Source organism: Tachyglossus aculeatus, chromosome 9 (assembly GCF_015852505.1).
Source record: "Tachyglossus aculeatus isolate mTacAcu1 chromosome 9, mTacAcu1.pri, whole genome shotgun sequence".
In the NCBI taxonomy this organism is placed as follows: Eukaryota; Metazoa; Chordata; class Mammalia; order Monotremata; family Tachyglossidae; genus Tachyglossus; species Tachyglossus aculeatus.
The window spans coordinates 23144638-23273877 of NC_052074.1; the positions used below are offsets into that span (position 1 = coordinate 23144638).

At 45.8% G+C, this 129240-nt stretch overlaps 2 protein-coding genes and 1 long non-coding RNA gene across 7 annotated transcripts; 2 read left to right on the forward strand and 1 right to left on the reverse strand.

Annotated features, from left to right (window-relative positions):
- Nucleotides 1-16390: 16390 nt before the first annotated feature.
- On the forward strand, nucleotides 16391-20728 carry LOC119932551. Its single transcript, XR_005452333.1, has 4 exons — nucleotides 16391-16524; nucleotides 17005-17007; nucleotides 18166-18179; nucleotides 20479-20728. It is a non-coding gene; the product is annotated as an uncharacterized LOC119932551 (long non-coding RNA).
- Nucleotides 20729-23524: 2796 nt separating this feature from the next.
- Nucleotides 23525-27799, reverse strand: CENPA (centromere protein A). 2 transcript variants are annotated; one of them, XM_038751677.1, is made up of 4 exons: nucleotides 27634-27799; nucleotides 25378-25511; nucleotides 24641-24718; nucleotides 23525-23787 (listed from the first exon to the last, which is right to left on the reverse strand). In XM_038751677.1, the coding sequence occupies exons 1-4, from the start codon at nucleotides 27734-27736 to the stop codon at nucleotides 23653-23655; spliced, it is 450 nt and encodes a 149-aa protein (XP_038607605.1). In that variant the 5' UTR covers nucleotides 27737-27799; the 3' UTR covers nucleotides 23525-23652. The 2 variants fall into 2 exon arrangements, with proteins under 2 accessions (XP_038607605.1, XP_038607606.1); XM_038751678.1 differs by lacking the exon at nucleotides 24641-24718.
- A 19303-nt stretch (nucleotides 27800-47102) lies between these two features.
- DPYSL5 (dihydropyrimidinase like 5) lies at nucleotides 47103-121063 on the forward strand. Of its 4 annotated transcripts, none has more exons than XM_038751575.1 (13): nucleotides 47105-47269; nucleotides 67882-68146; nucleotides 93265-93423; nucleotides 94466-94645; nucleotides 95925-95993; nucleotides 97117-97161; nucleotides 100061-100136; nucleotides 103891-104047; nucleotides 107433-107574; nucleotides 108125-108267; nucleotides 108952-109159; nucleotides 115708-115876; nucleotides 117967-121063. In XM_038751575.1, the coding sequence occupies exons 2-13, from the start codon at nucleotides 67886-67888 to the stop codon at nucleotides 118050-118052; spliced, it is 1695 nt and encodes a 564-aa protein (XP_038607503.1). In that variant the 5' UTR covers nucleotides 47105-47269; nucleotides 67882-67885; the 3' UTR covers nucleotides 118053-121063. The 4 variants fall into 4 exon arrangements, with proteins under 4 accessions (XP_038607506.1, XP_038607503.1, XP_038607505.1 ...); XM_038751577.1 differs by lacking the exon at nucleotides 47105-47269 and adding an exon at nucleotides 49655-49840; XM_038751576.1 differs by lacking the exon at nucleotides 47105-47269 and adding an exon at nucleotides 65346-65402.
- The last annotated feature ends 8177 nt before the right edge of the window (nucleotides 121064-129240 follow it).

The window sequence follows — 129240 nt, forward strand, 5'->3', positions numbered from 1 at the left end:
AATTGATGGAAACCCCTAAGGGAATGGACACTGAAGACTCCTCCTGCCCTTACAATAATAATAATAATTGTTCAACATTTAACTATGTGCCAAGCACTGTGCTAAGTATGTGCCAAGCACTGTGCTAAGTACTGGGGTAGATAAAATATGATTAAGTAGGGCAGAGTCCCTGTCCAATGTGGGGCTCACAGTCTAAGTAGAAAGGAGAACGGGTACTGAATCCCCATTTTACAGATAAGGAAACAGAGGCACCAAAAAGTAACTTGCCTAAGGTCACACAGCAGGCAAATGGTGGCTCCGGGATCAGAACCCAGGGCCTCTGACACCCGGGCCTGAGCTCTTTCCACTAGGTCGTGTTGTTTTGGCACTTGGTCCCACTTTCCAGCCACCCTCTAAGAACATACTTGGCTAGTTCTGAGCTCTAGACTTGTCCAGCAGAAAGCTGGGTCAGAGTAAATGGGGCACATTATTCCTAGAGTCTTCCAGCCACGGGCTGGTTAGGGGTTTACAGTCTTTACCAAATAACCAGCTCCGTTTTCTCTCCTTCTCGGCTGCTGCCTCCTGTGCGGTCTCGTCCCCGGCTCCATCCCAGGCTTGCGTAAGCTCCATAATTCATTCTATTCCCCCTGAGACCCTCCGAGTCCCAAAGGGCCTTAATCTGCATTCCATCTGCGTTTGGGAATTGGGTTAATCAGACTTGGGGTGAAGGGGGTTCCCAGGGACATTAGAAGCAGAGAAGCAGCGTGGCTTAGTGGGAAAAGCATGGGTTTGGGAGTCAGAGGTCATGGGTTCTAATCCCGGCTCGGCCGCTTGTCAGCTGGGTGACCTTGGGCAAGTCACTTCTCCATGCCTCAGTTACCTCATCTGTAAAATGGGGATGAAGACCGTGAGCCCTATGTGGGACAACCTGATTACCTTGTATCTACCTCAGCGCTTAGAACAGTACTTGGCACATAGAGCTTAACAAATACCAACATTATTATTATTATTATTATTACTACAGGACAAACTTGCCTAGGCACTCAATACAGTGCTCTGCACCCAGTAAGTGCTCAGTAAATACCTTTGAGTGATCAGCCTTTATTCTTTGGCTTAATGCTCCTCCGAGGAATCATTGAAAAAACACTTCCAGGAGAAATCATCAGGAATTCCTTAGCATTCTTCACCCCAGCACAGAGAGAAGGGCTCATATAGCAAGATCCCTGGGGAGGAATTTGAAAGCCAAATGAACGCCTAGCAGCCATTTCATTCATTCATTCATCCAATTGTATTTATTGAGCGCTTACTGTGTGCAGAGAACTGTACTAAGCTCTTGGAAAGTACAATTCGGCAACAGATAGAGACAACCCCTACTCAACAATGGGCTCACAGTCTAGAAGGGGGAGACAGACAACAAAACAAGTAGGCATCAATAGCATCAAAATAGATAAATATAATTTTAGATGTATACACATTAATAAAATAAATAGAAAAATAAATATGTACAAATATACACAGGTGCTGGGGGCGGGGAAGGGGGTAGAGCAGAGGAAGGGAGTAGGGACGATGGGGAGGAAGAGCAGAGGAAAAGGGGGGCCATTTCAGGAGAATGTAATCTCAAAGCTCCAATATTACAAGTTTGCAGGACTCTCCCAAGGTATAAGAAGCAAGAGTGATTTCTTTAGAAAATTATTTGATCCCCAACCTGCACAGGGCTACTTAACCAGCATTAGCTCCTCCTTCTCCTCAACACGCTATCTGACCTTGGCTTCACAGACTCCGTCCTCTCCTGGTTCTCCTCTTATCTCTCCGGTCGTTCTTTCTCAGTCTCTTTTGCAGGCTCCTCCTCCCCCTCCCATCCTCTTACTGTGGGGGTTCCCCAAGGTTCAGTGCTTGGTCCCCTTCTGTTCTCAATATACACTCACTCCCTTGGTGACCTCATTCGCTCCCACGGCTTCAACTATCATCTCTACGCTGATGACACCCAGATCTACATCTCTGCCCCTGCTCTCTCCCCCTCCCTCCAGGCTCGCATCTCCTCCTGCCTTCAGGACATCTCCATCTGGATGTCCGCCCGCCACCTAAAGCTCAACATGTCAAAGACTGAGCTCCTTGTCTTCCCTCCCAAACCTTGTCCTCTCCCTGACTTTCCCATCTCTGTTGACGGCACTACCATCCTTCCCGTCTCACAAGCCCGCAACCTTGGTGTCATCCTCGACTCCGCTCTCTCATTTACCCCTCACATCCAAGCCGTCACCAAAACCTGCCGGTCTCAGCTCCACAACATTGCCAAGATCCGCCCTTTCCTCTCCATCCAAACCGCTACCCTGCTCATTCAAGCTCTCATCCTATCCCGTCTGGACTACTGCACTAGCCTTCTCTCTGATCTCCCATCCTCGTGTCTCTCTCCACTTCAATCCATACTTCATGCTGCTGCCCGGATTATCTTTGTCCAGAAACGCTCTGGACGTATTACTCCCCTCCTCAAAAACCTCCAATGGCTACCGATCAATCTGCGCATCAAGCAGAAACTCCTCACCCTGGGCTTCAAGGCTGTCCATCACCTCGCCCCCTCCTACCTCACCTCCCTTCTCTCCTTCTACTGCCCAGCCCGCACCCTCCGCTCCTCCACCACTAATCTCCTCACTGTACCTCGCTCTTGCCTGTCCCGCCATCGACCCCCGGCCCACGTCATCCCCCGGGCCTGGAATGCCCTCCCTCTGCCCATCCGCCAAGCTAGCTGTCTTCCTCCCTTCAAGGCCCTGCTGAGAGCTCACCTCCTCCAGGAGGCCTTCCCAGACTGAGCCCCTTCTTTCCTCTCCCCCTCGTCCCCCTCTCCATCCCCCCGTCTTACCTCCTTCCCTTCCCCACAGCACCTGTATATATGTATATATGGTTGTACATATTTATTACTCTATTTATTTATTTATTTATTTATTTATTTTACTTGTACATTCCTATCCTACTTATTTTATTTTGTTGGTATGTTTGGTTCTGTTCTCTGTCTCCCCCTTTTAGACTGTGAGCCCACTGTTGGGTAGGGACTGTCTCTATGTGATGCCAATTTGTACTTCCCAAGCGCTTAGTACAGTGCTCTGCACATAGTAAGCGCTCAATAAATACGATTGATTGATTGATTGATTGATTAGCTGGTTTTGCACAATGCAAAAGCACTGATTTACCACGAAGCCCCCTCCCAGCTCAGACTTTCTACCCCATTCCATCTTTCAGTCAGTCCTCTATTACATAGTCAGTGGGAAGAGTCAGCACTTGAAGGCAGCAGCTGTCAATTTGGCAGACCCTTGAGGCAATCAGGAAGACACAGAGGAAAACACAATCTAATGGAAACAAATTTCCTTTCTTAACCTGCTCTAGCTAATGCTTTGGTTTCCTACTGTGCTGAACTGAGATCAAAACATATTGTCCAGTTGTCCTAAGAGCAAAGCAGCATGGCTTAGTGGAAAAAGCATGGGCAGGTCGTGGGTTCTAACCCTGGCTTTGCCACTTGTCAGCTGTGACTTGCCCAAAGTCACTTAACTTCCCTGTGCCTCAGTTACCTCATTTGTAAAATGGGGATTAAGACTGTGAGCCCCATGTGGGACAACTTGCTTACCTTGTATCTACCCCAGCGCTGAGAACAGTGCTTGGCACATAGTAAGCGCTTAACAAATACCATTATTATTATTAACTGGCTAGCACAAGTGGTATTATTAGATTCATTAAGAAATGTGTATTTTATGCAAGTTGCAAAACTGTTTGCAACTTGCTATTAAACTGGCCCTAGGCAGACACTGAGTCAGGAGTCAGCTCATGATTATAACTTACCACCCTGCACTTTTAGCTGCTTGACAGCCTTTTAGTTTGGGTCAGTCTCCAGTTAAAGAATTAAAACTTAATGGTTTGCTGAGGCTCAGAGCCTGCAGTCAGGAGCTGGGCAAAGGGAAAGGTTTCTCTTCCAGGGCTTAATTTATCCTGGGATAGATGCAGGGCCTAAAAACAAGCACCTACCCCATTATGAGTCCAACTCCCCCTTGGCTGGATCACTTGGGGGCTGGCGGATATCGGGGGGCTGAGCGGGGAGCTTCGAGGGGCAGAAGCGACCAAACCCATACAGCCCCCTTTTGGGTCTCCAACCATAGCCATAAACCTGGTCAAAATCTCCCCTCCCCTCAGTCACACACCATGGTTGATGAGACTCTGTTCATAAAAGTGCCAGGACTCTGACCCCAGGGAGTTCTGACCCAATAACCAAATGCATCAGTTCTGTAAAACTGAGAGGCAAGCATGCACTAGTTTTCCAGGGGAGACTGGTGAAGCAATATTCTATCCTATCATAAAAGGGGGACTAGGAAGGGGCTAATACCCAGAGGGCATACCTAGCCCAGAGTCACTATCTCACAAGCTGTGGAAGAATGCTTCTATTTGTTCAGAACAACAGACTAACTTGAATTTCTCCTTCTGCTCTTTTCTGGGATCTGGGGACCTGCCTCATAACTGGATAACTCACACCCCCTGCAAGTTGGAGGTAAGAATCTGCCCCAATTTCCCCTTTTTCTAGTCTGAATCCCATCTGAACCCCCACCCCTGATGAGATAGAGATCTGCTCACCACTAATGAAATATATTGTCTCTTGTGGCTAACCCTGTGGGTTAAAGAGTTCAAAATCCTGTGACCTTCCTCCATCCCTAACCAGTCCCCTGTCCCACAGGGAATAGGCTATGACAAGTCAAGAAAATTGTTCAACTCACTAAAGTCTGGTTCTGGCTGCCCATCTTGGGATCACCAAATGTTAAGATGGGTCTAGTTTTGACTTCAAGAGCTGAGGTCAAAGGAAGCCGAAGGAGCCCCCGCTGGATCTGTCTGCAAACTAAACCCAGGGCGATTAATTCTGGGTGCAGAAAAATTTTCAGCTTGCCACTGCACTCCCAGTGATTTCAATCCAGTGTGCATCTGCCTGAGTTTGTGAGTTTAAATCAATACTAAATCAGTTCAGGGGTCCTCTAGAGGGTGTGGGCTTATGGTCAGATTCCTGGGAGACCCCCTTGACATCGGTTCAGGGGTCCGCTAGAGAGTATGGGCTTATGGTCAAATTCCTGGGAGACCCCCTGGACCCTAAGGACTGCAGGAGAACCAATCAATCATTTTACTGAGTGCTTGCTATATGCAGAGCACTGTACTGAGCAATCGGGAGACTGCAATACCACAGAATTAGCAGATACCTCCCCTACCTATGAGTTAATGGTTTCGAGGGGGAGAAAGACGTTAATATGAATAAATAATTTAAAATACTTAAAAGCCGATCATTTGGGTTTCTTCTGGAGGTCTGGGTCCAAGTCCTGGGAAACTTCTCCCCTACCACTGACAACCACCTAGAGCCAAAGGAGTCATAACTCTGACCTTCCCTTGGAGTTGTGGCTCTGCCTTAGGATCCCCAGGGTTTTAGGGTCCAGGATGACCCGAAGTAGAGCAGGGTCAGGTCCTCTATCCTTATTCATTCATTCCATCATATTTATTGAGCGCTTACTGTGTGCAGAGCACTGTACTAAGCGCTTGGGAAGTACAAGTTGGCAACATATAGAGACCGTCCCTACCCAACAGTGGGCTCACAGTCTAGAAGGACCCTACAGGGGTGAGCCAGGACAGTTCGGGTTTAACCCAAACTGGTCAGACCTGAACTCTCTCCACCTCCCACTCCTATCAGCAGTCAATAACCCTCAGCTTCTATTTCTTGTCAAACACCAGCCTTTGACCAGGTAAAAACCTTTCTACATTTGACTGTCTGCAATGCTTCCTTTCCCATATGCCCCACTGCTTTCTTTCTCACGCCCTGGGCAAAGGAAGTGGCTGGGATGTAAAATCCCACATTCAGGTTGCTGCTGCTCACACCAGATCCCTCCTCTTTTCAACTCACACAGCTCCAAGATGTTTGGAGTTCCCTAGCCATAACTGGGATCTGTTCACTGCAGTCAGTGTCACCCCACTGGGGAGGGTCACCTGCATTCATCTTCAGAAAGGAAAGTGCACACAGGGCCCAGATCTACCTCAGGCCCATTCCCCTGGTTCCCTGGAAAGAGACCTCAGAGATACTCCTATCTCCTCCTGAAGCTTTTCTGAACTCCTGCCCTCTATTATGTCATCATCATCATCATCATCATCAATTGTATTTATTGAGCGCTTACTATGTGCAGAGCACTGTACTAAGCGCTTGGGAAGTACAATTTGGCAACATCTAGAGACAGTCCCTACCCAACAGTGGGCTCACAGTCTAAAAGGGGGAGACAGAGAACAAAACCAAACATACTAACAAAATAAAATAAATAGGATAGATATGTACAAGTAAAATAAATAAATAAATAAATAGAGTAATAAATATGTACAAACATATATACATATATACAGGTGCTGTGGGGAAGGGAAGGAGGTAAGATGGGGGGATGGAGAGGGGGACGAGGGGGAAAGGAAGGAAGGGGCTCAGTCTGGGAAGGCCTCCTGGAGGAGGTGAGCTCTCAGCAGGGCCTTGAAGGGAGGAAGAGAGCTAGCTTGGCGGATGGGCAGAGGGAGGGCATTCCAGGCCCGGGGGATGACGTGGACCGGGGGTCGACGGTGGGACAGGCGAGAACGAGGTACGGGGAGGAGATTAGCAGCGAAGGAGCGGAGGGTGCGGGCTGGGCTGGAGAAGGAGAGAAGGGAGGTGAGGTAGGAGGGGGCGAGGTGATGGACAGCCTTGAAGCCCAGGTTGAATGTCCCATTCAGCCCTTCCTCCCTCTCATCAATTCTGGCCGACTCTAGATAACTCGGGCTTATGACCGTTTTGGGTTTGGAGCAGGATCAGAGTCAGGCATTAAGCAGTCAACTATAGTTCCTTTGCTCCTTAAAACTACTTCCCCTCCCACCTGAACCTCTTACTTCCTGGAGTCCAGCACTGGGTATTTCCCCAACAGGCAACTCTTTAAAATTGATGGCCCCTGATAACTGCCTGTTTCTCCAGTCCTGAAAACTGGCTCTGGTCACATCTCCCATTACAACAGTAGGATGCTTTGGAGGAAGAGTTACAGAAAGTCACAGAGAATCTTTGGGCTCAGGGTCTGTTGAACGTTTACCTGCTCAGTACAGAACACACTAACTGAGGCTTGTTTCTGTTTCATGCTGGGAATTGGGGCCTCTCACGGTGCCTTTTCCGGATCCTTCTACTCAATCCTAAAGGTGGAGGTAAGAATCGTCGGATATATGTAAGTGAGGATGGGAGGGAGGGGAGATGAAGCTAAATTTCTGTGGAGAATGCTGATGGTAGAAAACTTCCCGATTATTCAAGATCAATAAACTAACTGTGATTTCTCTCCCTATTTCATGTTGGGATATGTGGCCATCAATATGTTCCCTGCCCTGGGTGATGCCTCCTTGCAAGTTGGAGGTGAGGAACTTTGTTGCTGACTTGCTCTCTAACCCCCTGGGAACCCATGGAAACTGTTCCCTTCTCTCGTTCTCCAAAACAGTGTCAGTTCTCTGTTATCTGTGGCAATGAGGGACAGGTAGCAATGAATTCTAAGGTTCAGATCATCCAAACTCCTCATCTTAACCAATAGTTTCAACTTCCTCTCCCATAGTACCTTTTCCTGGCAACATTGACTGGCTTGGATTTGATCTTCTTTCTCTTTCCATTTGCCCTCTGGTGGGGTTTTAATAGTGAAATGTTGGGGAGTACTAGGAAGGGAAGCAGGTGAAACAAAGGGTCTGGATTGGTCAAGATAAACCCAGAAATTCAGGTTGTCTTGGCAGCTCATTGGGTTTGTTCAGTGTCCCAGATTATCATCCCAGGCAATTGTTTTTGGGAAAGGTAGTCCCAGAGCAGTTGGACTCTCTGAGGACACTTAAAGTCCTTCATTGTCAGAAACATTTCCCCCCATTGCCTTAGGTCGGGATGTTTTACATGACAGCCTATTTAAGAGCAATGAGTCTCATTTTAGGGACGCCCTGGCCACAAATAATCCAGACTGAATAATTGAGTTGACTCTATTCTCCACCACTGGAAGGTAGCCAGGAGTGGAGAGTGTAGGTTATTCGACAGAGGTTCAAGAGCCTTAGAGGTTACCTTCTCAGAAAGCAGCCTTCTCCGTCTTGATTATTCGCCGATTACTGACAAGTTTCTCATTTCTCTCCGGTGCGGGGTCTGATCCCCATGAAATGCTGCTTCCTGCTCTGGACCATCCCCATTTCCATTCCAGGCTTATGTAAGTACCTTCTGTTGGCTCAGTGGTACCACCGCCCACCTTAGTTCCCCTGTAACTCTACAAAGCCTCAAACATAATTGATGAGGCACCTGCTCTCCCTTTGTCAGAGACTGTGAATCGCATGTGGGACGGGGACTGAGACTGATCTGAGGGTTTTGTATCTTTCCCCACAATTAGAACACTGCTTGATCCTTAATAAATACCACTGGCTAACTAGGATTTCTCTCTCTGTCCCATGTTGGAACCAATGCCGCATCCGTTGTTGTCTCCTGTTCTGGGTTACCCCCATTGGTGTGAAAGTCAGCGGTGAGAATTGTTGACTCTTGATGTTCTCTCCAGGGTTCCTAGTACCTTGATGTGATTTTTACTGAGCTACTAATTTAATGAAATACAGTAGGTGGAGGTGGGGGGATGGTGGGGAGCTTCCTCCTGCAGGGGAGGGGCAAAATATCAAAATTTGAACATCTAAAAGGAGATTATTAAAAATGTCAATCTTCTGTGTTTCCCCAAATTGAATCTTCCCAGAAATGTGGGTCAATAAATGACCAGACCTTGACTCTGATGGCCCAGTTTCCCCTGCCCCAGGGCCCACATGTTCACTCGGAGAGTGGGAGCGAAGAATGGCAAGGATTTAAGGGGAGGGGAGCAAGTAGAATGAGGTTTGGAGGTCGCAAGGAGGTCCTCTCCCTACTTTCCACAGCCCAACCAGTTTCCTTTGGCTAATTAGTATTCAGTTTGGCAGTTAGGGAGAGGATGGTGAGGGAAATGGAGGAGGAGTATTCACCCCTACCAGAGCATGTGGTGCTAAATAGTAGAGGAAAATGAACTGCCTGTTTTTCTCTCCTTGCTCTCCCGGAATGCTGTTCCTGGACTGGACTTCCCCAATTCTCTGACAGGACTACGTAAGATATTTCTGATCCTCCACAGTCTCCCTCCCGTACCCATATTGCCTCAGATCTCAGGCAAAGTGTGCTTGCTAACAAATGCCCCGATAGTGGCAGGCCCGGGGAAGGGAAAAACACTTCACTGCCCAGGATTTTTAGGGTTCCAGAGAGGAGCACCTGGCTCGGAGAATTTAGGCTTTGTGCTTCCCTTTGTGACAGGCTCACCCAGGGCTCTGGAATTAGCGGTTAGGCTAGGAATAGGAAAAGCCGGCCAGGAATTCCTCACCCATTCAGGCACAAGGAGAGGACGGCCTGCTTAGTGGAAAGATCTGAGAAAGGAAACCTGGATTCTAACCTGAACGCTGGCTCAAGCCAAAGAGAAGGATCACCGGGGCTTCCCTATCACAAAGTATGAGGCAGTGTGGCCTAATGTTTGGCACATGGGTCTGGTTGTCAAAGGACTTGGGTTCTAATCCTGCACCTGCCATTTGTCTGCTGTGTGACCTTGGGCAAATCGCTTAACTTCTCTGTTCCTCAGTTACCTCATCTGTAAAATGGGGATTAGTACTGTGAGCTCCACACTGTGTCCAAACTGATTAGTTTATATCTGACCCAGCGCTTAGTGCAGCCCCGAGCGCATAGTATGCACTTACCAAATAACATAAAAAAATAAAATAAAACCGCTGGGCAAAAGATGGTTGGGTAATTAGTGGTCTCCCGTAGCTCAGGGGTCTTTATTCCACAAACAGGTTTGGGGTTTCCACCATCGAACAGACCCACAGACTAACTTGGGGAATAATAATTTAATAATTATGGTTTTTATTAAGTGCTTACTATGTGCCAGGCACTGTACTAAGCGCTGGAAGCAGCATATCCTAGCGGAAAGCCTGAGTCTGGGAGTCAGAAGACCTGGGTGCTAATCTCAACTCTGCCACTTGTCTGCTGTGTGACCTTGGGGAAATCACTTAGCTTCTCTGGGCCTCATTTTCCTCATCTCTAAAATGGGGATTAAATCCTACTCCCTCCTACTTTATAATAATAATAATAATAATAGCATTTATTAAGCACTTACTATGTGCAAAGCACTGTTCTAAGCGCTGGAGAGGTTACAAGGAGATCAGGTTGTCCCACGGGGGGCTCACAGTCTTCATCCCCATTTTACAGATGAGGTAACTGAGGCCCAGAAGTGAAGTGACTTGCCCAAAGTCACACAGCTGACAACTGGCGGAGCTGGGATTTGAACCCGTGACCTCTGACTCCAAAGCCCGGGCTCTTTCCACTGAGCCACGCTGCTTCTCACTTTAGACTGTGAGCCCCATGTGGGACAGGGACTGTGTTCAACCTGATGATCTTATATCTACCCCAGCGCTTAGTACAATGTTTGGCACATAGTAAAAAATTAACAAGTCTCATAATTAACCTTAATTTCTGTCTCTGCTGCCCACTGGGACCTGGGACTCTGTCACACGGTATCTCCTGGACTCGGCTACGCCCCATCCCCGACAAGTTGGAGGTGAGAAGCTTTTCCCACTTTCCCCCCTCCCCATTCGGAATCTGCCCTAACCCACTTGTTCTAAGGAAATGTTCTAAGTCAGCTGAAGCCTTGGCTAAGGGAATTCAGCTGGGCCTTTCCCAATCAATCAATTGTATTTATTGAGCGCTTACTGTGTTCAGAGCACTGTACTAAGCGCTTGGGAAGTACAAGCTGGCAACATATGGAGACAGTCCCTACCCAACAGTGGGCTCACAGTCTAGAAGGGGGAGACAGAGAACAAAACCAAACATACTAACAAAATAAAATAAATAGAATGCAAAATAAACGTGAACAGCAAGGAGCTTCCAGGTTCACTAACCCAAAGACCCAGGGAGATCCAGTTGGCCCTAGGGCCTCACCAGTGGCTTCAGGTGGTCCTTCAGTGTCTCCCCAGACAAAGCTAGATTTGAGCTACTCATCCCAAAGTCAATGGCAATAGTAATTTTCCAGACCCAGGCCAGATCCCTGGGCTACTGCTGGTAGAAGCAAAGTTTTCCCTTTTTTCCCTTTCTTTCCTCCTCCCTCTCCTTCCCTCCCTCTGTCTGTCTATCTTTCTTCCCACCTTTGAACTCAACTGTCCAGTCCCAAATCTCAGTTCTACCTCAGACAGTATGGGCACCAATCCAGCTACTGAATTCACCAAATTAGACACCAATGTAAACAGAGTCCCAGGTCCCAGTGGGCAGCAGAGATAGAATTACATTCTGCTTCTCCCGCTGCCCTTCTGTCCCACAAGGAGGCAAATAAAATGATTGGAAGCTAGAATTATAGAAACAGCATGGCATAGTGGAAAGAGCACAGGCTTGGGAGTCAGAGGACATGGGTTTTAATCACAGCTCTGCCACTTGCTTGCTGTGTGACCTTGGACGAGTCACTTAACCTCTATGTGCTTCTGTTTTCTCACTGGGGATTCAATACCTTTTCTCCCTCCTCCTTAGATTGTGAGAATACATATATATTCTATTTATTTTATTTTGTTAGTATGTTTGGTTTTGTTCTCTGTCTCCCCCTTTTAGACTGTGAGCCCACTGTTGGGTAGGGACTGTCTCTATATGTTGCCAATTTGTACTTCCCAAGCACTTAGTACAGTGATCTGCACATAGTAAGCGCTCAATAAATACGATTGATGATGAGCACCGGCAGGGACTGTGTCCAACTTGATTAACTTGTCTCTATCTTAGTACTTAGAATGGGGCTTGGTGCATAGTAAGCATTTTACAAATATAATAATAATAACAATATTCATGTCCGCTCTCAGTTTTTTAGAGTTCCCCAATCTCAGTGACATTGCTCAGTTATATTTCCCTCAGATAGTTATACCATTTCTGATGTCCTTGGTGCCTAAACCTATATTGGAGGACTCTGCTGACCTCAAATTTGGATAGAAAACTGCACCTAAGACACAGATGTCTTTCTATCTTCACTGCAGAGAGGCTTAGGAGATAGCCACTGTGCTCTTCATCTCCTTCTGGACCCCATCCCCCTTTCTCTCCAGAAAATCCTGAAATTCCAGCCTTTCCTCATCTACATTCTCTAGGCCCTGGAAAGCTCTAACCTCATCTCATCAACCCAGTTGCAGAGGACCTGGGAGGTGGGAGGTGCGGTTACAGAGGGAGGTTATCTGATTCGGCACAAGACACTAACTCTGATTTTCTGTCTCTTCCCCTCGGCTGCCTCCTTCTTTGGATTATCTCATTGTGGCAGGAGGAGGTGAGAATTGCTGGTCCTGAAGAAAGCATGGAGAGGAGGAAGCTACAAGGAAGCTGGATGGGGGAAAAGTGCCGACAGAAAAGGCTTCTCCAGGAGAGTTTCCTTCTGGGTAGAATGTTCCCTGTTCTGGGATTTCCCTTTCCCTTGGAGATGCCTCTTCAATGGTTTATTTTTTTGCCTTGCCTTCTCCACTTAGATTATAAGCTACTTTAGGGCAGGAATACCATTTGGTGGCTTTGTTTAGTTTCTTCAGCCTTAGTACAGCTGTGGGCACATTGAGGGCACTTGGTGAATTGCTGAGATGCTAGTAAAGATGCAGAAGAGGTTTGCAGTTTTTTTGAACTAATATCTCTCTCTTTCTCTCTCTCTTCTCTCTCCCCCACCCCCTTCTTCCTGGGACATCTGTTGTTGCTCGATTACTCCTCCTGGAGCTAAAGGTGGAGGTGAGAACAGTAGTTAAGGTGGAGGTTGCCAGGAAGGGAGATTCACAGTAGCAGTCACACAAATCTCTGTCTCAGAAGGTTCACTAGCCCCATTCCTGGTGCTGGAGCATTTCTGTAAACACGTAAAATAGCGGTGCTCAGCTCGGGCTAAGATACGTGCTCCTTTAAAAATTTTCCAAAAAATATTGGTGGTCGCCTGCAGTGCAAGAGAAGCTGCTTAAAATGGAAGGAGTTTTCAGACTGCAGGAAACAGAGCCCAGTGGTACCTTCCCAGAGTTTCTCTCCTAGGTCCTCGTGGGCCCCATCCTTTCCACCAACTTCTGCCCCTAAGGTACTTATGAATTGGATGGCCACTGATCAGAATACCAGAGTCCCTATGCCCAACATGGAAGCAACAGACATTACTTGGGTTAATTTAGGTTATGTTATGTAATTCAATGGCATCAAATGAAAAGCTTCTTTGTGGCGATCCACAGAACCAAGAATATATCCCTGGTGTGAACCCTCAACCCTGACACCCCTTCTGGCTTGCTCCAGAGTCACTGTGTCCCTCCTCAGACCTTGCCAACACAGGCCCCACCTCCAAATCATGGAACTAGGTAACAGGAACTGAGGCAGAGGGAGATCAGGCGTTTAAAATATCAGCCATATCGGGTCTTATGCTGGACCAGGACAGGATCGGGGCCAGAGCAGCTGAAAACCGGACTATCAGTAGAAAGCTGTGGATGCTCCACAGAGCTACAGTACTAACATGGCAGCAGTGACAAGACAGGGTGGAAGGGTCTAAGGTGCCCATTTATGCCCAGTGATGGTCTGGGCTTGCCTTGGGGTTGCTTAGGAGTTTGTGGTCTTTTCCAAATAACCAACTCTGTTTTCTCTCCTTCTTGACTGCTGTCTCCTGGGTTGTCTCCTCCCTGGCTCCACCCCAGGCCTGCGTAAGCTCCATAACTCATTCTAGTGCCCCTTGAAACCCATTGAGTCCCAAAGGGCCTTAATCTGTATTCCACTCTTGAATGTGGGCTGGGGGAGACCAGGTTTGGAGTAGAGGAGGAAATAATGCACTCTGCAGAGCAACCAGGGATGCTACAGGACAAGCCCAAAACATCCTCCTTTAAAGTTCACTTGATTTCAAGACTTTCCTCTGAGATTTTCCTAAGAGGAGTCAAGAGTTTCCTCTGCAGAGGACCTAGGATGCATGTGGATTAAGTCCTATAACTTTCAGTTGAATCTCCCACCTCCCTCTTCCCTGGTGCCACCCCCGAGTCAGAAGATCACAGATGACCTCGTAATTTATACTACAAAGACATTTGATCAGGAGGTGCTATAAACCGCTAATCTGTGGGATCATATTGAAGGATTTCACCTGTCGTCTTGTAGTGCAAAACACGCCAATCTGTCATGGAACAATCCTTGGGTTCCAAGAGCAGGATCCTAAAAGCCCAAAACAGGATAAATCACGGGTAGGGCTTTAGCACTCTAGACCCCAGCATGATTGGGAAGAGGAGCCGACTGCAGTTCGGCTCTAACATGTGCCTTTGTGAGAGGTGACACTTTGGGAACTGAATTGAAATTAAGACCTGACGGCTTCCTTTTCACACAAAAGCTTCCCTATTCCACAGGGGGAGCGGGATGTGGTCAGGGAAAGGGGTCATGTCTCAGTCAGTGGTCTCCATCTAGACAATTAATGTAATTTATAAGTCCAACCAGACTCGAAGACTAACTTGGATTTCTCTCTCCCCTGCACCCTGAAACCCTGCTGGATTATTCACTAACCCTGAAAGTTGGAGGTGAGGTGATTTCTCTCTTCCCCTCTGTACCTGCTCTGCCCTATTCATCTGAAACCTGTTGCCTTCACCCACTGATTCTCTGGCCCCTTCCCACTCCCTGACCTGTAAAAAGCTAACTGGAGCCAGCTGAAGGACTGGGAAGCTGCCAGCGATCTTGGGTTCAAGTTAGAATGGACCTCATATGGGGGACAGAGAACCTCACCTGGCCCCAAGTTACCTTTGGTCCTGTGGACCCCACCCTGGGAGGTAGCATCCTTTTGGGATGTAGAAGGAGGCATCCTTAATCCTTTCTCCTTCACCATCTCACTGTTGCCTTGAGTCTGTACTCATCAGATCTGTCATTCAAAGCAGTGTATTCATCCTGCCCTTCACCCACTGGGATGAGGGGGACAGAATCCAGGGAAATTTGGCCCTAGGCTTCATTACAGACAGTAGTGAATCTTACAATCTATTGCTCTGAGGATGCAGATGAGATTCAAGCAAAGAAGTAGACTCCATTTCAGTAGATTCATTCATTCAATCGTATATATACACATATATTACATACGTATACACACACATATATATGCATATACATATATACGCATATACATATATATGTGTGTGTATACATATATATACATATGTGTGTGTGTATTATAATCTCGTTTCTATGCATTTCCTGAGGGGGGAGAGAGAAACCGGGCAGAAATGGGAATTGTTTCCACTGATCCCCACGCCCTCTCTGCCCCTGCAAGACAGTTGTCCCCCACCCCAAATTCAGTGGTTAAAGCCGGGCCCACCCCCCAGCATTCTCAGTTGCCTCTCAGGTGTCCCGCCGGGTCAGTTCTCCTGCTTACGGCTTATTGGATTCCTTTCCTTCTGTAAACCCCATGAACAACTGTTTTAACCTGAAGGTCACCAGCCCCAAGGTCTCCCTCCTCCCTTGCCAAGTTCCTTCTTTGCCACCTGCCCCTATTCTCTCCCTAACCCATTCTTTATGCCTCACTCATTCTCCCTGAGTGCAATTCAGGTAATCCACCCTCCCCCAGTCGTCAGTGCCTTCCCTGTTTCCACCTTTTCCTTAAAGATGATCTCTTTAGTATTGGCTTCTCCTCCCTTAAACTCCCAAATCCACCTCATGTGCCTGCTAATGAGCAGTTCCAGTCTCAAGCTTCACTCCAACAGTCGTGACCCTTACCTGTGGTCACTGGGGGCAGAGAAGCTGGGCAGGAGGAAGTCCTTTCAGGGGTACATCAGAGGAAGGATATTAAAGCTGGGAAACTCCCAGAGACCATAATATCTTCAGGGCTATCCAGTGCCCCAAGAATCCCTTCCATCATAATTTCACCATGTAGTTCTTCAGCTTCTCCATTCCTCCCAACCGTTGACATTACTGGGACTCCTGGATGGGATGGGGACGGGGTTTGATCTGACTATCCTGTACCTACCCTAGTTCTTGGCATATAGTAAATGTTTAACAACTACCACAATTATTATCATTATTATCTAACCCATAGGAAATGCTAAATCAAGGACATACAGGTTGATGGGTGCAGGGAGTCTGTGAGTCCCAGTGAAGGGACCCACTGAAGTGTCTTTGTAGGCCTTATGACACTTGCTCTCCATCTCTCCACCTCACACCAGACACACACATTCTCTCTCTTTCTCTCTCTCCCCCTCCTTGGTCAGCTCTTAGACGATTCAAGTTTCCTAGGATCTTGTTGGGTTCCTGCCTCACCCTCCCTGCCAACTCCACTCCTTCCAACTGGAATATCTAGAGTGGGGTTAGGTCTACCTATCTTCCCCTCCCCCTGTCCCACCTCCCCAACAATTCTCCCACAGAGGATGGTTACAAGATACAGAGGTTTAACTAAATATCCAACTCTGGTTTCTCTCCCTGCTCTACGTGGAATCCGGGCCCCTGTGGACACTGACCACCATGCCGGCTCTGACTTGGCTCTCCCACCACAGGCCGTCGTAAGCACCTTTCCTTCTTATCAAGGGGGAGTAGGCCGGGTTTGCAGCCCAGTTGAGGGCTTTGTGTGTGAGCGTGACAGTAGGACTGTGAGAGGGCAATGTCCCTGCTGACCCAAAGCAGGGACAACACTTCCACGAGGCTGTCCGTGGTTGTCACAGCAACTACACTTGGGGTTCATAATCAGTGGCTGATTGCTCATTTTCCATTTAAGGTGTGGGAGGGTCTGGTCCATGAGAGGCCTGGGGTTTCCTAGAACCCAATGCACTTGGGGAATGTGGCTGAGCATCCTGATTGTCCAGACTTCATACCAGGAGCCACAGGCCAACACTGGTGTGCCTCCTCCAAACATACCTGAAGAACTGGAGAGGATCAGGGTCACTGGGGCAGAGGCAATGTTGCGTACTAATGCTGGGCTTTTTCTGTCTATTGTGGGATCCGTGGCTCCTTGAATGGCCTTCCTATGGACACCCTGGATGCAGGCGGTAAGAACTACCACTTGACAAAGCAGTGATCCTTGGATTACTCATTTTGTCAGACTCTCCAAGCCACTGACAAATATTTCAGTGTCTCCCCAGTCAATATAGAGCGGTAGATAGAAAATAAGTGTTTTGGAGAAACAGATACCGGGTGATTTTTCACTCAAGCCCACTTGACGAGTCACCCCTCAGAAAAGAATCCAGGAATCATAACCTCCAAACTAAATTACCTGCGCCCCCAGAGCTTCACCACTGTTCTCCCCTTTACTCCCTTAGACCCTCAGGTCCCCTGGGCTGGGTCAGAGAGGGATGAAACAGCCTGCTCATCGGTCTCGTTCTCAAACTCAGGCTCCCCTCAGTGATCCCAAGATTCCCGGAGAAGCAAGAGGATTGCTTCTGAGGCCTAGCCCTGAAAGGAAGCAAACTAGAACCCCTCCTTGACCATAAATAGGAAGGTGGAGGGGTGGAAAGTACAATAGGGAGTCTTAATTTGCTATTTGGGAGCATCAGAGTACCTAGTAACTTCAGAAAAGTGCTCTTTTCAGGAAGGAAATATATGCTTGGGAGAACCAAGTATCAGGAAAGAGCCTGTTAGGCTTTGTGTGCGGGACTGGGAAATCTATTATTACGGTTCTTGTTAATCAGTATCTGCCAAGCACTGGACTAAGCGCTGGGATAGATAAAGGCAATCAGGCTGGACATAGTCCCTGTCCCAGATAGGGCTCACGGTCTAAGTAGAGACAGGAGGATTTAATCCCCATTTTATAGATGAGGAACCTGAGGCACAGAGAAGTAAAATGACTTGCCCAAGGTCACACAGCAGACAAGTGGCAGAGCCCAGATTAGAAAGGAAAGTACAGTGGAGGAAAAAGTCAGGTCAAATTTAAGGCTTTTTCTCCCTCAATACATTTGGAAAAATGCAGACTAATTCATGCTATGTAAATTGCTGGAAATGATAATGCAAATGAAATTTAAAGAGACAGAAGGTTACTCATCAAGGGGACTGTTTAGCGCAGGAAAATGTGAATACCTGGAGGTGTCTGTTTTAGGAGATAATCTATGTTCCTTAGCTGATACAAAAACCCAAACTAACTGTAACTTGTCTCTTTCCCCTCCACTCTGGGACCTGGAATGTTACATCCTCTGCTCCTGTTGCATCCAAAGCCCTGGAGACAGTGGTAAGAACAATTGGAAAGGTACCCCCGGGGCCAAGCCCAACCCTCTTCTGTCCCAAAGCTGTAGCCTAGAGATCCAGAGGGGAAAAACAGGGTTGGATTTAGCAAAGGAAGTGACTCTATGGTGATGCCCCCTCTTTTGGAGGAAGAGGGCAGGAATGTTGAGAGGCTGAGCATCTTTTTTGTGGAGCATCCCCCCAGTGATGTCTGAGCTGAACCCCCATCCCAAGTGAGACTGCAGAGGCTGTGATGGAAGGAACCATTTGTCAAAAGCTCAGAGGATTCCTGCAACTTCTGCCAATCACTTCCTTAATCCCCGTTCTTCCTGTTCTGGAGGCCCAGGACATTAGCATTATCCTTGACTTCATCTTCTCTCTCAATTCCTATATTCAGTCTACTACTGAATTTTTCCTCCACAACATCTCCCAGATTTGCCTCTACCTCGCCATCAAAATGACAATCACCCTGTCCAGGTACTGGTCATAGTCCAGCTTGACTACTGTTTCAGCCTCAATTTTCCCCACTGTTTCATTCTGTTGTCCAGATTATTTTTCTAAAATGTCTTTCTGTACACATCTCCCCATTCTGCAAAAAATCTTTAATGAATTCCCATTCCTCTGCACATGAAGCAGAAACCCTGACCAGTAGCTTGAAGGCACTCAATCAGCTCTCTCTTTTCTATTTATCTACCCTCCTCTCCCCCTACACCTCTGCTCATATTCCTCACCGCTCTCAAACTAATTAATCACTGCCTTGTTCTCGTCTCTCCCAGTGCCAGTCTTTTGCTCACACTCTTCCCCCTGCCTGGGATACCCTCCCCCTTCGCATCTACCAGACTGCAGCTCTCCCCAGCTTCAAAGCTTATCTGAAATCTCATCTCTTCCAAGAGACCTTCCCTGATTAATGTTCTCTTCTCCCCAAGTTGTATTCCCCAAACTATCTCAGCCCTTCCGTGCAACTGTGCACATTTTACTCACTTCCATATGTAGCACTCACACATCCTATTCAACACTCACGTACATAACCACCTTTTCTTTGTCCTCCTAGCTGTAAATTATTCTGTCTGCTTCCCCTACTAGACTGCAAACTCCTTGAAGTCAGGGATGTGTGTCAGAGATAGTGTCTATTAACTCTATAGTACTTTCCTAAATGTTTAGTACAGACTCTGCACAGAGTAGCCACACCATTATACTCCAAAAGCTTTAGAAAACAAACTTCATGTGCTTCATTTTCTAGCTGCCCTTATTGCCCAGCTAAAAAAAAATGACCTCTCATGGAAAATTTTTAGACTGTGAGCCCACTGTTTTTAGACTGTGAGCCCACTGTTGGGTAGGGGCTGTCTCTATATGTTGCCAATTTGTACTTCCCAAGCGCTTAGTACAGTGCTCTGCACACAGTAAGCGCTCAAATACGATTGATGATGATGAAAATAAAATTCTAAACTAGCCAAATTCTAAACTAGCTAAATTCATCTTCATCATCCTTATGTTTGTTGAACACCTACAAGGAGTCTGCATCTCTATTTTGAGATTTACAGACTTTCCATCTATTGTATTTGAGGGCTTACTGTGAGCAGAGGAGTGCTTGGGAGAGTACAACGTAACAGAGTTGATACAAATGATCCTTCCCACAAGGAGTTTATAGTCTAGAGGGGAGACAGACATTAAAATAAATTACAGTTAGGGGAAATAGAGTATAAGGATACGTACATAAAGTGCCGTGGGGCTGGAGTGAATAACAAGTGCTTAATGGGCACAGACACAAGTACGTAAGCAATGAAGAAGGGAGAGTGAATAGGGGAAATGAGGGCTTAGTCAGGAAGGCCTCTTGGAGATGTGCTCTGAACCTGGGGAGAGTGGTGGTCTGTAGGATATGAAGAGGGAGGGAGTTTCAGGGCAGAGGGATGATGTGGGCCAGGGACTGGTGGAGAGACAGACGAGATGGAGCTACAGTGAGTCGGTTGGCGTTAGGCCTCCCCTGGGCAGAGCTCCTGCCGTGAAGAACTTGTTCCTTGTGCCCACGCTCAAGCATCCGGCCCTGTCGAGAGAGGAATTCGAAGCAAGAAACACAGAAGCCACCCCACAACCATCCATCCTGTCACAACCAGGAGTGACATTTCAAGCTTCTCAAACACAGCCCCACACCCCTGAACTCCAAAATCCTTTTTCTGAGTGCTCAGCTCCCTCTTGGAGAAACCACTGGATTGAATCTCTCCTCCATTCCTCCTTCATGCCCCACTTCTTCAGTGCTCCCCCACTCAACCGAGGCTCAGGAGCCCTCCCTCTCTTTTCTCTCGCCTCAGGAATTTTCCACGGCTGTCGAGTTGACAGAAAGCACTGCATCCCCTGCGACCAACCCCTCGGAGAAAGGGGAGCTGAGGGATAAAAGTGCCACACAGAAGGGGAGGGTCCAGAGCCCAGCACTACCTAGGATCTGAGGGCCCCAGGGAGAAGAGCCAGAAGCTTCAGGACCCAGTAAGGCCCTGGCACCACTGGAAATGAAAATCTGGCAACTTTGTGCATTCTTTTAATGCAGTAATCAATAAAGTCTAAGCAACCTGATCCACATCGGTCCTGGAGTTGTACTTGCAGGGTTTTCTGAGAGATGAAAACACATCTTATATTAGAGGGTAGGGATTGTATGTGCCAAGAACTAAGCGCTGGGATAGATACAAAATAATCGAGTCCCACATGGGGCTCCAAGTATAAGTAGGAGAGAGAACAGGTTTGAATTCCCATTTTTCTATTGAAGGAACTGAGGCACAGATAAGTGATTTGTCCAAGGTCACACAGCAGATTAGTGATGGAGTGGGTATTAGAACCCAGGTGCTCTGACGCCCAGGCTCTTTCCACTAGGTCACACTGCTTCTTGCTCAAAACCAAAATGATTCTCTAGTTCCTGACTCATTCCTGGTCCAAACTCATCGTTGAGGGGACAGACCGGAAGGTGTGTCTATTCCCAGATTTACACCCCTGTCTTCTTATTTCCACCTAGATTCCACATAGACCACATGTCTTATTTAGGTACTGACAAGTCCAATGAGAGGAGCGTAATAGGGAGTGGGTGGTCTCAGCCCATCCAAGTCTAGACAAGCTCAATCCAAACCAGTCAGAAATAGACCTTGGCCACCGCCCGTCACCCTCTGGATGAGGTGGGGGGGTTGCAGGCGAGCTGGGCCTTCCCCAGCCCGAGGGAAACCCAAAGCATCCCTTTTAAAGGGGGTTCAGATGCCCCAGAAAGTCCAGGGATTCAAACTCTCCATTACTCACAGGACCCCTCCCAAAGAGAACCCCTGAAAGTTAATACCGCTTCTGTTGCCACCACCCTTCTCCAGGTGAGGTCAAGTGGGGATTCAAGCCCTCCCAAGCAATTCCCTGGGGCTGGAGCTTTTAGCTAGGAGAGCTATCAGGCCTCTCTCTTTCACTCCCTTCTTTCCCTTTAACAGCTCTTCCCTGAGCTCATCCTGCTCGCCCTCCCACCTAATGAACAGACAAGCAGGATAGAGGGAAAACCACAGTTCAAGGAGGACTGCATTCACTGAGTTGCACAGGCAATATTAAATCCAAACAGAATTAGCCTCCCTCAACACATTCCCTAATAGGATTTTACTTCGATAGTACTTCCCGTCCTACACCATGGGCCCCTCACATTCTTTGAGAGGTCTTCGGTCCGTTTCGTCTGCAGCTTGCCACTTTCTTGTCCACACCCAGTTTCTGGACCCTTTGCCTCAGGTCAGAAGAGGACAGAATCTGATTTGGAAATCCAAATCCAAATCCTAATCCCTAGAAAAAACATTTCTCTGCTGTATTTTATATCCTCTCTCCATTGCTTCCCAGACCCTGCTTCCAAACCGTTCTGATTGGTTCTCACTGATCCACACCGAGTCCCGGCCACCTTCTCTAATAACATTTATCCTTGGACTGGGTAACTAAGAAACCCCAAAAGAACAAACTGTTTTGTGTTCCAGACATACCGGATCCACCTCCTATTTCTAAAGTGCTTTAATAATCAACTCCATCAAGCCCAAGGCTCTCGGGGACTCACGAGGAGCAGCGTGGCCTAGAGGAAAGAAGCACGGGCTTGGGAGCCAGACCCGGTTTCTAATCCTGGCTCTACCACATACCTGCTATGTGACCTTGGGCAGGTAACTTTTAACTTCTCTGTGCCTCAGTTTCCTCATTGGCAAAAAGGGGATTCAATACTACTTCATCTGTGAGCCCCATGTGGGACCTGATTATCTTGTATCTACCCCAGAATTTAGTCCAGTTCTTGGCATAAAATGTTGAAGAAGCAGCGTGGTATAGTGGAAAGAGCACGGGCCTGGGAGTTGGAAGGATGTGGGTTCTAATCCCAGCTCCGCCATTTGTCTGCTGTATGACCTTGGCAAGTCACTTAACTTCTCTCTGCCTCATTTCCCTCATCTGTAAAATGGGAATTAAGATTGTGAGTCTTATGTGTGGGACAGGGACCGTGTCCAACCTGATTAACTTATATCTACTCCAGTACTTAAAATGGTGTCTGTTCTATTGTTATTATTGGTTTCTTGCATCCTAGACCAGGGCACTACACTGATCCATTACAATTGGTCATTGCAGTGCTGCCCAGTGGAGGGGTTACCCATAATGTAAGGTGACATGAAGAGTTCAGGAGCTTGGCTTCTGCTGGGATGATTCCAGCAGCACAAACCCCGCAAGAGCATAGAAAATGGGCTCTCCTACAACCCAAGACCACCCTAAAACAGCTCAACTGTGGAAGCCCCAGCTCCCTTCCCCAATAAAGAGCCAGCAAGAGAGCCCTTATATAAGAAACACTTTTATTAACATACTATGTACAGATCTGGCCCCTGAAGAACAGGTCAAAGTCCCCCTCCCTGGGTGTAACTGAACATTTGGGTAAGGAATTTGGAGCAGGGAATGCTCAGTAAAAACTCCAAGCCCAAGGAGGGCACCAAGCTCTTGTGGGTGGCAAAATACCAGCTCATAAGAGAAACTGTCAGATCTCAGAAAGTTGAGTAATAGGTAGAAAAGTAACAAATAAGCTCCAACATGAGCAAGTGTACTTTACAGCGGCTAGGGAAAAGCCATTCCAACCCACTACAAAATGATGGGCTCTGAGCTATCGGTACCAACAGGGGGAAATATCTTGGCAACAATGACATCTCTCTCAATAGGGTAGTTTCAAAATGAGCTAGCTACCACTTAAATCCATAAAATTCCGGGCGTCATCACAGATAGTTAAAACCCAAAGTACAATTTTACCACAATATAAAAGTCACAGAATATCTACCCGTCCTGTGACAACCAGGACTGCCGCCGACCCCCCCCCCCCCCCCCCCCCCACTTCTTAGGAAGGATAGTTATAAAAGGTTCAGAGAGGGAAAATTAGACGGAGGAAAACCAGGATGAAGGGCATTCTCAACAGGGAAAAGAAAAAGGAAAGGGGAGGCACGGAAGGGGAGTTCCCGGGGTGCCGGGGCTCAGCCGAGGCCTTCCTGAATGCCCCGGATCCTCCGCGCCAGCTGGATGTCCCTTGGGAAGAGAGTGACGCGACGGGCATGGAGGGAGCAAAGGTAGGAGTCCTCAAAGAGATGCACCAGGAAGGCCTCTGCTGCCTGCGGGCAGAGAGAAGAGGTTGAGGAGACAGTTATGGGGGAGACTAAGATGTTCTCCTTGGAGCCCCAACACCTCCACTCTGCCACCGAGGCAAAATCCACCAGAAAGGGGACATCCCACAGCATCCACCCAGGAGTATTTGGGAGCCCAGCAAATACCCCCTCCAAGGACCTAGGTTACCCTCACTCCTGCCACGGGATCAAAAAAAAATGGACCCATCCCTTCCCCATCGCAAGGACTTAGTCCGTCCCCACCCCTCCACCACAACCTCCTTCTTCCTTCCCAGGACCCAGGTGTCCTGGCCCCCCAACTCTGACTTTTCCTTCCTGCTGTCCAGTGCCCCTTTCATAATAATAATAATAATAATAATAATGGCATTTGTTAAGCACTTACTATGTGCAAAGCACCGCTCTAAGTGCTGGGGGGGATACAATGTGATCAAGTTGTCCCACGTGGGGCTCACAGCCTTAATCCCCATTTTTACAGATGAGGTAACTGAGGCTCAGAGAAGTTAAGTGACTTGCCCAAGGTCACACAGGAGACTTGTGGTGGAGCCGGGATTCAAACTCATGACCTCTAACTCCAAAGCCCGTGCTCTTTCTGCTGAGCCATGCTGCTTCTCTTTCCATACCAGGAACCAAGCCTCCTGCCTCTCAGTTCTCCTCAGTCACGCCACTACCCTCTCTGACTACAAAATTCCCTAATCTATTGTCAACCTGGGTGTCAGGAGTATGGAGTGTTCCCGTGGCCATCCACCCCCCGTCTCCCAGCACCCCCCACCTCCCCAACCTTTCCTCGCACAAAAAAAAAAACATTAAAAAATCAGCAAAATTCCCTCCAGTCTTTCCCCACCTCCTGCAGAGCCAACAGAGCCTGTGACTGCCAGCGGAAATCCACCCCTCGGGTGTAACTGAGACACACCTCCCGCACCTATGGAGGAGAGAAAGTCAGTTGCAAGGGGGAGACTGCCGGGGAAGGAAGCTTCCCTTTGCTCCTCAATTTCCCTAATGGGGACGTTAGTCTAGAGGTCGTGGATGATGGCAAGTGGAAGAGTTTCTTTCTCGATCCTAGGGCGCCTCCTGAACCGTGGGAGTATGGATATTTCCCTGGCGGTTTGAAGGTGCTCGAAGAGGGAAGGGAATGACTCATCCATCTGGAAAGATATACCAAACTGGGATCCCAAAGCTGGAGCTTCTAATAAAAATAGTGATTGTGGCATTTGTTAAGAGTTTACTACGTGCCAGGCACTGTACTAAGCACTGGGGTGGATACAGGCAAATCACGCTGGATATGGTCCCGGTCTCACCGACTCAATCCCCATTTTATAGATGCGGTAACTGAGGCACAGAGAAGTGAAATGACTTTTCCCAAGGTCACCCAGCAGGCCCGGGATTAAAACCTATGACGTTCTGACGCCCGGGCTCTACCCGCTACGCCATGCTGCTTCTCCAGTCTGCCCCTCTGTCAACATCATCATTATTTCCAGAGTGCCTATCGGGCCCACAGAGGAATAAGATCTGGGCCCTGCCCTCCAAAAGTTTTTTTTAGAAGCACCAAGGTCCCAAAGACTTGGGTCCTTGTCAACTCACCAGTCGAGCAAAAGGAGTTTTCCTAATCAGGAGGTTCGTGCTCTTCTGAAGTCGCCGGATTTCCTTAAGGACCTGTTTTCCTGGGCGGTACCGGCGCCGACGGGGAGAGGGAGTTGGACGACGACGGGGTCTTCCTAAGGGGGAAAAAAAAAATCAGTCAATCGATAGTCTACACAAAACACCTAAGGTCTAGGGAAGGTACAATAAATTCTCTGCCCTTGAGGAACTTTCTGTCTAATAGACAGAATACCAATTCAAACCAGTGGCAGGAGCAAGAGAAAAATCAATGAGCTACTGCTGATTTTTAAGAATTTGGCAGAAGAGAGAAGCGAGCGTAGTCCTAGAGTTTAGAAGGTTTGGGTGGGGAAAAATGACAGTGATGGTTAGTCTGGGGGACGAGAGACTGCGATAGTAATAATTGTGGTATTTGTTCAACGCCTACTGTGTTAGGCACTGTACTAAGCGCTGGGGTAGATACAAGATAATCAGGTCCCACACGGGGCTCCCAGTCTGAGGGGAAGAGAGAACGGATACTGAATCCCCATTTTGCAGATGAGGCAATAATAACGTGGGACAGGGACTTTGGCCAACCCAACTTGCTTGTATCCACCCCAGCGCTTAGCACAGTGCCAGGCACTGTGCTAAGCGCTGGGGTGGATACAAGCAAATCAGAGTGGACACAGTCTCATGTGCGAAGCGGCGTGGCTTAGTAGAAAGAGCCCGGGCTTGAGAGTCAGGGGTCGTGGGTTCTAATCCCGACTCCGCCACTTCAATCGTATTTATTGAGCGCTTACTGTGTGCAGAGCACACTTAGCTGTGTGACTTTGGGCAAGTCACTTAACTACTCTGTGCCTCAGTTACCTCATCTGTAAAATGGGGATTAAGACCGGGAGCCCCACGTGGGACAACCTGATCACCTTGTATCTACCTCCGTCACCAAAACCTGCCGGTCTCAGCTCCGCAACATCGCCAAGATCCGCCCTTTCCTCTCCATCCAAACGGCTACCCTGCTCGTTCAATCTCTCATCCTGTCCCGACTGGATTACTGCACCAGCCTTCTCTCTGATCTCCCATCCTCGTGTCTCTCTCCACTTCAATCCATACTTCATGCTGCTGCCTGGATTATCTTTGTCCAGAAGCACTCGGGGCATATCACTCCCCTCCTCAGAAATCTCCAGTGGCTACCAATCAACCTATGCATCAGGCAGAAACTCCTCACCCTGGGCTTCAGGGCTGTCCATCCCCTCACCCCCTCCTCCCTCACCTCCCTTCTGTCCTTCTCCAGCCCAGCCCGCACCCTCCGCTCCTCCGCCGCTAATCTCCTCCCCGTACCTCGTTCTCGCCTGTCCCGCCATCGACCCCCGGCCCACATCGTCCCTCTGGCCTGGAATGCCCTCTCTCCGCCCATCCGCCAAGCTAGCTCTCTTCCTCCCTTCAAAGCCTTACTGAGAGCTCACCTCCTCCAGGAGGCCTTCCCAGACTGAGCCCCCTCCTTCCTCTCCCCCTCCTCCCCGTTCCCCCGCCTTACCTCCTTCCCCTCCCCACAGCACCTGTATATATGTATATATGTTTGTACGCATTTATTACTCTATTTTATTTGTACATATTTATTCTATTTATTTCATTCTGTTAATACGTTTTGTTTTGTTGTCTGTCTCCCCCTTCTAGACTGTGAGCCCGCTGTTGGGTAGGGACCGTCTCTATATGTTGCCAACTTGGACTTCCCAAGCGCTTAGTCCAGTGCTCTGCCCACAGTAAGCGCTCAATAAATACGATTGAATGGATGAATCTGTACTTCAATCAGGCCCAGAGAAGTGAAGGGGCTTTCCCAAGGACACCCAGCAGGCATGGGGCGGAAGCGGTACTTGTACATATCTATTCTATTGATTTTATTTTGTTAGTATGTTAGGTTTTGTTCTCTGTCTCCCCCTTTCAGACTGTGAGCCCACTGTTGGGTAGGGACCGTCTCTATATGTTGCCAACTTGGACTTCCCAAACGCTTAGTACAGTGCTCTGCACATAGTAAGCGCTCAATAAATACGATTGATGATGATATCTATTCTATTTATTTTATTTTGTTAGTATGTTTGGTTTAGTTCTCTGTCTCCCCCTTTTAGACTGTGAGCCCACTGTTGGGTAGGGACCGTCTCTAGACGTTGCCAACTTGGACTTCCCAAGCGCTTAGTCCAGTGCTCTGCACGCAGTAAGCGCTCAATAAATACGATTGATTGATTGATTGATTGATTGATTGCTTACGTCCCCTTTCTTCGGGCAGATTCCGGGGGGCAGGGCCGGGGGAGCCGGGCGGGATCCGGGGGCTTCTCCTCGGGCTCTCGGGCTTCCGGCGGCCGGACCTCATGCCTGGAGGGGAGCGGGGGGGACAGTCCCGCCGCGGGGAGCGTAAGAGACGCCCCTCTCCCAAAGCGGGGCCCCCGACACGCGGGTCCCCCGCCTGCCGGCGGCGCCTCCCGCCTCCTTTCAAATGTTGCGATACGAACGGCGAAGCCGCGCCGGCAGCCAATGGGCGGCGGCGGCGGGCGAGGCGGCGGCCAATAGCGTCGCCGGACGGGAGGGCGGGCACCAGCGAGCCGCGCCGGGCAGCCAATGGGCGGCGGCTGCGGGCGCGACGGCGGCCAATAGCATCGCCGGATGGGAGGGCGGGTACCAGAGAACCGCGCCGGGCAGCCAATGGGAGGCGGCGGTGGCGGAGGAGGCGGTGGCCAATAGCGTCGCCGGACGGGAGGGCGGGAACCAGCGAGCCGCGCCGGGCAGCCAATGGGAGGCGGCGGCGGCGAACGCGGGGCTGGCCAATAGCATCGCCGGACGGGAGGGCGGGCACCAGCGAGCCGCGCCGGGCAGCCAATGGGAGGCGGCGGTGGCGAATAGCGTCGCCGGACGGAAGGGCGGGAACCAGCGTGCCGCGCCGGGCAGCCAATGGGCGGCGGCTGCGGGCGCGACGGCGGCCAATAGCGTCGCCGGATGGGAGGGCGGGCACCAGCGAGCCGCGATGGGCAGCCAATGGGAGGCGGCGGCGGCGGGCGTGGGGCCGGCCAATAGCATCGCCGGGTGGGAGGGCGGGCACCAGCCTAGCCGCGCCGGGCAGCCAATGGGAGGCGGCGGTGGCCGACGAGGCGGTGGCCAATAGCGTCGCCGGACGGGAGGGCGGGAACTAGCGTGCCGCGCCGGGCAGCCAATGGGCGGTGGCTTCAGGCGCGACGGCGGCCAATAGCGTCGCCGTACGGGAGGGCGGGCACTAGCGTGCCGCGCCGGACAGCCAATGGGCAGCGGCGGCGGCCAATAGCGTCGCCGGACGGGAGGGCGGGCACCAGCGAGCCGCGCCGGACAGCCAATGGAAGGCGGCGGCAGCGGGCGCGGGGGCGGCCAATAGCGTCACCGGACGGGAGGGCGGGCACCAGCGAGCCGCGCCGGGCAGCCAACGGGCGGTGGCTGCAGGCGCGACGGCGGCCAATAGCGTCGCCAGACGGGAGGGCGGGCACCAGGTCAGCCAATGGGAGGCGGCGGCGGCGGCCGAGTGGGTGGCCAATAGCGTCGCCGGACGGGAGGGCGGGCACTAGCGTGCCGTGCCGGACAGCCAATGGACAGCGGCGGCGGCCAATAGCGTCGCCGGACGGGAGGGCGGGCCCCAGTGTGCCGCGCCTGGCAGCCAATGGGAGGCGGAGTCGGACGCGGGGGCGGCCAATAGCATAGCCGGACGGGAGGCCGGGTACCAGAGAACCGCGCCGGGCAGCCAATGGGAGGCGGCGGTGGCGGACGAAGCGGTGGCCAATAGCGTCGCCGGACGGGAGGGCGGTCACCAGCGTGCCGCGCCGGGCAGCCAATGGGCGGTAGCTGCAGGCGCGACGGCGGCCAATAGCGTCGCCAGACTGGAGGGCGGGCACCAGGGCAGCCAATGGGAGGCGGCAGCAGCGGACGCGGGGGCGGCCAATAGCATCGCCGGACGGGAGGGCGGGCACTAGCGTGCCACGCCGGACAGCCAATGGGCAGCGGCGACGGCCAACAGCGTCGCCGGACGGGAGGGCGGGCACCAGTGTGCCGCGCCTGGCAGCCAATGGGAGGCGGCGGCAGCGGGCGCGGGGGCGGCCAGTAGCATCGCCGGACGGGAGGGCGGGCACCAGCGAGCCGTGCCGGGCAGCCAATGGGAGGCGGCGGCAGAGGGCGCGGCCAATAGCGTCGCCGGACGGGAGGGCGGGCACCAGCGAGCAGCGCCGGGCAGCCAATGGGTGGCGGCGGCGGACGCGGCGACGTCCAATAGCGTCGCCAGATGGGAGGGCGGGCCCAAGGCGGACCCTCGCGTGGGATTCGCCGGAGGCGCGGGGAAGGTCGAGATGGATGGAGGAATCGACCAATGAAAATGGGATGGAGCCTCCTCCCCGTTCTATAGAAAATGCCGGCAACGCGTTCCGCACTCCTAGCGGCTTTATTCATTCATCCATCCATCCATTCATTCATTCATATTTATTGAGCACTTACTGTGTGCAGAGCACTGTACTAAGCGCTTGGGAAGTACAAGTTGGCAACATATAGAGACGGTCCCTACCCAACAGTGGGCTCACAGTCTAGAATACACTTAAATACATATTTACATACATTCTATTTATGTGTATTTATATGCATTCTATTTATATTTATACATACATTAATACATGCATACATACATACAATTAATACATTTATACATTAATACATTTCATACATACAATTAATGCATGCATTAATACATATTTATATGTATTTATAATATAATTTATATTTTTATATATTTATAATGTATAATAACTGTGGTGCTTATTAAGCGCTTTACTATGTGCCAAGCACTGTTCTCAGCGCTAGGGTAGATGCAAGGTAATCAGGTTGTCCCACGTGGGGTTCGCAGTCTTAATCCCCATTTTACAGATGAGAGAACTGAGGCACAGAGAATAATAAAAATGATGATGGCATTTGTTAAGCGTTTACTATGTGCCAAGCACTGTTCTAAGCACTGGGGTCGATACAAGGTCATCAGGTTGTCCCACGTGGGGCTCGCAGTCTTAATCCCCATTTTACAGATGAGGGAACTGAGGCACAGAGAATAATAATAGTAATGATGGCATTTATTAAGCGCTTACTATGTGCAAAGCACTGTTCTAAGCGCTGGGGAGGTTACAGGGTGATCAGGCTGTCCCTCGGGGGGCTGACAGTCTTAATCCTTCTAGGTCTATTTATTTCATTTGTACATATTCATTTATTTTATTTTGTTAATATGTTTTGTTTAACAAAACATTTATTTATTTTATTTGTGCATATTTATTCTATTTTATTTTGTTAATATGTTTTGTTTTGTTCTCTGTCTCCCCCTTCTAGACTGTGAGCCCACTAGGGACCGTCTCTAGATGTTACCAACTTGTACTTCCCAAGCGCCTAGTCCAGTGCTCTGCACGCAGGAAGCGCTCAATAAATACGATTGAATGAATGAATGAACGAATGAATCCCCATTTTCCAGATGAGGGAACTGAGGCACAGAGAAAATAAATAAATGATGACATTTGTTAAGCGCTTACTATGTGCAGAGCACTGTTCTAAGCGCTGGATACAAGGTGATCAAGTTGTCACACATGGGGCTCACGGTCTTAATCCCCATTTTACAGAGGAGGTAACTGAGGCTCAGAGAAGTTAAGTGACTTGCCCAAGGTCACACAGCAGGCATGTGGCAGAGCCAGGATTCGAACCCATGACCTCTGACTCCAAAGCCCGTGCTCTTCTCCACTGAGCCACGAGTCTGAGAGAAGTGAAGTGACTTACCCAAAGTCACACAGCTGACAATTAGCGGAGCCGGGATTTGAACCCATGACCTCTGACTCCTAAGCCCGTGCTATATTTGTACGTATTTATTACTCTATTTATTAAACTTGTACATATTTACTACTCTATTTTATTAATGATGTGCATCTAGCTATCATTCTATTTATTCTAACGGTTTTGACACCTGTCATTCATTCATTCATTCAATCGTATTTATTGAGCGCTTACTGTGTGCAGAGCACTGGACTAAGCGCTTGGGAAGTACAAGTTGGTAACATCTAGAGACGGTCCCTTGTGGGCTCACAGTCTAGAAGGGGGAGACAGAGAACAAAACCAAACATATTAACAAAATCAAATAAATAGAATAAATCTGTATAAATAAAATAAATAAATCATCATCATCATCAATCGTATTTATTGAGTGCTTACTATGTGCAGAGCACTGTACTAAGCGCTTGGGAAGTACAAATTGGCAACATATAGAGACAGTCCCTACCCAACAGCGGGCTCACAGTCTAGAAGGGGGAGACAGAGAACAAAACAAAACATATTAACAAAATAAAATAAATAGAATAAATATGTACAAATAAAATAAATAAATGTTTTGTTTTGTTAAAACATATTAACAAAATAAAATAAATAGAATAAATACGTACAAATAAAATAAATAAATGCTTTGTCTTAAACAAAACATATTAACAAAATAAAATAAATAGAATAAATATGTACAAATAAAATAAATCAATGTTTTGTCTTGTTAAACAAAACATATTAACAAAATAGAATAAATATATACAAATAAAATAAATAAATGTTTTGTTTTGTTGTCTGTCTCCCGCTTCTAGACTGTGAGCCCGTTGTTGGGTAGGGACCGTCTCTAGATGTTGCCAACTTGGACTTCCCAAGCGCTTAGTCCAGTGCTCTGCACACAGTGAGCGCTCAATAAATACGATTGATTGATTGATTGTTGCCGATTTGTACTTCCCAAGCGCTTAGTCCAGTGCTCTGCACACAGTAAGCGCTCAATAAATACGACTGAATGAATCGATTTGGAAACTGAAAGGGCCCAGGAAATGCAACCCAACCAGGGAGAGGAGCTGCAGGATGTGCTTTCTACTATCGGAGGACGCTCTTCCCCAACGCGTGGTAAACCACCATGCCAAGTCTGAGGTGGTTGCTAAGGCCGCCGAAGCCATTTTGCTATTTGCCTCTTTTTTGCCCAAATAGTCCCCCTAAGAGCCCGGGTGACATCTCCAAAATGAAGCCCAAATTACACCAGAACGACTGTGTCTACTACCATGGTAACTCACTGAACTTATGTTGCATTGTACTCTCCTGAGCGCTCTGTATTGTGCTCTGCAGGCAGTGAGTTCTCCATAAACACTGATTGATTCCCAGACTGAGCCCCTCGCCCTTTTTTTTTTTGATGGCATTTATTAAGCGCTTACTATGTGCAAACCACTGTTCTAAGCACTGGGGAGGTTACAAAGTGATCAGGTTGTCCCCCGGGGGGGGTTCACAGTCTTAATCCCCATTTTACAGACGAGGTAACTGAGGCACAGAGAAGTTAAGTGACTTGCCCAAAGTCACACAACTGACAATTGGCAGAGCTGGGATTGGAACCCATGACCTCTGACTCCAAAGCCCAGGCTCTTTCCACTGAGCCACGCTGCTTCTCCCTTCCCCACAGCACCTGTATATATAATAATAATAATAATAATAGTGGCATTTATTAAGCGCTTACTGTGTGCAGAACACTATTCTAAGCGCTGGGGGGGATACAAGGTGATCAAGTTGTCCCATGTTGGGGCTCACAGTCTTCATCCCCATTTTACAGATGAGGTAACTGAGGCTCAGAGAAGTGACTTGCCCAAGGTCACACAGCAGACATGTGGCGGAGCGGGATTCGAACCCATGACCCCTGACTCCAAAGCCCTTGAAGCCCAAATTACACCAGAACGACTGTGTCTACTACCAAGGTAACTCACTGAAGTTATGTTGCATTGTACTCTCCTGAGCGCTCTGTATTGCGCTCTGCAGGCAGTGAGTTCTCCAGAAACACTACTGATTGATTCCCAGACTGAGCCCCTCGCCCTACCTCCTTCCCCTCCCCACAGCACCTGTATCTAATAATAATAATAATAATAATAATAATAATAATAATAATAATGGCATTTATTAAGTGCTTACTATGTGCAGAGCACTGTTCTATGCACTGGGGGGGATACAAGGTGATCAAGTTGTCCCACGTTGGGGCTCACAGTCTTCATCCCCATTTTACAGATGAGGTAACTGAGGCTCAGAGAAGTGACTTGCCCAAGGTCACACAGCAGACATGTGGTGGAGCCGGGATTCAAACCCATGACCTCTGACTCCAAAGCCCTTGAAGCCCAAATTTAGACTGTGAGCCCACTGTTGGGTAGGGACTGTCTCTATATGTTGCCAACTTGTACTTCCCAAGCGCTTAGTACAGTGCTCTGCACACAGTAAGTGCTCAATAAATGCGATTGATTGATTGATTACACCAGAAAGACTGTGTCTACTACCAAGGTAACTCACTGAAGTTATGTTGCATTGTACTCTCCTGAGCGCTCTGTATTGCGCTCTGCAGGCAGTGAGTTCTCCAGAAACACTACTGATTGATTCCCAGACTGAGCCCCTCGCCCTACCTCCTTCCCCTCCCCACAGCACCTGTATATAATAATAATAATAATAATAATAATAATAATAATGGCATTTATTAAGTGCTTACTATGTGCAGAGCACTGTTCTATGCACTGGGGGGGATACAAGGTGATCAAGTTGTCCCACGTTGGGGCTCACAGTCTTCATCCCCATTTTACAGATGAGGTAACTGAGGCTCAGAGAAGTGACTTGCCCAAGGTCACACAGCAGACATGTGGTGGAGCCGGGATTCAAACCCATGACCTCTGACTCCAAAGCCCTTGAAGCCCAAATTTAGACTGTGAGCCCACTGTTGGGTAGGGACTGTCTCTATATGTTGCCAACTTGTACTTCCCAAGCGCTTAGTACAGTGCTCTGCACACAGTAAGTGCTCAATAAATGCGATTGATTGATTGATTACACCAGAAAGACTGTGTCTACTACCAAGGTAACTCACTGAAGTTATGTTGCATTGTACTCTCCTGAGCGCTCTGTATTGCGCTCTGCAGGCAGTGAGTTCTCCAGAAACACTACTGATTGATTCCCAGACTGAGCCCCCCACCCTACCTCCTTCCCCTCCCCACAGCACCTATATATATAATTATAATAATAATAATAATGGCATTTATTAAGCACTTACTATTTGCAGAACACTGTTCTAAGCGCTGGGGTGGATACAAGGTGATCAAGTTGTCCCACATTGGGGCTCACAGTCTTCATCCCCGTTTTACAGATGAGGTAACTGAGGCTCAGAGAAGTGACTTGCCCAAGGTCACACAGCAGACATGTGGCGGAGCTGGGATTCGAACCCATGACCTCTGACTCCAAAGCCCGTGCTCTTTCCACTGAGCCACGCTGCTTCTGTTTGTACAGATTTACTACTCTATTTTACTTGTACATATTTACTATTCTATTTATTTTGTTAATGATGTGCATCTATACTTCTATTTATTCTGATCATCATCAATCGTATTTATTGAGCGCTTACTGTGTGCAGAGCACTGTACTAAGCGCTTATGACTTGACACCTGTCCACCTGTTTTGTTTTGTTGTCTGTTCCCCACTCTAGACTGTGAGCCCGTTGTTGGGTAGGGGCCGTCTCTATATATTGCCAACTTGTACTTCCCAAGCGCTTAGTGCAGTGCTCTGCACACAGTATAAGTGCTCAATAAATACGATTGAATGAATGAATGAATGAATGAATGAATGAATGAATGAGTGTTGTCCCTACCCAACAACAGGCTCACAGTCTAGAGGGGGGAACAGACAACGAAACAAAACAGGTGGACAGGTGTCAAGTCATCAGAATAAATAGAAGTAAAGATAGATGCACATCATTAACAAAATAAATAGAATTGTAAATATGTATAAGTAAAATAAATAGAGTAACAAATCTGTACAAACCGAAGCAGCGTGGCTCAGTGGAAAGAGCACGGGCTTTGGAGTCAGAGGGACTTTAGGCACGTCTTAATCCACCTAATGTCTCAATTACCTTCTCTGATACCCTTTGGGGTTCGGTCTCGGACGCCCCGCTTTTCTCAGCTCGGCTCATTCAAGCCGAGGAAAGAGATGAACGAGAAGGGGCAATGGAGAAATGACAGGTGATCATTTCCGGTAGCATCCTCTCCACCCCCAGGGCTGAAGCTGCCCCGACGTCCAACTCATCATCATCGGTGATATTTACCAGGTGCCTATTGTGTACACTATACTAAGCATTGAGCATAAAGCCAAACGCAGGGTCCCTGCCCTCTAGGCACTTAAAGGGAGCGATGGATTATTTTTAAGCAAGTGGAAGCAGTAGACAGAACAACAAAGAGCAGATGGCCTGAATACTTCAGAACAACAAAGAGTAGATAGTAGCCTGAATATGCCAGATCGAGATCATCATCATCATAATCATCAATGGTATTTATTGAGTATGTACTAAGCAGGTGGCTAAATGGATAGAGCACGGGCTTGAAAGTCAGAAGGACTTGGGTTCTAATCCCAGCTCTGCCATTTGCCTTCTTTGTGACCTTGGACAAGTCACTTCACTTCTCTGGGCCTCAGTTCCCTCATCTGTAAAATGGGGATTAAGAGCGTGAGCCCCACGTGGGACAGGGACTGTGCTCAACCTGATTAACTTTTACCTGCTGCAGTGCTTAGAACAGTGCTTGGCACGTAGTAAGCGCTTAACAAGTACCATAATAATAATTATTATTATTACTGTGCTAAGCGCTTGGGAGAGTACTATATAGCAGTGCAGCAGACTTTTTTGTTTTGTTTTTTTTATAGTATTGGGTAAGTGCTGGGTCCTCTCTTCCTCCCTTCAAGGCCCTGCTGAGAGCTCACCTCCTCCAGGAGGCCTTTCCAGACTGAGCCCCTTCCTTCCTCTCCCCCTCGTCCCCCTCTCCATCCCTCCCATCTTACCTCCTTTCCTTCCCCACAGCACCTGTATATATGTATATATGTTTGTACATATTTTTTTTACTCTATTTATTTATTTATTTATTTCATTTGTACATATCTATTCTATTTATTTTATTTTGTTAGTATGTTTGGTTTTGTTCTCTGTCTCCCCCTTTTAGACTGTGAGCCCACTGTTGGGTAGGGACTGTCTCTATATGTTGCCAATTTGTACTTCCCAAGCGCTTAGTACAGTGCACTGCACACAGTAAGCGCTCAATAAATACGATTGATGATGATGATGATGATGATTTACTCGTGTGTACCCCAGTGCTTAGTACAGTGCCTGGTATATAGTAAGCACTTAACAAATCCCACAATTATTATTATTACTCCTGTGGATAGCGTTGATAGTGTTTGCCTGAGCTCCCAACCCGATTTACTTGTGTGTACCCCAGTGCTTAGTACAGTGTCTGGATATAGTAAGCACTTAACAAATCCCACAATTATTATTATTATTCCCGCGGATAGTGTTGATAGTGTTTGCCTGAGCTCCCAGGCCAGGTATCACGCCCGCCGGGCAAGGCAGTGGTGAGGAATGAGGGGGGATCTCTGAGCCCCAGAAAAGGTTTCTGAGAAAAATTGGGTGGTCAAAGAGACAGACCAGTACTCTTTCCTCTAAAAATATCTTTTAAGAAAAATGCCCCGTTGCTATGACAACTATCTCAAGAACAGTTAGACTCTTGACTAAATTCATTTGTAAAAGACACAGCCCAAAGTCTTGCCTGACAATGGAAGTATGAAAGGGTACAAAGGAAGCGGCATGGCTCAATGGAAAGACCATGGGCTTGGGAGTCAGAGGTCGTGAGTTCGAATCCCTGGCTCCGCCAATTGTCAGCTGTGTGACTTTGGGCAAGTCACTTCACTTCTCTGTGCCTCAGTTCCCTCATCTGGAAAATGGGGATTAAGACTGCGAGCCCCACGTGGGACAACCCGTTCACCTCGTATCCTCTCCAGCACTTAGAACAGTGCTTTGTACATAGTAAACGCTTAACAAATACCATCATTATTATTATTACAAAGCAGTAGAACTGCTAGGTTTTCATTCATTTAAAGGGTTATACATTCTTCATACGTTAATACTCTCCCCTCTGCCTTTTTAAGGCAGTGAGATTGCCAAAGCAGCATTAGTCAGTGACAAATTTGTGTACTGGCTTAGTGGCAAGAGCCCGGGCTTGGCAATCAGAGATCATGGGTTCTAATCCCGGATCCACCACTTGTCTGCTGTGTGACCCTGGACAAGTCATTTAATTTCTCTGTGACACAGTTATCTCATCTGTAAAATGGGGATTAAGACTGAGGCCATATTCCTCCCCCTCTCCATCCCCCCCGCCTTACCTCCTTCCCCTCCCCACAGCACCTGTATATATGTATATATGTTTGTATGTATTTATTACTCTATTTATTTATTTATTTTATTTGTACATATTTATTCTATTTATTCTATTTTGTGAACCACTGTTGGGTAGGGACCATCTCTATATGTTGCCGACTTGTACTTCCCAAGCGCTTAGTACAGTGCTCTGCACACAGTAAGTGCTCAATAAATACGATTGAATGAATGAAATGAATGAATGAATAGAAGCAGCGAGGCTCAGTGGAAAGAGCCCGGGCTTTGGAGTCAGACATCATGGGTTCTAATCCCAGATCCACCACTTGTCAGCTGTGTGGCTTTGGGCAAGACACTTAACTTCTCTGGGCCTCAGTTACCTCATCTGTAAAATGGGGCTTAAGACTGTGAGCCCCATGCAGTTCAACCTTATCACCTTGGATCTCCCCCAGCGCTTAGAACAGTGCTTGGCACATAGTAAGCGCTTAACAAGTACCAGAATTATTATTATTATTATATTTTCAAATAGCAGTTTAATTACTTTGACATCTAAAACTGGAACTGTGGATGCAGGTGGTGAGACGTAGGAGGGAGGAATTGTAATTATTATTATTAATAATGATGATAATAATTGTGGTATTTGTTAAGTACTTACTATGTGTGAGGCACTGTACTAAGCACTAGAGAAGCAGCGTGGCTCAGAGAAGCAGCGTGGCTCAGTGGAAAAGAGCCCGGGCTTTGGAGTCAGAAGTCATGGGTTCAAATCCCGGCTCCACCACTTGTCAGCTGTGTGACTTTGGGCAAGTCACTTCACTTCTCTGTGCCTCAGTTCCCTCATCTGTAAAATGGGGATGAAGACTGTGAGCCCCACGTGGGACAACCTCATCTCCTTGTATCCCCCCCAGTGCTTAGAACAGTGCTTTGCACATAGTAAGCGCTTAATAAATGCCATTATTATTATTACAAGCAAATCAGGCTGGACACGGTACCTGTCTCACATGGGGCTCACAGTCTTAATCTCCGTTTTACAGATGAGGTAACTGAAGCACAGGGAAGTGAAGTGATTTGCCCAAGGTCACGCAGCAGACAAATGGCAGAGTCAGGATTAGAACTCGGGTCCTTCTTACTCCCAGGCCCCTATTCTATCCATTAGGGGCAACAGAGGGGAATGGGGAGAAATGATTACTGAGCAAGTCAGAGCTGTATGTTAAACTACAGCCCCCATCAGACACCACTATCCCACTTTCTCTCCCATCATGAGGCAGGAAGAAAATCAGAAAAGGTGTCATTTTCTTTGGTTAGGGCATCACAGGATTATCCTCAGCAATTGGGAACATACAGTTTACGCTGTGAAATTTCTGATCAAGTCTCTCAGTAAAGCTCAGTGGGCTAAGAGCTGGGGTTCACAGACCTGCAGTTAAAACTTCCTGACAGTATATCCTCAGTGAAATTCAGGTCATAGCAATAAGTGACTATTTAACACTCAAACACATATAATAATAATAATAATAATAATGGCATTTATTAAGTGCTTACTATGTGCAAAGCACTGTTCTAAGCGCTGGTAATAATGGCATTTGTTAAGCGCTTACTATGTGCAAAGCACTGTTCTAAGCGCTGGGGGGCTACAAGGTGATCAGGTTGTCCCATGCTGGGCTCACAGTCATCACCCCCATTTTACAGATGAGGTAACTGAGGCTCTGAGAAGTTAAGTGACTTGCCCAAGGTCACACAGCAGGCATGTGGCAGAGCCGGGATTTGAACCCATGACCTCTGACTCCAAAGCCTGTGCTCTTTCCACTGAGCCACGCACATGCGATGTCACGTGTGTTGAGTCAGGCACGGAGTGGTGCATACCATTTGGGGAAATTCATCCTAATTCCCACAAATCAAGAGTATTTTTCCAAGGAACCCCCTGATATGCCCCCACCCCCATCCTTATTCCAGAGAATTTGCATCCCCTTCCCTTTGAGCCTGGGTAAGAACCCTCCAGACATTAAGCTCTTTTTTGGACAGTCCTCAGGTCTCCCAATTCTGTGTGACTTTGGGCAAGTCACTTAACTTCTCTGTGCTTCAGTTCCCTCATCTGTAAAATGGGGATTAAGACTGTGAGCCCCCTGTGGGACAACCTGATCACACTGTAACCTCCCCAGCACTTAGAACAGGGCTTTGCACATAGTAAGCGCTTAATAAATGCCATCATTATTAATATTATTATTATTATTATTATTATTAATTCTATTACACTGTACTCTCTCCCAAGCTCTTAGTTCAGTGTTCTACACATAGTTAACGCCTTTAAATACCATTGACTGATTGGGCCGAGGCAGAAGGAAGCTGCAGGACTAAAATTAAAACACCGGACATAAAAGCATCTGGTGCCATATCTAAATTAGATGGGGGACAGACAAGCTGAAAACCAGAGTGCCCAGTATAAAGCTAGACAAATTTTGGTCACCCTAATTTTGGTTTTCTTTCTTTCTTTCTCTCTCCCTCTCTCCCCCCACCCCAAACTGTGAGCCCACTCTTTTAGACTGTGAGCCCACTGTTGGGTAGGGACTGTCTCTATATATTGCCAACTTGTACTTCCCAAGCGCTTAGTACAGTGCTCTGCACACAGTAAGCGCTCAATAAATACGATTGATTGATTGATTTGGGCCAAGCATGATCTGCATTTTTGTGAGAAGGGGCTCAAATTCAATCCCCTAACAGTTGAGTAATGGCAAACTCAATTTAACGAGCAGGGCTGAATGTGTCTTTTTGCTGGTACGTGAAAAATTCCACCTTCCAGGGACATATGGTCGGAACCTCCTAACTTTTCAAAATCCAAAGCCCCTTCTCATCTATTGAACTGATATTTTCAAACCGAGGGCAGCTGGGAAAATAAAGCCCACTCCCTGTTCATTTCCGAAGACAGCTGCTGCCTTTTGCAGAGGGCAGGGCCTGTCACATAAGAAGCTGAGCTTGGAGGGGAAAGATGCTCTGGGATCTCACAGCTTGAAACCGCACAGTCCCTTCCCCAGGGCTGTTGACTGACATGGAGCCAGATATAAGGAATCCAAGGATACTTGAACTGCCGTATGTTGGGTCTAAACTAGACCAGCCCTGGCTTGTCCTAAAGAGTCCACTTCCATAGCAGACCTTCTGAGGAACGCAAACCAGCTCTGGATCATCTCTGTCCCTAGGACTCCTTAGAGAATAGGTCGGTTCTGCTGTTCCCCCAATGGACCCCTACCATTTACAGGTCCTGTCGTCATCAAAGTGGGTCATTTCACCGTGTGGCGAAGCAGCATTCATTCAGTCAGTCAATCATATTTATTAAGAGCCTACTGTGTGCAAAACACTGTACTAAGTGCTTGGGAAAGTACAAAACAACAATAAACGGTGACATTCCCTACCCACAGTGAACTCACAGTCTGGGCCGGGGGGAGACAGACATCAATACAAATTTTTAAAAAATACAGATATATGCATAAGTGCTGTGGGGCTGGGGGCGGGGAGAGCAAAGGGAGTAAGTCAGGGTGATGCAGAAGGGAGTGGGAGATGAGGAAAAGTGAGGCTTAGTCTGGAAAGTCCTCTTGGAAGAGATGTGCCTTCTATAAGGCTTCAAAGAGGGGGAGTGGATTGAGACCACGAGACCCACGTGGGACAGGGACTGTGTCCAACCCAATTTGTTTGTTTCTACCCCAGGATAGTGCCCGGCACAAAGAAAGCACTTAACAAATGCCACAGTTAGCTCTCTTCCTCCCTTCAAGGCCCTGCTGAGAGCTCACCTCCTCCAAGAGGCCTTCCCAGACTGAGCCCCTTCCTTCCTCTCCCCCTCGTCCCCTTCTCCATCCCCCCCATCTTACCTCCTTCCCTTCCCCACAGCACCTGTATATATGTATATATGTTTGTACATATTTATTACTCTATTTATTTATTTATTTATTTTACTTGTACATATCTATTCTATTTATTTTATTTTGTTAGTATGTTTGGTTTTGTTCTCTGTCTCCCCCTTTTAGACTGTGAGCCCACTGTTGGGTAGGGACTGTCTCTATATGTTGCCAATTTGTGCTTCCCAAGCGCTTAGTACAGTGCTCTGCACATAGTAAGCGCTCAATAAATACGATTGATTGATTGATTGATTATTATCATTATTATTGAAGAAATGTACTGTTGGAACAGAGAGATAAGACAGAAGGCAGATACATGCACACCCACAGCAGCAGCTAGAGCTGTAGTTTTATTTTCCTGTTGCTGATTCTTGCTCTGCTGAAGTTCAGTCACCACTGGATGCATTTCCCACCTCAGCCAGAACCAGGAAGTTTGGGAAGCCTGGCGAAGCGACTATGGCAGCAGTTGTGACACCTGCACTTGCTTATCCCCCCCATCTTACCTCCTTCCCTTCCCCACAGCACCTGTATATATGTATATGTGTTTGTACATATTTATTACTCTATTTATTTTACTTGTACATATCTATTCTATTTATTTTATTTTGTTAGTATGTTTGGTTTTGTTCTCTGTCTCCCCCTTTTAGACTGTGAGCCCACTGTTGGGTAGGGACTGCCTCTATATGTTGCCAACTTGGACTTCCCAAGTGCTTAGTACAGTGCTCTGCACACAGTAAGCGCTCAATAAATACGATTGATTGATTATAGTTTCTTACCTTTTCCTGCCTCTGTGCTGCTTCACTCTGTGTCTGAAGTCCATTTCAGTTAGTACAGCATGTGAGCTTCTTTGACGGGGCCTGAATAAGGATGTGTGTTTATTGCCCTCCCTCACGGCTGGAACCGATTAATCAATCGTATTTATTGAATGCGTCCTAACTTTTCTATGAATCTTTAAAACACCCACAAAAAGAAAACCTATATCTCGCAAAGTTCTAATTTTAAAAGTTAAACAGCTGTAGAGGATTGCCCTCTCAGGACCAGTTTCATTTTGTCGTATGCAGGGTTAATATTCTCACAGAGGATGTAGTATGAAGAAGAAATCCTGTGGTTCAAACAAGATCAAAAAGGTGAAGCAAAAAGGAGACTTAATGGGAGGCCCACATTTTATCGGGCCTTTCATATTTTGTAGCTATAGGAAGTTTAAAAGGAACTACAAGGAGGTCTGGAGACAACCAAAGGGCGGTAGTGATCCTGTCTGCTGACAATGGTGATTAAAAATACCAAGAATTGAATCTTATTGACCTCTCATACCTTTTTTATACTTGTTTTGTAAGGGGTATCAGCAACAGAAAAATCATCACTGAGGTATGATTGGAAGACATGTAATGAATAAGCAAATGCAGGGTAATAATAATAATAATAATGGCATTTATTAAGCACTTACTATTGAAAAACACTGTTCTAAGCGCTGGGGAGGTTACAAGGTGATCTGGTTGCCCCACGGGGGGCTCACAGTCATAATCCCCATTTTACAGATGAAAGTACAGAGGGCAGAGAAGCTTCAGCCAAAAGAAAGAAACTTCAGCCCACGGGCCTGCGAGTCAGAAAGTCCTGGGTTCTAATCCCGGATCTGCCACGTGTCTGCTGTATGACCTTGGGCGAGTCACTTCACTTCTCTGGGTCTCAGTTCCCTCATCTGCAAAATGGGGATTGAGACTGTGAGCCCCACGTGGGACAAGGACTGCGTCCAACCCGCTTTGCTGGTATCCACCCCGGTGCTTAGTACATGCCTAGCACATAGTAAGCGCTCAACAAATGCCATCACCATTATTCTTATTAATCTCCAGTGAATTTTCAGTTCCCTCATCTGTAAAATGGGGATTGAGACTGTGAGCCCCACGTGGGACAAGGACTGCATCCAAACCGCTTTGCTTGTATCCACCCCAGTGCTTAGTACATGCCTGGCACATAGTAAGCGCTCAACAAATGCCATCCTCATTATTCTTATTAATCTCCAGTGAATTTTACTGTTATGTTCCCCTTCCTTCCTCGTCCCCTCGTCCCCCTCTCCATCCCCCCACCTTACCTCCTTCCCTTCCCCACAGCACCTGTATATATGTATATGTGTTTGTACATATTACTCTATTTATTTTACTTGTACATATCTATTCTATTTATTTTATTTTGTTAGTATCATCATCAGTCGTATTTATTGAGCACTTACTGTGTGCAGAGCACTGTACTAAGCGCTTGGGAAGTCCAAGTTGGCAACATCTAGAGACAGCCCCTACCCAACAGTGGGCTCACAGTCTAAAAGGGGGAGACAGAGAACAAAACCAAACATACTAACAAAATAAAATCAATAGAATAGGTATGTACAAGTAAAATAAATAAATAGAGTAATAAATATGTACAAACATATATACATACAGTATGTTTGGTTTTGTTCTCTGTCTCCCCCTTTTAGACTGTGAGCCCACTGTTGGGTAGGGACTGTCTCTAGATGTTGCCAACTTGGACTTCCCAAGCCCTTAGTACAGTGCTCTGCACACAGTAAGCGCTCAATAAATACGATTGATGATGATGTTGGGGTGATGCTGGCTAAATGCTCAGCCTAGTTTAAGGTGGGGGGTGGCCTCTTCCAGGGACCAGCCGAAAAGAAATCATGCCCACACAGGCGGAGGGTGCCAACCGGGGGTCGACCCTCCAGAGGGGACAAAATTCCGTGACTTCAGGGGCAGGTGGTGGCAGCTGCTGCTGCAAACACAAGTTGTGGCGAGCTATTGTTTCGGAACAGCAGGTGGACTTCCCAGACTGAGCCTCCTCCTTCTTAGGAAGGGACTGTCTCTATATGTTGCTAACTTGTACTTCCCAAGCGCTTAGTACAGTGCTCTGCACACAGTAAGCGCTCAATAAATACGATTGATTGATTGATTCTCCCCCTCCTCATCCCCCGCCTTACCTCCTTCCCCTCCCCACAGCACCCGTATATATGTTTGGACAGATTTATTACCCTGTTTATTTATTTATTTTACTTGTACATATTTATTCTATTTATTTTATTTTGTTAATGTGCTTTGTTTTGTTGTCTGTCTCCCCCTGCTAGATTGTGAGCCCGCTGTTGGGTAGGGACCGTCTCTAGATGTTGCCAACTTGGACTTCCCAAGCGCTTAGTACAGTGCTCTCTGCACGCAGTAAGCGCTCAATAAATACGATTGAATGCATACGTTGCCAACTTGTACTTCCCAAGCGCTTAGTGCAGTGCTCTGCCTGCAGTAAGCGCTCAATAAATACAATTGAATGAGTATGTTGCCAACTTGTACTTCCCAAGCGCTTAGTACAGTGCTTTGCATACAGTAAGTGCTCAATAAGTATGGCTGAAGGAATGAATATGTTGCCAACTTGTACTTCCCAAGCGCTTAGTACAATGCTCTGCACACAGTAAGCGCTCAATAAATACGATTGAATGAATGAGTGAATGAATATGTTGCCAACTTGGACTTCCCAAGCGCTTAGTACAGTGCTCTCTGCACACAGTAAGCGCTCAATAAATACGATTGAATGAACATGTTGCCAACTTGTACTTCCCAAGCGCTTAGTGCAGTGCTCTGCATGCAGTAAGCGCTCAATAAATACAATTGAATGAATATGTTGCCAACTTGTACTTCCCAAGCGCTTAGTACAGTGCTCTGCACGCAGTAAGCGCTCAATACAATTGAATGAATATGTTGCCAACTTGTACTTCCCAAGCGCTTAGTACAATGCTCTGCACACCGTAATTGCTCAATACGATTGAATGAATGAATGAATGAATGAATATGTTGCCAACTTGTACTTCCCAAGCGCTTAGTCCAGTGCTCTGCGCACAGTAAGCGCTCAATAAATACGATTAAATGAATGAATATGTTGCCAACTTGGACTTCCCAAGCGCTTAGTCCAGTGCTCTGCGCACAGTAAGCGCTCAATAAATACGATTGAATGAATATGTTGCCAACTTGGACTTCCCAAGCGTTTAGTACAATGCTCTGCACACAGTAAGCGCTCAATAAATACGATTGAATGAATGAGTGAATGAATATGTTGCCAACTTGGACTTCCCAAGCGCTTAGTACAGTGCTCTCTGCACACAGTAAGCGCTCAATAAATACGATTGAATGAACATGTTGCCAACTTGTACTTCCCAAGCGCTTAGTCCAGTGCTCTGCGCACAGTAAGCGCTCAATAAATACGATTAAATGAATGAATATGTTGCCAACTTGGACTTCCCAAGCGCTTAGTCCAGTGCTCTGCGCACAGTAAGCGCTCAATAAATACGATTGAATGAATATGTTGCCAACTTGGACTTCCCAAGCGTTTAGTACAATGCTCTGCACACAGTAAGCGCTCAATAAATACGATTGAATGAATGAGTGAATGAATATGTTGCCAACTTGGACTTCCCAAGCGCTTAGTACAGTGCTCTCTGCACACAGTAAGCGCTCAATAAATACGATTGAATGAACATGTTGCCAACTTGTACTTCCCAAGCGCTTAGTCCAGTGCTCTGCGCACAGTAAGCGCTCAATAAATACGATTGAATGAATATGTTGCCAACTTGGACTTCCCAAGCGTTTAGTACAATGCTCTGCACACAGTAAGCGCTCAATAAATACGATTGAATGAATGAATATTTATTGAGCGCTGACTGTGTGCAGAGCACTGTACTAAGCGCCTGGGAAGTCCAAGTTGGCAACATCTAGAGACGGCCCCTACCCCACAGCGGGCTCACAGTCTAGATTGAACGAATGACTATGTCGCTAACTTGGACTTCCCGAGCGCTTAGTCCAGTGCTCTGCACACAGTCAGCGCTCAATAAATACGATTGAATGAATGAATGAATGTTTATTGAGCGCTGACTGTGTGCAGAGCACTGGACTAAGCGCCTGGGAAGTCCAAGTTGGCAACATCTAGAGACGGTCCCTACCCCACAGCGGGCTCACAGTCTAGACTGAACGAATGACTATATGTTGCTAACTTGGACTTCCCGAGCGCTTAGTCCAGTGCTCTGCACACAGTCAGCGCTCAATAAATACGATTGAATGAATGAATGAATGAATATTGATTAAGCGCTGTGTGCAGAGCACTGGACTAAGCGCCTGGGAAGTCCAAGTTGGCAACATCTAGAGACGGTCCCTACCCCACAGTGGGCTCACAGTCTAGATTGAACAAATGACTATGTTGCTAACTTGTACTTCCCAAGCGCTTAGTCCAGTGCTCTGCACACATTTATTGAGCGCTCAATCAATACGACTGAATGAATGAATGAATACCCCCCCCCCCCTTTTAGACTGTGAGCCCACTGTTGGGTAGGGACTGTCTCTAGATGTTGCCAATTTGTACTTCCCAAGCGCTTAGCCCAGTGCTCTGCACACAGTAAGCGCTCAATAAATACGATTGATGATGATGCACGAGGGGGCCGCCCGCCCGGGCTTTGTGAGGTACCCGCCTCGGGGTTGCCGTGGTAACCGCCGGGCCGCCCCTCCTCCGTGACGCCACGGGGACGGGCCCCGCTGGCCGACGGGAGTTGTAGTCCGCCCGGGGGGGCGGGGCTTCGCTCGGGGCCGCCGCCGATTGGGCGAGGCGGGGCGCGGGGCGGCGCCTGATTGGCTCCCATCTCCGCGGCCGCTCCTTTCTCCCGGGCGGTGGGCAGGGGCTGAGCGTTTCGCAGAGGTTGCTGCCCTTTCCCGCGTCCCCGACCAGCCGGCTGCAGCGGAGGCGAAGACGGCGTCCTGGCAGAGTGGGTGATGGCGAGGCGCGCGTTCTTTGCTCCCTCCTTCCCTCCATCCCTCCTTCCCTCCATCCCTCCATCCCTCCATCCCTCCATCCCTCCATCCCTCCATCCCTCCTTCCCTCCATCCCTCCATCCCTCCCTCCCCCCCTCCCCGCCATGGCAGAGGCACCTGCTGCCTTGGCAACCTCTGCAGCCCCCCCATCCAAACCGGGGGGCATCACCCCAGCAACCCCAGCCGGGGCTGCGGAGGAGAAGAACCGCTGGGGAGGGGCCGCCTGCACCCGTCATTCATTCATTTATTCATTCATTTATTCATTCATTTATTCATTCATTCATTCATCAAATACCACCATTATTAATCAATCAATCGCATCAATCAATCCCCTTTTAGACTGTGAGCCCACTGTTGGGTAGGGACCGGCCCTAGATGTTGCCAATTTGTCCTTCCCAAGCGCTTAGGACAGTGCTCTGCACAGAGTAAGCGCTCAATAAATACGATTGATGATGATGATGATGATTTAATGAGCGCTTACTGTGTGCAGAGCACTGGACTAAGCGCCTGGGAAGTCCAAGTTGGCAACATAGAGAGACGGTCCCTACCCAACAGTGGGCTCACAGTCTATTCAATCAATCAATCAATCAATCAATCGTATTTATTGAGCGCTTACTGTGCGCAGAGCGCTGGACTAAGCGCTTGGGAGGTATTCTTTCCGTCGTATTGGTCGAGCGCTTAGTGGGTGCAGAGCACTGCGCTAAGCGCTCGGGAAAGTCCAGATGGGCAACAACTAGAGACGGCCCCTCCCCAGCCCGGCCGTACTAAGCGCTTAGTCCGGTTCGATCAATACGATTGAATGAATGACCTTTGTCATGCATAGCGTATTGATTGAGCGCTTACTATGTGCAGAGCACTGTACTAAGCGTTTGGGAAAGTACAAATCGGCAACAGAGACGGGCCCTCCCCAGCCCGACCGTACTAAGCGCTTAGTCCAGTTCAATAAATACCTTTGTCATTCAATAAATGACCTTTGTCATTCATTTCGCATTGATTGAGCGCTTACTATGTGCAGAGCACTGTACTAAGCGCTCGGGAAAGTACAAATCGGCAACAGAGACGGGCCCTCCCCAACCCGACCGTACTAAGCGCTTAGTCCAGTTCGATAAATACGACTGAATGAATGACCTTTGTCATGCATAAATAAATACGATGACCTTTGTCATTCATTTCGCATTGATTGAGCGCTTACTGGGTGCAGAGCACTGTACTAAGCGCTCGGGAAAGTACAAATCGGCAACAGGTAGAGACGGTCCCTCCCCAGCCCGACCGTATTAGGCGTTTAGTCCAGCGTTCTGCACCCAGTAAGCGCTCAATCAATACGATTGAATGAATGAGCTTTGTCATTCATTCATCCAATCGTATTGATTGAGCGCTTCCTGGGTGCAGAGCACTGTACTAAGCGCTTGGGAGAGGACAAAGTCGGCAACAGATAGAGACGGTCCCTACCCAACAATGGGCTCCTCGGGGCGGGGAGGATGAGGAGGATTCAGAGCCCGCCGGATTTTGAGAAGCAGCACAGGCCTGGGAATCAGAAGGTCGTGGGTTCGAATTCTACTGTGCCCCTTATCTGTAATAATAATAATGAAGTTGGTGATTGTTAAACGTTGACTATGTTCTAAGCGCTGCTGAGTGACCTTGGGGGAGTCACTTCACTTCTCTGGGCCTCAGCTGCACAGTGGGGGCCTGTTTATTGTTGTAGTGCCCTCTCCCAAGCGCTTAGTACAGTGCTCTGCACACAGAGTGCTCAATAAATACAGTTGAATGAATGAATAAATGACTGGGACTCTGTCCAACCTGATTTGCTTGTCTCCACTCCAGCGCTTAGTGCAGTGCCTGGCATATAGTAAGCGCTTAATAAATACCACGATGACGATGCTGTTGCAAGCTTGTACTTCCCAAGCGCCTAGTACAGTGCTCTGCACACAGTAAGGGCTCAATAAATACGATTGAATGAATGAATGAATGATGATGATTATTATCGTGGCAACCCGGTGCATCTCAGACCGCCGCCGCCCTTCCCCCCGGGGAACCTCTCCCGTCCCCCCTTCATTCATTCAATCGTTATTATTGAGCGATTACCGTGTGCAGAGCACTGTACTAAGCGCTTGGGAAGTCCAATTCGGCAACAGATAGAGGCAGGCCCTACCCAGCCCGGGAATATGCGAGAACAAAAGCAAAATAGATCCTTGGGGACGGAGGCCAACGTCATAAAGAAAGCTCGGAAAGCCTGAATTGGAAGGATGCCTATCAGAGGATGGCTGCATTGGGCTAATCTCCATCATGTTAGACCTTGCCCAGCTATCTCCCGACTCATCGTCTAGTCGTGGCATTGGGCAGGGTCGCGTAAATGCCTTTTTAACCTTAATTCCTTGCATCATTCCTCGCCCCCTTCCTTCTGGGGCCTAGTGTCTGGAAAACCACTAGCAAATGTAACAGCCCCACCTGACCCGGTTGGCATCATTTTCGCAGTCCTTCGGACGCATCGTGTTGTGCCAGGGCCAAAGGGCGCTTTGAAGTAACAGGTCGGGGCCAAGTCTTGAAATGGCATCAGTGGAAGACATAACTGGGGCTTTGTCTGGGGAGGGAGGTGGGTACCCCGGGTTTTCTGGGGCTGGGCTGGAGTAACTCACCCATCGGGAAAGGACTGGCAGAGAGTCTAGTCCAATGTGGACCAAAACTGGCAAAAAATTAGGAGAAAAGCCAGTGCAGCTGAATAGGACCACACCCAGTCCACCAAAAAAGATCCCCGTTATTGTCTCCCATCCGACCAGAAAAGAAAGCCCTCCTCAGGGGCCCCTGGCTTGGGGAAGGCTCAGACTGCAAAACATGAAAAAAGCAGAAATTCAGCAACACCGTCGGGTCTGTGGTTTAATCCATCCTTGACCTCCGGTGCCTTTAACCCGTTTGGTTTGCAGAGTCGGGTATCAGGAGCTTCCTGATACTCGAGATCTCAAAGCCATAAAATCAGATGTTTATTTTAAAAGAAAACCGTAGGTCGCTACTAAAAACGATTTCCTGCTTGCGATGAAAAATTGACAGTGATTTTTAAAAAAGAAGCATGCCTTTGTTTCAGGGCTCCTGTGAGGGGCAAAAAGAGCAGAGTAGCCTTGATAATGGTTTCAGATTATTTTCAGTAAGAAATGGAAAGGTTGTGCGCTATGAAAGTTTGAACCGGAATTAATCAGGTTTTTCTTCCACTGCTTTAGAAGTCTCAACTTGGTAAATTCCCTGAGTATTCCCAAGTATTTTAGTGCAGATGTTAGTGGACCAAACTGATGTAGTAAAGTGTAATTGTTCCCCTAGCAGATAAATAGACCTTGAACCGAAAGGGTTATTTAAAACAGGTGCCCTTAATGTTTCAGTTGGTTCATATTTTTTAGATGGAGCAGCAATAATGGGAATGCAGATATTTTGGAAAGTAGCATCTGAGTTTGTTAAAATCTAGGTAGCCTTTCAAAATGTCCACCTGAAGGTCAGCAGAAAATGAATGGTCAGTCACAGTACACTATTTTTGCCTACCCCACTCATAGACAGTTAAAACCTGGGGTACAGTCAGAAATGTAATTAATCAAATTTGATGTGGAAACACCCTTAGTGTTTTGTAGGGAGCCAAGTCAGACCATGACCTGCAGGAAAAAAAAATTACAGAGCCATTTTATTACGAAATTTTGGAGCCCAGCCTAGCCCTACCCAAGCTGAACCCAAAGAGGATGAGGACCAGTGCTTGTTGATCATTTTTAGGAAAGGAAAGGGATACACCTTGTGCATACACATTCAGTGGGGTGAGAATGGACTTTCTGTGCATGTGTGCCTGCACCAGAGCCATTATGCTTTCAGGGTCTCCAAGGAGGAATGTCTCTGATGGAAGGATGAAAAAAGACTATATTCTGACCTAAAACTGAATTGGCCAAACCTTTCTGCTGTTTGGAAAAAGCCCAGAAGGAAAGTGGGGAAGGATTGGAGATGTATTCAGAAACTGCTCCTGGGTTTGGGTGTGCAACAAAATGGAAAAAAAAAAAAGTAGCTACCAGCTGCTACCGCAAAATGGAAGAAAGTAGTTGCCAGTTGCCGTTCCTGGGCTTGTTCCCAGCACATACCTACATTAAGTATGTACTAAACTCCCCAGGAATGCTCCTGTACATGGGCAGCAAAATCCAATATGGCAGCATTCAAACATGCCCCGACACATTTTGGGGAGTTGCTAGAGGTCCGGCGCATTGCATGAATGTTGCACTGAACAACTCTGCAATTCCCAATCTGTCAAATTGAGAATTCAAAATCCTAAACATTTAAAAATGCATACTTATCCCTCACTAGTTTAGTCCTGAAATGGTGTTAAACCATTCCCCTAGTAGTATTAGATCTCCACAGATCAACTGATCAATCAGTTGCATTTATTGAACACTTACTGTGTGCAGAGCACTGTGCTAAGCACTTGCCTCCTATCTTCCGTGGCTTCTCTTCACTAGAGGGGCAGGAGAAACAAGCTTCTCAAATTGCTTCCCCTATCTGTAAATAATTTTATTGCCTGTCTCCCCCACTAAATTGTAAACTCTGAGGGCAGAGATTGTGTCTATGTATTCTGTTGTACTCTCCCAAGTGGTTAGTATAATACTATACTAATAATATATAGTAATGCTTTGCGCCAGCTCTCAATAAATACTCTTGTTTGGGAAAAAAAACAATGATCTTAAAATTGATCCCTTCTGTTCTAACATCCTCCTCCCTAGAATATATCCAAGTGGTCCCCTTTTAAGATTAGATTTGCCTTTTCAAGAACACAGGGACTTTGCTCATCCCAAAGCAGTGGGTAATTGTGACCACCCTCCAAAGTGATATTTTTGTGATGCATTTATCTTTCATTATTGCTACTAGTGTACCCATCTCCAAGGCCATTTTGGCCCTGTCTGCCCCTAATGGGAGTGGCAGAGAGAGAAGATAGGGGTGGGGTCCTCTTCCTCTCCATATTCCATGCTGCTGGCACAAGCTACCTTCAGCTCGTCGTTATTCATCTGAAATCCCAGTTCAGGTTTTTATGTGTCTTCCTGCTGCCTCCCTCTTGGCTATTTTGATGCTCATTAACACCTTTAACCCGCACCATGTAGAGGTGCTGCTAGTAAAGGCACAGTTATAGGCTGTGTTGGTGTAGGGGATGACTAGCTCTTGAGCTGTGTGTGTTTTTGGGGGGGTGTCTTTAATATATCCACTTGGATTTATTTTGAACTTTAAATTGTAGCCAGCCCTGAGGTAAAAGAGAACGTTAAATAGCCAGGGGACATAGGGATTCAGTCCTACCCTAGTCTCAGTAATATCTAGGCGTGGTCTTGCCTACCCAGAAGAATTTCAGGAGAAAGAAAAAGAGGTGAAATGTTAGTGAGTCCATTTTGCAGCTCGTTAGAGGTTTGATGAAATATATGATGGAAGAGAACGTTGAAGCCTTGATCTTAAAAATGGGGTTATGGGTTTTTATTTACCTCTGCAGCTGCCATTCTTATCCCAGTTGCCGGGGTTAATTGAGAGTGGACAGTACTGGACAGTCCCTAATAGATCAGGGCATTTAATCAGCTCTTCCCACACCAGATTGTTCCCTCTTTTCTTATTCATAACTCTCTCCCTTAATCATGGAGTTCCACGGCTAAGACCCTGCCTGTCACATTAAATATTAATTGGAGTGATATTATCACCTCATGGGTCGGAACCAAATCTCATGCTTCTGTTATATTTTCTCAAATGCTTGAATGCCCACTGGGTGCAATGCACTGTAGTAAATACCTGTAGTAGTAGTAATAGTATTTATGTGTGCAGAGCACCATGCTAAGCTTTGGGAAAGAATCCACAGGTGGGAATTAGTGCTTACTCTGTGCGTAGCACTGTACTAAATGCAGTACTTCAATCTAAAGGACACAAAGGAGACTAAAATTTAGAGAATCCATTTGACCATCTGAAGAAAAGAGGTAACTAAATGGAGTTTGCATTTAGATCTGTAAATTTAGGATTCATTTACATACATGCCATGTGCCAAAGAAGCCCAAGTACTCCTCTGCACTAGAAAAATCCATCCTTCTAGTGAAGAAAAACATTTTTTTTATTGAATGTGATACTTTGCTCCTTAATCTGTTCTCCGAGAGATCATTGCTTAGAAGAAGCTGCCTTTTGAGATTTGGTTCCAAATTTCTTTTTGCGAGAAATCAACAACAGCAGAATTGTGTTTCTGAATCATGCATGTATTTGGATTCAGATGTATAATCATCTCTACAGACTGTGTCTGATATAATTATCATGCTTTTACCCCAGTGTTCGCCACAGTGCTTGACATAATAACTAAGCTCTTACTACATTTCATCATGATGATAATATTGGGAGAAAATTATCTTGGGTGGAGTCCCTTGGGAATAATCTTGTTCCCTAGGAATTTTTCTAAGCAACACAGATGTTATGTTAGCTTTATGACCACTTCTATTCAGAAAATAAGGATTCTTGGATTGAAATTCGGTTTTTTTTTGTTTTTTTTGTAGGCAGAAATTTCAAGTAGTCTGTCTAATTCTGTTAAATGTGCTTTAACTCGAAACCTTTGGTACTGCAAGACTTGTAAAAATGAATTAATCCTGTACCAAGAGAAAACGCTGTAAGAGAACATCAGATTATTTTAGCTCAGGCTTGTCATACTAAATTGCCTCAAAAAATATTAGTCATCCAGAGTTTTCACTTTGACATCCCCTGTCGATCCCAAGTAAATTTTGTACCCACTATCTCTCCCGTACAGTTAATGTACATCCCTATTCTTAGTCCCCTTTTTCTTTCCCTCTTACGTGCTCATCTCATGGGGCAGTGGCAGGGAGCTGTGGGAAATCATAGGCCTCTTCTCCACTCCTTTGAATCCCTAATCCTTGAAGGAAATAGCCGCAAACTGCAAGGAACTGCAGGAGTGGCTTTGTACTGCCCATTTCCTTGGCATCATTTTCCAATCTCCCCAACTGTGGGCACTGGAATAGATCTAGGTCTCCTTAACTCGCCCTGGCCATTTGGCCTCCCAAAATAGGTGAGAATCCCACTAGGTTAGGGGTGCCAAGCCAGAATTTTGCTAGTCCTGTCTTCACGTACTTTAAGAAGGCTCTTAGGGCCAAGGTGCTGTTGACTAGATTCCACAACTTTCCAAGCAACGGGTAATCAGATACCCTCGGCCCATATTTTGTTGCAAGAAATGATAGGGCACCATTTTAACAGCAGAACTCCCAAATTCTGTTTAAATTAATCTTATGACCTTCTTGAAAGGAAAGGAGAAATGATTATATTTTGTTGGTGAGTGCAGGGAGGGAGATGTGTTGCAGGTTTTTCCAGTTAACTAAAAAGGACTTTCCCAAGACATACGGAATAATAATAGAAACAAAACAAAACAAAAATCCTGGAAATACTGCATCTCGTAAGTATTAGTCTCACAATGGATATGTGACTAAGACGTGTTCTCCTTAGAAAATTTTGCACCACAATTGAGTTTTAAAAATAGGAGCATCATAATTTGGGAATGTTCAGAGATGTTTATTATCTGAGAATCTTCTACCTGCCCAGATTTGTGGTTCCTTGTTTAAAGCCAAAGCATTTAGCTTACAGTTGAAGTTTTAGAAATGGCCAAATACCAAACTTCTGTAAGAATGGGAGCTCCACATTCTAACTCCAGCATTGGACTCTGAATTTTTATTCCTCCAACATATGTGCCGTTTTTTTAACCAGCCTTCCAAGGTTTCCTCTGACTGCTATTTAAGACTGTTTTTCTGTCATATCCTGGCATAAACAATCCACTATCTTTGTACCTCTCCCTTCGTTGATTTCCAAATTATCTCCTTATTTTTCCAAACCCTTGGTGGATTTGCCCTAATTTCCCCAGACCGCACATCTCTGTACTCCCTTCTATTGTCTGGCCTTCTCTTTGTCTCTGTGCAGAGCGAAGACTCACTTGGTGCAAAGAGCTCTTCCTTTCTCTCTCTTGCCATCTGGAACAGCATTCTTGCACCATTGATCTGTCACATCTTAAAAATTCCACCTAAAAGTGCCATTTTTCTCGTTTCTTTGAAATCAATCCATCCAATGTCTATTTCCTTGTTTCTGTGTTATTCTGCTGAATAATTTGGATATTTTTAATGCGCACAATATTCAAAATAACATCAAAGCTATTAAAACCATAAACAGACAGGTATTCCTCTGTCATAATCCAGTCCTGATGTTAGCTGGATTTCTTTTTAAATCCCCAAAGGCTAGCAGGTGGTTGTTGGGGACTCTTCAGTTCTATTCCAGCTTCTAACACTTCTGCAAAATTTGGAAGGTTTGGAAGTCTTCTTTGGAGCAATCTCAACCTCCCGTTTCTTTGCAGGGGGAGGAAGGAAAGTGAGGCATAGATTATAACTATGATTTAAATAAGTAAAAGATCATTACAGGGATCCCTGCTCTGTCAGCCCTTGGGTGGGACTGGCAGGCCATTTTCATGCTGTAAACTGTTTTGGATTTCCTTTCAAAGAGCCGAGCTGTGCAATTTTGAATTGTGCGGCCTTCTGTGCCTTACTACTTTCCATAAACGCACAAATCAGAGTTCGTTGGTTTCTTCCTCTGCTTTCTTTTCAGAGTTATAATTTTTAGTATGCCTTGCTGTTTTGTGAGGCTGTCTAAACAGCTTTAGAATTGAAAAAAAACCATTTAAGATTGGAGTATGATTGAAAAAAAGTGCTAGGATTAATGCAAAATAAGAATGATGAGGCATGAAGAAAAACGATCGGTTGTGGGCACAAATCAAAGCCCATCTGTTCCCTTGGGTTTTTCCAGAGTGTTTTGAATTGTTACTATTGTAAAGTTGCCCAGAGACCAGGAGATGGGCCATAGTAAATATGGCCTGTGTTTAAACCCTGCACAAGCAAACCCTGCGTTGCCTTTGGAGTATTTTACAAGGCAGTTTTTGTGAATGCTTCGAGAGACCCATTAACCATGATGTGGGAGTTTCAACACGTTTCCCTTCCCCACTTCCAAGTTTGGGCAGATGGGCCAGCTTGTTTTCTTCCCGAGGACTTCTGGAAAGACGAGGAGGATGAAACTGTAGCTCTCTGGCGTTTTGGGTCCACATGTCAGGTGCGGTGAGATAGTCATGTAACTGGGTTCTGCAAGTGTTGGAGGGGTATTAATGTAGTAATAGCTGAAGAAAAAGTGAGCAGCTTAGTGCTTTGTAGCAAATAGATTTCAATCCGGCCTCTGCTTGCAGAGCCAGCTGAATGAAAAACAATTACGATTGGCTTGGTAAAGCCAGCAGGATAAAAGATAATTATAATTCGCCTGGGAAAATAGACTTGGTCACTCTCGGGGCTCCATACTCCAAATAAATTTAGTTTTCCCCTACTCTAATTTTTGTAAAAATAGTAATAGCCAAGCATGCTGTAGGGGAGATTAGCATTTTAAGGTTATGACTGATGCTGCAGTCTGTGTTCATTAGTTAATGTATTTTAAACACCCAGTGTGATTTTGGAACTATATATATATATACACACACACACTGTATGCTGGATAAAGCATACAGAGGTTAATCAATAGGATAAGTCCCCTGCACAACGAGCTTACATTCATTAACCTCCACACTGTCATAGATGCACATAGGAAGAAAAAAGGATTTAACAGTAGGGCACGGACAAAGAGCAAAGCATTTTGGTCAAATGAAAGAGATAGAATGCCCAGTAGCTCTTAAAAGTTTAAGGGTAGAAGAAGAGGAGGGCTAACACATCTCTTCCCCTGGTACCAGAGAGTACTTCTCTGCTTTCTGTCTCTCTTGCCCTTCTGAGAGACCCAAGAGAAATCCTTAAAGAAGGGATGGAAAGGATTGATTGGGCCATGTAGCTTGGGCTGTGGAGTCCCTACAGAAAATCTGTCAGTGCTTTGTCCTGTTGGCTTTAAGTGCCTTCAGTGAGGAGGCATTCTTATTACTTCCCTAAGGAGCTTTTTCCTCAGTCCAGTAGGCTCAACTGCTATGATACCTTCCTTGATATTTACATTTTTCTCTGCTCAGTTTATTCCATTAGTCACTATATTCCCTCAGTCCATCCTCTCTCCTAATTAAGATGGATGACTGTACAATTGCAAGTCTGAAAACCTTCTGTTTGGGTCATTCTGCGATGTCTTAGAGAGAGAGAGACACGTACACACCTGAAAATCCAAACATGACTGTTTTCCATTGTCATTGTTTAGGGATGAATTTGGATTTCATAAAACCTCTTTATCCCTGCTCTTGTGAGCCTCTGAATATCTCTTCACACTTCAAATGATCAGTAAATGGGAACAGAAAATAACCATCCTTTTTCTACTCCCTTGGAGACTAGTATCATTCTCATTAGTTAACATTTGCACATGATGATTAAAAAAAAGAGTATTTTCTTCCTTTGCTATTGACAGTGCTGCTGGGCAGCAGTAAAGCATGCAGCAGTGGTAGGTGAAACATGTTGTCTCTGAAGGTTCAGACTGTGATGTGTGTGATGTGACCCCAGCCTACTGGGTCTTAAGTGATAGGGAGCCAATGGGACTCATACAGTATTGACTTTAATCAGTTGTTTTTATCTAGCACTTACAGTTTGCAGAGCACTGTACTAAGCTCTTGGGAGAGTATAGTATAAGAGAATTAGTAGACACATTCTCTGCCCACAACGAGCTTGTAATCTAGAGGCGTCATCTCAAAATAAGAGCCCCTGATTGATTTGGGAATCCTGAGTTGGATGGTTCGGTGTCTCCAAACCTCCTGGCTCTGTCCCCATAAGCCAGAGCTGGTATAGCCCGGGAGCCCCCTATTACAAGCTCTTCACCCTCCTGCCCAGGAGAGGAGAACCCGGCCAACTATCATCCAAGGACATGCTAATAAGATTCCCAGTGTCAGGGCTAGGATGGAAGGTTCACCACTTGAAGGCTCGTGACTTACTTGAAACCCTGCCTTCACCTCCTCCTATTCCTCCATGGACATTTCCTCCCATGGTTAGGGAGTATGATGAACTTTTTTGGGGTATGGGAAATAATTTAGAAAATTTCCAGTAGTTTGGGGTTAAAGAACAGTTAAGGCTGTGGAAGGAGCTGTCCAACCTATCTTTGCTAGCAGGACGGAATTTTGATAAGTGGGATTGAGCTTGTATCGAATCCTAATTAAACCTAACTACAATTTCCTGAAGAAATCATAGGTCATCATCATCAATTGTATTTATTGAGCGCTTACGGTGTGCAGAGCACTATAGTAAGCGCTTGGGAAGTACAAGTTGGTAATGAACTGTAAGGAGAAATACAGACTTTAGGCAAGTTCTTCACCTCCCCTCCTCACTCTTCTCATATGAAACCCATTTTTGCGGTTTCATTTTTGTCTATTCATAGTCCTTTGCTATCCATTGTAAATTAATGATTTAATGAAAATGAGACACCGTATATGGATGGTTTAATATAGAGAACATAAAGGACAAGAGAGGGCCGCCATTCCTCCCTGAAAAGGAGTAACAAAGATAATAATAATTGTATTTGTTAAGCGCTTACTGTGTGGCTGAGCACTGTACTAAGTGTTGGGGTAGATATATGATATTCAGGTTGGCCAGAGTCCCTAACCAACATGGGATTCCAGACTAGAAAGAAGTAGGATTTACTCCCCCATTTTAAAGATGAAGAAACTGAGTCCTGGAGATGTTAAGTGACTTGTCCAAGGTCACACAGGGGACACGTAGCAGATCCAGGTTCAGAACCCAGTGTCCTCTAACTCCCAGGCCCCTGCTCTTTCCACTAGGCCAAACTGCTTCTCATGGTCTTGATGTATTAAATTTTTAATGTAGATTAATGTACATTAAAAATTTAATGTAGACTTGAAAAATTCCCTCCAAGTTGGGCCAGCCTTGAAAAACATCCTCCTTTTACGGTTACTATGAAAGCCAGGCATGGAATTAAAAGCAGTCTTGCTTTTTTTCATTCTCTCTCCACTGTATTATCTGGATGGGGAAAAAAGTGTACCCTTTTTTCCAGAGTACATATTTTTTCCTTTTGATTGCTTCTTAGCAGATGTTAGCAACTTGGACCAAGGGAAAAGCATGCTTCAAAGACAAGTGTGTTGTCAGTGACACAAACTGGCTTCACTCTCTACTAAGGTTACAACTCTGACAATTGCTGGAGTTAGTTTAAATACCACAGATCAAATGTTTCCCTTTGAAGGGAGATATGAAAAAACCCCTACTTTTTCTGCCTATCCTATGTATTCTCCAAATATAAAATATATACACAATAGGCGCACACCCTTTGTTTGCATAAGATTAAAGGACTGACTACCATTAACACCAAACTACAATGTCTGTCAATTTCCCTTGCCAAGCCACAGAGTCTGTCAGCTAAGCAGGATGTCAGCAAGCAGCAGTGTGTGACTTTCCTATCTCGCCCCTCCAAGAAAGGGTATGTACAGATGGTCCTGAGTGAAGGAGACTATTTCAAACCCCATTTGCTGTTGGACTGGAAGCCTTCCAGGGGTGGAGGATGTATGGTCCAAAGGGCTGGAAATAGCTGCCATAACCTTCAGTCACTAAAATAATTCCAGTTGAAATTTAGTATTGGAGTTGCCAAAAAGATGGCTGTGGAGGTATAAATCAAAACCAGTCATCCATTTTAAATATTGTAAGGAAGTATGAAAGACCTGCACAGTACCATTTCTCCTCTATTTTGAAATTAGAGGATAAAGGACTGGATTTCCAGAGAGAACTCGGGTTCAGCGATTAGTGACTCTCATAACTGTTTAAGTCACTTATTGCCACTGAATGCCCTCCTATGAAAAGATCACTCATTGATCTGGGAATCAGAAGACCTGGGTTCTAGTCTGAGATCAGGAAGCAGCATTGCCTAATGGATAGAGCATGGACCTGGGAAGTACCTGTGTTCTACTCTTGGCTCTGCCACTTGTCCGCTGTGTGATCTTGGGTAAGTCACTTCTCTGTGCCTCAGTTACCCCCTCCGTAAAATGGGGATTAAGACTGTGAGCCCCATGTGGGAGATGCACTGAATAGCTTGTATCTACCCCAGTACTTAGAACAGCCCCTGGCACATAGACAGTGCTTAACAAATGCCATAAAAAAGTAGTTCTGCCTGAAGATGGCTTATGTGGGTGAAGACCGCAGGAGCTCTTGGTCTGGGGAATGTTGCCTCTGTGTTGCAGACTTGTTTCTTGTGTTTATTGGCAGCAGCAATTTCTGTTCCAGCGCTTAGAACAGTGCTCCAGCACTTAGAACAGTGCTTTGCACATAGTAAGCCCTTAATAAATGCCAATTATTATTATTATTCCCAGAGGTAAAACAGTACTGGGACCCCCAGGAGGTTGGGCCATTCTGCAGTGAGCCCAAGTTGGCCTCAAGGATTCTTTGCCTTAGTTACCTCATCTGTATAATGGGGATTAAATCCTCCTCTCTCCAGTTTAGACTGTGAGCAACACTTGGGACATGGACTGTCCAGCCTGATTAAGCGCTCAATAAATACAGTTGAATGAATGAATGAATGTGTCTACCCCAGTGCTTAGTAGAGTGCCTGACAAATAATAAGCGCTTAACAAATACCACTAAAAAAGTTTAACAAATATTTAAAAAAATCATTTGATTAATTTTAAAAAGTTTCATTTCTTCTAGAAGGTAGCAGACATGTATCAAACCCAATTGTGTAATTCATAATTTAAATGTAAATTAAGATGGAGATTGACTCTTTACTCCTTTCAAGGTAGCCTGGTTATCCCATAAAAAGTTGTGCATCCATTTCTATATCATGATCCTGTTTAGATAAATCTCTGGTTGGAATATATGAGCTTTGCCTCAGTAGAGGGATTTATTCTTGGCTACCAGAGGTCTCCCAACTCTGGAAGGTTATGAGAGGACCTCCTGGCCTTGTCAGTTAGCAATGTGCTAGCCCCTCATTTTGTCATCAAGTTGACCTGAAAAGCCAGATTGGCCCCGACTTCTGGAGCCCCTTTGAAGCCAGGTTGGATTTTCCGAGGCGGCCCCAGATCAGAAGGGATTTCCTGGGCCCTTTCCAACACAGACCCACATTCCTGGGGCTGACCTGGAAGCAGATCAGCCCTCAGGGAATGGAGTACAGGGCAACATTTGTCTCATGTTATTTGATGCTTTGAAAGGCTATTTGCTGGCTCTCGCCCTTCTCCTTCTCACTTGCCGTTTGTCTTTCAGAAATAAGAAAGAAGGAACCTAGGTTACAGATTGGTGAGCTGAAGCTGCATGGCCTAGTGGAAAGAGCACAGGACTGGGTTCTAATCCTGGCTGTGCCACTTGTATGCTTTGTGACCTCGGACAAGTCACTTAACTTCTCTGTGCCTCAGTTACCTCATCTGTAAAATGCTGGGAGCCCCCTGATTAGCTGGTACCCACCCCAGAGTTTAGAACAGTGCCTGGAACATAGCTAACACTTAATAAATATCTTTTTTTAATGTAACCAGTTGAAGCACAGCACGAGAAATATTTTCTTGACTCAGAGGCTGATATTGGACCAGAGAGTTATCCCCTTTGTCCCTCCATCTCCCTTTCCAAACAAGGAAAGTGGAATCTGGTCCATTCCGCCCAGCGAGAGTACTCTCTTGATGGACACAAAGTGTGCAGAGCAATTCTTTTAGACCTGAGGAAAGGTTGAGTTTGCTAAATTGAGAATCCACTAACTAGCATCCTTCATATTTTTCAGCAGCTTCATTTGAATAGTAGGTCTGTGGGAAAGTGGTAGGCATCTGAGGAACTGAGGCTGTGTGGGAATTAATTATTTAGTTTAATGCTCAAATTCAGTGTAATCCGGCTGTGTGAGGGCTGGCACTCAAAACTGGGCCATTTTCCCTTGGGCTTGAGGATGACACCATAATGCTGAAATTTACCCTTGTGTGTGGATGGGGCTGAGAAGACCAAGGCAAGATCAACAGTCCTTTCCATTCCTTGTATATTGAAAAACATTCTTGTCGTGCTTGCTATTGGCAGCACCTAGCCCTGTTTCACCTTTGCCTCCAGGCTCACAATCCTCTCAACTTCTGCTCCAAAAGAGCCCTCTCTTCCCTGATTGCTCTCATCTACTTTTGATAGCTCTGTGTTCACCATCCAGCCTCTATGCGGATATCGTATCATTCATTCTATGCACATGCCCCACCCAGGAAAGCTATGTTGAGATGAACTTGGCTTCGGTGCTGATATACTGATTATTTAGAACTTTATTTATGATCCTGTCTTGTCGCTTGATGTATGACCCCAAGACTTTCTGATGGAATTTTTGAGTCAGTATGATGAGAGCTCCTAGGTAGGTCCAAGTTTCAAATCATACGGAAGACTGGATGGTACTTCTGTTTTAGAGATTTTTAGTTTGGCCTGAATCTTTATGCTACCACAGCATGATCCATTTTCTCAAGATGTAGTAGTCTGTTTGATTTATCAGATCAGAAGAGAAGCCATTTCAGAAATTGGAGGGCCTTCCAAGAAAGTGCCCTATCTCTACTTCCCAATTTATTAACATCATCAAATGGTTTTTTGAACTCCGGGAGTAGAATGAAAAAATCTTAATGTCCTTTCCATTTTTTTCTCTACCAATTGTTTAGAAAATAATTGTCATCTGTCTCAAATTTCAGCCTAATTCCTCACTGAGATTCTGAGGTGGAATCAGTCCAGCCACAGATTTTGCAGCAATGGAGAGCAGGGAGGGAATATGATGTTTGCTACAGGTAGCTTGCTCACCTTTCTTCTTCAGGATGATAGTGACAGATAAATCTTTGAAATTTTTTGGCATTTCCTTCTGCGTGCCACATGTTCAAGAAAAGTCCAGAAAGATGTCTAAGTAATCCCCTCATCTTCTCAACAAAGCACTCCATCCTTCATGAAATCCTCTTGGACTCTATTTATTTGGTCAAGAGCCCAAGGTAACGGTTTCGGGGGCCCCTGTGAAAGGAATCAACTATGATTTATGAAGAATAATTCCTGACTTGAAGTGAATCAGGTTTAGGCCATAGCTTAAAGTTTAGGTAGGGGAAGTTAGCTCTCCGTAACACCCGAGGTCCCTTTTTATATAGGAGTGTCTGAAATAAGATATTTTGATCTTGCAAGTAGTTTCCTAATCTAATATTTATGAATCCAGTGTTTTAGAAATAGAATCCACCCTTTAGCATTGTGCATTCTATTGAAACAAGACTGACAAACCTATCATTTTTAGAGTGATGATGAATTATTTTTCCCACTCCTCCAGAACCTTGCCCCGAGGGTTGTCCTGCTTGTATATTGTACTGCTGTTTTATGATCTCATTTCCATTTTTTGTGTTGTTCAGGGCATCACTTGTTTCCTAAAATCTTGAATGCATGACTCAAACTGCAGGGCAGTAGTATCGAATGCGTGGTCACCTGTGCACTCCAGTCAGTCAAAGAATGAGTGGCATAGGGATAAATATAGGATTACAGGTTTGGTGTTCCTTATGGATGCTTTCTGCTTATATGTTTTATTTCCTTTTTAAGACTTCCACTCACACCTAACTAGGGTGGTCTTAGACGGTCTTGTCAACCGCTGGGCAAAGAGACATATCTGACTTCAATCAGTCAATTGTATTCATCAGTCAGTGGTATTTATTGAGTGCTGACTGTGTGCACAACACTGTACAAGCGCTAGGGAGAGTACAGTATGACAGTATAACAGAGTTGGTAGACACGTTCTCTGCCCACAATGAGCTTACAGTCTAGAGCGGGAGACGGACATTAATATACAGAAGTAAATTATGGATATATAAATAAGTGCTGTGTGGCTTGAGGGTGGCGACTAAAGGGAGCAAATCAGGGTGATGCAGAAAGGAATGGGAGAAGAGGAAATGAGGATTTAGTCAGAGAACGCCTCTTGGAGGAGATGCACCTTCAATAGGGCTTTCAAGTTGGTAGAGTAATTGTCTTTCATATATGAAAAGGTAGGGCATTCCAGGCCCAAGGCAGGACATGGACGAGAGGTTGGCAGTGAGATAGACGAGACTGAAGTACAGAGTTAGGTTGGCACCAGAGGAGCACTGTGCGCGGGCTGGGTTGTAGTAGAAGAGCAGTGATGTGAGGTAGGAGGAGGCAAGGTAATTGAGTATTTATTCAGCACTTACTGTGTGCAGAGAACTGTACTAACTACTTGGGAGAGTACAATATAACAGTTGGTAGACACAGTCCCTTGCCCACAAGGAACTTATAGTCTAGAGGGCTTCATACAAATAACTTCAAATTACACTGGGCACTCAGCATATTGGGACGATGGCATATGAGATTCTAAAATGCTTCCCCAAAGGGACCCCTGAACCTCTCATTTCCTTCAGAGCCTTTGTGTTCCCTTCCCGAGTTCACATGGACTCTGGCAGCACATCAGAGCTGCAGCACTGAGCTGTTCACTCTTCACTTTAAAACTGGATTAATGGCCACTGTACACCTAAGTGTCACTGCCAGGTCACCCTGGTCTTTAACGTGGCAGTTGTGCTCTTAGGAATCCCGCATTAAAGAAAACTCATATTCTAGTAGTTACCCCATGTCTGCTGCTATGCATATGAGTGCCTAATAAATGCAATTGATTGAGTTGATTGATATACACAACTGTTTCTTCTAACACCATGTCAGATGGGTGTTGATGGAGGACATTTCCTTATTCTGCTATTGCATTCGATCCAGGATGTGAAGTGAAAACACGTGTCCTGGCGGAACTGAATGTATTTGAATACTATCAGTTCAGTATTATCCTCAAGGGAATTAGCCACTTTGAATATTTTTTCACTTCTCACCCAGCTGCCTTCTCTCATAATGTGAGAGAGATTCCCTCGGCATACGTGGCCATCTCTCCATATCCTGTAGTCTAGTCCCAAGCTACCTCTGCTTCCTCCCCATTTTGTATTATGTTATTTGTCCATTTATTATTGTAATAATATAGAGTTGATTATCTTCAAAATACTTTTGTCTTTTCCCTAACTCCCAGTGGTTAAGCTGTTATTTGGAATTGGCTGACTGAGAGATTCCTGTTGTCTTTCAGGGTTGCTATGAGATTGCTGAAAGGAAAAGAGCAAGCTTGAGCTGCTTTATAATTCAGGTGACTTCAAAGATTCTGCTTGCAAGTCATGTGTCCAAGTCCTGTTTTGGAGGTCTCCATCATTATATTTTAATTGTTCAAAAAATAGCTACCGTTCGGTGGCGCATAGAAAATACTACCAGAGCCACTAAATTTTTTAACTTTCAGCAGTCTAAAAAACGAACTGTGGCAACTTAATTTATGTTTGCTTTTTTGTGATTTTTCTCATTCTCGTCTTTCCAGCCTCTGTCCCCTCACTCACTTTGTTCCTCCAGCTTGGAACTTCCTCCTTCCCCAAATCCTACAAGATAATAGCCTCTCCTTATTGAAAACCCATCTCTTCTAGCTTACCTTCCCCAACGCCCCAAGTGATATAAAACCATCTGTCATCTCTAGTGCTTCTGTACTTTCTGCTCTTTCTCAGCACTTAAATATGTGTGTAATTCAGATGTACATTCAGTTATTTATTTTGATTCCTCTAAGTAATTCAGGGTAAATATGACTGTCACCCCCATTAGGGCATAAACTTCTTTTGGTTAGGAAATGCCCCCCCCCTCTTTTTTTGTACTTCCTGAGTGCTTAGTGCAATGCTTTACATCCAGTGGACTGTCAATAAATGCTATCCTACTGCTACTGCCTTGGAAATGGGAGACCATTCTTGAAAGTGTTTCTTTGAACTGGACACTTAGATATATTATACTGGTACCAAAGTTAAGTAGCTGTGGTGAAAGGCAATTAATTGAGAAGACTCAGTTTGGAAAAATACAGTGTTGTTACGTCGCCTTTATGATGCATAAATGAATACATTTCACTAGTGTGAACATATATCACTAGCGTGGCTTGGTGACAAGAACACAGGCTTGGGAGTCAAAGGACGTGTGTTCTAATCCTGACTCCACCACTTGTCTGTTGTGTGACCTTGGGAAAGTCACTTAACTTCTCTGTGCCTCAGTTACCTCATCTGTAAAATGGGGATTAAGACTGTGAGCCACACATGGGACAACTTGATTACCATGTATCTATGCCAGTAGATACAGTTCTTGACACATATTAAGTGCTTAACAAATTTACCATTATTATTATTAATAATGGTAATAATAGTGACACTGTAGTCATTTTTTTAAGACCAGAAGTCTTCCTGCATCCCAGTCCTAGACCTTTCAGTTCTCTCTCTTCCCACTCTGTGCCCCAGTTCTTACTTGAACTCCTAAAAACACTTCTGCTCCATACAGTCCCTGCTCCCGCCCACTACTTTCACAGTCTAGGAAGAGTAGAGCAGCCCAGGCAAACCAAAAGAATGCATAGGACACATCTGGAGCCTTGATCATAACTACTAAGAAATCAAAAGTAAAAATTGTTTTTCTAGAGGCATGTTTCAGCTTTAGGAAAGTGTTAAGGAGTAACTTGGGAAAGTTCAGTAGAATTAAAGGAAACAATCCCTAACCTCAAGGAGTTTACAATCTACTGGGGGAGAAAAATTATTGATACAGGGAAAAGACAAGTAGAAAGATTAGGTGACTAGATAAATGCTTAAATAATAGAATATATCAACCATTCATTCAGTAGGCTATGTGGAAGAGTGGATCTGTTATATTTGGGCATTTGATATTCACCACACAGCACTTATGTGCATATCAATTAATGATATATTATGAACTATTTATTTTTTTATACTAATGTCTGCCTCCCCGTCTAGACCATAAGCTTGTTGAGGGCAGGGAATGTGTCTACCAATTCCGTCATATTGTAGTCTCCCAAGCTCTTAGTAGTACAGTGCTCTGCACATAGTAAGTGTTCAATAAATATGATAATGACAACGATGAGTGGAGAGTTGTGTGCAGAACGACATTTTAGAAAAATGCCTCCGGCAGCTGGATAAAATATGGATTGGAGATGGGGAGAGCAGAGGCAGGGAGTCCAGCGAAGAGGCCGATGAAGTAATTTAGCTGGGCTACGACAAGTCCCTGGGCCAGGATGGTGGTCAGTTGGATGGAAAGGAAGGGGAAGGTCTGAAAACTGTTATAGAGGAGTTAGCAACCTAGCAAATGTGAGAGTTGAAAGAGAGTCCAGAGAGTCAAGAAAGCTATGGGCTTCTGGGACGGGGAGGATGGTGGTATTATCGACTGGTTTGGGAAAGCTACCTTTTCCAGCTCTCGCAATTTCATTGTACAAGCAATGGTGCAAAGGTGTCCCAATAACTTGGTTTTCAGAAAAAATGGATGGCCAACTTTGTCTTTGAGGTCTTGACGTCTCTTAATGAACACATCTACCTGATCTCTAGCCAATCACTATAGGACTACAACCCCACTCCCAGGAGCTGTTACTGTTGCTTAGCAACCACTCCTTTCAGTTGCGAGTTCTGAGGAGTTATATTGCTTCTTCCTCATTTAGGAAGAACTCAATCCCCGGGATTCTTGAGTGCTCATGCCTTAGGGAGAGGGAAATGCAGATAGTGAGAAAGGAGCTTAATCTAATGTTTGTTCTGTCATCATCCCTTCAGGAATATGCTCGCCAATTCAGCCAGTGTGAGGATTCTCATCAAGGGAGGCAAGGTGGTGAACGATGACTGCACTCACGAGGCTGATGTCTACATTGAGAATGGCATTATTCAGCAGGTTGGACGGGAACTCATGATTCCCGGTGGAGCCAAAGTCATCGATGCCACTGGGAAACTGGTCATCCCCGGGGGCATAGACACCAGCACTCATTTCCACCAAACCTTCATGAATGCCACTTGCGTGGATGATTTCTACCATGGAACAAAGGTAATGTTCTGGGTTGTTTAGAATCACTGTTTTGCTGCCAGGAGAAACGAAACCAAATCCCAGCAAACATATTAACTCCAGAATGTTGTTAAAATTTGGATGGCATTCTGCTTTGGAGAGAGAAAGACTGGGCTGTCCAGTCAGAGGAATCTTCAAGAAAAACCATGGGCCAGTTATAACTCCCAGTGATTGTTGATCAAATGAAAGCCTGCAGCCCTAGGAGAGATTATAGGAAAGTGGTAGATTACCCATGGTCTTCTGCTCAAGACCAGTAGTTTGAAATGTTTATTTTTTAATGGTATATGTAAAGTGCTTACTATGTGCCAGACATGGTATCATTTTATTAGCTTTTGTGTAATATAGACCTGTGGGGAAGAATGTAACATGTTGTCCCTCCCCAAGAAATACAGGCTGATGGAACTTTTTGTTTTATATAAAATAACATCCTCTCAGGACTTTATGTGAGATAGCTCCCAAGCGGTAATTGGCTGGGAGGACTGGGCCATGGGAGTGTCAGGAGGAGGGGTCGTAACCAAAGCAGAGTGGGCAGGAGTGTCCTGAGCCCTAGTAAGCACTGATGGAGAGAAGAGCAGTGGAGCCAGACCCTGGGGAGAATTTTCAGAGGAAGGAGCCAGAGAGCAGAGACAGAGAGCAGGGACAGGGATGATAATAATAATAACTGCGGTAATGCCAAGCACTGAACAAAGAAGTGGGGTAGATATTGATATGTGCAGATTGGACACAGTCCCTGTCCTACATGGGGCTCACAATCCAAGAGGGGATGAGAACAGGGATTTTATCCCCATTTAACAGATGAGGACACTGAGGCACGAGGATGCCCAAGATCACACAGCACACAAGTGGGCCGGACTCCCAGGCTCTTGCTCTGTTCAGCTTGCTGTTTTGAGAACTGTAAAGCCAGCAAGATGGGGCCAGGGCCTGGTCCACACTGGGGTGAGATGGGAGAGAGCAGGCAGTGGCAGAAAATGAGAAGGAGTCTGGAGGTGATGTGGTTGAGGTGGCAAGAGATAGGTAGGAGACCTGGGAGGGGACTGCCACTTCTGCCACCTCCCTTCCCCCAACCCCCCAGCCCCATGCCACCCTGATCCAGCCTTGACTTCCTGGATTTTCAGACCTGGTAGGTGAGGAATGCAAGACTTGGGAGAGGCTGCCTCTCGGGTGTTGTCACAGTGGCGGAGGCACTGGCACTAACTCTTAAAAAATATAGGTAAAAAACTGTAAATAAAGCAGAAGAACCATGGGAAAGGGCTTGGAGAACCTGGAAGACATGGGATAGATAGGGGAGAGGTTGGTAGGAAAGCTGAGGGTCTGGGCTGGAGCTGGGGGCTATGGGGCAGGTGAGGAAGGGTGGGGATGGGTTTCCTCCCTCAACAAGAAAGAGGTTATGTTCTTTGTTTCACCTGGCAGTGAAAGTCACTGTGCTGATGGGTGTCTAATCATCCTCATCCTCCCTTCTAATCCCGTTAGCAGAAACAGGGGCTTTTCAGGCGATTTTCTCCCATTATCTTTCCTGAAGTCATCTCTGCAGCCATTAATCTGTGCATATTTTGGGAGTGGCCTTCGGGAGATCTGTCTGTCGCTATCTCTCTCTCTCACACATACTGTCTGATTTGTTCTCCATTTGGTTCTTTAAAATGCTTCTTGAATTGCACCACTGTAATTTCGAACCGATTTTCTCATTCCACTGAGGGTATCAAATGCTTTTTTAGGGTGAAGGAAATCTCTATAAAGGTCTTAGTGCTGCTCCCTATGGTTTCCTGTTAAGTGATGTGCTGCGGAGATCAGATCCAATTCTGTGGTTTGAAGCCAAACTGCAAGTAATGGAGCTTGCAGTCAATAATATTCTTCAGTACATCAATTGTATTTATCGAGGGCTTACTGTGTGCAGAGCACTGTGCTAAACCCTTGGGAGAGTACAGGATAACTGAAAGGCTGTTCTCTATTTACGGTATTTTGAGTCTCAGCGAACAGCACTTATGTCTAAATTTTACATCCTTTTTTGGTGTTACAATACGTTGGTTTTGACTTGAAAACCCTAGCCTCCTTTGTAGCACTTGCTTCAGTGGTGTAGGTGGGTGGAGCTGCAGAAAAATGAGGAAACAATTTTGAATGCTGCATTAATGGGAGAGGAAAAAAAAAACAATTGGTGGGAAAGTTTAAATGGGGTGAGAGAGGTAGAAGAGTAGGTAAGGCTAGAGTCGCAGGGAGAGTAGGAGACTACCTGATTACCCAGCTAAATCTCCAGAGTGGGTTGCCCTGTCCATTTTACTTCTGAAGAAGTAGAAGTCAGCCACCCTATTGTGGAATCTCTCTGACTCAATAAAAATACATTTATGCAACCATATTATTCATCCTCTAGATTGTAAGCTTGTTATGGGGAGAGAACGTGTCCACTAATTCTGTTTTATTATACTCTCCCAAGGGCTTAGTACAGTGCTCTGCACATACTGAATGCTCAATAAATACCACTGATTGCTTCTCAACTGATTATAGATCAATATAGCCTAGATAGATAGAGCACATGCCTGGGAGTCAGAAAGATCTGGGTTCTAATGCCGGCTCCACCATTTATCTGCTCTGTGACCTTGAGCAGATCACTTCTCTGTGCTTCATTTACCTCATCTGTAAAACGGGAATAAGACTATGAACATGTAGGACATGGACTGTGTCCAACCTGATTAGTTTATATCTCCCTCAGTGCTTAGTACAGTGCCTGGCACATAGTAAGCACTTAACAAATGCCATTTTCAAAAGAAACAAATCCAATGCTGGATTATTTTGATAGAGTTAGAGTATTTGACTAGAAACCAGAAAACCAATCCCCACCTGTAACATTGTTCTGATGAGAAAAATTGATTCCAACTTAAGTTTCAATTTAAGATGCAGTTATCAGGAACCAATTTACCATAAATCCCAAAACTGCCTGTGGTCTATCAAAAGGTCTCTGACTAGGATTTTGCCAGCAATGGAAAGTAGTTAGAGACCACGATAGTTGCTGCAGTCCTTGCACTTTTCTTCCCCAAAATACGGATGGTGGTGTTCCATATGTCAGTGGTTAAGCAGTGGGTCCCCTCCGTGCTTGAGGACCTTAGCGGGTATGTGTGCCATCTGGCGTGAAGCTCTACGTTAAGTTACATCTAACAGCGACATTTAGGATGGAGCTTCATGCATGAACTCCAGACCTGGGACAACATTCCCAGAAGACTGCCTCTCTTAGTGTCATCCCAAGCCCATTGGCCCAGGCACTCATGGTGGACTGCAGCCTTCCTTGGGTAAGGTGACACTGAAATTTTGGGTAAAATGGCGCTGATAAAACTAATGGCTTTTTTTTTCTCATCCCACTTGTTTGTATTGATTACACATGGCGTAGTCAGAGGTAAAATATCCAAATTAGCTTTCTTACAGCTGAATTTTCGCCTTTGTGGAATGACTTTTCACTGTCCCCACAGCCCCCACCTCCCCCTTTTCCCCACCCTCTACATATTCTGAAGGCAAATCAGTCCAATTGTCGCCCCTCTAGGGAGCTTTATGGATAGGTTTTAGCAATTTCCTCTTCCTTTCCTCAGAATCTTTTATTCAGCCTTCGTTCTGTTTTAATCATTATTAAAATCATTTTGCACACCAATTATTTGTAGTGGGGGCTGTACAAAATCCAAAGGAGGTGTGATCTCTGCCCAAGAACTAATAATTCTAAGTAAGATAAGGCAAAAATGGGAGAAGGAAAGTCATTCATTTAGATTTTGATCTTCATTTTGGATTTGGCCTATCCAGCGTGAACCTTTAGCTTTGGAAACCCTTTGCTGTGTTTTGTCCGAAAACATGATTTGAAGAAGATGGAAGTTTGTTTTAATAGAAATGAAAAAATTGTCTTGGTCTAAGGAATGGGGAATGGCTTGCAAGTAAAGCACCGAAGAGGATCGGTCCAGGAAGAATGAGAGTAAGAGATGAGAAAAGTAGTACAGGTATAGAGGTTTGTAGGATGAGAAGGTTAAACTTTTGGTGGGACATAAAAAGAAACCAGTAAAGTGGAGAAAGACAAGAGCATGGTGAATTAGGAAAGACTAGCTATAATTTGTGGAATCAGAAATAAGGAAGCTGATTTGATTAATTATGTAGAAACTTGGATAGAAAATTCTGAGGATTAAGGAAAACAAATTGACACTTGGATCTGACGAGGTTGGAAATGGACATCTTTTTAATATGCAAAGGACACTCACAGAGGTTGGTGATATTGAAGCTGACAGTGACATAAATTTACCCCAACATTGAATTTTGCATCTAGCTTTTAGTTAACCTAAGCAATGCTATCTTCATTTTCTGAACAGGATACGGATATGGATATGCCCAAAGTTTAGTGTTAGCTTTCATTTTAAAGCAAATAATTACCATTGATAATAAAGGGAGTGAAGGTGAGCCATAAAGAGGATAATGGGTTTGCTTTTCCTGAGGGGTCAGGAAGATAAAGATCATTGCTTCCCTCACCCCATTGGTTAAAAAAAAAACCCATGTGGACATAAAGTGACGTGGTTTAATTAAGAGAATGTCAAACTTCTTCAAAACACAATTTATGGAGGAGCCAGATAGCAGCATTGGCAATGAACTAACAAACTTTTACCAGAAAACAATGTTAAGAGACCCAGCGGTTACCACTGTAAGAGGAACAACCAAATCACTTAATGTAATGTACTTTACATAAGATTTAAACTACTGCTAATTAGCCATGAACTCTGAGTAGTTTGGGCTTACTTGGCCCCTCATAATTAACCTGAGGGGGGAAGAGTTGCCCGTCACTTCTAAAGTTGATACCAGAGTCTAGGTTGGCTGGATTCAGGTGATACGATTCATCTGAAAACTCATTCCTCTCAGAATGCTTTGATCCTCAAGATATCTTGGGACTCGTGGTCCCAGGCAAACCCAGAGCCACAGACGATAACACCTGCCTGGAAGCAAAGTGATCTAGCCGACGGTTGACTTTACGGCCAGTGGCTTAATGTCAACTTTCATAACTGAATATTGGCATGACCACATCATCCATTGGCAGGCAGTTAGTTAGAAGCTTAGTTAAGAAAAGAGTACAGCCAGTGGCTTAATGTCAAGTTTCATAACTGAATATTGGCATGACCACATCATCCATTGGCAGGCAGTTAGTTAGAAGCTTAGTTAAGAAAAGAGTACAGCCAGTGGCTTAATGTCAAGTTTCGTAACTGAATATTGGCATGACCACATCATCCATTGGCAGGCAGTTAGTTAGAAGCTTAGTTAAGAAAAGAGTAATCCTCAACATCCTCTACCGTGAGCTCATGGTGGCCAGGGACTTTGCCTGTTGTTGTATTGTACTCTCCCAAGCGCTTAGTACAGTGCTTTGCACATAGTAAGCACTCAGTAAATACAATTGAATGGATCCTTCCCTGGGAATTGTAAACGGATTCATTCGTTCATTCAGTTGTATTTTTTGAGTGCTTACCGTGTGCGGAGCACTGTACTAAGTGCTTGGAAAGTACAGTTCAGCAACAGGTAGAGACAATCCCTACCTAACAACGGGCTCCCAGTCTTAAAGGGGGAGACAGACAACAAAATAAGTAGACTCCAAGTAAACTCCAAATAAAGAAGTAAACTCCAAATGCCAGTGCAGCTGCTGAAACAATGAGCAATTGCCTGAGCCACAAAACAAGGCAGAGGCACTCTAACTTCTTTGAAGACTTTTCACTGAAATCGTCTATCTGAAATCCAAAAGACCCCAGCGAGAATGACTGTACACATAGTGGTATCGGTACTGGCAAGTCTCCTAGCTGGAAAATATCTGGTCATGGCCTGCCATGTCAGCATGGCCTTCAAGCGTGCAAAATGGTCATGGCATTAATTGTCAAACTGATTCATCGTAATAATAATAATAATAACGGCATTTATTAAGCACTTACTATGTGCAAAGCACTGTTCTAAGTGCTGAATCTGTAAGTAGAACAGTATTCCTTTTTGCTACTACTGTGCACACTTTTCTGGTGATTGCAACTAAGGGTGGAGGAGGGGGTAATGGCAGAGTTGATTCTCATTCTACCTCCCTCCCATTTCTACCCAAAGCACTTTCTTTCCTCAGCAGCCCCTGAGGCAAGTCTAAGATGGGAAAACTGAGCCAAGGCAGGCTTGTTCGGGAAACAAAATATAAGCATGACCCAAATCTAGACAAGAGGCTAAATTGAGATTCGGGGAATAATAATAATTGTGGCGTTCGTAAAGTGTTTACTGTGTGCCAAGCACTACACTAAGCACTGGAGTAGATAGATAATCAGGTCCGTCATGGTGGTCACAGTCCAAGTAGGAAGGAGAACAGGTATTGAATCCCCACATTGCAGATAAGGGAACTGAGGTACAGAGAAATTAAGTGACTTGCCCAAGGTCACACAGCAGGCAAGTGGCAGACCTGGGATTAGAACCCAGATCCTCCAAGTCCCAGGCCAGTTCTCTCTCCACTAGGCCACATCGCTGCTCAGTGTGTTTTAATGGGTATTGCCATTTCCATCCCAGAGAAAGATCTGAAATCTAAATTACGTTCATTTAAAAATTTCTGATCATCACTTTCATCTCACTCTCATATGAACAAGATATCATACTGTTGTTCTTCCAAGGAATTAGGTATTTGTTATTCAAAGTGCTCCGAAAGTTAACTTTTCATTACATCCAGGGTTGTGAAGGCAGCCCTTCATTTTTCACCATGGTGTTGACTGCAATCCAAAGCATTGAGATGTTAGGCCCTTGTGTATTTCCAAACTTTGGGGCAGCTTCAGAGACTTTGGGGCAGCCCGGGAGTTTAGATCCAAATCCAAGCTACTCCCTCATGCAGGAGGTTTGAGTTCAGAGCCCCTTTGGAGGCTCTAGTCTACTGGGGTTAGCACAGAAGGAGCAAAGGGCTTGAATTTAAGTGTAACTTCCCTGGGTTCCCTCCTTTATAGCTTCAACCTTTCCTTCTTGGGGGGCAATTTTCTCTTTATATTCCTCCTACGTTAGGCTGTGCTCAAATGTTCCTGTAGCCAGTGTTCCAGCTGCCTCACGAGTACAATTTCCTTTCCTTCCATCCTTCATCCTAAACCTTCAATTTCCAATTTATTTCAATTCCTTTCGCAAAAGTTCTCTCTAATCATTAACTACTCTGCCAGCAGAGATCTGTGCTGAAGTAATGTGAATATGCTCGTAAAAATTGGTGCCTTCAGATTAATGCATTCTCCCAAGGCTGAATTCAATCAGTAGGCATCGAGGAATTACATCTATTCCTGATCTGCCGGGATAAATCATCTAATCTATGCTGTCACATGAGACTAAAAAAATCTAGAACACTAGCCTTAGATTGACGAGGAACTAGATGAGTTTATAAATCATAGATTATGGTATGCTGCCAACTATCTTGAGGACTGAAAAGAATATTCCAGTAAGGACCAGAAACTCCTTACCATCAACTTTAAAGCACTCAATCACCTTTCCCCCTCCTACCTTACCTCGCTGCTCTCCTAGTACAATCCACTGCTCTCCTCTACAGCCAACCTACTCACTGAACTTTGATCTCATGGATCTCGCTGCCAACCTCTGGCCCACTTCCTGCCTCTGGCCTGAAACACCCTCCCTCTTCATATCCGACGGGAAATTACTCTGTCAATCAATCAATGGTATTTATTGAGCACTTACTGTGTGCAGAGCACTTATAAGCGCTTCGGAGAGAATACAACAGAATTAGCAGACATTTTCCCTACCCATAACGAGCTTACAGTCTGCCTCTATCCACAATTACTGCCCTTTCAGCTCTTCTCCATCACCTAAATACTAGCATACTCACTCACCACCCCTGTAACACTTAAATACATATCTTGAAATTCTGTTTTTCCCAATACCTGTAATTTTAGTGTGTGTCTCCCACTAGATTTACAGCTCCTTGAGGGCAGGAATCATGTCTATTAATTCTCCTGGGCTCCCCAAAGCACTTAATACAGTGCTCTGCACAGAGTAAGCACTCAATAAGTACTATTGATTTATTGATTAGTCCATTCATTTGATTATGCTTTTGCCTTTTCTCTGACAATGGATTTTGTGTATCTCAAAGATGACATGGCTTTTAAAAGCAAATGATGTAGTTGTGTGATTGATGTTTAAGCCCTTTTATGATAATAATAATAACAGTGATGGCATTTATAAAGCACTTTCTATGCACCAAGCACTGGGATAGATGCAAGGTAATTGGATAGGACTTAACCCCAGTCCCACATGAAGCGCCCAGTCCAAGAGGAAAGGAGAACAGGTATTTTACTCACATTACACAAATGAGGAAAAAGGTGCTGAGAAATTGAGTGTCATGCCCAAGGTCAAGTAGCAGAGTTAGGACTAAAACACTAGTCTCCATTCCCATGTTCTTTCCACAAGAAAGACATTCAAGATCTAAGCTCACTTTTTCTTTCAAAATGCATTTTCTAATTTTGGAAGACAAAGCATAAATATTCTCCCCAAAGAGAAGTTGCAGAATAAACCAGTATTTATTTTTCCCCTTGCGTAGACAAAAATCAGTAAATTTGGGATAAACATGAGCTTTTCTATACTGCCTACCCAGAAAGGGAAAACGAATCCCAATTTGAACTTATCAATTTGTAACAAACCAGAAGGGTGTTAATAGTCCTGATACTCACGTTCCACTAAGAAGCCAGGTGGTTATGTGAAGAGCTGAGACATAGACAGCATGGAGTCCAAACCAAGTGTAGATATAAAAATAAATAGGTTCCAAGTATTTCTCTTCCCACCTTCAAAGCCTTATTGAGGGCATCTCTCCTCCAAGACCCCTCATTTCCTCTTCTCCCACCCCCTTCTACATCACCTTTGCACTTGGATTTGCTCCCTTTATTCACCCCTCCCTCAGCCCCACAGTACTTAAGTACATATCCATAAATTATTTATATTAATGTCTGTCTCCCCCATTAGACTATAAGCTTGTTGTGGTCCAGGAACCTGTCTACCAACTCTCTTATATTGTTATAGTATAGTCTCCCAAGTGCTTAGTACAGTGTTCTGCATACTGAAAGCCCTCAATACGACTGACTGGTTGAAGGACCATTGCTTGTTACCGACAAGTTTTTTCATCTGCCATAGAAGTTCCATATACAGTAGTGATCAGAGCAGAAGCTAGATTTTTATCAAGAGATTGGTTTCAGGTATCAGGTTAACTTTTTCAGAACATTCATGAAATCTTCAAGCTGTTGATTCCATGTTGGTGTGGCTCTTCCTCAATTAGGCTTATGAGCTAAACTTTGGAGGAGGAGGACTTTTCTTGGAATAACCCAACAGGGTTCCAAGTGGATGAACAGAGGCTTCTGTTCCAGACTCATTAATTGCAGCCACTTCCCCAGTCTCTCCCCTTGTTGACTTTGGAGTTTGGAGAAGACTGTTACTGGATAAGAAGATCCATGTTAAAATTAAAATGAGGATTCCCCTTTGCCTCTGTGCAGTAAATGAGCACTCACAATGTTTCCAATTTTCAAGCATCGCTGAAAGCTAAAGCTACAGGAAGTAAATCTAAAAAATAAGCTAGTTAAGGTACAAAATGCTGCCCATGTGTTCCTAATGGGATATTTCTATTGAGATGCTTTCAACAATTAAAATGTATGTTGGGAGGGAAGTTGAGGCGGGGGCATGTTTTTTCCCAGACCAGAATCAACAAAATAGGAAATTTAATCCTGGCCCTGTCTCTTGAATGCAGGGGAGACAAAGTAAGGCTTTCCTTTGTGTTTTTGCATTTGGCTACTTTTCCCTTGTGAGTAATTTTTTTCTGGGGGGAGAATCTGATTTCATTTATTTTATCTACCTACCATTGATTTTTCTGGGCCTGTTCTAAGTACCGAGTCAAACCAAATCAACAATAAAATTCCATACCTACATTTTTTGTTTTTCTCCAAATGCAAGCCATTTCCATAGCATCAATACCTATAATTCTGCGTATTTGTGAACAGGTACCCTGGGAATGGGGACTGTTCTGCCCTTGCTGAGCAGGGTTTGGGACTCAGTCCAGCAAGTTATGTCCAGAAATCCCTGCCCAGTGCTCCTGTGACAGCCCCACATTGCTGACTCACTCGTGTTTGGCTGTCCAGGTGGTTAGCTACTGCACTGATGCCATCAGAGATTTCTTTCCCGGTTTAGATGATGGGTGGGGCAGTAAGGGCTGCTGAGTTGGAACCTTTCCGCTGAATCTTCTTCGGGGTTTAAGGATGTGATCTACAGTAAGGCAGAACAGGGGAAAGGGATGGCTGAGGCTCACATAGCCACAGTTCTGGGCAAGAGTCACAATACCACCTGGAAACCTCCTGGAAGCTGTGGCCCTTTAAAAAAAAATAACTGAAATTGCTAATATTTTTTCATTTATTTGCAAGCCTCTTTTCCCTGGCCTAGGAATGAGATCCTGGGAGTGGGAGTTAAAAAGCCTTGGGTCCTCTGCCTCAGGCCTGTGACCTTGGAAAAATCACTTCACCTCTCCATTACTCAGTTTCTTTGTCCAGTAAATTAGATTTTGAGCCCCTTGTGGGATAGAGATTATGTCCAACCTGATTATCTTGTTTCAACCCCAGCATTTAGTACTGTGCTTTGGCACTTAGGAAGAGTGCAGTAAATATCATAATTAATTAAACAATAGGATCATGTCCTCCTAACGGTGCACACACTTGTCAGTTAGTCGTATTTACTGAATGCTTACTGTGTGCAGAGCACTGCACTAAGCGCTTGGGAGAGTACAATACAACAGTAAACAGACACATTCCCTGCCCACAATGAGCTTACAGTCTAGAGGGGGAGACAGACATTAACATAAAATTACAGATATGTACATAAGTGCTGTGGGGCTGGGAGGGAGAATGAATAAAGGGAGCAAATCAGGGCAATGCAGAAGGGAGTGGGAGAAGAGGAAAGGAGGGCTTAGTCAGGGAAGGTCTCCAAAATGGTTTGGTCATCTTGAATGGATGGGATGAATGTCAGACTATGAAGCAAGGCGTATGAGACCCAAAAGGGGGAATATCTATGTGCCTGCCCCGTAGCCGGCAACTGGAGTTGGTTCTTGGTTAGCTTACAGTTTGGAGCAGAGCAAGGCCCCATGGTTGTAGTGAGGATAAAGTGTAGGAAGTAGAACTGCAGTAAGATTCCTAGATTCTGACGGTTCCTGTCATCCAGCCACAGCATGGTAAATGCACTACACAGCCACGCTGAAGCCCTAACTGTGCATTTAAAGTAAGATTTGGTATCACATTGCCATTTTGTCTTCTCCACTAATGACTCAAAGAGCTTAATGATAGAACTGAGTCCTGTTTCTGTTGCTTTGAACATACAGAATCCTCAGTTGCACATCCCAACTACCCCGAATCACTGTAAAAAATGCAGCTTTAATTAGGGATGCCTCATTACCTATCGAAATTCAGAATGTCAGTCACTTCAGTGGAGTCTAAACCAATCAAACATGGTTGGGGAGGGGGCCTCATAAAAGATGAGTAGAGTGTCATGGGGAAAGAAAAGGGATGGGTAATGTTGGTAAAGTCTGTTTTCTGTACATCACATAGGGAAAAGACCTCTCAGAATGAGATGTCAGGCTGTTGAAATCAAGCTGACCAGGAGTGGAGGTGGCCAGCTTGAAAGCAGGAAAGCTAGAGTCAGTGTATATTTATATACTATCCAATATATGGGGGTTTATGTAATAAACTGTGCAGGAAAGATGTTGAGTATTTTTCAGAAACCCATATAGGTGCAACAGGAATTTCTGACCATCCAAGTTCTACTCTACCTCTCCCTCTGAGGAGTAACAGAAGGGCTAGGAAGGTGGAGGAGAAGGGGACCGCGGAGAGGTTGGCACAGCTTCACTGGCACTCCTGGGCTGACTCTCCTTCCCCAACCTCCCTTGGGCTGGCTCTCTGTACAACTACCATCCCCATTGGCCCCAACCCCAGGTCTTTGGAGGAGATCCCTGGACTAGAAGACGATTAATACTGGCACCCAAAAGATCTCCCATGAAATTATCCATTGTTGGATGACCGTCTAATTGAATTGAGGGCAAAGAGGTTGTCGAGTGTACGTGGGAATTGGGGTGGGTGGCAGGGTTGACAGAGTGCTCATGACGTCCTTTTAATAAATACTCCCTTTCTGGAGAGGTGTTGATCGGTTTGTGATTATGGTAGAAATCCTACACAATAACCTATTTACCTGGTTTATTTCGTAGCTTTTCCATTCCTTGGGATTGAATTGCTTGGCTAGAGATTTTGAGACAGAGGAACCATTTTGTGAGGCTTTATTTTAGAATCATCTCCAGAGGCCCGTTTGCTTTTTTTAAAGCTGCCTACTCCGCTTCTCACCGCAACACGGCTCCCCTTGTGGATCATATCCTGTCTCCATAGTAACTGCATTTCAAGAGACAGCTTGCTCTTATGCCACGGCTTTGTACTAAGCACAATGAATTTAAATTGGGGGCTCCGTAGAAAAGATAATCATTTTGGATGAGGGGAGTCAGGAGTTTCCCATTTCATAATTGTGAGTGTTGCCTCTTTGGGTCACTAGGTATTGGACTAAGGTGCCATTTGCTTAAAAAAGAAAATCAAGCCACACCCATCGCTATATCGCAAAGCTTGGGTGTTTTCACTTGGTGCTTTTGCTTTACTTTGGGTACGGACTACTATTTCCCCTATCTGCAATTTCTTTTGATGTCTGTATCCCCCTTTAGACTGTAACACTTCTCATAGGCAGGGATTGTGTCTACCAGCTCATATCGTATGTTCCCAACGACTTTGTTCCCAACGACTCTGCACACAGTAAGTGCTCAATAAATATTGGTGATTGACAGTTTGGAAATCGGAAGCTTTTGATGACTCAGGGACCAAGAGACTGTGGCTGAATCTGAGCTAGTTCGACGAGTGAACTGAAAAGGAGAAATTCACTGCCTCCAGAGAGATATGTAGCTTTTAGAAATAATCTGCCTGTGCAAGTTACATAAAATTATCACCATCTCCTGGAAACTCCAAATATAGATATTGGGGCATGTCAGAAAAAGAAGTTAAAATTAAAATCCTAGTAAAATAACCACATTTCTGTGGATTTTTCCCACCGATTGGTGTTCAACGCACTTTCTTTCACAGCCACAGGCCAGGTCAGACTGCATCAGCCCCTTTTGCTACCGATTGACTGAAGACCTCTGCAGCTCCTGTGTTGTGGGGTCCCTTGGGTGAAGGTGTGGAAGAATTCCCATCAGAGTTAGTCTTCCATAATTAATCACCCCACCTCTGTCTGTATTCTTCTCTTCCTAAATTAACCTGTGGATCCCTCAGGTTCTGCATCTAGTTCATTTGATCTTTTTCTCCATTTTTTTCCCATTCAACTCTGCATCTTGATATTGTGGACCCGATATTGCCTGTTTTGCAAATAATTATACCACAGTGTTTAGAGAGTCTCAAAGGCTCGGATTGATTCTCTCTATTGGAAATATATAAACTGGTAGTTTCCCCTGAGCCAGTCTGGGCACAGTGTCTCCATAGCTGTGGCTTGTAGAGTCCTTATATCAGAATGGCTCCGACTAGGTAAAAGAGACTCATTCCTCTTGGATGAAGATACTTTCAGATATGTTTCTAGAAAAGCCTTTAATTAGCTGGTTTTGTGCAGCTTTAATCTGCTCAGTACTACCAAAATCTTCAGTAATTGTGATCAAGTTACAACTTTGTATCCTACTGGTAATTGCTTCTCTTGTAACTGTACTCACTGTGCCAATACAGTCATTTTCTTCTGTTTTTTATTTTTACCGACGTAGTGGAACACAAGTGGTAAGCCAGTTACCCAGACGTTGATCATTTGACAGTCTGGTTATCTGAACTGAGATGAGTTTGGGAAGTACTCTCCCAAGTGCTTAATACAGTGTGCCGCAGCCAGTAAGCACACAATAAATACCATAAATACCATTGATGATGTTAGTAAAAAAAAAAGGTTGGGTACTCCAAAAATGGCATTTATTGAGCACCCACTTAGTACAAGTGTTTGGGGGAGAATTCCCTAAGCTTGAGGAACTTACACTGTAATGGGAGAGATGGACAAAAATAACTTACAAATAGGGGAGCAAGTGAAAGAGCAAGCATATGGAATATTTGGTAAGTAGTAAAAATATGTCAGGATGAAGTAGTATAATAAATAATTGAATGCACTGTAAATATACACATTTGGGCTTGCCCCACAGTATAACCAGGTTCCTTAAAAATGTGGTTGTGTCATGGAATGTGTTTTTCCATATATTTATGTTATAAATTACTATCTGTTCCACAGCCTCTGGAAAATAATTTAAAATTCCTTCCATGCCATATTCTGTAGTGTCGAGCACTACTGAGCTATATTTTAATCTTTATTACAATACTCTATTAAAATAATTCGATCTTGTTATGTGCAGGGAGTGTGTCTGCTAATTCTGATGTACTCTCCCCAAACATTTAGTACAGTACTCTCCACATAGTAAGTGCTCAGTAAATACTGTTGTTTGATATCACAATTTTAAATAGGGAATTGTAATGTGATTATGAAGGCTGAAGAAGTAGTAGCTTGTACTGCTCACTAGTATTGACTTTAAACTTTAAGGAAGAATTTGTCCAACTTAGATTGAACAGCAGCTTTTTTTTCTTCTTTAAGCATTTTACATCTAACAAACTCAAATTTATAAGACCATCCACTTTCTTGAAAATTGATACAAAGGTTTTTAGACTTAAAATTTCAGATTCAGATTCCTCTGAATGGGGTGAAGTTAATTTATGAATATGTCCCATCTATTTCTAAATTAAGTTTCCTTTCCAGTTTAATAAATTCTTTGGTTTCCGGTTCAGGGCTCTCTACATTGCCTTGAAGATCTGATACAAACTGTGTTTCTTCCGAGAGCCATTCATTGTTGATTACTTAATCTCAATCCAGTTTGGGAGGCTAAGGGTGGGATATGCTTGTTAATAATGCTGGGCTGAAACATGAGAACAAATGCCCCCTCGTCCCCCTCTCCATCCCCCCGTCTTACCTCCTTCCCTTCCCCACAGCACCTGTATATATGTATATATGGTTGTACATATTTATTACTCCATTTATTTATTTATTTATTTATTTTACTTGTACATTTCTATCCTACTTATTTTATTTTGTTGGTATGTTTGGTTCTGTTCTCTGTCTCCCCCTTTTAGACTGTGAGCCCACTGTTGGGTAGGGACTGTCTCTATGTGATGCCAATTTGTACTTCCCAAGTGCTTAGTACAGTGCTCTGCACATAGTAAGCGCTCAATAAATACGATTGATTGATTGATTGATTGATTGGGACAGAAGCAGTGTAGCATAGTGGATAGAGCAGGGGCCTGGGAATCAGAAGGTCGTGGGTTCTAATCCCATATCCACCACTTGTCTGCTATGTGACTTTGGACAAATCACTTAATTTCTCTGGGCCTCAGTTACCTCATCTGTAAAATGATGTAAAAGAGTGTGAGCCCCATGTGGGACAGGGACTGTGTGCAACCTGATTAACTTGTATGTCACTCAGCACTTAGGACAGTGCTTGGCACAAAGTAAGTGCTTAACAAGTACCATTATTATTATTATTATAGTTGGTTGTACCAAGAGGTGGTTGTAGCCTGGGATGGAGTTGTCCTTTTTTCAGTGGGTGTGTGAAGGAACAGTATTTAATAATGTGGCACTCATAGTGCCAGTGCCAGAGGGACTATGACTCGGGAAATTCCTGAACATATAATCACTTAGCCTGGTGCTTTGAACACAGTAAGCGCTCAATAAATACAATTGAATGAATAAATGCTGGGGATAGGAATAAAATACATAAATGCCTTGGTGGCATTTGGAATGATGTGACTGGAGTGTAGAGAATTAATCAAGCAAGGCTTTGGTTTACTTATCCAAACTTTCAACTGCTAGCCCTTTTATTTTGTGTGTTTGTCCTTATCTCTTTGTTGTTTTACTGCTTCATCGTTTCATCATTCCTTTTTTCATCTGTCTCTAGTCCCCTCTCCCTCTGTATATTCTTAGATTGGGAGCCCTCCAACGGGACAGGAACCATATTTAATTCCCAATTGTGTATTCTCTACCAACATTTAATAAAGTGCTCCACAACCAGGAAACATTTAATAAACACTATTACTGCTTTTAGGCTTAGTCCCAACACCTTTCCATAATCAACTCTGCTGTATTTGTATTAGCCTTCGTCTGTTCAGAGTGGTCATGTTCTTAGGAATGAAACATGAGATGATTCTTAATCCCCTCCTTACAAGAGTATGGATTATGTTAACATCCATTCAAAAGAGTGCAAAGGTAGTGGAGAAAATTAATCCCCTAATTCTCAATTTAGGAGTGCTCCCTCTGAGATTTTAGGATGCCTGCCTTCTATTCAGCATATATGCCAGCCAGTGGACAGGGAGAGGGTGCTTGGTGATGGTGAATTGTGGGAGAGTGAAACAATTCATTCTGAAAAAGAAAATAAATGCTTCCTTTATTCACCCCAACCCCACACACTTATGTGCATATCCATAATTTATTTATATTAATGTCTCTCTCCCCCTCTAGACTGTAAGCTCAATGTGGGAAGGGAACGTGCCTGCCATATAGTTCTGTTGTACTCTCCCAAGCTGTACAGTGCTCTGCTCATAAACACTCAATAAATATGATTGATTGATTGAAAGAAGTAGAATCTGGGTTGTTAAGGTATCTACAAGAGGTTTTTTTCCCTCAGAGGACAATCCCCTTGATCCTAAATACTGTCGAACTGGCTGGGAAAGCCAAGACTGTGAATTGTCAGAACTAATGCACACTACCAGCAATAAAAACTTCAAGCTGAAACAGTTCCTCAAACACATTTCAGTCCAGGAATAGCCCTACATTAAAGTACAAATGAAGCCTCAAGGAGCCCTGAAGGCCTGGGAAAGAAAAAGAAGGATCTTCATTTCATCATAACCATCCACAATTTAACCACTAAAGATTTAATGTGGATTAACTTTGCCGGGGCTAGGTGAGCAAGTATTCAAGTCAAATAGTAATTCTAAATTCAGAAAATTCTTACTTGAATAAATCTCACCTGGGATTTTGTTTATTAATCTGAAACTCTGCTGTACTAAAAGTAGAGCAGCTCAGTTTGGGAACATGCACAATCACTTTAAAAATGTTCTTTGTAGAGAAAAGTGTGTTTATGGTGTTATGATATATGTCAGTGGCATGATATGGAAAATTTAGTATTGAGTTCATTAAAATTTATGTACATAGGGAGGGTTTACATGAGGTCTGTTCAACTTGACTAGAAAGGGAATGTGTCAAAGCTTTTCTGTTGTTCAGAGCCAGAATAAACCCAAATTTCACCTCCGTACACTTAGCCCAGGGCTGGAAATGAAAGAATGAAGAGTGAAGGGGAAGGACCCAGTTAAGATGGCTGCATTGAGGACATCTTAGGATGGTGAGCTTGTGACAGCTGCCCCTGTACCCAGAAATTAAAAAGGCCCCATCAGCTGCCCCTTATCCTGATAGTCTCTGTATAATGAATTGGAGCTGAATGGAACAGAGATCAGCTAAGTGGTGTCTTGTTAGCTGTGGGCATAGGTCAATTTTATCTTTGCAGTCACTGCTTAACACCTGGTCCTGAGCTGTTAAGTGAGCTGTGTTTACAGCATCAATCATAAGCTTGACTCAGAGTTCACATGATCCCATCATCTTTTTCTGAGTGGTTCCTGCTGTGTGAGGATGAAGGCTATTCTTGCTCAGGGAGACATCACCCCCTTTCTTAATCAACAACTACTGTGCTATAATAGTAATATCTGTCTTCCCCTCTAGACTGCAAGCTTATTATGGACAGTCTGCTCATTTCTTTTGCACTGCACTCTCCCAAGCGCTTAGAACAGTGCTCTACTCATAGTAAGCACTCAGTAAGTGCCATTGATGGATTGTTTGGGTTATCCCAATATATCCTCCTAGTCTCCCTGTGCTCCTCCTCCTACTACCTTACTAGAATCAAGGACAGGAACATCTGCCAACAGAAAATACACAGAATTGTCCACAAAAATATATTTTTAAAAACCCCAAAGGAAATAACTTTCTTTTATGCTGGGGGCTGAAATCTATTTCATGTCTGACCTAAATAATCTCCCAAAGATAATGCCTACCCTATTCTTAATCCTAAAAGATAATACCAGCTTATTAGTAACTTGTTCTGATATTTTGTTTAACCCTTATAGTACGTCCTTCCTAATGTCTTAATCCAAATTGCTCCTGCTTCATTTTAAGACCTTCCCTCAGCAGAAAGAGAACTGCTCACCATTACCCACATAAATCTTTATTCACGTGAAGATTATTAGTAAGGATCTCCCCCTCCCCTGACCATCTCTTCTCAGCCTAAATAACCTCCTTTCCTCATAAAGCCTGTTTACTATTTTGAGTGTTCTCTGGGGCCCTTTCCAAATTCCCAGGTGGTAATTACAACTTCAGAGCACAAAGCTGAACACAGTTCTTTAAGCCAAACATATGAATTTAGAGGGAAGGTTATTTGTAAGGTCCTACATACTATATGCTTATTCTGGTATTATGCATACTTTTTTGGCAGCATAATGCTGTTAAGGCAAATTTAGTTGTGGTCCTGTGACGCCCAGATCTTTTTCTGCTACATTTTGACAAAACCAGTTCTCCTCCATCTTCAATTTGAACAGTTGACTTTTCCTTATATCTCCCATTTACATTTACCCACTCATGCCTCAGACATTTTGAATGTTAAACTCATCTCCAAATGATCAGCCCATCCAACTTGGTGGTGTCAGAAAATTGAACAAGCGTATTTAGTCTCTTTTCATCATTTATAGTAGTGATAATAATGAAACAACTCCTATGTGGGGAATAAAGCCATGCATTTGTATCATGAGAATTGCCAGAGGCCTGGCACCAAACAACTAAATTGTTGCCAGTCAATAAAGCAGCATTGGGAATTGAGAGCATTAGCCAGGGCCATGCATGAGAGGGTGAGGGTATATAAGCGGTTTGAAAATCTATGCCTTGTTTATTGTCTCATGCCAGGTGTACAATAAACGTGTACCCTATTAAGTTCTAACTCATGTACATATCCCCTTTTCTTTTTTCCTCCTTCTTGTAATTTATTTTAGTGTCTGTTTCCAACATGAGATTATAAACTCCTTGAGGGCAGTGTTCATGCCCACTAATTCTATTGAACTTCATACAAATATTATTGATTGAGTGATTGAAAGGTTAGTATTTATCTGGTGGATTGTCGGAATTCAGATTGTTTATCTGAATTACCCAAGCCCCCTAATCGATTTTTCACTCCCAATCCTTCAGCAATTTCCTCCTTCATGGTTCACCACCACCACCAGAGAGCAGCTGTTTGATTTTCTTATTCTCATCTGCTCTCCTAATGGCCAATCCAGTGAATGTGCAGTTAAGATGTATTATTTAAGCAAAAGATGATACTTTTTTCTTATCCTAGAGCACGTGAATAACTCTGGCTCTAGATCTGACTGAAAAGTAGAAATACCACCTACATCTAACTTTATGTTTCTTCCTGGTTAACTCTTAAAATCAAAATTTTTACTGTTGGTGTTGTTTGGAAAGCATCAAAGACTTCCTTTCCTGGGATGTGTGCCACTCAGGGGGGCCAAGAGTGGATCAGAAAGCTGAAACGTAAGAAATCATCCGATCCAGCTTCCCGCCTCCAGCCAAATGAATGCTTAAACCATCCAAGGCAGATGGTTGTCCATCCTGTGTTTAAGGATTTCCAAGGTTGAAGATTTTACAAATTTCCCCTAATAACCTGTTCCAGTTTTAATCACTCGAAGTCAAGAAAGTCTTTGTGAGATTATTTCATGGCCGATGGTGCCGCCGTTCAAGAATGACAAACCAAACATCAGTCCTGAGACTTCAGAGCCAAGATCCTGCGGCGGGCACGGCACCACTTACAATTCCAATGGCTTCCCATTTCCTGCTGCAGCAAAAATTCCTCGCTTTTGGCTTCAAGGCTGTGCATCAACTCTCCTACTCATCCTACACATGCATCCTCTTCACCTGCTACTCTCCAACCCGCTCTCTTCATTCTTCCCAAACCAACTTTCATGTTGTACCTTGCCCTTCCCGGCTCCATCCCCTCACTCATGTTGTCCCACCAGCCTGAAACCCCCGCCTCGGCCCCCTAATCTGGCAGATCACAGATTCACAACTCCAACAAGTTTCCCCGATCAACTCCATAAACCCAAGTTAAAACAACCCCTCAACCTTTACATATTTTATTTATTGATTTTATATAGAAATAAATAAGCAGCAAAACCTAGTGGAAGGAGTATGGGCTTGGGAGTCAGAAGACCTGGGTTCTAATCCCTATTCTTCCAATTGCTTGCTGTGTAACCTTGGGCAAGTCACTTAACTTCTCTGTGCCTCAGTTTCCTACCTGTATAATGGGGAACAAATACCTATTCTCCCTCCTAGACTGCGAGCTCCATGTGGGACAGAGACTGTGTCCAGCCTGAACAACTTGTATCTACCCCAGTGCTTGGTATATAGTAAACACTTAAAAAATACCATAATTATTAACAAATACCATAAGCACTATTATTTATTCCCTCGCTCAGCACACATATATGATTAGGAATTGTCCAGTCCATGTACTTAGTCTGATTACCCAATTTGTCAACATTTTTGTCCATCTCCCCTGTTAGAATGTAAGTTCCTTGTGGGCAGGGAATGTGTTTCAAGTTTCTGATGTACCTTCCCAAGCGCTCAGTACAGTGTATTGCACCCAGTGGGTGTCCAATAAATACCTAAATTACTACTACTAGAGCTCTATGTGGATGCTTCTCATCCACACCCAAATCGTATCTTTACTGTCACAGTTGCAGTGGATCCATGAACCAATCCCTTCTCTATGTACAAAATTAATGCAGGTGTCAGTAGACTAAAATTTTTTCTGTTCTCATGTACTACTTTTTTCATTAAACCCATTTAATGAGTAGTGACCAAGCCCCTAATTTTAAAAAGCCAGACGCCCCATTTTCTGCCTCATTTCTTACAGGCATTTACGGCTTGCAGTAAATTTGGGGGCAGGGTCGGGGGTGTCTCAGTGGGGTTCAGAAGGGGACATGATATGGAAGGTTTAAGTTTTTTCATTGAGACCCGGGAGGTCAAGCCTGGCTATTTTTTTTTCCATAAGAGACAAAAGAGTCATTACTTAATGGGCTCCTATCTCCTAGTGTCACTGGGGACACAGACAGCACACATGGTCACATTCAGCTGAATGCATCTTTGTCACTTCTTTGATCTTTCCAAACAGACTTTTAGTCAGGAGGCCTTATTGAATATTGAACCAAACATCTCTAAAGACAATGGAAAGAAACATGTTCAATCCTGTCTCTTGTTTGTGCTTTTTTTTTCCTTCTTTCTTCATCCCGTGCCTCCATTAACTAAATTGTATGGGTTTATTCAGATATTACCCATCCAGGACAGCAGTCCCTTTCAGAGGACTGAGGAAAAGGCACTGACTATATAAACAAACCAGTGCCTAACTTCAGTTGCTGAGTAAATTATGGAAGAGCAAACTTGCAATACTAATATTAAAAATAAAAAATAGCTGTTCACATTTGTAATATGCCAAGAAACCCCTGAAAAAATTAGAATTTGGCGTGTATTTGGGACTTAAATGACTACAATATTAAAAACTCTTTGTTTATGAAGCAGCTCATCATTAGCACCCCCAGGAGCTGGTGGGCTTTTAGTGTCCTTTATAGGAATTTTTTACATGCCTTGTTGTGTTGCAAGCATATTTCTTGTTCCTCCACTTCAAGACTACCAGTCATTCAGGTTGATCATCAGCAGATCATTTAAAGTTGATTATTATAAGCCGTTGGTGATCACTTTTAGTATTCATGGTATTCAGATCTCCCTCAGAGAGTAGGGGGTTGGTTGATAGTCATATTTGAGTGCTTACTATGTGCAGAGCGCTGTACTAAGTGCTTGGGAGAGTACAATATAAGTCACATTCCCTGCTCACAGCCAACTTATGATCTATTAGTCCTCCTAATATAGTCAAATGACATTTTTTTCAGAGTACCTTTGCTTCAGAAGTGATTCCTTTTCAAAGTAGATCCCAAGGGCTCCACCATGCACTTTATCTCCACTCCTACTGATGTAACTGGTCTGTGCCCCATTATTATTAATATTAATTTTATGATATATATTTATTGCTTATAGTACTGTGCTAAGTGCTGAGTTAGGTACAAGGTGAAACTCACAATCTCACAGGTAGGGAGTAGCCCCATTTCACAAATGAGGAAACTGAGGGTTAGAGAGATTAAGGGACTTTCCCAAAGTCATACAGCAGGTCAGTGGCAGAACTGGGTTTGGAACCTGGGTCTCCTGTGTCCCAGATTACAATTTAAGAAGGGAAGCAGCATGGCCTAGTGGATGGAGCATGGGCCTGGAATTCAGAAGGACCTGGGTTCTGATTCCAACTCCACCACTTGTCTGCTGTGTGACCCTGGACAAGTCATTTAATTTCTCTGTGACACAGTTATCTCATCTGGAAAATGGGGATTAAGACTGTGAGGCCCATAGAAGCAGTGTGGCTCAGTGGAAAGAATGCGGGCTTGGGAGTCAGAGGTCCTGGGTTCTAATCCCAGCTCCACCACATGTCTGCTGTGTGACCTTGGGCAAGTCACTTAACTTCTCTGAGCCTCAGTTACCTCATCTGTAAAATGGGGATTAAGACTGTGAGCCCCACGTGGGATAACCTGATCACCTTGTAAACTCCCCAGCGCTTAGAACAGTGCTTTGCACATAGTAAGCGCTTAATAAATGTCATTATTATTATTATATGGGACATGGACTGTGACCTACCTGATTATCTTGTATCTACTCCAGTGTGTAGTACATTGCCTGGCACATAGTAAGCGCTTAACAAATACCATCAAAAAAAATTGTCAGATGCCTAAACGGGATCCACACCCACCATCCAATTTTTCACATTGAAACTTATGTATATGTCTATTTTTTATTTGTTTACTCGAGTTTGGCATTTAAGTCTGTCTCTGACTCTTAGCTATGTCTGGTTTGGCAATTTGTGTCCCCTCATTTTCTCCATTAGATTATAAACAGCAGGGTGTATGTCTTTTGTTGCTTTTCTATGTGCCTCAAGCATCTAGCACAATGATGTGCACTCAATAGTTGCTTAATAATGAATAAATAAATAAACAAACAAATAAATGTTGCTGTTGATGATGAAGATGATGAAAGTGGTTCACTGCACTGGAAACTGGATATATCTTCTGAGCTAGGTCCAGGGTTCATAACCCTTCAGGAGTTTTGGACACCACAGCAGTTGTATAGGTCTTCAGTTTGGCGTGAAACTTGGTGCCCCATTATCGCTTAATTCTGTCACTAGCCTCTAAACTCGGATATATTATCCTGAGCTTTGCAGTAGTGATGCAAAACTGCTCTAATGACACCTGGACACCAGAGATACTATGAAGGCAGCCAGGAAGTCCTCTCTTTCAGGAAAGTGCCTTCCTGAAGAACAAGAAGAAGAATAGTATTTGTTAAGCACTTACTGTGTGTAAAGCACTGTACTAAGCACTGGGGTAGATACAAAATGATCAAGACAGGCATAGTCCCTGTCCCACCTGGGGCTCATGGTCCAGCTTTGGCAAGTGGCACGAGCTGCACTCCAATTGGAGCTAGGGGACTTCTATCACTCCTAATCCCTATAACACAGAATCTGACTGACCCAGAATAAATGCCAAAAAACCAAGGGGCTGGAAAGGCATTGCTTGTTTTGGCCAATATATCAGTCAGTCAAGTGCCCAGTGGCCACAAGGAGCTATTTATTGGCTCCCAGGCCAGTGTTTATTTGGAATTGCCTGATGGGGTGTGGGGTTTACCAATTTCTAGATCCAGCTTTCCCCTCTGAGAGCCTTTAAAAGGTTATGCTTCCGACAGCTTCACTGTCCCAACTAGCAAGCAAGGTGTAATAAGAAGGGAAGGGAACCCTTTTGCATATTATTTTGAGGTCTTCAAGAGGTCACATGTACGAATTTATTCTAGCCTTCATGTTTAGTAAGAAGTGCTGGGGAGAGGTTAGGAAGACTGCATGATTTGGCCCTTTGAGAAATGCAGTTGAAATGAACCAACCTAAATGCTTAATCCATGCATTTATCCTTTCCCACCTTGATTACTGTATCAGCCTCCTTGCTGACCTCCCTGCCTCCTATCTCTCCACACTCCAGCCCATACTTCACTCAGATGCCTGGATTATTTTTGTGCAAAAATGTTCAGTCCGTGTTTCCCCGTTCTTCAGGAATCTCCAGTGTTTGCCCGTCCACCTCCGCATCAAGCAGAAACTCTTTTACCATCACATTTAAAGCCCTCAATCACCTTGCCCCCTCCTACCTCACCCTGCTAATCTCCTGCCACAACCCAGGCCACATACTTTGCTCCTCTAATGCCAATCTACTCACTGTACCTCCATCTTGTCTATCTCGTTGCCGACCTCTTGCCCATATCCTGCCTCTAACCTGGAACGCCCTCCCTCTTCACATCCGACAGACAGTGACTCTACCCCACCTTCAAAGCCTTATTGAAGGAATGTCTCCTCCAAGAGGTCTTCCCTGACTAAGCCCTCTTTTCCGTTTCTTCCACTCCCTTTATTCATTCCCCCCTCCCAGTCCCACAGCACTTATGTACCTATCTGTAATTTATTGATTTATATTGATCTCTATCTACCCCTCTGGACTGTAGGCTTATTTTGGGCAGGGACTATGTTTGTTATATTGTACTTTTCCAAGCACTTAGTTCAGTGTTCTGCACACTGTAAGCGCTCAATAAATATGATTGATCGATTGAACGAACTGTCATCCACCCACCCTCCCCATCTTCTCTCTCCCCTGAAAGCCAAGATAAACTGCTATTTTCTAGGAACCATAACAACTAGATACCTTTAGGTCTAGACAGGAAGCAATCTATATCAGTCAAGGTCTCTGTCTTCACAGGCTCTGTCTTCAGACCACTTTTCCCCCAAGAAAATGTGGGAAAATTAATGGTTTTCTCTCCTCTCCCCACAGGCAGCACTAGTAGGAGGAACAACTATGGTCATTGGCCATGTTTTACCTGACAAGGAGACCTCCCTCGTGGAGGCCTATGAGAAGTGCCGGAGCCTGGCTGACCCTAAGGTCTGCTGTGATTACTCACTCCACATGGGGATCACTTGGTGGGCCCCCAAGGTAAGAGGCCTCGCTTTTGACACCGTCCACCTTTCAGCGTGTTGCTGTCCTCGACTTTGGTCCCGTCATGGCTCTTAATCATTCTCTTCTTCCTCCTCCTGCGTCCTTTTACTTCCACATAGTAGCACTAAGGATTTTATGGCTTGTCACCACCAGCCAGGAATAAAAATTAACGCAACGATGAGAGCTGCTGCTCAGTAAAAAAGCGTCCTACATTGTGAGTGGCAGGAAACTCGTAGGTGAAAACCGTAATCATTCAGTGAAATACAACTCCCATTACCTGCATCCATGCAAACCGTATTACAGCTTTAGTACCAGCCTGGCCTCCTGCTCCAGTGCCTATTTTCCAAAGAGTTATGGTTCCCACTGTGGTCCAGAAACAGCCCCAAAACCCCGGTAGCTTAGTGATCTGTGAATTTGGATCTTATTCCCAACTGAGAGACCCAGAAGAGTTCCCTGGAACCTGTAATTGAAACTGTTTTAGGATCACCAATGAATCTCCCCCCGGAGCTGGCCTGCATCCCGGTCACTCTGTCACTTAACAGAGAAGTTAAATGACTTCCCCAAGGTCACACAGCAGACAAGTGGCTTAGCTGGAACTAGAACCCACGTCCTTCTGATTCCCAGGCCTTACTCTACCCATGAGTCGACAGAGCTTCTCGCCTGGTATTCTCTGCCTCTCGTCCATGCCATTTTCTTCACCATCATACTGTTGGACCATCTCTGGAAGCCCCCCACCTTGAACCCACCTTGAACTCAAGAAAACATTGTCACTTCAGCCATTCAATATGAACTGCAGGAGCTCCGGAAATTATTCTTGTAAAATGCAATAATTCCTATAAGATGACCAAAGGGAGTTTGTGCTGTTGAAAGCTGGTTTAGGGAACTCACAGACCTTCCTCTGAGAGATCAGGGCTGCCCTCAAGAAGAAGCAACACTTCTACTGTAGTGATTTCTAGGACTGCGGTAAAATTTCCTGAACTGTCTCTTCTCCTCCCACATTCACAGATGCGTAATACTTGCCCTGCTTTTCTTCCATCAGGTTAAAGTAGAAATGGAGACTCTGGTGAGGGAGAAGGGTGTAAATTCATTCCAGATGTTCATGACCTACAAGGATTTATATATGCTACGTGACAGTGAACTGTATCAAGTCTTCCGAGCCTGCAAGGACATTGGTGCCATAGCCCGAGTCCATGCTGAGAATGGAGAGCTGGTAGCTGAGGCAAGTATTGCCCTGGGAAAGACAAAAGAAAGTTCTAAGAATAAAGAATGTATTTCTTTATGGTATTTGTTCAGCACTTACTATATATCAAGAGCTGTTTTACGTCCTGAGGTAGATGTAAGTTAATCAGACCAGATACAGTCCCTGTCCCATATGGAGCTCACAGTCAAAGAAGAAGGGAGAACAGATATTGAATCCCCATTTTGCAGTTGAGGAAACTGAGGCACAGAGCAGGAAAGTGGCAGAGTCAGAATTAGAACCCAGATCCTCTGGCTCCAGGCACATGCTTTATCTACTAGGCTATGCTGCGTAGGGTAGTCTGGGAGTTTGGCAGTCATCTGCCAAAAATCTGTATTGGTACTAATTGCCTCATAGAAAAATCAGTACATTACTGGGTTATGGTTGAATTTATATATTGGAAAATTATCTGCCACCATTGCCTTACCATCAGGGTTATGAGTGGGAAGCATGAGAGAAGTAGCATGGCCTAGTGGAAAGATCGTGGGCTTGGGAGTCAGAAAGACCTGGGTTCTAATCCTGACTCTGCCAAATTGCCTGCTGTATGACCTTGGGAAAGTCACTTAACTTCTATGTGCCTCAGTTGCCTCATCTATAAAATAGGGATTGAATACCTGTCCTCCCTCCTACTTGGACCGTGAGCCTCATGTGGGACAGGGACGATGTCCTACCTGATTGACTTGTATCTACCTCAGTACTTAAAACAGTGTTTGACACATAATAAACGGTTAACAAATACCACAAGAACATAAAAGCACATCCCCGCTGCCGAAGAGGGGCAGATGATTGAAGAAGGGAAGTTCACCGTAGCCACACCCTTTTCCTTCAGCCCCAAGGACACTGCCGACCAGTAAAGCAACACAGAACTAAAAAATAGAGCCATGGGGCAATTGATGTGGCCACAACTTAGGTGTAAAATGATCTAGGTCAGCTTCTACTCCAGCCTCCTTGCTGAGACCTTTTCAAGACCCTTTGCTTCCTTGATAAATTAGGCCACCTGGTCACTAGTTAATCACTACATTTCCGAAGACATTTTTTCCGTGGTGTTGTTTTTGATATCAACCAGGTAAACTGAATTCCTTTGGAAAAATCTCTACCCCCTTTTCACCTTCTTTTTTGAAAGGAAAGATGTGTAGATGAGTAAAGGATGCAAGCCTAATTAGGTGGGCTGAGGTCTAGTCTGCCTGCCAGGTGGAAACTTTATTTTAATCTTGTTTCTTCCTTCCAAGAACTCAGTTCTTTCTCCTTTACTGTTGCTCAGGGTGCTAAAGAGGCACTGGATTTGGGCATCACCGGTCCTGAGGGAATAGAGATCAGCCGTCCAGAGGAGGTAAGGGAGAAGAAAGACTTCATATCACTTTTTCATTTTCTTTCATGTCAAAGAATCATAGTTCTTTGTAGGCAGGAGCCTCTGATCTGACTTTGTCAAAGCTTAATAAATATGACTTAATTCAACTTTTTACTCCTCCCACCCCATCCTTCCAGATTAATGTAAAGCTGGCATTTCCTATGCCAATCCCACTTTAGGAAGTATTTGGGTATAGATTGTGCGACACCATGAAAAGCGATGTAGAAAGAAAAGCTAAACAGACTGCCACCAAACTAAGAATTTCTATATATCCCTGTGAGGCCAGCTCTTAAAACATTTAGCTGTTTCAGAATCAAAATGAGATGCTCATTTGAGTCCTCTCTGCTTACAAACAGATGATTTCAGCTTGGATTTCACCTCAAGTACTCCCTCAGTCTGGTTCATTTCCCCACTCTTGCCTAATCCTACTTCTTCTCCACTCCGTACCATTATTAAATGCATGTGGTGAAGTGGCAGCAATTTTTTTTCAAGTCATGAGCCTGGAAGGACAAGGATGTTTACAAGGATTAGGGAAAGGGAAGAGGAATGGAAGTAGTGCAATACAAATTATTGCTCCTGCTCATTGTCTCATCCCTGATTTTTATGGAACCACACATACTACTCCCGCCCTGGTGAAAAGTGTCTGTGACTCTCCCTACCCCTTCCTTGTCAGGTTTAGTGTCAGGGAGGACTCACAACCCAAAGGAATAGGATGGTTCTCCTTGAGCAATGGCTTTGTTTTGATTGTGACAGAAATATCAAGTTGAAAACCGGTCTCCAGCTACTAAGATGGAAACCATAAGGCAGTAGTTACGTGTGGGCAGGTTAGAAAGGCCTACTGATCAGGTTGTTTGTTTCTTTATCATTGAAGCTCTGATATTCAACCCAAATAGATTTATAAAAATAGAGACTACTCTTTAGACTCTGCAGAGGGTCTCTCCCTGAAATAAGCAGCATCTCAAAGGAAATCTATGGAACTGAAGATTTAAGATTTAGGGCCTATTGTCCTAAATGTAGGTGATTTTGCCTGGCCCCAGAATAAAGTCTCCAGCCTGTCTGAGATGATGAATCATATTTTCATAATGTGCTCTATTTCCCCAAACAGCTAGAAGCTGAAGCCACCCACCGTGTGATCACCATTGCTAACAGGGTAAGGAGCAGTCTCACCAGAAATCTCTCCCTTCCTTTACTTCGGGGGCGGGATCCCAACTGTCACAGCAGAATCTGCTGTTGAGTATACAAGAACCGACTGGCTCAATTGTTTTCATGTATGGGTCCCTGTTACTCCCATCTGCACCTGAGATTGGGATTAAATTGGTTCTTTTTTTTTCTTAGCAGTTTAGAATTCATCTCTTTCTGCTGGGGACAGCTGGGTAACTCACCTAACTTACCATTATCCTTTCTGTCCATTCTGTGGAGTTTAATCCAAGTCCTTCTAAAGTGTCATAGGAGCAAGGAATAGATTGGAGCAGGGCCAACTGGATAAAGAAGACTTAGGGAGTTATCAAGGAAAGGCTTGAACTACAGAAGACACAAGGGGCTCAAGCCTCTTCTGAATTGGGATCAGTGGAATTGGGTGAAGAATGTCAAGCCCCAAACTAGTTGCTAAATCTCAGGCTTTCTAAAGTCAGTTGATAAAGACTGCATTGGGGTATGATATTTTGGAATCCAGATTGCCCTATCTGCTGCTTCCTACTGTGGTAGCAAAAGGATTCCTGAAACAAAGATTTATTGTTATAACAGATAAACAGTTGTTCTGGCAAGGTGCCTTTGGTGGTAAGAGGCACCCCGCACAAAGAAAGCCATGGTCCAGAGCTCTTTTCAGTTCTCTGTGAGAACAGTAACCCATGTTATCTGGGAAACAGTGTGGCCTAGTGGAAAGAGCATAGGCCTGGAAATCAGAGAACCTGGGTTCTAATCTGAGCTCTGCCACTTGTCTGCTGTGTGACCTTGGGCAAGTCACTAAACTTATCTGTGCCTCAGTTCCCTCATTTGTAAAATAGAGATCAATTCCTACTTACTTCGGTTTAGACTGGGAGCTCCATATGACACAGAGACTCTGGCCAACCTGATTATCTTGTATCTACCTCAGTGCTTGGCACATAGTAAGCTCTTAACGCAAAATGATTATTGTTGTATTGCCCATCTTATCTATATCCATGGATGAAACTAAACTGGAATGGGCCAGAATTTGTTTCCAGAAAGATAAAAAGTCCTGGAATGATCATTTTGGTATGAAAATAATTTTTCCACAGTGGCCTTTTCAGACGACAGGGAAATGGCATCTCCCACTCACGTCAGCCTGGACTAGAGAGGGACGGGCATGCTTGCCCACAGTCCCTGCTGTCTCTTGATTGCCAGCTGCCAAAGCCCTGCCTCTCCCATATTTTCTCTGTCCTGAAGACACTGGGCCACGTGCCGCTGTTTAGCTTGTGACTTTATGTGCATCTTCTTTAGTGGCTGCGATCCACCACTCCTTGCTGTCTGCTGTAGGACGTGGCCCCCGTGCCCACCTCTCCTCTCCGTCTCCCACTACCCTTCACATGATGTTCTCTTGCTGCAGTAACGGTGGCGGCAATTGGAAAGACATTTTATCCTTTCCTTCCTGGCTGTATCCAGGTTTGGAACTCTGTGAAGTTATCTTTCCCAAATACATTCTGTTAACAGAATCAGTTTGATTTTAAAGTCATGATAATGATTATTATGGTATTTGCCAAGCACTGTTCTAAGAGCTTGGGTAGATACAGAGTAATCAGGCGCATAGTCTTAATCCCCATTTTACAGATGAGGTAACTGAGGCACAGAGAAGTTAAATGCCTTGTCCAAGGTCACACAGCAGACAGTGGTGGAGCCGGAATTAGAACTCACGTCCTCTGACTCCCAAACCTGTGCTCTTGCCACTAGGCCATGCTGCTTCTCCGGTCGGTCTTGCTTACCAACACTGTCCTCATCTCGTGCGTATCTTCTTGTGAAGAATACAGTTTCTCTAGTAAACCCATCCCCTTTAACAATGACTCTCCCTGACGATCCTTCTCAAATTCCCCAAAAAGGGAGAATATTGTTTAGTGCTTTGTCTCTCTTGAGATGGCAACTTCAGGGCAAGTATGGGTTTTTTTCAGCAGTCAATCGAACAGTACTATGTATCTTGCATGCAGAACACTGTACTGAGTGCTTGGGAGAGTGCAGTAGAATTAGTAGGAACGATTCCTGTCCTCAAGGATCGTACCGACCAGCAGGGAAAACAGGCACTAAAATAAATATAAAGAGATGTACAAAAATGCTTTGATGGGTGGGGTGGTCTGAGTACCAAGTGTTTGGTGACATGGGAGTGCTGAAGTGGTTTTTATCAAGGGATATAGAGTAGGGAGATGAGGGAAGACCTTTTGGAGACTATTGGTTTCAGAAGGGCTTTAAAGATGGGTAGAGCCTGCCAGTTGTGAAGGGATGTGAGCAAGAGGTTGAAGACAGAGATGAAAATAAGACCCGGGGAGAAGGTTGGCAAGAGACGAATGAAGTGTTTGAGGTGGGGTAGCAGAAGAAGGGCAAGGACAAATAGTGGGGAGAAAGCTGATTGAGTGCCTTGAAGCAAATGGTCAGGAGTTTCAGCACTAACTTTATAATAGTCATTTTAAAAGGTACCTGCGAATATGAAAAAGGCAGTGATTCAGGAGTAGCTTCACTTGCAAGTTGTTGGTCTTCTGTCTTTGTAAATTTCAAGAATTTTGTCTCAGATGCAATTGTGGTACTCTAGTTGGCTATTTAAATGAGGAAATTTTCTTACTCTTGACAGCAGCAGGAGTCATTTCATCACTTCACCCCAGTACAGCTTTACAGGGTTAGCTCACTGACAGCAAGCAATCTTGGATTCCTGGTTCCTACAAGTCTCGTCTATATCCTCTTGAAAGGAGCTAGGGAGAGGGAATTCTGGGGAATGAGGAGGGAAGTGGGAAAGATGGAAACTGTATTTTAGTTCCTGCAAAGGCTGTGTCTATTTCTTATATCTTCACTGAAAGGCCAAATGTATAAAGAAGGTGTTTTTCAATTTTCAGACTCACTGCCCTGTTTACCTGATCAATGTTTCCAGTATCTCTGCTGGAGATGTGGTTGCTGCTGCTAAAATGCAAGGTAAGGCCATAGGCTAAGAGAACAGGTAAGAACAATGGAGAAGCAACGTGGCTCAGTGGAAAGAGCACAGGCTTGGGAGTCAGAGGTCATGGGTTCTAATCCTGGCTCCGCCGCTTGTCAGCTGTGTGACTTTGGGCAAGTCACTTAACTTCTCTGTGCCTCAGTTCCCTCATCTGTAAAATGGGGATGCAGACTGTGAGCCCACGTGGAACAACCGGATCTCCTTGTATTCCCCCCCACAGCATTTAGAACAGTGCTTTGCACATAGTAAGTGCTTAACAAATGCCATCATTATTATTAACAACGAGATACCTCTGAGAGGTATAATATGATAAAAGGGAGAAAGAAATGAAACTAAGGTCATCCATTTTCACTAGTTATTGCTCAGGGGGCAGTTTGGTACTTTCAATCAATCAATCAGTCGTAGTTATTGAGTGCTTACTGTGTGCAGAGCCCTGTGTGCAGAGCACTTTCTTTCAAGACTTTCTAGTGCCCTGGCCTTTCCCTTCAAGACTTTCTAGTCCCCTAGCCTTTCCCATCAAGACTTTCTAGCCCCCTAGCCTTTCTCTTCAAGACTTTCTAGCCCTCCGGCCTTTTCCTTCAAGACTTTGTAGCCCCCTGGCCTTTCCCTTCGAGACTTGCTAGCCCCCTGACCTTTCCCTCCAAGACTTTCTAGCCCCATGACCTTTCCTGTTTTTCCTACCCAGGATCAGCTGTGCTGGCCTGGACTGGTCACTGTCACTTGGAAGTGGAATGCCACTTGGGTGGGATTCTTTTGCCTTCACTGGGTGAAGGCCAGGGCCGGGTTGCGGATGGAGCAATAACAGTTTTCCTCCCCCAAAACTCAAATGTAAACTCTCTGAAACCCTTCTCTAACATTGAAGGCATCCTTTAGGGATCGTAGTTATATAAGGGTTCTTGGTATGAAGCCTTTTTAAATTGCATAATAGATTCCTGGGACCAACAAAAATATACATGGAAGAGTTCATTATAAAAGATGTTTAACACAAGCACTGTCTTGCAAAGGACCGTGGCCTAGCCCTCCCAGGTCAGTGTTGACCTCTGTGGCTCTGCCCTGCACGGTGCAGCTCATTTTCAGCCATTTTACCCAAAGATTTCATTTCTGGGCTCTCGTCAGAGTATCAGGTTCTCGGGATTTAAAAAATAATGTAAAGTAAATAGATTTTTTTCCCTCTTGTTAGAAGAAGCCACCCTGTGCTTGGGTTGGAACTGCCCAATCCAGGGAATCTTTAAATAGAGATTGGAACAGGGAGCAGCTAATAATAATGGTTGTGTTTGTTAGGTACTGCAGCTGATATTAAATGATCATTTTGAGTGACCTTTTAAAGTGGCTCAATGTTTACCTTATTCTACCTTGGATCCAACTCCCTGAGGCATTCCCACAACAAACTGGAAGACCAACAGTAAGAAAAACTGCTATTACAAGGTTCAGACAATCAGTGGTATTTATTGAACCCTTACTTTGTGCAGAGTACTGTACAAAACAATAGAGTCGGTAGGCACAGACCCTGCCCTCAAAGAGCTTACAGACTAATGAGGGAGGCAGACATGAAGGAAAATTACAGGTAAGGGAAGCAAGTACAAGGATATTTACATAAGTGCTCTGGGGATTGGGAGGAGTATCTAGGTGCTTCAAGGAGGGTCATTGGAGAGGTTGTAAATAGGAAACAGGATTGGGAGCTTAGAGCAAAGTCCGGGAAGGCTTTCTGGAGGAGATACGGTTTCAGTAGGGTAATTGAAGAAGGTGAGAGTGCTGATCTGTTGGATATGTTAGGGGAGGGAATCTAGGCAGGGGAGTTCAGTTATACCCAAGTATGAACAATACAACTCTTTAAAAAACCCAGACACTTTCATAAGTGCGACTTCCCTAGACTCTTATCTTCTTTCACCAGTGCGAGTCTACGAAAATGCCTGCAGCGATCTCACCAAATACCCATTCTTTTACATACCTTAAAGTCCAACGAGTTCAAGTAGCTCTTCTGACTTTTCCATTACATCTTTCGAGACTTGAAATATGAGAATAACATTACAAAGAAGTCTGGCTAGGTAAACGTTTTTTACTAGGTTGCAAACCTATTAAACTGTCTAATCACATTGACTATTTGTTTGGTTTGAAATTGGCTAGATTTCCATTTACTTTAAACTCTTCTTGATATTCCGTTCCTCCAGAGAAGCAAACAAGTACCGATAGGCATGTTGACCCTTAATTAATTTCCTCCACTTGTCTTATTGTCCATTAAAGATCATCTTGTGCATGCTGATCCAGTTCAGTGAGTTATAGTGCAGTAAAGAAGAATTTTCCAATATTGTTTTACCTCTTCCATCAGCATCCCTCTTTTTACAACCTCATCCCATCTCTTCTTTAAAGCCAAGGTCAAAAGGACAAAACTAAATGAATTCCCCCTCTAGTCTTTCTAGTCCTTTGGGTGTTTTTTTGTTGTTGTTTTTAAAATCTCTGAGTTGCTTAGGTTTTTTTAGGGTTCATTCTGTACTGTTTTTTCAGGTTTTTCTCAATTTTTCCAACCACTATTCACTCTTCAACTAAGAGTAGAGTGATTTCCACATCCTCAGTGCACTGCTTGATCCATTTTCTCACCTCTTCTTCCCATATGCTCCTAACTGGTAATTTGCCAACAAAACATACATCATCATCTCCCCTTTTAGAACAGGTCACTAACCAACTGGGATTGTCAGGAAATCTCTGTGGCTGCCAAGAGATTCTAAACATTTTCTTTATGGAATCCAAGGGATAGAGGTCAGGTGAAAGGGGGATGTGAGTGAAAAAAGAAGAGCTCTTCTAATGGTCAGTTGCATTTGAGAAAGTGAAACTTTACAAAGTGTCCTCTAGCCTTCCTGAAGTTGAACATCTGATGTTGAGCTTTCTGGCTTCCCTACTGTGGTTCTACCAGGCAGGATGCCTCAGTTTGCTAAGATTTGGCACAGACTTTCCATTGATAACAAAAGGGATGAATTCAGACCCTCTGGAATGTACAGCTGAAGTTGGCACTGACCAAGCTGGATTCTCCCAGCTGTCTGTCCCCATGCCTTCCCTTCCCTTTTCCTGCCCTCATTCCTGCTGCACAGTTCTTCATTTTTTATATAAATGGTATTTGTTGAGTGCTTACTTTGTGCTAGGCACTGTACTAAGTGCTGGGATAGGTACTACCTAATCAGGTTGGACACAGTCCATGTCCCACATGGGGCTCACAATCTTAATCCCCATTTTACAGATGAGGTAACTGAGGCACAGAGAAGTGAAGTGACTTGCTCAAGGTCACACAGCAGAAGAGTGGCAGAGTGGGGTTTAGAATCCAGGTCCTTCTGACTCCCAGCCCCATGCTCTGCCACTAGGCCATGCTGGTTCTCCATTCACTTCTACTGTTTCTGCTGTCACCTGTACTAGGTTGATGTGTGTGAAAGATGTGACTGTGAGCCCACTGTTGGGTAGGGACTGTCTCTATATGTTGCCAACTTGTACTTCCCAAGCGCTTAGTACAGTGCTGTGCACACAGTAAGCGCTCAATAAATACGATTGATAATGAAAGAGACCAAACATCCAAAGTTGTCTTGCCTCACACTTATTGAGACTTTGTTGAACCCACGGAGTTCCTTGGCCACCCTGCCTCCATACCCTTACCAGGGCTCCTTTGGAGTGACAGGAACTTGTCTCCAAGGCCTCAGTGAATGAGTTTCTTGCAGGTTCCATTAATTTTTTTGGTCTTTTTTCTTCCAGGGAAGGTTGTGTATGCAGAGACGACCACAGCACACGCCACGCTGACAGGCTTGCATTATTACCACCAGGATTGGTCTCACGCTGCCGCCTATGTCACGGTGCCCCCTCTGAGACTGGACACTAATACATCAACCTACCTCATGAGCCTGCTAGCCAAGTAAGGAGCTTCATCTTTTTAACATTACTGTCAATCCACAGAAGCAGCAGGCCCTAATGGATAGAGCACGGGCCTAAGAGTCAGAAATTGCTTGGGTTCTAATCCCGGCTCCGCTACTTGTCTGCTGTGTGATCTTGGGCAAGTCGCTTCACTTCTCTGTGCCTGTTACCTCATCTAGAAAATGGGGATTAAGACTGTGAGCCCCATGTGGGACAGTGCTCTGCATACAGTAAGAGCTCAATGAATACGATTGACTAATGGACTGATTTGAACTGTGCCCAACCAGATTGTCATGTATCTACACCAGCACTTAGTACAGTGCCTGGCACATAGCACTTAACAGATTCCATTAAAAAAATCCTTAGGGATTAGTAAGAAATTGTGAACTGTGTCCTAAATTAAAATTTAAGGAGAGCTAGAACAAATAAATAGTCAGTGCACCACATATATTGGGAAATTATGAATGCTTAGTTAACCAGCTGAGCTTCCCTCAGACCCACCCAATCTCTCTTCCACTCACTCCCATTCCTCCCTCTTCCCCTTTCCTGCCCCCTCCTACCTTAATCCCCTTTTCTGCCCCCCCTTACCCCCATTCTTCTACATCCTCTGCCAGTTTCATTCTTCATTCTCCTCTTCCTCTCAATCCTCTACTTCCATCTTTCCCTCTCCCATTCTCCCCTCTTCTCCTTCTCACTCTGTTCTAGGCCCTGCCGAGGTGGAGTAGCCTAGTAGCACAGACACCTGTTTTCATTCAGAAAAGAAAGAGGAATCTTGGTTTCTTCAAGAGGTGTGACCCTCTTCCAATTGGCCAATAGCCCATTCCTCTGAGAAACTGAGCCCCCACTTCTTGCAGTTATGGTGCTTGTGAAGCACAGTTATGCTAAAGAGGAAGGGAAAGGCTGAATGAGGGAATTCCTTTGAGAGAAAGTTAATTTCCATTTCAGTTCCGTGGACCACAAAGCCTTTTATCCATAACTCTATGCCTCATATGCTTTCTGTGTGGTTGGAACGGTTCTCAAGACTTTACTGTGACAAACTGTGGAAAATGCTGATTTGATCCTTACTCCTCAGACTGGGAGTCTGGGTCCCTAACAGTTTCTCTTCTCTTTGGATCCCTGACACTGCCAGAGCAGAAGGCTTTCAGAGGACGAAGAAATGATAAAACATTTCCAAAGCAATTTTTTAGCGTTTGCTCTTCTTGTCATCCACTCTCCTTGGAAACAGCTCAGTCTCTTTACTGCTCGGTCAGCCATTTTGCTGGAGAGCAGCTGGCTTGAGAAATGATACGGCTGATGATTTGCAGTCACAATGATCCTCCTGGCATGAGTGGGTTTAGAGGCAGGGCTGCCTGAAGTGAGTGAGGTGCAGGGCCAGCCAGCTCAGCAATGTCTTCTTGGATGGCTGTGCATCTTTCCTACCTGGGTGTCCTGCAGAGCAAACTGACCAGTCCACCAGACATTTCCCTGGATGCAGACCCCCAAACTCCCCATGCCTCAGGGAGCACAATCCATCAATCAAATCAGTCGTATTCATTGAGCTCTTACTGTGTGAAGAGCATTGTACGGCAACAGCACTAGTAGTCACATTCCCTGCCCACAGCGAGCAAGCTTACATCCCCACCTCTGCTGATGGGGCGGGATGAGGAGGCTCCCAAGGTATTGGGATGGGGCAGAGGTGCCAACCTCTCTCTACGCGCACCCAGGATCAGCTCAGGAAGCTCAGGGAGGGCTTTATTATGCAGTCCCAAGCTTGGGAATGAGAAGAGAGTGGCTTACAGAGTGAAATTATCTGCTCCTTCAGTACTTTTGCTCCTTAAACCACTTCATACCCAAACCATGCCTGGAAGGTATTGGTTCTGGAGTGCAGTTTGGCTCTGAGCTCTTTAAAGGGTGAAGGTGGTTTAAGTGGGATGTTTGTTGTTTGTTTTATGGTATTTGGTAAGCGCTTAGTATGTGTCACCGTTCTAAGCGCTGGGGTAGATACAAGTCAATTAGGTTGGACGCAGTCCCTGTCCGGCACGGGGCTCACAATCTTAAGTATCATCATCATCATTATCATCAATCGTATTTATTGAGCGCTTACTATGTGCAGAGCACTGTACTAAGCGCTTGGGAAGTACAAATTGGCAACATATAGAGACAGTCCCTACCCAACAGTGGGCTCACAGTCTAAAAGGGGGAGACAGAGAACAAAACCAAACATACTAACAAAATAAAATAAGTAGAATAGATATGTACAAGTAAAATAAATAAATAAATAAATAGAGTAATAAATATGTGCAAACATATATAAGTAGGAGGAAGAACAGGAGAACTGAGTCACAGAGAAGTTAAGTGACTTGCCCAAGGTTCCATGGCAAGTACTTGGCAAAGCTGGAATTAGAACCCAGGCCCTCTGGCTCCCAAGCCCGTGCTCTTTACACCAAGTCGTGCTGCTTCTCCCAGACCCAACCCAGCACTCTGGACTTGGTTCTAACATATTTCGTTCCTTTTCTTTTCACCATGTTATGAGCTTAGTTCCTATAACGAGTTTAAAGAGCTTCATGGTTAAAGGGGCTCTCTGTTTGATCTCCTTAACAGCCTCTACCAGAAGCTATTTTGGCTCTTGGTGGCAGGGTCACTGATCTGGGATTGGAATGTTAGTAGTTGGGATTACTTGAACAAACATGTTTATTCCAACCACAATTTGAATAAAAGGGGTTTGTAACTCTCTGTAAAATGAATTGACCAAAGTCATCTCCTGTGCCTTCCCTAATGAAGGATGCTGAACACAAGCCACTGCAGCGGTAGCTCCATTGCATCAATCAAAGGTTTTTCTTGAGCACTTATTGTGTGCAGAGCACTGTACTAAGTGTTTGGGAGAGTACAACAGAGTCGGTAGACATGTTCCCTGCCCAAAGCAAGCTTACAGTCTAGAGGGGGAGACAGGCATTAATATAAATAATTTATAATATATAATTTATAGATAGCCTGGCGTGGTGGATAGAGTGCGGGCTGGGGAGTCAGAAAGTCATGGATTCTAATCCTGGCTCTGCCAGTTGCCTGCTGTGTGACCTTGGACAACTCATTTCACTTCTCTGTGTCTCAGTTACCTCATCTGTAAAATGGGGACTGAGACTGTGAGCCTCCCCCCCCCATTGGACAGGGATTGTGTCTAACTCAGTTGGCTTGTAACCATCCCAGTGCTTAGTACTGTGCCTGGCACACAATAAGCACTTAACAAATACCGTCATTATTATTATTATTCGTATGACGAAGGTCTCCACAGTGCTTAGTACAATTTTACGCTCTCAGTGGGTATTCAGTAAATACCCCGTAATCTCTCCATCCACTGGGTGAGCAGCAGAGAATCATATTTAACTTGTTCTCTTTCTCCCCGCTCTCAGTGATACTTTGAACATTGTAGCTTCAGACCACCGGCCCTTTACTACCAAGCAAAAAGCCATGGGCAAGGAGGATTTCACTAAGATTCCTCACGGAGTGAGCGGCGTGCAGGACCGAATGAGCGTCATCTGGGAGAGAGGAGTGGTATGTTTCCCTAGTTTTTTTGCTCCTTCAGTGAGCAAGTTCTCAAAGGTGTCATCAGCCCTCAGGGCCACAGCTTCTCAACCACAGAATCTCATAAGAGAACTGGGAAGGCATCTCCTTGCTGGGACCGAGCCGTAGATTTACCTGTACTGAACGTCGCAGACTCGGTCGCTATGAAACACAACTGACTGCTCTCTTGATAGACCATGGCCAACAAAAGAGCATTTGGCCCAGAATGGCAACTTCCCAGCAGTTTTGTAGTCCAATGTAAACAAAGCAAAAGGGAATATAGCTAGGGAGAGGGAGAGAGTATTTGAGTGTGCAGCCCTGTTGAGTCTATAATGATCTTCCTTCAATACCCTGAGGAGATTCAAAAAAAGTATCCAAAAAAAAAAGGAAACTAAAGGGGAGCTGGGACAGAGTTAAGGAAGGTAATTCTGTGGCCCTGGGTTGGCCATTCCAGCACTAGAGAGCAGACGGGGTGGTGAGTTGCCACTTAGAGACATGAAAGTGAGTCTTCACATGTTCCCTTTCTGATTGCAATCTGCAGGTTGGAGGAAAGATGGATGAAAACCGCTTCGTAGCCGTCACTAGTTCGAATGCAGCGAAGATTCACAACCTGTATCCCCGGAAGGGGCGCATCATCCCTGGAGCCGACGCCGACGTGGTGGTCTGGGATCCGGAAGCGACAAAGTAAACACAGTGGCCACTCACTGGGGTCTGAGGAGCTCGAAACTGGGAGGAAGTTGTCAGACACCTCATGGGCCGGAACTCCAAATCTAAATTTCATACTCAGTAGTCTCGAGGGCCTTGGGGTGCCCAGAGTTTAGGCCTTGGGTTGTTCGTGTCATGGAACCAGAATGGTGTAGTGGTCCAGCCCAGGGTAGCTCTGTGCATTAGTGACTAAAAGACCTGGCTGGGGATGCTTCTCTGGAGAGCTGAGTAACAAATTGTCACAGTCACTGGTCAGTCATTAGTCTTCTGCTTGTGCTACTGTGACATTCTTGTCATCTCTGGAACAAAGCCCTAAGCCCCAACCCTAACTGTGGCCATAACATTAATGCCGGCTCTAGTCCTAGCCTGAATGAGTCTTCTGGTGATTGAAAGTGTTGGCAGGCTGATTTCAGTTTGGGGAGGTGACAACAATTGGATTTTACTTTGAGGAGATCTGTCTTTCTGTCCTTTTGGTATTCCTTCCGTGACCCCTTTACTCTCCCCACCAGTCTGCAATGTTCAAACTGTCTTCAGTTTCTTTGGTTTCTGATTGGGCCGCTGGGCTCCACGTGAAGCACCCAGTCTCCCTTGGGTCCCTGGGTTTGGCTTGGCTATCCTCTTATTTGCCTGACTCTTAACCAAATCTCTCTCCTCCCCACCTAGGACCATCTCAGCCAGCACCCAGGTGCAAGGGGGTGACATAAACCTGTATGAGAACATGCGCTGCCACGGGGTCCCTCTAGTCACTATCAGCCGCGGGAGAGTCGTGTACGAGAATGGCGTCTTCATGTGTGCCGAGGGCTCAGGCAAATTCTGTCCACTTCGGACCTTCCCAGACTCTGTGTACAAGAAGCTAGTCCAGAGAGAGAAGGTAAGAGAGAAGGAACCCAAGCCTGGGCTGTGCGGGGAGGACAAGTGGCCACTGGAATGCCTTGCGTGGCTTCCCCGAGGCTGAAAGGTCTTCCCATCCTCTCAGTGAAAACTCTCAACTCTCCCTTGCGGGGGAACACCTTGACCCTACTTTCTCATAAGCCACTCAGGATATAGAAGAAATAGCTCTTGAACCCACCCCCCAAATAGTGGAAATGTAGCAGGAAGGGTCTCCCAAACTCCTGCAGTTCCCTGGGGCCTCAGCATCCTGCCTTCTGGGAAGGGGCTAAATTGTGAAATCCCAGCAGGATCAGGCAACTGAAAACAGCTGCTGCCACCTCGAGTGACAATCCTGTAATCCTTCAGCACCGAGATTTCCTGATCGTATTTAGGTTCCACTTTTTGCCCAGGTGTTGATTTCCTCTAACACTCCTGTGAGTGTGTGTGAGGGGATTGATTTCCTCCGATAGTCATGTGAGTCTTTGTAAGGGGATTCCCTGCCACTGTGATCTAAACGAAGGCAGGCAGGGTGAAGCAGGACATCCCGTGGACCCTTGGAAACAGCACAGGGGTGCTGCTTCCTGCAATTGCTGAGGATGACCCAGAGTAGGTAAAATGGAGCCGGTTAGAATGATGGCATCTCCTGGGTGTCACTATGGCCTCAGGTTCTTGGGTCCTTCCTCAGAGTGGGGCATTCCCCCAGCAAGTGACTTCATGAAGGGACTCTCACAGAAGACCATACAGTCCCAAATGATGAACCCATTTCCTACTCTTTGGGAGAAGCCCTGGGGATTCTTTTTCCTCTTCTTTTTCTCTCCCCAGAAAGCTTCCTTCTCCTCCTCCTGAGGTATTGGCCTTAGATCGCAGGACTTTCCTATCATTGTTCTCCCCCAGGTTGGAGCCCAAATTCCTCTTGTTATTAAGTTCGTATCGAATTCCAATTGCTACCTGTAATAAACTATGATTTTTTTACAGTACGGCTTGGGAGAGACCAATCCATTGTTTGCTTTCAAGAAAAGGGTCCAGGGACTTCTAATGTCTTTGCTTCTGGATCAGCCCCCATGTTGATAGATCACCTCAGCCACAGAAGACCTAGTAGATACCAGGCCCAAGAGTCCTAACCCAACCATTGACAGACCTGTTTGATGAAGGGGCTGCTTAAAAGCAACCTATCCCTTCTCACCCTGGCTCACGTCCTCTGCTCACGTCCTGGGTATCGGGTAGAGGAAGAAGATATGAAATGTGTTCTTTGTAGCTGTTCAGTGCAGGGGGTGAGAAGCAGGGCTATAATTGATTTGTCTGTGCTGTGGGAGATCAAATAGAAACATGTTAGCAGCCCAGTTTTCCAGCTTGCTTGACTAACTGGACTTGGCTAGCTCTGTTTTGTTGAAAGTCAGGGTACCGCAGCCCACTCATTGCTCCTTCATGCCCACACTTGCTTCTCAGGATGGTCTTTTCTCTGTATTCATGAATCATCAGTCTCCCTCCTCCTCTCCTTTCTGCTTCTGCTTCTGTTTTGTTTCTCTGTCTATAAAACTGTCTTCATTTATGAAAGGGCTCTTGAACTCACCCTTTTCTTGACTCCATCTGCCACAGAATGTTTCTGATGAGGCTATCGATGATCCCGATTCTAGCATTGGGAACAGAGCATCTTCAGGCCAGATACGTTTTTTGGAGATCATATGATTCATTTCATCCTTTTTGTCCCTCACTAGTTGTCACAGACCCATGGCTACATTCCTCCTCTTAAAAATCTCCAGGAAAGAGATTCTGCAACTTTCCTCGGTAACTTGCTCCAAAGTATCTCCAGTGACCTTACAACCATATGGTCTTCCTCTTAAATTACAGTCTCATTCTTGCTGTATTTCCTTGTTCTTTCTTTGGGGAAGATGAATAGTAATAATACTAAGAATTCTTATTCAACACTTAGTATGTACCAAACACCCTAGTGTTCAGTGGTAGGGTATATAAAAAATAATCAGATAAGTTGCATTCACAATGCTAAAGTCTAAGGGAGAGAAAGAACAGGTATTTCATCCCCATTATTCAGATGAAGAAAGTGGGCCACAGAGAAGTTGAGACTTGCTCTAGGTTGCACAGCAGGTTGGTGGCCAGTCTAAGACCAGAACCCGGGTCTCCCGACTCCCAATCCCATGTCTATAGACTAAAATCTATGTCCACTCAGATCTGCCAGAACACGTTTTCACTCTGCATTTTCATTCATTCAATCAAATTTATTGAGCGCTTACTGTGGGCAGAGCACTGTACTAAGCGCTTGGGAAGTACAAGTGGTTTTGGATGGAACGTGGCAGTATTCTTCTGAAATCCCACACCTGTGTGGTGTTTGAAGCGCCACATGGAATCGGAAGAAACACGTGTGCCCGTGCAGGCCGGCCACGTCGGACCCCGGATGAGTACTTCAACCCAAGTGTTCCTTAATCTGTGTTCTACCCGGGGTTCTGCAACAGCCCCCATATTATAGGAGAACTGGATGTAGATATTTTCTTAAACCAACTTACCAGCTAGGATCAAAATTAGCCCTCCCCTCTCCAGTCCACACTTCCGTTTGTTGCCCAGATCTTTTTCCTAAAACATCATTTGGAACACAGCTCTCAAACCTCCAGTGGTTGAACATTCATCTCCGCATGAAGCTGAAAATAGTGACCATTGTCTTTAAGGCATTCATTCCATCGGCTTATATAAGCGCTCTCTTTTCCCACCACATACCAGCTCCCGTTCTTCATTCCCCTTAAGCTCACCTTCTCTCTGTGCCCCATTCTTGACTCCCAACTGAAGAAAGCCTTGACAACTTCTTCTGCTTTGACTTTTCACCAGACTTTTCTAACAGTCAGGCACAGTCCAGAGCCCCGGAAGGAGTAAGAAGGAAAGCATTAGACTGTCAGGGTACAGCCCAGCTTCCCTGTGTCACAGGAAAGCCTCTTGCTAAGCATGTACTTTCTCCCTTTTCCCCTGCACTTTCCTTTCCTACCTCTGCTGCATGATTCAAAAAGCATGTGTGCATGTGGATATGTGCTTGCACGTATGTGCATGCCCTGGAACGACAGTTTTCTTGCTTAGCCAAACGAGGAATAAGCTGCCCTTAGTGCTATCTGGGCCATTGCCTGAGCCTCAACTTGATGGCCTATTGGAAAGAACAAGGGCCTGGGAGTTGGAACACCTGGGTTCTAATCCTGGCTCTGCTGCTTGTCTGCAGTGTGACCTTGGGCAAGTCACTTAACGGCTCTGGGCCTCAGTTTCCTCATCTGTAAAATGGGAAATAAGACTGTGCTCCTCATGTGGGACAGGAATTGTGTCCAACTCGATCATCTTGTGATCTACCCCAGAGCTTAGTACAGTTCCTGGCACATAGTAAGTGCTTAACAAATACAATTATTATTGTTGTTGTTGTTGTTGTTCATTAATAATGAATGTGATGCATTAATCTTAGCCAACCCAGTGGAGGCTTTGGGGACTCAAAAGATTTAAAAAGAGTGTTCCTGTTGGGTTTGCGGGTGGGAAAATTATCCGAAGGGGCACTGAAAGATAATCCCTCAGCCCCCTCCAATAAGGAAAACTCTTTTCCTTTCTCCTTCTCCCCTCAACAGAGAAGCCTTTTGGTCTAGTGGAAAGAGAATGGGTTTGGGAGTCAGAGGACCGGATTCTAATACCAACTCTGCCAGTTGCTTGCCGTGTGACCTTGGACAAGTCACTTCTCTGTGCCTCAGTTCCTCAGCTGTAATATGGGGATTAAATACCTGTTCTCCCACCTACTTAGACTGTGAGCCCCATGTCCGTCAGGGACTGCGTCCGACCTAATTACTTTGTACCTACCCTAGTGCTTAAAACAGTGTTTGACGCATACTAAGCGCTTAGCAAATGCCATAAAAAGAAAACATTTCCAGTTTGCAGCCCCTTTCCACAAAAGCCCCCTCTAAGCCTTATGGAGGCTGTGTGATGACCCCATGACATTCTCCCCCATGATAGCTAAGCCCCAGTTTTTTGTGCTACCCAGGATGGATCAAGGAAATGAAAACTAGGTTGGGGCTCCAGACAACTTAGAAACTAATGGATGTGACCTCAGTGATCTTGTCTAAAAATAATCCTGCACCAAATTAATCTAATTAATGGCAGGAATTCATGGTTTGAGAGGCCTAGCGGAGAATGCCCCTTTCTTGTGCCCTTATACCAGAACTGGAGAAAGGCTTTAAGAGTCCCCAGCCTCTCCCTTGCATCTCCAGGCACCATTAAACATTAAAGATGAGCAGAGAGCCCTCAATCTCTCCTCCCAGATGGGCTGCAGCTGCTGGATCTCAAACTCCCTGTTGCCAGAGCGGGACTGTGCACTCCTCCTTGTGAGATCACTGTCACATAGTTGGCCTGCTTGGATGCTTCTGAGCATTGAAGACCAACTGGGTCAGAGCTGTTGAAAGTCTGATACTCCCTATAGTAACCCATGTCTATTCTAAGGCCGTTCATTTTTCCAGGGACAAAGCCTTTCAAATGCTTCATGGCTGGCTTAAACCAGTGGTTCCCAAACTCTTGGAATACACTGTGGAGCTTCTGCTGCACCGCTCCTCCCCAAATATCATTAAATTTAGATTTAATTAAATAGGAAAACAAATGTCTGGTTCTTGCTGTTTTCAAAACTGCATATTAAAAAACAAAACTTCCCCTCCCCCCCCAAAAAAACCTGCACAGAAAGGAAATAAACCCATTCAACTCAGTAAACAGTCCCTGAATTTCTTCATTCCTCTTACTTGAAACCATATGGAATTGATGGAGATTTGCAGGTGCTTAGATGCACTCGGCATTTGTACTTCAAGTAGAATCCATCAATCAGTCAATCGTATTTATTGAGCAGTAACTGTGTGCAGAGTATTGTAGTAAATGATTGGGAGAAGTGGTAGACACATTCCCTTCCACAGAGAGCTTAGAGTCTTGCAGGGGAGACTGGAATTAATAAAAATAAATAAACCATGGAAATGTACATAAATGCAGTGGGGCTGAGGGAGAGGTGAATTAAGGGTACAAATCCAAGTAAATCCAAATCCAAGACCCAGCCCTTCTCATGTCAATTTTCAAAGAGCTACATATGAAAACAGCAACTCCTCAAATCCCTCACAAATCCATGGTAATATGATGGCAAATATTGGCATGCAGTAAATCAAGTAAAGCACATGTGCATCTGACGGATTCTGGTGTACATTATCAGGCTTCTCTGAAAAGAGGTCTCTTTCCCAGTCAAATTATTTTCATTCACCCCCTAATTAGTGCCAGGCACCTCCCACAGCATTCTTACCCCTCAGAAATAAAGTGAAACTACACTCCATAAAATAATATCTTAATATAGTTAAAGTTTAACAGATCCAGTAGGTCATTCCATATGTTTGGCTTACATTGTAACCAGGGAAAGCAGATAAGCCTGACATTAATAAAACACAGCTCTGATCATTTATATGATCGGGACATCTTTATATTCAAATATTTCATTTAGGGATAGATCCTATTTTCTCATCCTATCTCATAGCAAATAGCCTGAATTACTTGAAATTAGTAACTTTTCTCTAATTAGCCTTTTCTCCAGTGGTGTCATTCTTCCCCGGAGAGAACTGTGTTCTCTGAGTAAATTTTAATTGATCATTGCCCTGTTGAGGCCTGGGCATGAGAAGAAACCCTCACCACTTTTGCTTTGTCATTCTCCATCTTTAATCAGTAATGCTTATTGATTATTAGCTTCACCAGAATATCTAATTATTCCTGCCCTTCCATTCTCGACGAAGTGGACAGGTATGCCCAGGAATTCCTGTGGTCCCTGGAACAGAGGGCAGGGATGAGAACCCATGGGCACCATCTCTCAGGATTCGGAGAGTTCGAACTCACTGAACCGCATTCCTCAGAATTCCTTAAACTGTGTGGGGTGGGACCCAGTCAAAAGGCACAGTTATATGGGGATGCGGCCAACCTCATCCGACTCCAAGGCTCACAGCCAACGGCTTTGAGTAAAGAGCATCCTGATGTCGAAACCCGGGAAATACCAAACCCATCCCTCCTCAGTTTTCAGTAGTGCAGCCGTACTCGACGGACCTCAGGGACAACAGCACTGACATGGGAGAATTCCCCCAAGCCCCACAGTGGCTTTGGGTTCCTCCAGAGCAAGTCTGGAATTTCCGCTTCATTTGGACTCTCCCAAAACTGCCCCAGTTCCCGGGAGATCTCTGGACTGGAAGGGACCAGCACGGCCTAGAGGGGACTCCCGCCTTCATGTCCCCCAGGGCCACTGCTGACCCACGGCAAACTAGGAGATCCTGGTCTTCCCCAGAGCCACCCCCCGGGTCCAGAGGCCTGAGCTAATGTCAGGCTGCTGGATAATGGTCCATCGTGGGCTGATGGCAGATGGTCGGCCACATGCCGGAGGCTCCGGGCAGCAAATGTTGCGATGAAATTTGCAGGGAAGAGCCAACTTCTGAGGCTGTCCTCACGAGGAAGCACCAAGTCTTCTTGCTTGGCTCTGATGGCATCTTCTTTTTTTCTCTCTCTTCCCTTTACTAGAGCTTAAAGATTAAGGGAGTGGACCGCACTCCATACCTAGGGGATGTGGCTGTGGTTGTGCATGCTGGGAAAAAAGAGATGGGAACTCCACTTGCAGACACCCCCACCCGGCCTGTCACCCGACACGGGGGCATGAGGGACCTTCACGAGTCCAGCTTCAGCCTGTCTGGTAAGAGCAGGGGCGGCCGCAGTGCGGACACCAGCGCCTCGGCTCCGGAGGGATGGGGCGTGGGGCAGAGGAGGGGAGAGGGGAAAGGAAGAGGAAAGGTTCACTCAACAATACTGGTTGGTAGGAAGTCAAACTTCTGTTCTCTTTCCCTTTCTCCCCCTCCCCTCCACTCCAGGAAAAAATGTTTTTTTAGATTGGCATGTTTGGTACTGTACGGATGTGTCAATCAAATTATAGTATTCAGTGAGCACTTAAAGAGTACAGAGCACTCTTCTGGCAGAGTCCAATAAAAATAAAAGACAAGATCTTTGCCCTCATACTCAGAGCTTACAATCTAATGGGAAAGACAGGCATAAAACCTATTACAATTAAGAGAATAAAGAGAATGGGAAGACAGATAAGTGAATAAAGAAGTGCTTAAATAGTGGTGCTGCTGGAGGCTGTGATAAATGGTTAAGAAATTCTGAGAGGCAGCCTGTGGAGGATGCTCTTCTAAATCACCAAGGGGCTTTCTTAGATCTCACCTTTTTGACAGTGTCAGATTGCGTTAGCCTCTGTCTGGATTATGGTCAGCAAATCTACTCCTTTTCCATGTCATTCTCCTCAATGTCTTGCTCTTTTACTTGCCTCTCTCCTTCTCCTCTCTGTCTTTTCCTCTCTCCTCTTTTCTCTTCTCTCTCTTTCCTCTAATGCTCTCTCTCTCTCTCTCTCTCTCTCTCTCTCTCTCTCTCTCTCTCTCTCTCTCTCTCTCTCTCTCTCTCTCTCTCTCTCTCTCTCTCCTCGCCTCTCCTTTCCTCTCCTCTCCTGTCCTTCCCTCACAAGTCTTTTCTTGCATTCCAGCATTTGAAAAGCCTGTTTATGTCCTGGAAGACTACGGTATTGTCAACCACCAAATCAATTCCTAACATCTCTGATATTGTCTTGGGGATTCTGGGCATCCATCTTCACCTCCTTCCCATTCCCTCTTCACCCTTAGGCCCCGCTGCTTCCCTGCCTCTGGCTCGCCTGCTATCTTTGAGGCCTTTTGTTTCCGCCTATATACCACTTTCTCCCTTTACCATTTCCCTCTTCCTCTGCTAATCCTATCCTCCCCTTTGGTTCCTCCTCCTCTTTCTCTCACACCAGACACATCAAGTCTGGCTACTCTTCTCACGGTCTCATCAGAAACCCTGAAGTGTTTTACTTCAAGCTGAACTAAAAGACTCTGAAGTTCCTGTTTATTTCTTTATCTTTAGCCTGTCATCACCATGTCCTCAGCTATGTAGAGGTCCTAGATCCTTGGAGTGCCCCAGTCCAAATTCCCACTCTAGAATCGTCCCCTTCCCTGGAAATGGAATTCCTTTGCATTTCCTGGCTAGGGTTGGGGCCAGGGAACTTGGTTCTCCTTGTTTTGTTTGGAGACTTGAACACAGAGAATGGGCCGTAGGCTTCCTTCAGTATTGTTGATGTTAACCCCCTGCCTTCGATGCTAATTTGTACATCTGACTCCTACATTCACATTCTGGCCAGGCCAGAAACTCCAGGGGGTTGATTCCGTCTTCTCTTTGCCCCCTCCCTGCCTGCCAGCACCTCCCAAATCATTTTTCTTTCCATAAAAGTGCCAGAAGTCCCTCCCAACTTAAACTACCCCTTCCCCACGCTGAACTGATTGGACCTTTCTATCCCCTCCCCATTAGCCCCCCATAACCACCATGGTCTCCTTCGGAGAACTCAGGGCAAAGAAGTGCTCATGTCAGAGAAAGGATGATCTCTCCCATCCCTCTGTTCTCTGTATCGTGACAAGCTAACCCTGTGCCGGAGGTTCTGGGGGACATCTTACTGTCCCCTCTGGCTACCCGAGCCCTTGGACTGGCTCTTGGGATTTCCGCATGTAGCATTTGGGAATTTGGCCCTTTCCCTTTGTTCTCCACTAATACCCTAGGAAGGGGAGAGTCTTGGACCCCCCCCCCCCGGGGACCCCATTCACCCAGAGCAGGCCCTGGCCACCCTCTGTCCCCAGTGGATCCGATGGATCTCTTCACCGATGGGGTCTGGGTGGGCCCCAGACGAGTCGGTGTCCCGCTCACCTCTTTCTCTCGTTCCTCCTCCAGGTTCTCAGATCGATGATCACGTTCCAAAGCGAGCCTCGGCTCGGATTCTCGCTCCCCCCGGAGGCAGGTCGAGCGGCATTTGGTAAAAGCACCGACGACCAACCCCCCATTTAAGGATGCGGCGGCAGCCAGCCCAACTCTTGGCCGCCCCCTCACCACCCGGCACCCCAGGGAGGCTGGGCCAAGCGGCATCCTACCTACGACCTGGGGGCCGGGGGGTGGCACGTGGAACACTCGGGACCACTAAACCTGTCTTGCACACATCACTCTCTGTGCTTTGAGCCAACCCGAACGAGCTTTGGGAAATGCCACTCCCCGGGCTGTAGCCCCTTCCTTTCCCGGCCTCGGCGGGCTGCGTCAGGGAGAAAGGGGGGCCCTGGCCTGTGCCTGGACCCCAGAGCCCAAGGAGCAGCCTGTTCTTTCCTCTCCTGCTTGCCCTATGTTTTCTGCTCTGTGTCAGGGTGAGCTTGAGCCTGCTGCTCCCTGGCCTGACCCACCTAGTCAAGGCACATTCACAAAACAAAAGAAAACTCTGCCATTCAACCCACGCCCACCCTCTACTTCCACCTTCCTCCCCTCCCCGAGCCCCCCAGTCCCGTTTCCCGGGCTCCCCAACACCCGTCGGGCCTCCCGCCGGGGTAGACGTGAGCCCTGGGCAGGTCGGGGGCATTATGCAGTTTAAACACATTGAGCCCCCTGCCAGCTTCGTTTCCTCTTCCCCTCCCGACAGTAAACTTCCTGCCCCCGTTGAGAACAAGCGGCCAAAGCGCTTAGAGCTGGTACAGACGTGGGGCCGTGTGCCACACGCGTGTAAATGATTTCGTTTTGCACGTTTGGTTTGAGCAGTGGTTTGGTTTGAGTTGTTTGTGCATCATGTGAAGAAACGGTGCTTTGTGTCACTAGCGATAGGATAGAAAATGGGGATAGATATATATGGTCCTTAAGAGATGCTGTAAGTAACACTGACCAAAGGGGTAAAGCAGGTGTGAGGCTACCGGGGGTGCAGTCAACCAACCAAACCCCCTCTCCTCCCGTCCCCTACACTGGGCCTCTTGCCTAGTTCCAGAGCTTTAAGAGTTAAAGCTCCTTTTCCCCAGGCTGGAGAGGGGCCTTTTCCCAGGCCTTTCTCCTTCCGTAGACCAAATGCAAGTACCAGGTCCCGTCATCTCCTGCCCATGGTAAGTTTTAGAGGCTGTAACTGGAGTGCGGGGACCGGGAAAGGGAGATGAACAACCCAGTGGTCCAGGCTTCCCATCTTGCTCCCGAGCCAAGCCCTTCCACCTCTGTGATTGTTAGGGTACCCTTGCTCCTGCCAGGGGAGGAAAAGAGAAGGTGGACAATGAGACAGGAGAGAGAAAAAGGAAGGAGAGACTCCTGCCGAGCTGTGAGGCAGCCAAGGTGGAGTTGGTCCGTTTAAGTCCATCTGCCTACGGCGGTCACCCTCTTGTGAGGCCTCACCAGACCTCCCATAGGGCTAGGTGGGGAAAATGTTTTATTTTAGGAATCATACTGCCCTGTTTTCTCCCTCCCCCGGGGAGGGCATAGCTACTGGGTCTCTCCTGACCTATAAATCTAGCCCGGTAGAATCCAGAAAACACACAGAGCCTCGAGGACACCCTCGATTGGCTGGATTGGCTACAACTGTGGGGTGGCTGTTCCGTTGGGAAGTCCGAGGGAGATCGTGGGGGCTCTCCAGTATATCTTCTCCTCCTTCCTTAGTTACTTCCTTCCCGAGCGACACCGTTCCAACCGCCGTCCGCCGCCACTTGAACCAGTCCTCCGAAGCCCAGAGTTCCCAGGCAGCATGATGCTCCCCAAACTGTTTACACATGGGCTTCCAAGCTGTTGAGAGAGCTCGGCGCCACTGCCTTACCACCCGGTAGCCGGAACTCTCCAGCAAGCCCTGGCTCTCTGCCCCAGCTCCGGGGAGGAGAAAAGAGGGCGGCTTCTTGCCGTCGATCCCACCCGATTTCCGAATCTCCGGGTCGTCCCACCCTCTAGTCGGGATTCCGCCTGTCCCCTAGGGCACGACTGTTTTCTCTCCTTAGCGTCTTCCTGTAGACGAACCAAGATTCCTGTTGGGCGTGCGGCCTGCAGGACTTTGGCGGCTTGGCCCGCGGTTTGAACTTCCAAAAGTTACTCCCTGGGAATCCCTGTTCTTTCCCGACCGCAAGCACCATCACCCCGACTCCCCACCAGCTCCGCAGGAGGTCTTGGGCCCGGGGCCAGAGAGCAGGATGGAGGCAGGAGGCAGAGCAGGGGAGAGCAGCCTTACCCTATCTGTTGCCCAGCTCCGCTCCTGGCTGTTCTCTGTACCCCCATAGTGGGGTGGAGCCCCCCCAACCTCTGCCCTGGAGAAGAGGCTCCCCGCCGCGACTGAAGTGGCCCCTTCCCTCTCCTGACCTCTGCTTGGGGCTTCCAAGCTGGCAAATGAGGGGAGGTCGGAGGAGGAGAGGACAACCGCCCTCAGGCCGGAGGAGCAAGGGGTCGACCGAAGTGGCCAGCCGCACCACCACCAATCTCCCTGCCCCCAAAAAGGTCCCCCCTCACCAGTCCCCGGAGCTGCCCCCCGTGCCCGTCCCTCCCGCCTCCGGCGCTGGCAACGAGAAGGGGCTCCGATTGCATGGAATGCAGCTCTCCAACTGGTCTTGTATTTACTGGATTAAATGCTGTTTTTTCTTGCCTTAGCTGCTCTCTAGGTTCGTGGGGTTTTGTTTTGGGAACGTCGTGCTACCGTGTGAGTGTGTGTTTAGTGCTAGGCGTCCGCAGTAGGTCTCTTGTCGAGTCTGTACCGGGATGAGGGCGGCTTTTCGGACACTGACCCAGACACCACCAGGACCGAACTTGAAACCAAAACCTTCCTCCAGCAGCAGAAACGGCAGGCGGGGTCGGGGGTCGGGATGGAGCCGACCCAGGCCCCCACGTGCGTCTTTGGGACTTCCTTGCGCCTCCGTTGATGTTATGGTGCTAAGACCGTGTCAGCCCCGAGATGACACACTTTCCTGTGCTTTAACCACCTGTTTCAGACAGATAAATAAAAATCACCCCGACACGTTGTGTTTTGGTGCAGGTTTGTATTAAACTGTAGCTATTCTCACCTGGCCTCTGTTGTCTTTCTTTCGGGGCCGGGGGATTTCCAAAATGATGTCTGGAATTTTTCCTCTCAATCAATCAATCAATCAATCGTATTTATTGAGCGCTTACTATGTGCAGAGCACTGTACTAAGCGCTTGGGAAGTACAAATTGGCATCACATAGAGACAGTCCCTACCCAACAATGGGCTCACAGTCTAAAAGGGGGAGACAGAGAAAAAAAAAACCAAACATACTAACAAAGTAAATAGAATAGATATGTACAAGTAAAATAAATAAATAAATAGAGTAATAAATATGTATAAACATATACATATCTACAGGTGCTGTGGGGAAGGGAAGGAGGTAAGATGGAGGGGATGGAGAGGGGGACGAGAGGGAGAGGAAGGAAGGGGCTCAGTCTGGGAAGGCCTCCTAAGGAAGGCACAAGGTTATATGGATAAAAAAAAGAGGTTATACAGTTGGAACCCAGACCCACTCCTTGCCCCAGAAGGGCTCATACTCAGGAGAATACAACCGGCATCAGAAAACCAGGCCAAGCAGCTACTTAGGGGAAGGGTGGGTTTGAGTTTGGTTTTTTTGGGGGGGGTGGGGGGTATGTGTGGTGGTGGGGGGAAGGGGGGCACCCTTGCAAGAAGGAGCGGTCGACTGAGTACGAAGGAGACACTTAGCCTGCAACTGATACTGCAACTTTTCCCGAGGCCTGGGGTGGACGTCCTGCATTAAAACTCCAGATGGCATCCCAAGGTCCCAGCTCAGTTACGGGGTTCCCCCTCCCCTGTCCTTCTGGAGTCAAGTCCGGAGGATTACAATTATTTTGAAACTGCTAGTCCCAAGCCTTCCCCTGATATACCACCTCCCCTGCCCTCTTCCTCCTTCTCCTCCTCCATTATGGATCTTCCACCTGGCTAGCCTGCCTCCCCTCATGAACGGTTCCAGAGCTGTTCTTTCAGCGGGGTGGAGAGGACAGGCAGCAGAGCAGGAGACTGAAGAAAAGCACTCACCGTGGGCCCCCCCGGAAATATCAGGCTCTCGTCACCTGATCCTGCACTGCCCCGACTTCATGCCAGGCGTCCACATTCCTGTTGTCCTTCCTAGTGGCCGAACTACCAGGGGTACAACACTTTGGGGCTACTCTAGTCCTTTGGAAGAAATAATCCCTATTGGATGAGCTTTGACCACTCCTACCACTTGGCACCTCCGTTTCTGACAATATGGCCTGGGCCTTGGGCTTGGAGCCTGTCAGAAAGGGAAGGAATGGAAGAAAGAGTGGAGGAAGGGATCCCAAGGAAGCAGCGTGGCCTAGTGGAAAAAGTCCAGGCCTGGGAGGTGAAAGACCTGGGTTCTAATGTCGGCCCCACCATTTGCCTGCTGTGTGACCTTGGGCAAGTCACTTAACTTCCCTGTGCCTCAGTTTCCTCAACTTCCTCAATGACCTGTTCTCCCTCCTACCTGACTGTGAGCCCCATGTGGGACAGGGACTATAACTTCTATTTATCCCAGTGCTTAGAACACAGTAAGTGCTTAAAAATATTATTTTTAAAAAAAGAAACCTGAGCCAGAGGGACGGCCAAAGGGGCTTCCTGAAGCAAGGTGGGGTGATTTCTCCTCCCTCCAACCCTTAAGCCTGCTCCCTTAAGATGGCCCATCAGCCAGCCACGGTTCCTGGGGTTTACCGGGTGACTGGGAGTCGACCCTAGGACCCCAAATAGGGGTGGGGAGCTCTTCACAAAACCAGAATCCCAGCGTCTCCTTCCCGGCCTGGCAGCTATCCCCATTCCACTAGCTCCAATTCAGGAATTACCCCCAGCTCTGGTCCCCCTTCAAAGGGCCACGTAGCTCAGCCAGGACTGAGGCTGGGGAGGGTTAGGTGGGGGCATAAGGGGGGCTGCATCTGAGGGAGCAGCTTGTAGTTGGGTCTGAAGCCAAGTTCCAGACTCAATTTAAATGTGGGAAATTTTCCCAGGGGGAGAGAGAATAGCACAAGGAGTCTGAGAAACAGAGAGACAGATTCACTGTTGACTAGTGACCTTAGTGAACTAGAACCTCACCCAGGGAAAGTGAAGTCTGGGGCTTCCCGATCTAAACTACTCTTCTACCCCAACCTCACGGTCCTGTCCTCTCCGACTGCCTTATTTTTTGTTATTAAAGCACACAGTAAGCGCTCAATAAATACGATTGATTGATTCTCCCTCCCCCTCGCCCCCTCTCCATCCCCCCATCTTACCTCCTTACCTTCCCCACAGCACCTGTACATATGTATATATGTTTGTACATATTTATTACTCTATTTATTTATTTATTTTACCTGTACATATCTATTCTATTTATTTTATTTTGTTAGTATGTTTGGTTTTGTTCTCTGTCTCCCCCTTTTAGACTGTGAGCCCACTGTTGGGTAGGGACCGTCTCTATATGTTGCCAACTTGGACTTCCCAAGCGCTTAGTACAGTGATCTGCACAAAGTAAGCGCTCAATAAATACGATTGATTGATTGATTGATTGATTGATTCTCTCCCAGAGCAATGTAGGTGCCATAGCTGCGTTGCCCATATTGGCCACATGATGGCGCCGTCGGCTCATCTGTTTCATTCATGATGATGGTGATGGTGATGATGATGATGGCATTTGTTAAGCGCTTACTATGTGCAAAGCACTGTTCTAAGCGCTGGGGAGGGTACCAGGTGATCAGGTTGTCCCTCGAGGGGCTCACAGTCTTCATCCCCATTTTACAGATGAGGTAACTGAGGCCCAGAGAAGTGAAGTGAAGCCCTACTGAGAGCTCACCTCCTCCAGGAGGCCTTCCCAGACTGAGCCCCCTCCTTCCCCTCCCCCTCGTCCCCCTCTCCACCCCCCCGCCTTACCTCCTTCCCTTCCCCACAGCACCTGTATATATGTATATATGTTTGTATTTATTACTCTATTTATTTATTTATTTTACTTGTACATATCTATTTATTTTATTTTGTTAATATGTTTGGTTTTGTTCTCTGTCTCCCCCTTCTAGACTGTGAGCCCACTGTTGGGTAGGGACAGTCTCTATATGTTGCCAACTTGTACTTCCCAAGCGCTTAGTCCAGTGCTCTGCACACAGTGAGCGCTCAATAAATACGATTGATTGATTGATTGAAGTGACTTAGAGAAGCAGCGTGGCTCAGTGGAGAGAGCCCGGGTTTTGGAGACAGCGGTCATGGGTTCAAATCCCGGCTCCGCCACTTGTCAGCTGTGTGACTTTGGGCAAGTCACTTCACTTCTCTGGGCCTGTTACCTCATCTGTAAAGTGGGGATTAAGACTGTGAGCCCCTTACCTCATCCGTAAAGTGGGGATTAAGACTGTGAGCCCCGCGTGGGACAACCTGATCACCCTGTAACCTCCCCAGCGCTTAGAACAGTGCTTTGCACATAGTAAGCGCTTAATAAATGCCATCATTATTGTTATTATTGCCCAAAGTCACACAGCTGACCATTGGCGGAGCCGGGATTTGAACCCATGGCCTCCGACTCCAAAGCCCGGGCTCTTTCCACTGAGCCACGCTGCTTCATTCAATCGTATTTATTGAGCGCATACTGTGTGCAGAGCACTGGACTAAGCGCTTGAGAAGTACAATTCGGCAACATATAGAGACGGTCCCTACCCAACACCGGGCTCACAGTCTAGAAGGGGGAGACAGACAGCAAAACAGAACAAGTAGACAGGTGTCAATACCACCAAAATAAATAGAATTATGAGCTATAGACACACCATTAATAAAATAGAGTAATAAATACATACAAATATACACAAGTGCTGTGGGGAGGAGAAGGGGGTAGGGCAGAGGGAGGGAGTGGGGGCGATGGGGAGGGGAGGAGGAGGAGAAGATGGATAAGGGGGAGGGGGTTTCCTTCCACCCCCTACTCCCCCCTTCAAAAAAAAATCCAGAGCAGGGACTTGCCAAACCCTGAAGCTTCTCAGCAAGGCCTGTCTTCACCTAGACTCCTTTCTCGGCCACTTCATTTTTTGTCCAGATTTAAGCTTGCCCGGATACCTGAAACGGGTCTAGGAGGCTCATCTCCGTCTTCAGAGGGAGACCTTAGAAGACTCCATCTGTTCCAAGACCCTTCCAGGGATTCAGGTGCGCTAGTGGGTAGGATCGCGGCTCTAGTTTGGACCCCGAACCCGAGGACTGCCCTGGAAATGACCCAGTCTCTCATGATCCTTTGGGATTGTCATCATCATCATCATTAATCGCATTTATTGAGCGCTTACTGTGTGCAGAGCACTGTACTAAGCACTTGGGAAGTACAAGTTGACAATATATAGAGACAGTCCCTACCCAATAGTGGGCTCACAGTCTAAAAGGGGGAGACAGAGAACAAAACCAAACATGCTAACAAAATAAAATAAATAGAATAGATATGTACAAGTAAAATAAATAGAGTAATAAATATGTACAAACATATATACATAGATATGCAGGTGCTGTGGGGAAGGGAAGGAGGTAAGATGGGGGGATGGAGAGGGGGACGAGGGGGAGAGGAAGGAAGGGGCTCAGTCTGGGAAGGCCTCCTGAAGGAGGTGAGCCTTGAAGGGAGGAAGAGTCCATCGCCCTGGACCCAGACCTGAAGGCCCAGTTGCATCCCTGGGCCTGAGCTGGAGCCAAATAATCCTCCAAGCCGTTTTTCCCAGGAATGGATTCCTGGCAGTGGGCTCGATGCTTGCCCACCAGGGACCTTGCCAACACAGCTGGGTGACAGTGCCCGCTTAGACTCCCTGTGCCTGGCACTGCGGCTCTCCAAGCAGTTACAGCCCCGGGAGAAAAGCTGAGCTCAGGAAGCTATTGATGGAGCCCATCTTTCCCTCTTCTCTCTTCCTGGTCTTGTTTCCTGGGTTCAAGGATTTAAAACAGTGCCCTGTACACAGTAAGCACGCAATAAATCCCACTGATTGATTAACTGGTCCCTACAGGGAAACTCTAGGGGGAAGAGCAGCTCTACTCTGTGGCACTGAACCCTAAAACTCGACCTCCCTCTCCTCCAGGTCTTCATCTTCCACTGGGCCTTCCTCTAGAACGGGTCAGCAGTAATCTGGCCTCCCTCATTCATTCGTTCATTCAGCCGTATTTATTGAGCGCTTACTGTGTGCAGAGCACTGTACAGATTAACTCAGAGGAGGATTCTCTGGCTACGGCTACTGGAATGGGAACTCGGAGTGGAAGGCTGAGAGGTTTGGGGGAGGGTAGCAAGCTTCAGAGAGGCTCCAGTTGAGATATAATCCCTTGGGAACGGGTACCGGGATAATTTTTGGGCTCAGGCTTGGAGTCCCATATCCTAAGCCCCCAAATGCAAAGCTACGTCACAGCCCGTAGCAAAGGCTGGCTAGGAGAAGTTACTCAGTTGCTCAGATGTCCAACACCCAGCCTGACTCTCAACTCGGAGCGTCTGGCAAGTCCTGGAGCAAGAGGATAGAAGACTGCAGCTGTGAGAAAATGAGGAATAGGAAAAGCCCAATCTCTCATGCCCCCTTCTTTGTCACTGCTGCCTGACTAAGTCTCCCCTACTAGACTGTAAACTCTTTGTGGTCAGGGATCATGACCACCAATTTTATTACACTGTACTCTTCCGAGCGCTTAGTTCAACGCTCGGCACTCAGTAAGGACGCGATAAATATGATGGATTGTTCGGATGATCACCATCATCATCATCAATCGTTTTTATTGAGCGCTTACTATGTGCAGAGCACTGGACGAAGCGCTTGGGAAGTACAAATTGGCAACATCTAGAGACAGTCCCTACCCAACAGTGGGCTCACAGTCTAAAAGGGGGAGACAGAGAACAAAACCAAACATACTAACAAAATAAAATAAATAGAATAGATATGTACAAGTAAAATAGAGTAATAAATATATACAAACATATATACATATATACAGGTGCTGTGGGGAAGGGAAGGAGGTAAGAAGGGGGGATGGAGAGGAGGACAAGGGGGAGAGGAAGGAAGGGGCTCAGTCTGGGAAGGCCTCCTGGAGGAGGTGAGCTCTCAATAGGGCCTTGAAGGGAGGAAGAGAGCTAGCTTGGCGGATGGGCAGAGGGAGGGCATTCCAGGCCTCCATCATCAGCCAACTCCAACATTTAGGAACTGATCCCCCGCACTTCAGTCTGTATGTGTATTCAACTATAGACTCAATTATTTATCTTGACTACTCCGTAAGTATTTTTGGTCTGTCTCCAACAGTAGAGACTGTAAGCTCCTTGTGGGCAGAGTGTGTGTCTCAGTTCTTTGTTCTGTACTTCCTAGGTGCTTTATGCAGTGCATTAAACCGCTTGGGCTTCCAATAAATACTGTGACTTTTACTACTAGGGAGTGTTGATAGAGCTGTCAACCTCCAGTTTCTGCTCTCTCCCTCTTCCCCCCCTGCATACCAACAGTTTTGTGAAAGACTTCTGGAGCTGCCAAAACTCCCTTCCTCTTCCCCCTCCTTCTTCTCCCCTGTATACACACCCGCACTTTTATAGGCCATCTTCATGACGGGTCAAAATCCACCTCCCTTTTAGCCCGGAGTTAGGTCATCTTTAACGCAGAAGGGACGGCGGTGAATGAGTTAGGAGAGGTTGGATGTTGAGGATGGGGTGGGAACTGGAGAAGGTTCAGAAATTCGACAGCAGAAGGAAATCGGTCGAAGAAGGACCCAAAAGGGAGATGAAACCCCACATCAGTCTTGATTTGTCTCTGCTTTTGGGCGTGGAAAACAGTCCCGCCGGATCAGGAGTGTAGTGATTGTGCCTTACCCCCCATTTACTCTGGAGGAATGTTTACTTGTTTTGATAATAATAATAATAATAAATAATAATAATAATAATAATGGCATTTATTAAGCGCTTACTATGTGCAAAGCACTGTTCTAAGCACTGGGGACGTTACAAGGTGATCGGGTTGTCCCACGGGGGGCTCACGGCCTTAATCCCCATTTTACAGATGAGGTAACTGAGGCACAGAGAAGTGAAGTGACTTGACCAAAGTCACACAGCTGACAATTGGCGGAGCCGGGATTTGAACCCATGACCTCTGACTCTAAAGCCCGGGCTCTTTCCACTGAGCCACGCTTTGATGTCTGTCTGTCTTCCCCCCTCGAGGCTGTAAACTTGTTGTGGGCAGCGTTTGTCTCTCTTTATTTTCGTATTGTACATTCCAAGTGCTTACATATGCCTGTATATATGTATATATGTTTGTACAGATTTATTACTCTATTTATTTATTTATTTATTTTACTTGTACATATCTATTCTATTTATTTTATTTTGTTAATATGTTTGGTTTTGTTCTCTGTCTCCCCCTTCTAGACTGTGAGCCCGCTGTTGGGTAGGGACTGTCTCTATATGTTGCCAACTTGGACTTCCCAAGCGCTTAGTACAGTGCTCTGCACACAGTAAGCGCTCAATAAATACGATTGATTGATTGATTGATTAGTCCAGTGCTCTGCACGCAGTAGGTGCTCAATAAACACGATTGAATGAAAGAATGAAGGAGAGACTTGTTACCCAGTTATTTTGCGAAGATGAAGGGGTTGTTCCCCATTGCTCCCCGGGAGAGATGTCGGCATAGTGGAAAGAGTGCAGGCTTGGGAGCCAGAGGTCGTGGGTTCGAATCCCACTCTGCCACTGAGCAGCTGTGTGACTTTGGGCAAATCACTTGACTTCTCTGTGCCTCAGTTCCCTCATCTGTAAAATGGGGATTAAGACTGTGAGCCCCATGTGGGATGACCTCACTACCTTATATAATAATAATAATAATAGCAGCATTTGTTAAGCACTTACTATGTGCCAAGCACTGTTCTAAGCGCTGGGGGGGATACAAGGTAATCAGGTTGTCCCACTTGGGGCTCACAGTCTTCATCCCCATTTTACAGATGATGATACTTATGTCTTTACAGATATTTATATCTACCCCAGCACTTAGAACAGGTGCTCGGGCCATAGTAAGCGCTTAACAAATGCCAAGCTAGCTCTCTTCCTCCCTTCAAAGCCCTACTGAGAGCTCACCTCCTCCAGGAGGCCTTCCCAGACTGAGCCCCCTCTTTTTCCTCTCCTCTTCCCTCCCTCCCCATCTCCCCCTCCCTCCCCCTGCCCTTTCTCTCTCCCCTCCCCACAGCACTTGTGTATATTTGTGCATACTTATTACTCTATTTTATTAATGATGTGTATATA

Coding starts and splice junctions, on each gene's coding strand:
- CENPA (XM_038751677.1), bottom strand. CDS start 27,736: ATGAGGTCCGGCCGCCGGAAGCCCGAGAGCCCGAGGAGAAGCCCCCGG. Junction 24,719..25,377: donor AAACTCCTTTTGCTCGACTG/GTGAGTTGACAA, acceptor TCTCCTCCATAG/GTGCGGGAGGTGTGTCTCAG. Junction 23,788..24,640: donor CTCTGTTGGCTCTGCAGGAG/GTGGGGAAAGAC, acceptor CTCTGCCCGCAG/GCAGCAGAGGCCTTCCTGGT.
- DPYSL5 (XM_038751575.1), top strand. CDS start 67,886: ATGCTCGCCAATTCAGCCAGTGTGAGGATTCTCATCAAGGGAGGCAAG. Junction 94,646..95,924: donor ATGGAGAGCTGGTAGCTGAG/GCAAGTATTGCC, acceptor ACTGTTGCTCAG/GGTGCTAAAGAGGCACTGGA. Junction 108,268..108,951: donor TGGGATCCGGAAGCGACAAA/GTAAACACAGTG, acceptor CTCCCCACCTAG/GACCATCTCAGCCAGCACCC.